The following is a 142,874-nucleotide window of genomic DNA, read 5'->3' on the forward strand; positions in this document are numbered from 1 at the left end:
GTGAACGTAAAGCACAGGACAGAAAATGAAGAAATAAGGAAAGAAACTTTATAGCCTGTCTTGTTACCGGCTCCATCATAGAACACTGAACGGCCTGGGCAGTGGGGATGTTGGGAAGATGCTTCGATTGTGAGGAGTGAATTGGACCCGAGGGCACAGGCTAAGAGTAAAGGGAAGACCCTTTCGAATGGGGATGAGGAGAAACGTCTTCTGCCAGAGAGTGGGGAATCTATGGAATTCATTGCCACAGAAGGCCATGGAGGCTGGGTCATTGAGTACATTTAAAACAGAGATTGATAAATTCTTGATTGCCGAGGGGATCAAGGGTTACGGGGAGAATGGGTTTGAAAAACCTATCAGTCGTAAACTCGATGGGCCGAATGGCCCAAATTTCTGTTCCTGTGTCTTATAGTCACGGGCCTGGTGGCCAGGCACGCGTCTCCTTCGTGCTGTCATCACTAGAACGAAAGTCCCCACGCTTCACCACAATCTTGCTACCGCCAACTTCTTGAGACTCTCCAGTCATCTTGGCGACTAGTCCTGTTTCTCAGAGACAACACTATCTGCCTCACCCATTTGTTGTTGCTGAAACTCTCCCTGTCTCCCAGTTCGTGGTGACATTCTCCTGCCTCCCTCCTCTACACCGTAAGACCCAGCTCCTGATTCCCGTCCTCTATTCATCCCACCCTATCCATCCCCTTTCTCTATTCGTTCAGACAGTGTGCCCACTCACCGCTGGGTGAGTCAGCATTTATTACCCGTTTCTAATTACTCTTCACAGGGTGGAGATTAGTTTGAAATCCATCTGTTGTAGGGACGCCCAAACAGCTCCTAAGGAGGGAATTCCGGGGTTTAGATTCCGGGGTTTAGGAACAGGCGATATATTTTCAATTTCTGGATTAGTGGTGCTGGAAGAGCACAGCAGTTCAGGCAGCATCTGAGGGAGCAGTAAAATCGATGTTTCGGGCAAAAGCCGAATAATGGTGAGTGAATTAGAGGGGGTGGTATTCCCTCATTCCAAGGTCATGTGTTTGGAAAGTGCTGTCTGAGGCGTTCCCATAAATCTGCTGCCCCTTGTCCTTCCAGATGGAAGTGGTCGTGGGTTTGGAAGGAACTGTCTCAGGATCTTTGGTGAACTTCCGCAGAGCATCTTGTAGACGTTACACACTGCTGCTACTGAGCGATAGGGATGGGGAGAGTAAATTTTGTGGGTGTGGTGCCAATCAAGTGGGGGCTGCTTTGTCCTGGATGGTGTCGAGCTTCTTGAGTGTTGTTGGAGCTGCCCCCATCCAGGGCAAGTGGGGAGTATTCCATCACACTCCTGACTTGTGCCTTGTAGATGGTGGACAGGCTTTAGGGCATTATTTGCTGAGGAATTTCAAGCCCCTGACCTGCTATTGTAGTGACTGTGCTTCACCCTGTAGCTAATCCAGTTCAGTTCCTGGTCAATGGTAAACCCAGGATGTTGACCCAGGATGTTGACGCTGGGGGGAGTTCAGTGAGAGTAGAATGCAGTGGAATGTCAAGGAGAGATGGTTAGATTCTTTCTTGTTGGAAATAACCATTCTCTGACACTCATGTGTCGTAAATATTATCAGTCAATTTTATGCCAGGTGCAATCCTCCATCCTCGTCACTCATTCTGATTGTGATTTGGAGGCGCCAGTGTTGGACTGGGGTGTACAAAGTTAAAAATCACACAACAAGAGGTTTTAATCCAACAGATTTATTTGAATGTTCTAGCTTTCGGAGCGTTGCTCCTTCATCAGGTGATTGTGGAGTATACAATTGTAAGACACAGAATTTATAGCAAAAGTTTACAGTGTAATTTAACTGAAATTATACATTGAAAAATACCTTGATTGTTTGTTAAGTCTCTCATCTGTTCGAATGACCATGCACAAAGACACGCACACAGACACTCACACACACACTTACAGACTCACACATGCACCTTCTTAAACCTCTTTACACTCACACTCACACACACATATACATTCTATCTCACAGAACTCACAAACCCCCACCCAGACACACACACACACACACACACACACAAAAAAACCCACATGCACACATACACACATATGTTTGTGGGTGAATTTGTACTTGCAGAGTTACATTGTACTTTGCTCAAAAACTGCATGAATCCATGTAAGACTCTTTTAACTCATTTTTTAGATTAGAATTAGTCTAAGCATTATAGCACAGACAGGGAACACAGGGGGCTAACACCTTCAACATCTTATCTGGCTGGCACCAATTGTTACAGTGAACCTGAGAATGTAACTTTTAAAAAAGCTTTTGTGATTTACACATGAAAGAAGTGAAACTATCATGGTCATTCCAAATAAACCTGTTGGACTATAACCTGGTGTTGTGTGATTTTTAACATTCTGATTATGGTTCTGCCCAGGGCTTTTCCCACTCCATGCCAGTGTGAGTGGAAGAGAATCCTTCCTGCTGGATGGCAGGGTTTCTGCAAGTGTTGTGCAGCAGCTGTGAGCCCATCTGTCATTTGCAGAATTGCATGGAGCGATATTTGCATTTAAATAGTGCCTTTCAAGTAGGAAAACATCTTCAACTGCTTCATAAAAGCGATTATGAAATAACATTTTACACTGAGCCATATAAGGAGATTTTGGGACCAATAACCAAAAGCCTGGTCACAGAGCCATGTTTTAAGGAGCACCTTTAAAGGAGGTAGGAGGTAGGGAGGGGTAGCGGGGTTTAGGGAGGGAATTCCACAGTTTTGAACCCTTGAGTCGGCATTTGTGGAACAATGGAACTTGGAGACAAGGGGTCAACATTAGCACACTGCAGCAATACTGCAAGGTTATAGATCTCAAGGAGTTTACGGAGATAAGTGGGGCAAACGCTTTGGGAGATTTGAACCTGAGGATGCGATATTTAAAATAAAAGGAAGTGACTGCAAGCATTGATACTTGAAAGCAGCGGATGTGACTTGGAATAGGACCCCAGAAGTTCAGAATTACAGGTACATGAAGATGTCAGATAGGCAATATCTGAAACTACAACACGTCTCACTGCCTGAGTCAGAGGTGACAGCACTGCATCCTGCACGAGAGACAGGAGTATAAATCCCATGTGACACCTGCCAGTATTGTACTGAGTGAGTGCTGCACTGTCAGAGAAGCCACTTTACAGGGAGGTGATGTTAGCCCCACATTTTGCCCTTCAGGTGGATATCGTTTGCCCTCGCTGATGTTTACTCCTTGACCAACATCTGGAAAGTGGATGAACTGGTCATTGATGGTACGTCATGTGTTTATTGGCGATAAGGCACCAACAGTCAGTTGGTGGAGCTGATCACTCAAAATATCCTCCTGGTAGAACCAGAGAAATGATACACCACACAAAAGGGCCATTTGGCCCATCTTGACCTTGCCTCAGAGTTCTCTCAGTCATTTTGTCAAAGGGTCAATAACAAGGGGGCATTGTTTTCACTTAAAAGGTAGGACGTTTAGAGGGGATTTAAGGATGTTTTGCACCCAGAGAGTAGTGGGGGTCTGGAATGCACTGTCTGGGAGGGTGCTGCTGGCTTGCTGTGTTCTTCGAGCCTCCTGCTTTGTCTAATTTGGGAAGGCATTTGAAGCGGGAATCCTCGCCCTTTTAAAAAATATTTCAATGAGCGTTCAAAGGATCATAACGTTGAAGGCAATGGGCCTAGGCAGCATGGAGTGGGATGACCAAAGTGTCTTTTTACCATGCTGCATAACTCTGGCATTGCTGTTTTTGGGAGCTTGCTGTGCCTGAATTAGCTATCACCTTTCCTACATTACAAGCAGCAATAACACTTTGGAAAATAATGTATTGCAGCTGTATGTGAATTGCTTTCAGACTGTGAGAAAGATTGACATTTGCAGTGCATCCAGGATTAGCATGGTGTGTGATAAAGGCAACATGACTGAGATCACGTGACGAGAACGACCTGGCAGTCACGTAATGAGAACAGCTGTCACACAACGTCATGGAACATAAACCACGTGTCAGTGAACGGGGCGGATTACATCACCGCGTCGAACCACGTGACGAGAATGGGAAGCCTTCCAGGGCCCGCCCCTACCTCAGCCGCGACCCTTGACCACGCCCCTCCACCCGGCACCTTCAAGCCACCGCCGGGCCACGTGACCACCCACCACCTCGCCACGCCCCTCCATCCAAGCCCGCCCACCCGCGCCCCTTGACCACGCCCCCTCTAACTTGGCTGCTTCATCCGGCTGCCGGATCACGGTGATGAGGCTGCACTTCTCCATCCGGGTCCCACCTTGGCCGCGCCCCTCCACCCAGAGCACGCCCCCACGCTTGGGCAGGCCCTTCCACGTCCCTTGGCCCCACCCCCTCCCCCGACCTGAGCCGTCAGACCACGTGACAAGATGGTCCCGCCTGGCCACGCCCCTCCATCCCTGGCCACGCCCCCCCCTCGGATCGATGAGGTAATGGGCTGGGTCGTTGGGCGAGCAGGAGCAGTTACCTAGCAACGGGGCCTTGGCGACGGAGGCGGAGCGGGTACCGGGACATCTCTCCCTTCATCCCGGGTACAACCGGTACCGGCCCCTCAGCTACTGCAGCCCGGACGCCTGACACGGCAGATACATAGAGAGAAGGCGAGGGCACGAGTGAGCGGTGAGTGCAGCTGCAGGGGAGGCCGGAGGCTCCGAACACCCTCAGGCCCCTCCCCAGGGACGGACTAGAAAATACAGGTTATCCATTAACTAGCGCCTAATACACAACCCATCACCAGTTAGACACTTAACATTTGCAATTTATTATTCATATTTACTACTTCATACTTTATCATTTCAATTTATTTAGTTATGTGCTTTTAAAATTATTGGATTGCTTTTACTTATTTGTAATATTAATTTTGCATTTCTGTCAATGTTCGTTTTCAGTTTTTAAATGTTATTTCTATTTTAAGTCTGTTTTAAAATGTTTTTCTTTTAAATCTCTTGTAATGTGAGTGTATTTTTAAAATTTTATTTTCAATGTTTTTCTCTCATGGTTTTTTGTCCTGTTAGAAGTTTTCATTTTAATATCTAATTTTTCTTTGTTATGTTTCTGTACACTATATACTTTTTTTGTTTAATATTCTTGAGATTTTGCTTTATCTTTGTCCTGTAATATTTTACCTTTTGGACACTTTATTTAATTTTATTCAGTATTTTGTTTTACATTGATTTATTTTTGTCCTATTAATTTTAGTTCATTTAATTTTTTCATGAATTTTATATTTATCATTTTTAATATTTTTATTTGCTTTATCTTAATTTATTTCTGTTTTATTTATTCTAACTTGGATTAAAATTTCTTCACAGAGTATTGTAAATCTTTAGCATTCTCTTTACTGTAATGTTGTGGATTATCAGTTCTTGAAAATATTCAAGATTAAAATTGATAGAATTTTTGATTGTGTACGAATTAGGGACTGTGGGGATTCAGTAGGTGATGTAGGTCAAAGATCTTGCTCAGTAAAATCTGCATTTTCAAGCAATTGTGCGAGTAAATTGAAATGCTGGTCAATGAAGAAAACTGTTTGGAAGGAATGACCAGCAATACCTGCTGCTTTCTGGGGCTCAATATTGACCATCCTCCTGGCTAAGAGATCAAACCATCTCCCCATGATGGCTATTGAGTACAATGGTCTAAGTCTAAACAATGCCTTAAACTGTGCCTTCATCAGGACTGTGTCTCAATGTTACTAGACAGCATTGGGTGCAGTTAGTCTCTGATCGTCTTCCAGTTAGTGATGTGAGCAGTTGTATTAGGGTGTGGGTAGGGTGTGGGGAGCATTCTGGTTTGTGAGATGTCCAATAATGAGAATTTTACTGTAAATGGTAGCACAAACTTGAGAAAGTGAATAGCAAATACTCTATTTTTGTCCTCCTTGTCTAACCTATAATTATTCTGCTAGTTAACAGATTGATTCACTGACTTAACACCCTAGGCTTATTAAACAATTAAGGAGCAAATTAGATTGTGCTAATTAATTTAATTGCACATCTATTCACTAAATTTGTAATCTCATACCAAATGCACGACACATTATCTGCCTCTGTCCAACTGCTGAATAAGTTGTGATCATTTCTTTGATTAAGTTTAACTGTTCACCCAGATAATAAACAAACATTTCATTCATCATCAGTTAATCTTTGCCAAATTCAATGTGGAAAGACAATCTCTGCTGAAAATTTGTAAAGTTATAATGCAAACAATAAATTAAGTAGATTTGTGCCTTTTGAGGATCACTGTGGTTAATGAACTGAAGTCTAATGCAAGTTTTCATCTTTCTGAAATGTACTGTATGAAAATCCAGTTAATGTTGAGTTAATCAAGAATTGCTACAGTTCACTAATGTTAGAGAAGGAAATTTGCCAACGTTACCTGGTCTGGCCTACATGTGACTCCAACCCCACAGCAATGTGGTTGACTCTCAACTGCCCTCTGCAGTGAGGCAATGAATACTGGCATGGACAGTGATGTCTACATACTGTGAATGAGTCCTTTAGCTCAAAAAAAGGAAGGCTATTCAGCTTGTTAAGTTAAAAATCACACAACGCCAGGTTATAGTTCAGCAGGTTTATTCGAAAGCACTAGCTTTCGGAGCATTGCTCCTTCATCAAGTGACAACCACCTGATGAAGGAGCAGCCCTCTGAAAGCCAGTGCTTCCAAATAAACCTGTTGGCTATAACCTGGTGTTGTGACTTTTAACTTTATCCACCCCAGTCCAACACCAGCGCCACCAGATCATTCAGTCTATTGTATTTGCACAGGATTCCGAATGAGTTTTTCACTAGCTAGACAGAGACAGGTTGGTCAAATTATTTCTGCTTGCAAAGAAGATACAGCATAGAAGCAGGCCATCCAGCCCTACTGTTCAATCCTGGTGTGACTATGAATACAATAGAAGCTACAGTGAGCCCTGTGGCCTCTGAAACCTGCCTTACCAGATAGCGTTGTAGTAGATCTACGTCCAAACTTTCCCAACCTGTTCTTTGATTTATTTGAATTCAGTAAAAGTCTTTTGCCTCCTGTCTTTATCTCAATCCATCCTCATTTCATCAGCACCTCTATATTTCTTTCTATCTCAGGGACTTGTCCAGCTTCTCTTAAATACATGAACACTGTTCAATTGAACCAGTTTCTGTGGTTGAAAGTGTGGTGCTGGAAAAGCACACCAGGTCAGGCAGCATCTGAGGAGCAGGAGAATCGACGTTTCTGCATAAGAAATCCTGATGAAGGGCTTATGCCCGAAACATCGATTCTCTTGCTCCTCGGATGCTGCCTGACCTGCTGGGCTTTTCCAGCACCACATTCTTGATTCTGATCTCCCAGCATCTGCCGTCCTCACTTTCTCCCAGTTTCTGTGGTAACAACTTCACATTTTTAACCAATGTATGTTTGTCCCAAGCTCTCTATTGTGACAGTCTTCTATTTTATTGTACAAAATCATAAATTACTGGAGAGACTCAGGTCTGGCAACACCGGTGGAGGGATGGCAGGGTCAATGTTTTGGATCTGGTGAACAGTTCTGATGAAGGTCACTTGACCTGAGCTTTGATTCAGTTTTTGTCTTTACGATTCTGCCAGCACTGCTGGGTTTTTGTAGCGATTTCAGTTTTTGTTACAGATTTCCATTCCAGCATCAGCACTTCTTTGTTTTATTCGAATTATGGTCATTAGTTTTGGTCTCCATTTCAACTGGAAACATTTCTCTGTTTATAGCCTATCAAACCTCTTCATGATTTTGAAGATTTCTGAATTTTGAATACATGACTACTCAACCTTTGCTTTTCTTGACGATCAACTAGGAGAAAGTGAGGACTGCAGATGCTGGAGATCAGAGCTGAAAATGTGTTGCTAGAAGAGTGCAGCAGGTCAGGCAGCATCCAAGGAACAGGAGAATCGACATTTCGGGCATGAGCCCTTCTTCAGGAGAAGAGCCTGAAGAAGGACTCATGCCCGAAACGTCAATTCTCCTGCTTCTTGGATACTGCCTGACCTGCTGCGCTTTTCCAGCAACACATTTTCAGCTTTTCTTGAAGTTCCCCAGGCTGCTTAAGGTGAAAAAGAAAAATTTGCATTTATTTAGCGCTTTTCGTAACCACTTGCCATTTCAAAGCACTTTGCAGCCAACATAGAACTTTTGAAGTGTAGTCACTGTTGTAATGTATAAAACGCAGCAGCTAATTTGCTGGCAGAAAGTTCCCACAAACAACAATGTCATACATAACCAGATAATCTGATTTCTAGCATTGATTGGCAAAATGTTAGAGCAGCCCCGAGCAATCTGGTTTATTAACTGTGAAACCAAAACCGGAGAAACTCAGCAAGTCCAGCAGCGTCTATGGGGAGAATACACAGTTAATGTTTCTCATCTGGTGACCCTACTTCAGAATGTAATAATCGACATTTTCCCTGTGATCCTGTTGTGGAATCTCCACATCAGGTTAACCTAAGTAGAAGTAGCATCCGAGACTGGAGTGTGAGTTCTTTTGTCCTTCTGAGCTCAGGATGGGAACTTTCTTAATGGCCAAACGTGATTGTGAATTATGAATTGTTACATGGCTGTTCGTTGCGTTAGGATTGTATTGTTGTTGCAGGAAAAACATACTAGTATGACGCACAAAGGCAATGGTCTCTGTGCAGCTGGTTACAATAGTCTAACTGAGGGGTGTAATAAACTTATTCCCTAATTTGCTGGTATGTGTTTCAGTCCCCATCAACAAAATATGCAGTATCTTCCAAATTGTGTGTACACCCCGCTGAGATTAAACTCCCACCTTGGGGAATTCCCTGTTTACTTAAGTTTACCTCAACATCTGTTGGGATGTGTGCTATCAAGTGCCTCACCCATTTTCTCTTTTTTTTTTATTTGTTTTCTTCCAATCAAAACAGAATGCTGTCTGTAAGTGAGTGTGTTGACGGTGGAAGGTGGGACATTCAGTATAGATCTCCAAATATATTTTTTTCAAGGCTTCTGCACAGTGATTATTCGGGGAAACATTAATGCCTGTAGATAGGGAAAGGTGATTTTGTTTTTTTAAAAAATCTAGTTCTGTAAGAGTAGCCTTGCAGAAAAGGTGGTGCTGTTAAAACATGCGGTAAATATCTCTTTGCATTTAATTTACATGCCTTAATTTGCCTGCATTTTGCAAGTTGATGTCTGCAAGGTTGTGCTAACTTGCTTGCTATTTAATCAGTTGTTTTGTGAAGCTGTGACTGAGCATATAATGATATGAATAATAATTACATTCCAATGTCAGCACTTCTTGTAGAGCTGAGGTGTTTTGCTCGTTGATCTGCTAAGAAAGGCTACTTTTGCAGCTTTGCTGAGGACTGAGAAACAAAGCAACTGTTGAGCTTGTGAGTAATGCTGCTGCTTTTTAATTCTGTCATCTTTGCTTCGTTGTGGTGGCACTCTCGGCAATCATTTGCCCTGTGGCTTTTATCTTCCCTGGTTTCAAATTGGTTTAACAGCAACAGAGTCGAGAGTGTGGTTCTGGGAAAGCAAGAATTCCTGATGAAGGGCTTATGCCCGAAACGTCGATTCTCCTGCTCCTCGGATGCTGCCTGACCGGCTGTGCTTTTCCAGCACCCCACACACTCGACTCTGATCTCCAGCATCTGCAGTCCTCTCTTTCTCCTTAGCAGCAACTGATCTTGACAATGACAATGAACAGCGCATGCATGCACAATGTTCAATGCAAATGTAGAGTCCAGGAAAGCCCTATCTTCTACCCCTAGTCGCTGCCAGATTAACTGCTCTCACTTGGGTGGTAATAAGGATGAAAATAAGGGGTAGAGGACAAGAGGGCAATTTTTAATTTCCAGTTGGATAGCCAAAGAATTGGGTTTGTCTGTGACATAGTGTTCAGTCAAATATTCCACTCGTTCAGTTGGTATGCAAGGAAGGCTTCTCGGGTGAAGGACATGGGTTGGCTTATGGTGCTTGTGAAACTGTACTCCAGTAATCGACAGCAGCTGGAGAGGGAGAGGGCACAAAACAGCAGGAGAAAGAAATATCAGTCTGCCGATAATCAGTTTTAAATGTGTGTGTGCGCGCGCATCTGTTCTTAACTGAGACTCCTGGCGATAAAATATTCTGGAATGGGCACACTGTCAGTGTGCATTGTAGCAACTGTTACTACCCAACCCCCCCCTCCAGAATGCCTCAGCAGAAACACAAGAACCAAGAATGGAAAACAAGTGTCCAAAGAGAGGCCTCTTAATCTGTTGATAATGAGATTCCTGTTGATTTTCTTTTCCCGCAATCCCTCTATTACTGACTAATCATGTTGCGGATGTTCATGGAATCAATAGCATAAAAATAGATTTTTAAAATTTAAAATAAGCTACTTGAATCTTTATGATACAGAACTTATCATGGGTTTACTAAGGGGAAGAAGGGCAGAAACAGTTTGCAGTTAAACCTGTTTTGCTAACCAGCCTGTTCAGAGATGTTATTACACATCTCTGGAGCAGATGGGACTTGAACCCATTCCTCCTGCTCCGGGATAGGGATACTACCACTGCAAGGGGACCCAATATGCAGTTGTATAATGTCTTTCACAACCCCAGGATGCCATTGAGCACTTCATACCTTAAGAAGCACTCTTGAAGAGTAGTCATTATCTCATGCAGGAAGCGCAGCAGCCACTTGTCACACAGCATGCTCCAACGAATCCTTATGAAAGGAGTAAGTATACATATCAGGACACCAGGGAAAACTCCACTGCTCTATTTCGAGAAAAGCCAAGGCACTTTTTGCACTTGACCTAGAGAGTAGACAGGGCGTTGGTTTAATGCTTCATTCATTGCGTGGCACAGCAAATTTGACAATGTTCACTTCCTCTATTTTGCATTGGAAATGTCAGCCTGGATTTTGTCCCCTGGTCTCCATTATGAAAGTTGAACTCGCAATCTCTGACTCAAGTTAGAACGAGACAACTGACCCAAGGAACCATAGCACAAAGCATTCTCCTTGAAGAGCATCTTTTGTCTTCAAGAATTCTTCTGTTTGGAATGTTCGTGACATCTTTTTCATAAATACAATGTGTTGAATGTAGTTTGAGTAAACCGTTTCGTAAATCATTCAGAGGATGTGAGCATTACTGGCTGGGCCAGCATTTGTTGCCCCATCCCTAATTGCTGTGGTGAAGGTAATGGTGATCCTTTTTGATCCACTACAGTCTGTATGGATTTGGGAAATGTGCAGTGATGTTAGAGGTGAGAGTTCCAGGATTTTGATCCAGTGATTGGAGAGGAATGGTGAATTTTTTTCAAGTGAGATTTGTGTCAGACTTGGACAGGAACATTCAAATGTTGCTGTTCTTGAGTGTTAGAGGTTGCGTAGGTCAGTTCTGCGTAGCCTGCTTCGTAAGTTAAATTAGTCAGTGTGCTGGATTAATTTTAACTTATTCTTTTATGGGACATGGCGGGATCATTGGCAAGACCTGCATTTGTTGTTCATCCCTAATTATCCTTGAACTGAGTAGCTTCTGTGGCCATTTTACAGGTTAGGTAGGAGTGAACGGCATTGCTGAGAGTCTGGAGTCTCATTGACCAGACCGGGTAGATTTCCTTCACTAAAGGGGATGTTAGCGAACCCCTTCAATTTTTAATGACTAGTTAGCAAATGTTATGACTTTTAGCTTGAAACCAGCGTAATGCTTCAGTAATTGTTTTTTGGAAGACTCACTTCTGTTCATTGCTTGCTACCTAAGGTTCTCCCTGTATAGGTATGTGTTAGACTTCAGAACATATTTGCAATGTAACCCATGTAGCCAGTTTCAAGCCCAGTGCCCAGTTACAAGTTGGTAAACATTTGTCAGGTGAAAGATTAAGCTTGACTACTATTGAGTGTAGCATAGTGAGCAAACAGGAGGGTCAACTTGTACGCCAAGAATGTACAAATGTTATTCTCATGGCCATAGAAATGCATACTGTTTCCTCTCCAGTCTGTGCAGATAACGCTTTGTGGGATGTGGATTAAGCCTAGTAGCTGGATGTTTAATGTGGGCACCTTGTCCATTGTGTTTGACACCTCTGATATAATCTATTCGCCATTGTAGCAGTGGGGACATACTGCATTGTTGGAGTCACCAGTCTTGGTTTGTTAACAATCTGTCTGTTCCACTGGGCATTGAAATCCTTCAGTACCAATTTATGACATTTGATATTTGTTGCTGAGAGATGTAGTATCTTTGCTTCTAAATCAAAATGTTGTGGGTTCAAACCCTGTTTGAGAGAGATGAGCATAAAAGGTCAAGGTGGAACTCCATACATTCCTGAGGGAGTATGAGCATAATTCTATTTCATTCATCAAAGAGCATTGAGCTCCACTCTCTATTCTATCCATTTCCCTCGAGGAACGTCACTGTAACGTACAGATGATCTGGTCAATTCTCATTCAGCTCTTCTGGGCTGCTGTAATTACCTAAATCATTGTAATTTCAAAGATATTGCACAGCTTGGAGACAATTTAGTTTTTTTTAAAACATATCAATTTCAGGCCTCTTTGTTATGAAATATAAATTTGTGCCAAATAGGGAAAATTATCGTTTCCTTCCCATTGACTGTTGAAACAATTCTTTTAAGAAAGTTTGTTTTAAAGTGTGGCTTGTTACAGTAGTGCTTTTTGGTAAAGGATAAACAGAGCAGCCTTTGTACAGTTGATAAAATATTGCGTTTTCAGGATAGTCTGTAATACAACCATCTGATGCACAAAGCTTGTCTTGTTTGTTTGTCTCAAGGGTTGTCATAGAGTCATAGTTATAGAGATGCCCAGCACGGAAACAGACCCTTTGGTCCAACCCGTCCATGCCGACCAGATATCCCAATCCAATCAGTACTTGGCCCATATCCCTCCAAACTCTTCCTATTCATCTCCCCATCCAAATGCCTTTTAAATGTTGCAATCATAGTAGCCTCCAACACTTCCTCTGGCAGCTCGTTCCATATATGTACCACCCTTTGTGTGAAAGTGTTGCCCCTTAGGTCTCAAAAAGATGGGGTACTGGGCTAATGGTCGGATACTTGGTAGTGTGGAAGAGCAGAGGGATCTTGGTGTCCATGTACACAGATCTCTGAAAGTTGCCACCCAGGTAAATAGTGCTGTGAAGAAGGCATATGGCGTACTGGCTTTTATTGGTAGAGGAATTGAGTTCCAGAGTCCTGAGGTCATGCTGCAGTTGTATAAGACTCTGGTGCGGCCGCATCTGGAATATTGTGTGCAGTTTTGGTCGCCATACTATAGGAAGGATGTGGAGGCACTGGAACGGGTGCAGAGGAAGTTTACCAGGATGTTGCCTGGTATGGTAGGAAGATCCTATGAGGAAAGGCTGAGGCACTTGGGGTTCTTTTCATTGGAGAAAAGAAGGTTTAGGGGTGACTTGATAGAGGTGTACAAGATGATTAGGGGTTTAGATAGGGTTGACAGTTAGAACCTTTTTCCACGTATGGAGTCAGCTATTACAAGGGGGCATAGCTTTAAATTAAGGGGGGGTAGATATAGGACTGATGTTAGGGGTAGGTTCTTCACTCAGCAAGTCGTAAGTTCATGGAATGCCCTGCCAGTAGCAGTGGTGGACTCTCTCTCTTTATGGGTATTTAAGCGGGCATTGGATAGGTATATGGAGGATAGTGGGTTAGTGTAGGTTAGGTGGGCTTTGATCGGCGCAACATCGAGGGCCGAAGGGCCTGTACTGCGCTGTATTCTTCTATGTTCTATGTTCTTTTATATCTTTCCCCTGTCACCCTAAACCTATGCCCTCTAGTTCTGGACTCCCCACCCCAGGGAAGAGACTTTATCTATTTATCCTATCCATGCTCCTCATGATTTTATCATGTCACATTGGTGAATGGGTGCAGCTCTAATCAGAGCTTTATTGGATGGAGTAGTTAAGATAAGATACCACCTGCTACCCTCCACTAGTGGCTCACAAGATGACACCACTGACCAGTAGAGCAACAGACCGCTCAGTTCTTCTGTATTCTGAAATACTTCATTTGGAAACATCACTTTCTTTTTGCTTTGTGAGACATCGGACCAGAGTCTGCAATCAGGAATTCTCTGCTGAGTTCCTAGAAATGGAATCTCCACTCTATTTGTGCTAGAACTAAACTTTGGTAGGGGAAATAGACCCTATATTGGCTGTTGCAATGGTTTTGACCTGCAGGAATTGGCATCAGGAATTGCTGGAGTAGATATTAATGTTCTTGGACATTAAGTAGGGTCTGTATATCTGTCATGTACTGAAGTTTTTTTTAAATAAAATGCCCAACCATTAGACTGTTCTACAATAGAAAAAAAGTTTTCAGCTGTTAGGGAAAGCAACCTTTTGTTGGATGGCTTTGGTTGATATAGATTGGGGGCGGGGGGAGCTTTAGTATTTGGTGTATTTTCAGTAGAGCTCTTTGACATATCCCCAAGAGCTATCATGTCAGAGCATTTCTTAGCTGAGTTTCAAAAGGTTCAGTTATCAAAGCAAAGGTTTCTGAGTTCATAATTTCATTGAAAGTTTTGAACATAATTAAAGGATTCACTGTTTTGTTTTTGATGTCAAGTCTGAATAGGAGTTTCCTTTTATAAGGAATGAACCACTTAAGACTTAAAAACGTTGAATGGATTTTATGAATGGGAGTTCTTTTTTCTTCTGTCATGTGTAGGAATGAAAATGGTATTGTTCCGTTAGAAGTTTGTTACTTTATCACTGTGTGGCTCCATAGGTCTGCCCAAGATGGACACTGGGAAAGACATTGAGGGGTAGTAGGATGGGAGGTATGCGTGTGCATTGAGTCTATGAGGAACAAAGCAGGAGGGGTGCATGGAATGCCTCAGTTGACATGGAGGATCTGGAAATGGGTCAGATCATGTGAATAGTGAGGGCTAGAGATCCTAACAATTTCCAAAGTAACTGGAATGAATTTCCAGAGAATTTAGGCTGACCTTCTAATTAGCCTGTTGTTCCATTTGCCCACCCTTGTCTGCTTTTACTCTGCTTCCAGGGTTGAAGATCTGACTTGATTCCTTACTCCCAGAGTTAAAAAAAACATGTTTCAGGTTGGATTTTACGAAGATGGTTCCAATGAGTCAGGAAATTTCCTAACTTGAGCTACCCCCTGTAGCTAAACTCCAGCCCAGAATGGTCTGCTTATAGTGTATCCTCTCCCACAATCTCTCTTGCAACGAATTACCCTGTGAAATATCTGACATCATGTTAACCATTTGTGGGCGGCACGGTGGCACAGTGGTTAACACTGCTGCCTCACAGCGCCAGAGACCCAGGTTCAATTCCCGCCTCAGGCGACTGACTGTGTGGAGTTTGCACATTCTCCCCGTGTCTGCGTGGGTTTCCTACGGGTGCTCCGGTTTCCTCCCACAGTCCAAAGATGTGCAGGTCAGGTGAATTGGACTTGCTAAATTGCCTGTAGTGTCAGGTAAGGGGTAGATGTAGGGGTATGGGTGGGTTGCGCTTCCGCGGGGTGGTGTGGACTTGTTGGGCCGAAGGGCCTGTTTCCACACTGCAAGTAATCTAATTTAATCTAATCTATGCTGCTGTGTGTCCACATACTAAGGTGTTGGCATTACCAGGATTTTTAATCAAAGCAGCACATGTATGCCTGGCATCAAAAAGAGAAAATCACCTTGACATTTTGAGTAGGGCCATTTGCGAGGATCTTGGGAAAGCTGTCATGTGGAACTCCCTCTGCTAAGAACGTCTGCCTGTGATTTTAAACTCTTTTGTCGCTTATACCCAGCTGTGCATCCCAAATTATTTCTGTTCTTAAAAATTCTGGTCTTGCACATTTGAACAGTTCATTGTTATGTAACTGCAGGGAAGTCTCCTTGCTCATTTCAAAATGTCTGTGTGTGTTGTGACAGTGGAGGGGGGGTAGGTTAAAGTGAAGGGAAAATAAGCAATGCCATTTTAACATTCAGTTAACTAAATTTGGGCTTTTTTGAATCATTCACCTTTTTCCCTTTTTTTTTATTTTAACAAGGTCACAACTCCTAAGATTACAGAAAATGCCAAAGATTGACAAACCCCTTTATATGTTTTGGATTAGTCCTGTCCAATTGCATTAGACAGTCTGCCATTTCCATTCCAGTGCTGTCCCCTGGTTGAGAGTGTTGCCTGCAGGATAGGTTTTAAGTACTCAGTGGTTCCAGTGCGCTCAAAACAATTTTCATTCCTCCAGGGACTTTTTTAGTAGGGTGGGAAGTGGGAAAGATTTTTTTGATTCAGATGGTGGAAGCTGAGACCTGGGTCTAGTGAAGAAGAATGATCATTAAACTTATCCATGTTTTTGCACAACACCCAAAAACCTACTCCTTCTGCAAGGATCACTGGATAGCCATGTGTCACCCGGGGGTTGGTGGTGCTCAGTCGTTTTGAACAGTAGTGTCTGCAATACTTGATCTACCCTGTGATTTCTCAACTCCTCAATGCTAAAACTTAATGGCAAGCAATAGGCTATTTACTCCTCCCATTTACCTTTCCACCCCTGAGGCTTCCAATCTCATTCCTGATGAAGGGCTCCGGCCCAAAATGTTGATTTTCCTGCTCCTCGGATGCTGCTTGACCTGCTGTGCTTTTCCAGCAACACACACTCTACTCTGATCTCTAGCATCTGCATACATCACTGTCTCCTATTTATCCATCATGTTTATACAAACAAAGTTCTGGAGAAATGCAGTAGGACCAGCAGAATCTGTGGAGAGAAACAAAGTTGATGTTTTGAATCCAATATGACTCTTCATTGGATCATTTCTGTTCTGTTCAAAAAAGTGCAATTAGACTCAATGTTAATTTTGCAACCGTCTTCACAGATGCTGCCAGCCCTGCTGAGTTTCTCCAACACTTTTTCGGTTTTTATTTCAGATCTCCAGCATCCACAGTATTTTGCTTTTAAGTTTGGCAAATCTCTTCGTCAGAGCAATCCAAAAACTTCACTGCCCTGCTATTTTCTCATTTCCCCAATGTTTTTCTCCACCCAGACTGTCTCTTCATCTTTTCCTTTATAGTACAATGGTCTTTGTCTCATTTCATCCCTAGTTCGAAAGCTTCAATCTTTGACAACTTTGTAAGTGAAGTGTTTTATCCTCAATCTCTCTGTCTGTCTGTCACTGGAGGGAACGCGATTACCAGTAGTAAAAGCCGCTGCCTGGCCGGAATCAACAAGTAGCACCGACTAGGAGACGGTGAGGTCTGCAGATGTTGGAGATCAGAGCTGTGTGTGTTTTTGGAAAAAACACAGCAGGTCAGGCAGCATTCAAGGAGCAGGAGAGTCGACATTTCAGGCTGCAGCCCTTCATCAGGAATGAGGCTGGGAGTCTCATGGTGAAGAGATAATTTTTGGTGGGGGGGGGGAGCTGATTGAGAAGGTGGTAGCTGAGAGTGCAATTGGTAGATGGAGGTGGGGGTAAAGGTGACAGCTCGGAGAGGAGGGTGGAACCGACTGATTGTAGCTGTAACCTTATTGATACCTCCAGCCATTTCTAATTATGAATTATCAGACAAATATATTTCAAGTGCATTGTGATTACTAAAATGCAGAGCTAGACAGCCAGCTAGGTTATTTTCTGAGCACAGCTAGTTTTTAACAAAGTTATAATTTCTGTGTTTTACTAGGTGAGGTGCTTGGGGACCTTGCTGTTTGAGACACTCAGTGTAAGCACTGAGTTCATGATAAAGTTTATTTGGCAGCACTCTCAACTTTGATCAAAAGGGTGGCATGGTGGCTTAGATGGGTAGCATGGTGGGGTGGCTTAACAGTTAGCACTGCTGCCTCAGCACCAGAGACCCAGGTTCGATTCCACCCTCGGGCAACTGTCTGTGTGGAGTTTGCACATTCTCCCCATATCTGCATGGGTTTCCTCTGGGTGCTCTGATTTCCTCGCACAGTCCAAAGATGTGCAGGTTAGTTGGATGGGCAATTTATCATGGCCAGTAGTGTCCAGGGATGTGCACTCTCTATAAACTAGTCATGGGGCATGCAGGGATAGGATAGGGTCGATGTGGACTTGTTGGGCCGAATGGCCTGTTTCCATACTGTAGTGATCCTATGATTCTATTTTATGATTCTAAGTTCACATCCCATTCCAGGGCTTGATTTCAAAAACCAAGACCAATGCTCCCTGTGCCAGTACTGATGGACTGCTACACTGTCAGAGGTGCTGTCTTTGAGACAAGTTAAACTGAGGCCTGGCTTTTTCAAGGTAAATGATCCCATTGTTCTATTATCGGGAAGGGAAGGAAAATTTTGCTTGATGTCATGTCCAATATTTATCCTTCAGTCTGGTGTAGATTATCTGGTCGTTAATCACCTTTTATAGATATTTGCTATGTGCAAACTAACCGTAACTCCTTTTCATGGGGCGTAAAGTGTAAATGATCTGCAAATGGTCATGAATAGGATAGCCAAGTTAGCAAATCATCATTGCAGCCTTGCAAATGTGGGGCAGCATCGTGTTATTTCTCACTGAAACCTGGTGATTTAAAAATACCTGATGTTAGAGGATAATGTTATATTTGAGTCAGACTCTTTATTCTTCAATGTTCACCTTTTGAGTCAGGATCTTATCTTATGGAAGAGCAGTAGGTAGAAATAAATGGTTCAGGGTTTACACAGAAACTGGGACTGGAATGGCAGAAACCACCTTAGGGTACCCTTCCATAACTCACGATGATGTAATCTATCAGGAATTACAGTAAAGTAGAAAGAGTTGCAAAATGAAAACTAACAGAGGTAGCAGGGTGGGGAACTTAAGCTATTTACTGTATATTCATTCTTTACTATTGCTTTCCAGGAAGAAATTTTCCTCAGCCACTCTCTGCAGTTAATATCATAAATAACTTTAACAATGTTACTACAGGTGATCGGGGTAACTCTGACCTGAGTACTACCTTTCGCCCTGGCTCTCTGCTTGACTTACTCAAGTGTCTACCACCTCTACTTGTGGGTTCTAGTTCCGATTTGGAGACTTGAGCACAAAAATAGAGGCTGACCCTCTATTGCTCGCACTGAGGAGGGCTACTTTGTTGAGTAGATTAGGCTTTTGCACGAGGTAGTTTTTTGACCCCTAAGGTGGGCACTTAAGATCCCACAAAAGGATTTCAAGGAAGAGCAGGGGATTTATTCCTGGCCTTTTGGGCTGGCGTTAATCCCTCAATCCACATCACTAAAATGGATTATTTGGTCATCCTTTTGCTGTTTATAGGAGCATACTGTGTGCAAGTTGGCTGCTGGATTTCCTACTTCGTAACAGCATTCACATCGCAAAGCACTTCGGAACATCTCGAGATTGTGAAAGGCAATATATAAGTGCAAGTTCTTTGTATACTGCTCCACAGTCGACAGCTCCTCTATTGTATTAAGTGTTTGCACATCTTCAGCTGTTTTACCTGGAGAAGTCTTAGGTAAATCACACTAAAAGCAGTTTATTTTTCACTTTCTGCCCCGCTGACAATTATGTCTCTCAACGTGGTAGGAGACAGAATTTTATTTTCAAAAACATGTTGTTATTGTTTGTTCAATTTTAAATTTGTTGTCATTACAGTGTTAGTAAAACCAGTTATTGGCCACCCTTTTTGTCCTAAGGCAGTGGTGTGTATGTAATTGCACTTTACGAGACCTTGCTGTAAAATGGCTGCGAGGTAAAAACAATGACTGCAGGTGCTGGAAACCAGATTCTGGATTAGTGGTGCTGGAAGAGCACAGCAGTTCAGGCAGCATCCAAATAGCTTCGAAATCGACGTTTCGGGCAAAAGCCCTTCATCAGGAATAAAGGCAGTGAGCCTGAAGCGTGGCTAGCCTAGCTTATCTCTCCACGCTTCAGGCTCACTGCCTTTATTCCTGATGAAGGGCTTTTGCCCGAAACGTCGATTTCGAAGCTATTTGGATGCTGCCTGAACTGCTGTGCTCTTCCAGCACCACTAATCCAGAATGTAAAATGGCTGCCACTAGTCCATGATTGCCCTATTGTCTTGAGTCCTTCAAGATACAATAAGATGATGTTTAAATTTAAAAGTCTTTCAAAATGTTTGGGATGAAGTTTCCGCTTGACCCTTGTTCCCAGGTCATTCACCTCCTCCTAATTTTATAGCCACCTGTTGTGAAGGAGCTGACTTCCTACACTTTTAAATTTCCTTTGCCCTTCATTGGATTTGAGTGTCACTGACCAGACTAGCATTTGTTGCTCAACCCTCACTGACATTGATTGGAATGGCTTTCTACTGTCATGTCTAAGGCTAGCCAAAAGAGACAAACAATCTGAGGATTCACATGTAGGCCAGACCACGTAAGGACAGAGATTTCCTTTGCGAAAGGGCATTAATAAGCCAGATAGGATTTTGACAACAATAAACAATAGTTTCATGCTCGCTATTGCTGAGACTAGCGTTGTATTCAGATTTTTTTTGTTTGTTGTGAATTAGGGACAGACTCTTGCGGAGAGATGTTAGGATGGGAGATGTTTGGAACACTGCTGTTTGTGGATCAGTTGTTAATTTTAAATCTGAGGTAAACTTTTGTTAAACAAAGGCCTTAAGGAGCATGGGCCAAAGACTGGTATATGGAGTTGGGCCACAGATCAGCCTTGATCTCATTGAATGATGGAACAGTCTTAAGGGGCTCATTGGCCTATTCCTGTTCCTGTGTTCCTAACTGAATTTGAGGCCTGACATAATGGAATTTTAAACCTGTGTCTCCAGAGAATTTGCCGGTAATAATAATCCAGCAATAATACCGCTATGTCACAATGTTCCCTTGACTGGATTGTTTGATCTCTAGGATCTTGTTTACATGGGCATTCCCAAGTATGGGTGAAGTGAACCATTTCAGTTGGTTTTTGGCTTACGAACAGTTTTTCTTTATTTCTCTTTTCCTACTCGAAGGTCAATTTTAGCTGTTTGTTCTCTTGCTCAACTGAGATCAGCTGACCGACTCTAAATCACAAGTACAGTGAGCACTGCATACATTGATTAAACCTTTTAGGAAATTTGAGGCATTTTCTCTTCCGTTGAGGGAAGATCACATTAATGCAGATGAATAATTAATTCCCACTAATGGACTTTGCCTCCTGTACACAGGGACCATAGCGTCATGTCCACAATGGTGCAGTTAAATGAGAAACTGAGTGCAGATGAGATCATTACCAGCACCAAGCAGGTCATCCAAGGGCTGGAGGCACTGAAGAATGAAAATAACACCATCCTACAGAACCTGCAGGAAACACTGCATGGTCTGACTGAAGATGAAGAAGCTCACTTGGTGGAAGAGAAGACCTGCCTCATCCAGAGGTCACTGGAGATGATTGAATTGGGGCTAAGTGAAGCACAGGTAAGACTAAAGATTAAATGACGGGTTGGGAATGCATAAAAGGGGTTTGTATTCCCTGGAATTTATAAAAATAGAATGGTAACATGGTAAAAGCAGGCCTTTCAGCTTGTTACCATGCTGGCTGTCTGAAAGAGCGATTTAGCTGGCCCCCCTGAACTCCCTTAGGTCTCTCTTATATTTTTCCCCTCTTATGCTAAACCTATGCCCTCTAGTTCTGGACTCCCCCACCTCAGGAAAAAGACTTTGTCTATTTATCCTATCCATACCCCTCATGATTATATAAACCTCTATAAGGTCACCCCTCAGCCTCTGACGCTCCAGGGAAAACAGCCCCAGCCTATTCAACGTCTCCCTATAGCTCCAATCCTCCAACCCTGTAAATCTTTTCTGAACCCTTTCAAGTTTCACAACATCCTTCCAATAGGAAGGAGACCAGCATTGCATGCAATATTCTAACAGTGGCCTTACCAATGTCCTGTACAGCCACAACACGATCTCCCAACTCCTGTATTCAATACTGTGACCAATAAAGGAAAGCATACCAAAAGCCGCCTTCACTATCCTATCTACTTGCAACTCTACTTGCAAGGAGCTATGAACCTGCATTCCAAGGTCTCTTTGTTCAGCAACACTCCCAGGACCTTACCATTAAGTGTATAAGTCCTGCTAAGATTTACTTTCCCAAAATGCAGCACCTCACATTTATCTAAATTAAACTCCATCTGCCACTTCTCAGCCCATTGGTCCATCTGATCAAGATCCCGCTTTACTCTGAGGTCACTATCCACTACACCTCCAATTTTGGTGTCATCTGCAAACTTACTAACGATACCTCTTTTATGCTCGCATCCAAATCATTTATTTAAATGACGAAAAGTAGTGGTCCCAGCACCGATCCTTGTGGCAGTCCACTGGTCACAGGCCTCCAGTCTGAAAAACAACCCTCCATCACCACCCTCTGTCTTCCACCTTTTGAGCCAGTTCTGTATCCAAATGGCTAGTTCTCCCTGTATTCCATGAGATCTAACCTTGCTATCCGGTCTCCCGTGGGGAACCTTGTCGAATGCCTTACTGAAGTCCGTATAAGATCACATCCACTGCTCTGCCATCATCAATCCTCTTTGTTACTTTTTCCAAAAATTCAATCATGTTTGTGAGACATGGTTCCTCACGCACAAAGCCATGTTGACTATCCCTAATCAGTCCTTGCATTTCCAAATACATGTGCATCCTATCCCTTAGGATTCCCTGCAACAATTTGCCCACCACCAACATCAGGCTCACTGGTCTACAGTTCCCTAGCTTGTCCTTAGCACCCTTCTTAAACACGTCAGCCAACCTCCAGTCTTGCAGCACCTCACCTGTGACAATTGATGATACAATTATCTCAGCAAGAGGCCCAGCAATCACTTCCCTAGTTTCGCACAGAGTTCTAGGGTACACCTAATCTGGTCCTGGGGATTTATCCACCTTTGTGTTTCAAGACATCCAGCACTTCCTCCTCTGTAATATGGACATTTTTCAAGATGTCACCATCTATTTACCTACATTCTATATCTTTTATGTCCTTTTCCACAGTAAACACTGATGCCAAATACTCATTTAGTATCTCCCCCATCTCCTGCGGCTCCACACAAAGGCCGCCTTACTGATCTTTGAGGGCCCCTATTTGCTCCCTAGTTACCTTTTGGTCCTTAATGTATTTGTAAAAACCCTTTGGATTCTCCTTTACTCTATTTGCCAAAGCTATCTCATGTCCCCTTTTTGCCCTCCTGATTTCCCACTTAAGTATACTCCTACTTCCTTTATACTCTTCTAAGGATTCTCTTGATCTATCCTGTCTATACCTTACATATGCTTCCTTCTTTTTCTTAACCAAACCCTCAATTTCTTTAGTCATCCAGCATTGCCTACGCCTACCAGCCTTTTCTTTTACCCTAACAGGAATATGCATTTGGATACAGAACTGGCTCAAAGATAGAACACGGGGGGGATAGTGGAGGGTTGTTTTTCAGACTGAAGGCTTGTGACCAGTGGGATGCCACAAGGATCGGTGCTGGGTCCACTGCTTTTCATCAGTTATATAAATGATTTGGATGTGAGTATAAGAGATATAGTTAGTAAGTTTGCAGATGACACCAAAATTGGAGGTGTAGTGGACAGCGAAGAGGGTTACCTCAGATTACAACCAGATGGGCCAATGGGCTGAGAAGTAGCAGATGGAGTTTAATTCAGATAAATGTGAGGTGCTGCATTTTTGGGAAAGCAAATCTTAGCAGGACTTATACACTTAATGGTAAGGTCCTAGGGAGTGTTGCTGAACAAAGAGACCTTGGAGTGCAGGTTCATAGCTTCTTGAAAGTGGAGTCGTAGGGAGATAGGATAGTGAAGAAGGTGTTTGGTATGCTTTCCTTTATTGGTCAGAATATTGAGTACAGGAGTTGGGAGGTCATATTGTGGCTGTACAGGACATTGGTTAGGCCACTGTTGGAATATTGCATGCAATTCTGGTCTCCTTCCTATCAGAAAGATGTTTAGATTACTAACAATCCTAAACCTGTTTGTACACCCTCGGGATTATTTAGCAAATGGCGTATGGTAATGGAACCATGTCTAATGCTGGGCACTGTTTTGCAAACGGTCTGACCGGGTGCAGGGAGTACCTTAGATTAGATTAGATTAGATTAGATTAGATTAGATTACTTAGTGTGGAAACAGGCCCTTCGGCCCAAGTCCACACCGACCCACCGAAGCGCAACCCATCCAGACCCATTCCCCTACATTTACCTCTTCACCTAACACTATGGGCAATTTAGCATGCCCAATTCACCTAACCTGCACATTTTTGGATTGTGGGAGGAAACCAGAGCACCCAGAGGAAACCCACGCAGACACGGGGAGAATGTACAAACTCCACACAGCCTGAGGTGGGAATTGAACCCGGGTCTCTGGTGCTGTGAGGCAGCAGTGCTAACCACTGTGCCACCGTGCCACCCACAGTTGTGAAACTTGAAAGAGTTCAGAAAAGATTTACAAGGATGTTGCCAGGGTTGGTGGATTTGAGCTATAGGGAGAGGTTGAATAGGCTGGGGCTGTTTTCCCTGGAGCGTCGGAGGCTGAGGGGTGACCTTATAGAGGTTTACAAAATCATGAGGGGCATGGATAGGATAAATAGCTAAGGTCTTTTCCCTGGTGTGGGGGAGTCCTGAACTAGAGGACATAGGTTTAGGGTGAGAGGAGAAAGATTTATTTTATATCTAACAGGTAACTTTTTCTTGCAGAGGGTGGTGCGTGTATGGAATGAGCTGCCAGAGGAAGTGGTGGAGGCTGGTACAATTGCAACATTTAAAAAGCATCTGGATGGGTATATGAATAGGAAGGGTTTAGAGGGATATGAGCCGGGTGCTGGCAGGTGAGACGAGATTGGGTTGGGATATCTGGTCGGCATGGACGAATTGAACTGAAGAGTCTGTTTCCGAGCTATACATCTCTATGCGTCTACGACTTGTGCTGTCTCTGGACTCTGGTTATCTCATTTCTGAAGGTTTCCCAGTTTCCAGCCGTCCCTTTACCTGTGAACATCTGCCCCCAATCAGCTTTTGAAAGTTCTTGTCTAATACCTTCAAAATTAGCCTTCCTTCAATTTAGGACTTCAACTTTTAGATCTGCTGTCTCCTTTGCCATCACTATTTTAAAACTATTTGGAGTATGGTCACTGACCCAAAAGTGCTCCCCCACTGACACCTCAGTCACCTGCCCTACCTTATTTCCCAAGAGTAGATCAAGTTTTGCACCTTCTCTGGTAGATTAGATTAGATTAGATTACTTAGTGTGGAAACAGGCCCTTCGGCCCAACAAGTCCACACCGACCCGCCAAAGCGTATACCACCCAAACCCATACTCCTACATTTATCCCTTCACCTAACACTACGGGCAATTTAGCATGGCCAATTCACCTAACCACATAAAGGAAACGACAAACTCCAAACCCGTATTGAATAAAACTTTGAATCTGAAGTATTTACCGTTTAATGTTTATTGTTTGTTCAAAGATTCAGGAAATAGAGCAGCCATTGACATACATTTCTGGAGAGGCTGGGAGCGTTTGGATTTGAATTGCCCGTCCGTTTTAACTCTTGACCTGTGTTTCAGGTGGTGACCGCTCTGTCTACCCATCTGAGTACAGTGGAGGCAGAGAAGCAGAAGCTACGAGCACAGGTGCGCCGGCTGTGCCAGGAGAACCAGTGGCTGCGGGATGAGCTGGCTGGCACCCAGCAGAAGCTGCAGAAGAGCGAGCAGATGGTGGCACAGCTGGAAGAGGAGAAGAAGCATCTTGAATTCATGAACCAAATTAAGAAGTACGATGAAGAGGAAGCAGCGGTATGTTGCTGAGCAGTGTCGCAGTTAAATACTGGAAAGAGAAGAAATTTGCATGGGATTTAGGGAGGTGGATGGAGGACTGAGATGAATTGAAGCTGTTTCAAGGAGCTGGTATGGGCATGATAGACAGAATGGCCTCCTGTGTGGAATGGATTTCTGATTTGAATGCTTCCTTTTTCTCTGGTTGGAAGGTGCTGACTACGCCAGATCTTTGATTGCACAGGGGCAGCATCCCTCTGGCCAATTCTTCATTTGTGAACTTGGCGCGAGTCTTTTCCTTCGTCATACAACATAGGTGTCGCAGGCTGGGCCAGCATTTATTGCTCATCTATTGTTGCCCTTGAAGGTGGTAGTGAGCATCAGCGCATATTCTGTACTCTTGTAATGTTCATGTTAGTATCATGTCTGTATTTTAAAGTGTACCTCTTATTGGGCTGGAGGGCTTATGGTGCAGTGAATTGGCCAAATGGTCAATGAAAAGATACTGGTCCCACCATGTGTGAATAATTCTTTTTGTCCAATGACAAGTAGCAACTTTATTTGATAAGAACGTAAAAGATTTAAAGTAGGACTAGCAATTCAGCCCCTCAAGAATGCTCTGCTATTCCATAAGATCGTGGCTGATCTGCCCTTGACCTTGAGTCCTCTTTCATGCCAGCTCCACAACTCTTCAATATTTCAAAACTCTCTATCTGCCTCCTTTTAAATATTTCCAATAATCTAGCCTCCACACCTCTGAGATAAAGAATTCCATTCATTTGCTATCCTCTGAGAAAAGGCGATTCTTCTGCAGCTCAGTTTTAAATGAGTGCCTCCTGTAACTTTGTCTCCTAGTTCAAAACTCCCCCATTTGTGGAAACATCTCAATATCAACATTGTCAAGTCACCCTCCGAATCATACATGTTTCAGTCTTCTAAACTCTGGTGAATGAAGACCAAACCTGTTTCGCCATTCTTGATAAATCAACCTCTTCATTCTTGGAGTCAGCCTTGTGGATCTCTTTTCAAATGCCTCCAATGCCAGTATATTGTGTTTTTTTAAATATGAAACTAAAACTGTCCACAGTACTCAGTTGTAGTCTTACCAACACCCTGTACAGTGGCAACAAGACTTTGTTTTTTTAAAAGCTCCAACTCCCTCAAGGCCAAATTTCCATTTGCTTCTTAATTGCTTGCTGTGCCTCTATGCAACTTTTTGTGTTTCATGCGCATTATCACTCAGGTCCCTCTGTCCCTCTGTCCCTCTGTCCCTCTGTCCCTCTGTCCCTCTGTCCCTCTGTCCCTCTGTCCCTCCCACCCCCTTGGAGTTTCTCTATTTAAAGAATAGTATTCCTTTTGATTCTTCCAACCTCCATGAAGCTCCATCTGCCAAGTTTTTGCCCACTCGCTCAACCTATTTCTAATACCGATTGTCGCCATAGTCTGTCGAGAACCATAGGTGCTGCTCTCTCACTAAAGAGAGAGATGGCTGATGGTGAGTTTAAGTTGAGGGCCTGCACACCTCAGGTGAGGGGAGAGGTTGAGAAGGCAGGACCTTCATGGTGCTCTCAGCTGTTGTGGGAATTGAGCCTGGACTATTGGCATCTCGTTGCATTGCAAGCTGTCCAGCCAACTGTCCTTGCAGATTCCTTATGTCCATTTTGTAATGGCTGTCCACATCGCTGTCAACAGTTGTACAACTAACAGCCACTAGACTCTTCCTAGTCTGTATTCAAAAATCACTTTAGCCTTCCCCATTTCATTTACAAGCTCCTCAAGATATTTAGCAAACACTTGGACGTAAGTGGATTACTGTCTTCCCTTGCTGACCCCCTTCACCTTCCTCCCTTCGCTCTGAAAATATCACCATGTTCCAGTGGCTTTGGAAGACTGACATGCCATCCAAAGATGTTATTTTCAAAGTATGCTCATATTTGTTCTTGCTGAGTTCCTTAGTTCTGAGGCACAGGATATCTGCAGTGTATTTTGAGGTATAGCCACATTGTCAAGTGTTTCTAAATTTCTCATGACTGTTCTTTCTGATTTCCTTCTCCATTTGACAGGAAGATAAAGACAGTGTATTCGCAAAGGTTCCACTGGATGATCTATTCCCAAATGAGGATGAGCAGACTCAATGTATGTATTATGTATATATTTCAGGAACTGATTTTAAAAACTTATTCTCTCTTTAGATATAAAAATTCAGCATAGAGTCAGAGATATACAGTACAGAAACAGACCATTCGGTCCAACCCATCCATGCCAACCAGATACCCTCACCCAATCTAGTCCCACCTGCCAGCTCCTGGCCCATATCCCTCCAAACGCCTCCTGTTCTTGTATACTCATCCAGATGCCTTTTAAATGCTGTAATTGTACCAGCCTCCACCATTTCCTGTGGCAGCTCATTCCATACACGTACCACCTTCTATGTGGAAAAAGTTGTCACTTATCTTTCCCCCCTCACCCTAAATCTATGCCCTCTAGTTCTGGATTCCCCCCATCTCAGAAAAGAGACTTTTGTCTATTTATCCTATCCATGCCCCTCATGATTGTATAAACCTCTATAAGGTCACCCCTCAGCCTCCGATGCTCCAGGGAAAACAGCCCCAACCTGTTCAACCTCTCCCTGTAGCTCAAATCCTCCAACTCTGATAATGTCCTTGTAAATCTTTTCTGAACCCTTTCAAGTTTCACAACATCTTTCTGATGGGAAGGAGATCAGAACTGTATACAATGATTAGGCCACTGTTGGAATAATGTCCTGTACATCTGCAACATGACCTCCCAACTCCTGTAATCAATACTCTGACCATTAAAGGAAAGCATACCAAACGCCGCCTTCACTGTCCTATCTACCTGCGACTCCACTTTCAAGGAGCTATGAACCTGCACTCCAAGGTCTATTTGTTCAGCAGCAATCTCCGGGATCTTACCATTAAGTGTATAGGTCCTGCTAAGATTTGCTTTCTCAAAATGCAGCACCTTACGTTTATCTAAATTAAACTCCATCTGCCACTTCTCAGCCCATTGGCCCATCTGATCAAGATGCAGTTGCAATCTGAGGTAACCTTCTTTGATGTCCTCTACACTTCCAATTTTGGTGTCATCTGCAAACTTACTAACAGAGCCAGTTCTGTATCCAAATGACTAGTTCTCCCTGTATTCCATGAGATCTGACCTTGCTAATCAGTCTCCCATGGGGAACCTTGTCAAACCCTTACTGAAGTCCATATAGATCACATCTACCGCTCTGCCCTCCTCAATCCTCTTTGTTGTTACTTCAAAAAACTCAATTAAGTTTGTGAGACGTGATTTCCCACGCACGAAGCCATGTTGACTAACCCTAATCAGTCCTTGCCTTTCCAAATACATGTGCATCCTGTCCCTCAGGATTCCCTCCAACAACTTGTCCACCACTGAGGTCAGGCTCACTGGTCTATAGTTCCCTGGCTTGTCCTTACCACCCTTCTTAAACAGTGGCACCACGTTTGCCAGCCTCCAGTCTTCCGGCACCTCACTTGTGACTATCAGTGATACAAATATCTCAGCAAGAGGCCCAGCAATCACTTCTCTAGCTTCCCACAGAGTTCTCTGGTACACCTGATCAGGTCTTGGATACTTATCCACTTTTGTGTTTCAAGACATCCAGCACTTTCTCATTTTTAATATGGACAGTTTTCAAGATGTCACCATCTATTTCCCTACATTCTATATCTTCCATGTCCTTTTCCACAGTCTCCGACCTCCCTAAATCATGTGCAAGTTCCTCAGTTGTTGTTCTGATTGCAGCACAACTGACGTGAACTGCCACTTCCAGTACGACTCCTTCAGGCAAAGGGTTCATGTGAAACACGCCATCAATTCCCGCAAAGTGAATGCGAAGCCTTTTTGGAAAAATGCCAAAAGCAAAGCAGATGAGTTTCTGCACCTGAAAGATGAAAGATTTTATAAATTATATCAAAGCATCTCACAGAAAAAGGGTGGAGATAGTTGCAGGAGACTGTCTGCAAAACACTGCAGTTATTTATTTCCATGTTTGATATTGGTTAGCTTTGATGAGGGCATGAGAGCAGGATGGCTGTCTCACTTAAGCTTTTTAAAAATTTATAGTTTGTGTGTTTTTCCTGTTTTTGCTGAACAGTCTCTCTTGACCTAGTGAACGTTTCTCTGCAAAGAATTGCTGTCAGGGTTTTGGGGTGATGTTGATGAAACCACCATTAATTGCAGGTAGCCTGAGAAGGTGGTCATGTTCCATTCATTATGCGGTTGACGACCTGTCTGACCACTTCATTAAGAGCCAATGATATAACGTAATACTAGAGTCAAATATAATCCAATTAAAAAGTTAAGAGTAACTACAGTGAGCTTTGGTCTTTTTGGAGACTGAGTAAAGAGCATCAATGGAAAATAAGGAAATGGTTTGAGTTGGTGAGATATCTTGCATCTGTCTTCACTCTGGGTGATACAAGTAATTTCCCACAAATAACTTTTCAAAATTCCCTTGGTTCTAGAGAAGTTTCATCAAATTCTCTATTCAAGAACAGAGGTAGACAGGAAGCAAGAAACCAACCGCAGGCCAGTTAAGCTTGACATCTGTCATATGGACAATGTTGGAATCTGTTATTCACAGGGTTTTCGCTGGCCAACTGGAAAATCTCAGCATTATCAGGCACAGTCACCATGGTTTTGTGAAAGGAAATAACGTGATTAATTTATTATTGATGAAATAATAAGCAACGTGTTTCCGGGAGAGCTTCTGGATGTGTTGTACTTAGATTACAAAAGGCCTTTGAGCTGGTGCTATATCAAAGGCACAGAGTATGAGCTCATAGAGTGCAGAGTACATATTAGTGTTGATTAGTGAAAGGAAACACTGTATGGGCATAGATGGGACATTTTCTGGTTGGTAACATGTAACAAATGTTACCACAGGCGTCTGTGCCAGGGCCTCAACTATTTATATCCTGTGCTAAAGACTTGGATGTTGAGACTGAATTATGGTTGCTAAATTTGCTGATGATGAAAAGATGGTTAGGAATATGTGAAGAAAATATAATCTGTCTGTCAAATGCTGCTTATTAAACATAGAGAGATTGCAGAACTCTGAGAGGCAGAGGGATCTGGGTGTCCTAGTACAAGAATCACAAAAGTTCATTTTTAAGTATGAATTATGAAGGCGGCATATGGAATGTTTATTGCAAGGTGAATGGAATCTGAACACTGGGACATTTTGCTGCAATTGTATAGGATATTAGAGAGATCACACCTAGAACACTTTGTGCCATTTTCGTCTCCTTGTTTAAAAAGAGACTGAATGAATTGCATCACAATCTGGATCTGTTTGTCTGAGGCAGCTCCTTACTACCTTTTCAAGGGCAATTAGGAGTGGGCAATAAATACTGGTCTAGCAAGCAATGCCTAAATTCTGAGTGAATCCAAAACAAAACTGCAGTTTGAACAAGATTGTCTCAATGCTGGGGTGAGGGGCTCACCTTATGAGGAAAGTTTGGGCAGGTTGGATGTTAATACCAATCCGGTGGAGATTTGACTTGGTGGAGGCTGAAAGGGACGCAGTTTAAAAATAAGGGATTTCCCATTTAAGACGGAGATAATCTTCCTTCAGGTGGTCATGAATGTTTGGAACTCTCATCCCCACAGAGCAGTAGAGGCAGTGACATTGAATATTATTAGGTAGAAGTGAATAGATTCTTGACCAACAAGGGAATTCAAGGTTATCGGGGGTTAGGCAGGAAAGTGGAGTTGAGGACACAGTCCAGTAAGGGGTGATGTTATTGAATGGTACAGCAGGCTTCAAGGGCAGGATAGGCTACTCTTGTTCCTAATTCATAATGGAAGGACATTGTCTCATCCAGATCCAAAATATTCTTGTTCTGAAATTCCTTGAAGCAGAAAAAGCAGATGCTCTATAATTGAACATTCAGTACAGAGTACTGACAATATCAGGGAATAGGGTGGGGCATTGGAATACATGTAGAAGTTCAGCCATGATCTGATTGAATGCAGGAGCAGGCTTACGTGGCTATATGGCGAACGTGAGGGCTGCAGATGCTGGAGACTTAGAGTTGAGAGTGCGGTGCTGGAAAAGCACAGCAGGTCAGGCAGCATCCGAGGAGCAGGAGAATTGACATTTCAGGCAAAAGCCCTTCTTCATTGATTTTCCTGCATCAAAAGCCCTGATGAAGGGCTATTGCCCGAAACTTTGATTTTCCTGCTCCTCAGATCCTGCCTGACTTGCTGTGCTTTTTCAGCACCACTCTAATTTAGACTTGCATGGCTATATGGTTACCCTATGTCTTTCAAAGGTGTGAGTGAAGTGGTTTAGATTTTGTGACAACCCATACTTAGTGTGAGGTTTCGTTTGGTGTCAACCCACAAGTTACTGGTTTGATTGCATTCAATTAGATTTAGATTTTGTTGTCATTTCCCAGATTGAGGCTTGAAATAGGACATCTGAATTATTATCCTCGCAGCATAACTACTCAACATCATGCCCGGACATTATCTGTGTCAAAAGTTGATGCTTAATTCCCCTGATGGCTCAGTTAGTAAAGGTGTGGAGTGCTATTGTGGCTTGTCCACCCTTCAAACTGAAGATGACAGCGCACATCAAATAGTTTGTTTGATTTGAGTTATGAACAAATCACGGATTTGATATTGAATATCTTTGCTTTTTATCCCTGCTTCTGATATGCACTAGCTTCCAGTGTGTAGCCTATTCTTTATTTTTCATTTCATTGCACCAGGGGAGATCCTGGGAGAGCTTCTACTTGGCTTTGAAGTCAGTATCAAAACTCCTAATAAGCAGTATTTACCAGAAAGGTTCCATATTTAACCCCTTTCTGTGCTGAATTAATGAGTGTTGGCATTGGGGCTTGCTTGTCTTTGAGAAGTTGGTGGTGAATTACCTTCTTCAACTGCTACAGTCCCTGTGATGTGGGTGTACCAACAGTACTGTCATGGAGGGGGTTCCAGCGTTTTTGACTTAGTGTCACTGAGATATATTTTAACTTGGGATGCTGTATGATTTGGGGGGTAAACTTTCAGATGGTGGTGTTTCCCTGCACCTGCTGCCTTTGTTCTCTTTAAGTAGTGGAAGTCACACTTTTGGGAGGTGCTGTTAATGGAACCTCGGCTAGCTGCTGTAGTGCTTCTTAGGAATGGTCAACACTTGCAGCCTCTGTGCACCCATAGTGATGGAAGTGTATTTTAAAGCTGGTGAATGAGGTACTAATCAAGTTTTGGATAGTATAAAACTTGGGTGTTGGGGCAATTCCATTACACTCTTCACTTGTGCCTTGTGGACTTTTAGAAGCCAGGCGATGCATTACTTTCTGCAGGATTCCCAGCCTCTGACCTGCTCCTGGATCTCCAAAATATATATGGCTGGTCAGTTAAATTCTGGTCAGTGGTCAGTTTAGACGGAGTATATTGGCTCAGCTGTCTCTGATTGAATAATCTGTCAACACTTGTTGCCTAAGCTACCAGCCATCTTGGAAGAGGGAGGAATGAGGGCAGCCAGTGAAACTTGCAGGGAAGGAAGAAAGTTTAGAGTAAGAAGGGAAGTGTTCAATGATCAGCAGAGAGGAGTTTGGGTACTGAAGTGTTCTGATTTGTGTCCTTGTATATTGCAGTGCACCAGCCGCACAGCAGTGCAGCAGCAGCAGCCCAACAGGGCGGATATGAAATCCCAGCACGACTGCGCACACTGCACAATCTGGTGATACAGTATGCTTCACAAGGCCGTTATGAAGTGGCTGTTCCTCTCTGTAAACAAGCACTGGAGGACCTGGAGAAAACGTCAGGCCACAACCACCCTGATGTGGCCACCATGTTAAACATTCTCGCCTTGGTATACAGGTATGATTAACTTGGAGCTTACTTAACATGCAAATATTAGGGGCAATAGGAACGAGAACTTTGGGCAAATCTCCTTTTAATGTATCAGTTTGCATAGTGTAGGTTATGGAGGGAGAACCTTGACCCAGCAACACTGAAGAATGGTGTTTGCATCTGCTGCCCTTGTTCTCCTGAGCAATTCTTAGTTCAAGGTTTCCAAAAGTGGTGATTGGTTCCCAACTGGAGTCCTGAGCTGAGATTTTGGGGTTATTATCCCTGAAACAACAGTAGTTGCCCTGGATCCCCCTCACTCTCGTAGGTCTGCTTTCCCCATCCCCTTATTTTCATAGTTTTCACTGAGAACCCTTGAAGTGGGATCATGGTGAAAGCAGTTTGGGAAGCTTCATCACGGTTCATCACTTTAACTTGCTTGCGTTGCTCTGATCCTGAGTAAACATTTAGTACAAATGCAGAGTGTGCAGAATGTATCAGATTTCTGCATCTCCTCTTTTTTTTTAACTGACTTATTTGCATGTTGTCTCTATTCATTGAAAAATATTTTCACAACCAATATTTCCTGTTTATTTCTTTTGATACAGCACACCTCTGCACCAATAGCAAGGGTTATGATTTTTTTTCAAGTGAAAAAATGTGACAGCCCTCAGGATCTGGTCGAGGGTTCCCAGGAATGTGTCAGTATTTGCAGGAGGACGTTGGAGCGAGTCAGTATTTCTAGACAGCAGTTTGTTCACCTGTGTGTGCACATCTGTTTGTATCTGTGTGTCCACATCCATGTGCATGTGTCTAAGTGCTTGGCCGTGTATGCTTGAACATGTGTCCACAAGAATCAGTGCTTTTCATTATTTATATAGAAAACATTGGATGTGAACATAGGAGGTATAGTTAGTAAGTTTGCAGATGACACCAAAATTGGAGGTGGAGTGGACAATGAAGAAGGTTACTTCACAATGATCTTGTACCGATGGGCTGAGAAGTGGTAGATGGAGATTAATTTAGATAAATGCAAGGTGCTGCATTTTGGAAAAGCAGGACAGGACTTATACATTTAATGGTAAGGTCCTGGGGAGTGTTACTGAGCAAAGGGACCTTGGAGTGCAGGTTCATAGTTCCTTGAAGGTGGAGTCACGGGTAGATAGGATAGTGAAGGAGGCGTTGTTATGCTTTCCGTTGTTGGTCAGAGTATTGAGTACAGGAGTTGGGAGGTCATGTTGCGGCTGGACAGGACATTGGTTAGGCCACTTTTGGAATATTGAGTGCAATTCTGGTCTCCTTCCTATCGGAAAGATGTTGTGAAACCTGAAAGGGTTCAGAAAAGACTTACAAGGATGTTGCCAGGGTTGGAGGATTTGAGCTATAGGGAGAGGCTGACCAGGCTGGGGCTGTTTTCCCTGGAGCGTTGGAGACTGAAGGATGACCTTACAGAGGTTTATAAAATCATGAGGGGCATGGATGGGATAAATAGACATGGTCTTCTCCATGAGGTGGGGGGAGTCCAGAACTAGAGGGTGAGAAGGGAAAGATATAAAAAGAAACCTAAGGGGCAACTTTTTCATGCAGAGGGTGGTGCGTGTATGGAATGAGCTGCCAGAGGAAGTGGTGGAGGCTGGTACAATTACAACATTTTAAAAGGCATCTGGATGGGTATATGAATAGGAAGGGTTTACAGGGATATGTGCCAGGTGCTGGCAAATGGGACTAGATTAGGTTAGGATATCTGGTCAGCATGGATGAGTGGGACTGAAGGGTCTGTTTCTGTGCTGTACATCTCTATGGCTGTAATTTTCATTGTATTTCTACAAAACAGTTGTGTCTCAGTGAATTTTCATAGCATACTAACTATATTTAGTTCTGTAAGAGGATCATGAATACCTGAAGGAATTAGTTATATTCAGGGGTTTGCAGAAGGTCATCAAGATTTTGAAAGGTTAGCTTGATCCACAAATTGGATTAGTGCTTTTCAATTCACTTAGAGGCACATTGCATTGTTTCTAATATATGTCAAGAAGTGAATGTTGATCTTAAAAATAATTTTTAGCATGACACTTGTTACTGAAGATGCTTTTACATCTTGTTTCTGTGATTCTTACCTGTTACATCTCAAACCTGCCAACATGGGTGGCCCACGTTCTTCATTTCAATGTAAAGTCACTGGGACTTCCTCAGGCCAGCAGCTGGGATGCAAACACCATTGTAAAGGCAGCATTAAGCCACGAGGGACAGAATGTAGCAAAGAATGAAGAACCCCCTCCACCCCACCGTGTGAGGGCTTCAGGGCAGGATGAAGGCAAGGCCAACCACCTTCTTCAAGAAGGATAAGGGGAGGGGGTGGCGAAGTAAAGTTCTCCAGCAATAAGTGAGCAGATCACGCCAAGAAGCTCTCTTCCTTATTGCAAATGTTCTATTTTCTCTGCTGTTCATATTTTGTTTCCTCTCTTTCTCTTCCCATCTCCCATCCCCCTCCTAAGATGGCTCATGTAGCATGTCTCAGTGACTACTGCCCAGTAGCCCTAACTTTAGTGGGCATGAAGTGCTTTAGAACATAGAACATAGAACATAGAACATTACAGCGCAGTACAGGCCCTTCGGCCCTCGATGTTGCGCCGATCAAAGCACCCCTAACCTACACTAAGCCACTATCCTGCATATACCTATCCAATGCCCGCTTAAATACCCATAAAGAGGGAGAGTCCACTACTGCTACTGGCAGTCCACTACTGCTACTGGCTTTGAAAGGCTGGTCATGGCATTATCTAACTCCAGCCTCCCCACTACTCTTGACCCACTCCAATTTGCCTATTGGACCAACAGATCCACGTCAGATGCCATATCACTTGCCCTTAACTCCTCCCTGGAACATCTTGACACCAAGAACAGCTACATTGTCTACAGTTCAGCCTTCATCACTATTATCCCCTCAAGACTGATTACTAAACTTAGTGATCTCAGGACTAAGCCCCACTCTCTGCAACTGGATCCTCAGTTTCCTGACCCATAGGCCACAATCAGTGAAGATTGGGGACAATATTTCATCCTCACTAATACTCAACACTGGAGCCCCCCAGGGGTGCATACTCAGCCCCCTACTGTACTCACTGGATACCCATGACTGCGTCGCCTAATACCAGACTAATGCCATTTACAAGTTCACTGGTGACGCCACCATAATCAGATAGCGATGAAACAGACAACAGATGGGAGGTGGAAGACCTGGAAAAATTGTGCACTGAGAACAACCTAGCGCTCAATACTGGCAAAACCAAGGAACTCCTTATTGACTTTCGGTGGGATGTTACTCATGACCCCCTACACATTAATAGCACAGAGGTGGAACGAGTGAGAGTGTCAAGCTCCTGGGCCAAGAGCATTCACTACCTAATATGGCAACTATACCATTCAAGATCGGAGATGGTTACAGAGAGGGGTGAACTCTGCCCGGGCAATCACAAAGGCCAACCTCCCATCTATAAAATCCATCTAACAGGCCTGCTGTCAAGGAAAGGCTGCCAGTATTCTCAAAGATCCATCCTGTTCTGGCAATGTTTTTCTGCAAGCTCTACTATCAGGGAGAAAATGCAGAAACACACACACACACCTTTTGTTTACCTTTTATTTACTGATCTATGCTACTTGATTCTGTGATCTGCCTGTATTGCTCGCAAGGCAAAGCTTTTCACTGTGCCTCGGTGCAAGTGACAATAAATTCAATTCGATTCAATTCCACATCTCCAGGATGAGACTGCATGCATGTGGGCTGCTGCCAGATTTTTGCCAAGATTAATATTTGCTTCTCATTGTGCTCCCAAAGGCTGAAATTATTAAGTTTCCCACCTCCACCCCACCCAATTCCCCCAGATTACGGCATCATTGTAAAGTGGGGAGATCAGATTGGAACTTTAATTCTTTGGTTTGCTCTGGAGTTCTATATCACCAGGTGTGATCGGTTTGCTTTAGTAGGAGTGGGCTAAGGCTTTGTTACTGGATTTCCATATCTAATGGTATCCTGGGAGTACCTTCACAGTGCAGACTGCTGCCCTTCAAGACCGCATCCCATGATCACCATTTTCATCTTAAGAGCAACAAGAGGTGGAGAGCTTTAGAGAATTAATTCCAGAGTTTGGGGATAAGGCAGCTGAAAGTGAATAATAGATCGATAGAAATCCAGGATTTGGAGAGTGTTCAAGGGCTATAGGAGATTATAGAGATGGGGAGTTTGTGGATTTGGTTCACTCACTCAGTCAGCTCTTCCCAACTGTTGCAGTAACCCTCCACGTATTAGGGAAAGTTACATTAACTGAAGTCATTGCCCAGGGTCTGTTACTGCAGTTGTAGGTGTAAGGATAGGTTAGGCTTCCACTGTCAGATCCTTCACTAATCCAGTGTCACCCTTGTATGAAAGTTTTTCTCTTTCAAGGGCACGTCTTCAGACTTTCTCGGGGGCTGCTATTATTTGGGTGGCACAGTGGCTCAGTTGTTAGCACTGCTGCCTCACAGCACCAGGGACCTGGGTTCAATTCCCGCCTCTGGTAACTGTCTGCGTGGAGTTTGCATATTCTCCCCGTGTCTGCGTGGGTTTCCTCTGGGTGCTCTGGTTTCCTCCCACAATCCAAAGATATGCAGGTCAGGTGAATTGGCCATGCTAAGTTGCCCGTAGTGTTTGGTGCATTAGTCAGGGGTAATTGTAAGGGAATCTGTCTGCTCTTCAGAGGGTCGGTGTGGACTTGTTGGGCCAAAGGGCCTGTTTCCACACTGTATGGAATCTAATCTAATCTAATTTTTGGAGGATACCTTTTGTTTTTTCTTTCTCATTAGCTCATTTATTGGGTGGTGCAGTCACGAATTAAAAATACTTCTGTTATTTGGACTCTTACAAAGCAGAATTAGAAGAATTCAGCAATTTCATCAATAATTGTTGTTGCTCAATTAAACTAAATGTCATGTTACACAAGGAAAGCAATAATTTTCTAGAAATCTCTAAGTACCAATTGTTTAAATTAGTATGAAATGGGCGTAAGTTAACAGTAAATTATTTTTAAAATAATTGAGATATGCCTATAGACCATAAATTCCCTGTCAACTGGTGAGGTTGCAACTAAATGGTTGCACTAATTCACAATATATGAGATGCTTTGAGTTGTGATAACATACAAATGTGAATTTTTATGAATTAAAACTTTTCAGTAATAAATTAGCCAATCAAATCGTAAAGTCCTGGGGAGTGTTGCTAAACAAAGAGACCTTAGAGTGCAGGTTCACAGTTCTTTGAAAATGGAGTTGCAGGTAGGTAGGATAGTGAAGAAGAAAAGAGGAGAAAGATGTAAAAGGGACCGAAGGGGCAAACTTTTCAGAGGGTGGTGCATGTATGGAATGAGCTGCCAGAGGAAGAGGTGGAGACTGGTAGAATTACAGCATTTAAAAGGCATCTGGATGGGTATATGAATAGGAAGGTTTAAGAGGGATATAGGCCAAATGTTGGCAAATGAGACTAGGTTAATTTAGGATATTTGGTCAGCATGGATGAGTTGGACTGAAGGGTCTATTTCCATGCTGTACATCCCTATGGTTCTCTGACAATATTATTCACAACAGCATCCACTACAAATGCGTTGAAGGAATTAAGACTTCTATCTCCCCTTGGCTGTTGCCTCCATCACTCTGCACAACTCCCCCTCCATTTCCCAACCCTCGCATCAATGCTACCCTGGGATGCAGAGAAATATCCTACCCAAAAGTTAGTGAAATTTTGTAATTCTGCAGCCTGAAGGGTTGTGGATGCTCCGTTATTGAATATATTTGAAGCTGTAGTGGCCTGATGTTTTGTCTCTTTGGGAATCAAGGGATATAAGGAGTGGAAAGGAAAGTGGAGTTAAAGGCTACGGTTGTGTTGATTATTGAAGCAGCCTCAATGGGTCAAATGGTTGACTCCTGCTCCTACTTCCTGTATATTTATCTGGGGATGGGGTGGTGAAGATAGCCTTGACACACTATATGCAAATGCTGCTCTCTTAAAGGATGCTTTAATTTGAGAGTTATTACAAATGTCACACTCTGTACTTGTAAAGAGGTAAAGCAGCCCTTTGTATCTCAGTGAAAGTCCAAACTCTTGGTTTTGGAAATGTAAATGTTCGGAGGCAAGAATGATCCCTCAAACCCATCAGCGCTCTTCACAGATTACAGCTCCACTTTGTTGTTTAATTAAAAACAGGATGCTTTGTTTGTTGCCTGCACTTTCTCAGCTGCTCCAAGGAAAGACAATAGCAGAGTCACTGTAACCCTAACTTCCACCATTCTCTGAAGTCCTCCTCATGATCCTTTTCCCTGTGTTTTACAGAGATCAAAACAAATACAAAGAAGCTGCAAACCTTTTAAATGATGCCCTGACAATCCGGGAGAAAACTCTGGGCCAGGATCATCCAGCGGTCAGTTTATTATTTTACTGTTATACTCTTTAACTGGGCTGCTTAGTAGAGTAAATTACTTGAGTCAGAAAGGTTGGATTGTCAGCCAATACTGCAATTGTGCTTACATAGCACATTTAATATAGCAAAACATCCCAAGACTACTTTCAGCTGCATTATCAAGCTAAATTTGACGCAACACAGTTTCTTAGTGGTTAGCACAGCTGCCTTACAGCACCGGGGATCTGGGTTTGATTCCACCCTCCGGTGACTGTCTATCTGGAGTTTGCACATTCTCCCCATGCTGCGTAGGTTTCCTCTGGGTGCTCCAGTTTCCTCCCACAGTCCAAAACTGTGCAGGTTAGGTGGATTGGCTATGGCCAATGCAGTGCTACAAGGACAGGGTAGGGGTGTGTCTGGAGAGTCGACGTCGACTCAGTGGGCCAAATGGCCCACTTCCACACTGTGGGGATTGGATGACAACACATAAGCTGTATTAAGGTCCAATGCCGAAAGCTTGGCCCAAACAGTTGATTTTCAATGAGGTGAGTGGAATTAAAGAGATTTAACTACAGAGCTTGGGCACAGACAGCTGAAGGCAATGATGAGCCAATTAAAATTGGGGTTGCATGATGACAGGTTAGGAGGAGTCCAGAGACCTTAGCAGACTGTAAGGATGGAGGAAATTAGAAAATTATAGAAGCACATCACCATGAGGGATTTAAACACCAGGATTGACAGAGTACAGACAGATGGTTGGTGCTATGCAGGGAAATGGTTAAAAGAGAAGGATGTTGCGTCCCTGAGTTTTCTTTCTTCTCTGGAATGTTGTTCATACTTATTGAAGTACACTCCATAGAGACAGCAACAAATCTTTAAAACACCGCCTCATCCCGTGCTGCCTGAGTTTGTGGCTGGTACTGTCTCATCTCCTTGGTGCAATTGCAAAAAGTCGACCATGTTTTCCAGTATGACAGTACCAGTACACTGCTGAGAGAGTGCTACAGATCCCATAGAGTCATGCATGGAAATAGGCACTTCAATCTAACTCGTCCATGCTGACCAAGTTTCCTAAACGGAGCTCATCCCATTTTCCTGCATGTAGCCCATATCCTCTAAACCTTTTTTCTATCCATGTACCTGTCCTTTAAATGTTGTGACAGTACCCTCCTCTATTACTACTTCTGCCAGCTCATTCTATATGCACACCACCCCACTTTGTGGAAAAGGTTGACTCTCAGGTGCCTTTGAGATCTGTCCCCTCACCTTAAACCTATGCCGTCTAGTTTTGGGCTACCCTACCCAGGGGAAAAGAGCTTATCTATGCCCTCGTGATTTTATATATTCATTACGTTTTTTGAGTGATATGTAAACCAAAGTTCTCTCAGATGATGCAAACAGTCCAGTGAGTATTTGAAGAAAAGCAAGGGAATGCAAGCAAATTCTTCAGCTAGGAATAAAAGCAGATTATCTGGTGTTTATTGTATGAATTTTGTGGCATCTTGCTGTGCCCACATTGGTTTCTACATTTCTGACTGTTTCAAAAGTGAATAAATAGGCACCATTGGTGTATGTCTTTTTTTTCAAGTTGTTTTAAACTGAAAAGTATGTAGGTTAACCTAATGTCTCTTGACCTGGCAAATGCTTTCAGGGTAAAGAGAGGGTTAGCAAGGTTCGATTGGAGAGTCAAACCAGAGCCAGAACCAAGATCAGATGGCGACCAATAAATCCAACTGCAAATTCAGGAGAAGTTTCTTTACCCAGAGAGTGGTGCGAATGTGGAATTTGTTGTCACAAGGAGTGAGTCATTAAGGTGAATAGCATAGATGCATTTAAGGGAAAGTTTGATAAATGCATGAAGAAGAAGGGTGTGGAGGAAAATGCTGATTGGGTGAGTTGGCGAGACATTGAAGAAGGTGCATCAGATGCCATCTTTTGAGCTGAATGGCCTCTTTCTGTGCTTTAATTACCAGAGACATTGCAGTGGTTGATGTAGTGTGGAGTTGGTTAACTTTCACCTGACCAGCAGCAGGAGCCTGCAGTTATGGTTAACACCTCTTGATTAGGGAGGGAGGTTTGGAAATGGGCTAGTGTTGTAGTTGGTGATCACCTAGCAGGTCTATGTGAGATCGCCTGTTGCAGGCTAATTCCTCTGACCGATGATCATTGAAGATCAGGCCAATGGTGACCCTTATCGAGGTTTATAAAATCATGAGGGGGCATGGATAGGGTGAATTGTCAAGGTCTTTTTCCCAGGGTAGGGGAGTTTAACACTAAAGAGCATAGATTTAAGGTGCAACAGGAGAGATTTAAAAAGGACCTAAGGGCCAACGTTTTCACACAAAGGATGGTGAGTGTATGGAAGAGGAGGACGTGTTCAAAGATGGTACAACTATAAAATTTAAACGGCATCTGGGTGGGTACACAAATAGGAAGAGCTGAGAGGGGTATGGGCCAAGTGCTGAGAAATGGGACTGGATTAATTTAGGATATCTGGTCAGTATGGATGAGTTGGATCGAAGGGTCTGTTTCTGTCTGTACATTTCTTTGACTCTGTGATGACCCCTTGCTGAACTGCATGCATGTTGGGTTCTGAAATCTGTAAAAGAGAGCCGTTTCATCTTCAGGATTGGGGAAATTCCAGAAACAAGATTAAAAAGCGTCGTGTTCTAACCTGGCTTTTTAATTCCTCCCGTGCAGGTGGCTGCCACTTTGAACAACCTTGCTGTGCTATTTGGCAAGCGGGGAAAATACAAAGAAGCTGAACCGCTGTGCAAGAGAGCTTTGGAAATCCGAGAAAAGGTTAGGGGCAGGCGGTCGGAGTAATGGTAATTCACAGCGGTAACAATCCGGCAACCCAGGCTAATACCTTGGGGACATGGGTTCAAATCGCAATTGACATCTGGTGGAATCTACTTCGATTAAAAAAAAATCTAGAAATGAAAGCTCGTCTCAATGATGGTGGCAATGAATTGAGTGTCATAAAACCTGTCTGGTTCGTTAATGTCCCTTTAGACAAAGAAAATCTACCATCTTTACTCAATCTGGCTTGCATGTGACCCACAGCAATGTACAACTGCCCTCTGAAATAGCCTATCAAGCCAATTAGTTCAAGAGGAATTAAGTTTGGCTAATAATATTGCGTGCAATTCTGGTCTCCTTCCTATTGGAAAGATGTTGTGAAACTTGAAAGAGTTCAGAAAAGATTTACAAGGATGTTGCCAGGGTTGGAGGATTTGAGGTATAGGGAGACGCTGAACAGGCTGGGTCTGTTTTCCCTGGAGTGTCAGAGGCTGAGGGGTGACTTTATAGAGGTTTACAAAATTGAGGGGCATGGATAGGGTAAATAGACAAAGTCTTTTCGCTGCAGTCGGGGAGTCCAGAACTAGAGGGCATAGGTTTAGGGTGAGAGGGGAAAGATATAAAAGGGACCTAAGGGGCAACTTTTTCATACAGAGGGTGGTACGTGTATGGAATGAGCTGCCAGAGGAAGTGGTGGAGGCTGGTACAATTGCAACATTTAAGAGGCATTTGGATTGGTATATGAATAAGAAGGGTTTGGAGGGATATGGGCCGGGTGCTTGCAGTGGGACTAGATTGGGTTGGGATATCAGATTGGTATGGACGGGTTGGAGCGAAGGGTCTGGTTCCATGCTATACATCTCTATGACTCTAAGACTTTATATGCAGATTAGGGTGGATTGGCCATGCTAAATTGTCCCATAGTGTTAGGTGCATTAGTCGGGGTTAAATCTCAGGGCTTGGGTTACTCTTCAGAGGGTTCATTGTGGACTTGTTGAGCCAAATGGCCTGTTTCCACACTGTAGGAAATTTAATCTAAAATGTCCTAAATTAATCTAGTCCCATTTACCAGCATTTGGCCCCGAAGGGTCTGTTTCCATGCTGTACATCTCTATGACTCTATGACAATGTTCCATGACAGAATTATTTAAAAGTCCAGATACCCTTAAGTATCCTAGCAGAAGCATCGGTGTACTAACATTTCCTTCTCCCCTTCCTCCCCTGACAAACACTGAGATTGAGCAATGCCACGAGAGGTCCACTAGTACACTCACTCGTCTTGTCCTGTAGAAATACTTGTTGATGTCCTCTGACATTGTTTGTGAGTATGGTGACTCCTGTTTATAAGCTGGGATGTTATAGATGAAACACAAAATATACTAATCTTTTAAATGGGACATGTCAGTTCAAATTCATAGTATAATTAGAGCGAAGTAAACACAAGGACAGGAAAGGTTCAAATGCTTGATTTTGGAAGAGGTGATGTGAATATTTGTCAAGATAATCCTAGACTTTCAAAGATTAAATTATGAGTAGGGACTTTTTTTTTACATTCACTTGTAAGAAGAGGGGGCATCGCTGGCTGACCAGCATTTGTTGCCTGTCCCTAGTTGCCCCTTGAGAAGGTGACGGTGAGTTGCTTTCTTGAACTGCTGCAGTCCACATGCCGTGGGTTGACCCACCCTGCCCTTAGGGAGGGAATTCCAACATCCTGACCCAGTGACAGTGAGGATCAGTGATCTATTTCCAAGACTGGATGGTGGGTGGCTTGGAATGGAGCTTGTATGGGGATGGTGTTCAGTGCATGAATGTGTTTTGTATTCTCAAATGTGAGGCAATTGTAAATGGATAAAAAGATTAAATGAAGTAGATATTTCTTCTGGTAGAGTCCTAAGTTTTGAGTTAGGCTATTCACGTATGAAATCAGAATGCTGTTGTACACTCGAAGAGAAGGGGAAAACTCCCAGAAAAGCTATTGACGCTAATACAATTAAAATTGTAAAATACTTGAGATAAGCTTTTGTTGAGTAGATGTGTTCAAGGGACACAGAACAAAGGCAGGTGGACAATTTGCACTTCAGTTTTGTCTATAATCTCATGGAATGGTAGAACTGAACTTCATTTGGGGGGGGTAGGAGGGGTGGAGGGGGGAGTTCAACAGTCTACTCTCCTGCCCTGTATTTCAGTTTCAGCTCTGGGTCTGAGGTAATTGGCATCAATTGACTGACTGCTCCCTTAAGGTGTGATATCTCTGGTGCTTGTTAGATGTATCATTTTTTTGTCGATGTGATTTTTAAATGAGGATTGCAAATGCTGGGAAAGCATATAATTAATCAGAGAATTTGCAACCATGTTACATTAAAAGGATAAGAGTGTCACTAATACATCCAATAAGGAATTCAGGAGATAATTCTTTAGCGAGGGAGGTTAAAAGCAGAATTTCTTTCCTTCTGGAGAGGCACTGGGGGGGGGGGGGGGGCAGTTTGTCAAGGCTGCTTTGACAGCTTCTCCCAAACCTATGATCATTTTCACCTAGACAGCTGATTTACCCCGTGTGATCCCATTTTAATACTTCCAATTTCGTGTGAGCCAAGTTTGAAAATCTGGGGGCTTTGAGTTGTGGGGGGGGGGGGCGGGTGTGCGGTCTGGGCTTCAATCATTGTGGGAGGCTCAACTTGTTAGGATGGCAGTGGGGGGGTGGTGGTAGTCGAGGGCTTCCCCCTCCGAGAATATGAACACCTACCTTATCACAGGCCTTTTTTGTGTTTGTATTATCCGGCCACATCCACCAGTGAATCAGCAGGATTTAAAGGGGCCTTGCAGAAATCAGTCCATGTTTGAAAGCAGTTGTTGTAGCCTCAGTGTAAGTTTCTTGAGAGAGGAGTCGCAGGTAGGTAGGATAGGGAAGGTGGTATTTGGTATGCTTGCCGTTATTGGTCAGTGCATTGAGTACGGTTTTGGAAGGTCATGTTGCACCTGTACAGCACATTGATTCACCCACTTTTGGAATACTGCATTCCATTCCAGTCTCCTTGCAATAGGAAGGATGTTATGAAAATTGAAGGGGTTCATAAAAGATTTACAAGGATGCTGCTCTGGGTTGGTGGGTTTGAGCCATATGGAGAGGCTGAATAGGTTAGTACTGTTTTCCCTGGAGCATCGGAGGCTGAAGGGTGACCTCATAGAGATTTATAGAATCGTGAGGAACATAGATGGGATGAATAGCCAAGGTCTTTTCCCCGGGGTAGGAGAATCCAGGACTAGAGGACATAGCTTTAAGGTGAGAGGGGAAAGATTTAGAAGGGACCTAAGGGGCAACCTTTTCACACAGGGTGGTGTGTGTATGGAATGAGCTGCCAGAGGGAGTGGTGGAGGCTGGTACAATTACAACATTTTAAAAGGCATCTGGATGGGTATATGAATAGGAAAGGTTTAGAGGGATATGGACCAAATTCTGGCAAATGGGACTAGATTAATTTAGGATGTTTGTTTGGCATGGGCAAGTTGGACCAAGGGGTCTGTTTTCATGCTGTTCAGCTCTAGGACTCTAACTCAAGACCCCAAAATCTCAGCTTGTGACACTTAGAAGCTGGTTTGGGAAGGCCTGGCCTGGGAGAGTAATGCGGCAAGCATTTTGGGAATGCACCTGCAACCCCTGTCTCCAAGACTTATTCATTCTTCATAAAGTTTATTAAAAAAGACATTGCAAAACATTTTGTCTAGAGTATTTAGAGTATTAAACAAATACATACCACGTCAGGTATACAGCCCACGGGCAAAACAATTCATATTGAAAATTACAGAAAGTGCAACAGTTTCTTCTCTTTAGTACACCTTGTCCCACTCTGAGGTACATCAATATATTTTCGATGCTCTTGATATATAATGTACGTTCTTTGTAAGCTAGGGCCAGAGGGGTCCTACAACGTCCAGCCACTTGGTGTATTATGGTTGAATGGCTTTAGGCAGAAAGTGTTCTGCACCTCTGTGATGGTTGCCTCAAACATCAGAGCATTTAGTCCTGGATCCTGAATGTGATGGTCTGCAACACTTCAAAGGCCAGTGCCACCTTGCACTGAAAGTCCAGCAATTATCAGGCAGACCTACCTTCAAGTCACACCAACCTGAGTTGAAAGCATATGGACAGTTCCTTTTATCATCTTTTGGGTGAACATTCTGCTGCTCTGTGTGGGTGGCCCGACATCACTCTGTGCTGCAGTGGTTCAAGAAGGCAGCTCACCACCACCTCCTTAATCAGGAGTGGGCAACAAAAGCTACCCGAGTCAGCAATGCCCACATCCTGTGTACAAATTTAAAAATGTGTGGATGTGTTTAAGGAGATACTAAGTAAATGAGAGTGGGAAAGGGAGCAAAGAAAATTCTGATTGGGAAAAGATAAAAGGGGTGAAAATGTGTTGCTGGAAAAGCGCAGCAGGTCAGGCAGCATCCAAGGAACAGGAGAATCGACATTTCGAGCATGAGCCCTTCTTCAGGAATCAAAGAAGCTGAACCACTGTGCAAGTTACATTAAAAGGATAAGAGTGTCACTAATAAACCCAATAAGAAATTGAGGAGATAATTCTCAAGAGATAAAAGGGGGCTAATGGAAAGGCTAAAAGATAAAAGGGGGCAAATGGAAAGTCAAGTGGCACATGAACATTGGCATAGACTCCTTTGGGTTAAATATTGAGCAAGTAGTTTTGTGTTGTAGATTCTATATGTATTGTTTGTAATCTTTACTCAGAGAGTGGTAAGGGCGTGGAATGCCTTACCTGCCAATGTAGTTAACTCAGCCACATTAGGGAGATTTACACAATCCTTGGATAAGCACGTGGATGATGATTGGATAGTGTCGGGGGATGAGCTTAGATTAGTTCACAGGTCAGCGCAACATCGAGGGCCGAAGGGACTGTTCTGCACTGCATTGTTCTATGTTCTATCTGGTTGAGATTCAGGCATAATATAACAGAATACTTTCTTCTTTTTAAACGAGTGGATCTTTGGACATATTGTGAATGGTATCAGATCTGAATTAATGTTTAAAAAAACACTTCTTCCTACCTGTCTGCATTCCTAAATTTTCGCACTTGTTAATCTGATTTGCATGTCTGTGCCCAACGTGTTTAATTCATGTCGAATTATAGAATAAAATCCCTACAGTGCGGAAGCAGGCCATTTGGCTCCTCAAGTCCACACAAATCCTCTGAAGCGCAACCCACCCCTTTAACCCTAAATTTCCCATGGCTAACCCACTTAGCCTGCGCATCCCTGGACACTATGAGCAATTTATCATAGCCAATCCACCTCACCTGCACATAGTCATAGAGATGTACAGCATGGAAACAGACCCTTCGCTCCAACCCGTCCATGCCGACCAGATATCCCAATCCAATCCCGGCCCATATCCCTCCAAACCCTTCCTATTCATATACCCATCCAAATGCCTCTTAAATGTTGCGATTGTACCAGCCTCCACCACTTCCTCTGGCAGCTCATTCCAGACATGTACCACCCTCTGCATGAAAAAGTTGCCCCTTAGGTCTCTTTTATAATTCCCCCTCACCCTAAACCTATACCCTCTAGTTCTGGACTCCCCTACCCCCAGGGAAAAGACTTTGCCTATTTATCCTATCCATGCCCCTCATAATTTAGTAAACCTCTATAAGGTCACCCCTCAGCCTCCGACGCTGCAGGGAAAACAGCCCCAGCCTATTCAGCCTCTCCCTGTAGCTCAGATCCTCCAACCCTGGCAACATCCTTGTAAATCTGTTCTGATTCCTTTCAAGTTTCACAACATCTTTCCAATAGGAAGGAGACCAGAATTGCACACAATATTCCAACAGTGGCCTGACCAATATCCTGTACAGCCGCAACATGATCTCCCAACTCCTGGACTCAATACTCTGACCAATAAAGGAAAGCATACCAAAAGCCGCCTTCACTATCCTATCTACCTGCGACTCCACTTTCAAGGAACTATGAACCTGCACTCCAAGATCTCTTTGTTCAGCAACACTCCCTAGGACCTTACCATTAAGTGTATACGTCATGCTAAGATTTGCTTTCCCAAAATGCAGCACCTCGCATTTATCTGAATTAAACTCCATCTGCCACTTCTCAGCCCATTGGCCCATCTGGTCCAGATTCTGTTGTAATCTGAGGTAACCCTCTTCGCTGTCCACTACACCTCCAATTTTGGTGTCATCTGCAAACTTACTAACTGTACCTCTTATGCTCGCATCCATCTTTGGACTATGGGAGGAAACCAGAGCACCCAAAGGAAACCCACGCAGATACTGGGAGAAGGTGCAAACTCCGCACAGACAATCGCCAGAGGGTGGAATTAAAGAGGTCCCTGGTCTTGAGAGTCAGCAGTACTAACACCAAGCCACCCATGACCCCTTAGAATTGCTTTCCTGTAGGATTTTAAAAATCCCAGGCAGCTTTCAGCCTTGCCCAATTGAGGCCTTAAATGTGCAGCCTACAAATTAGGTTTAAAAATGAATATGCTTTTTTTTCTCTTCATGCTTTGGGCATATAGTTAGTAGCAGGACTCCAAAGGTGCATTGTGTACAGCAATTGGAGCCATAACCTTGGCTGGTTATGTTATCTTGGCACTTGTCCTTATTAATTGAGGATGAGAATCCCCCCAAAATTTAAGCATATTAGTAATATTACATCCTTGATACTTTCCTCCCCTCCTCCTCTGAAGCCTTTAGAGATCAGTGTGACTTGATCATTAGTCAATGTATGTGTCAGAGTCTATGCATGTGTGTGTTGAATGTGAAGATATGAGCACGTGTGTGTGTGTGTGTGTGTGTGTGTGTGTGGTGGATGTTTATGTTAGAATGTGGAAATGTGCATGCTTATCAGCATGTCAGTTTGCATTTGTGTGTCTCAGTGTTGCGCACTTGTTGGTTGGGTGTGTCTGCGTGCACGTGTCTGTGTCTGTGTCTGTCCCCTGTGTGTGTCTCCCCGTGTGTCCGTGTGCATCTGTGCGTATTCTCATGCTTGTCGGGGAGTGTGTGTTTGCATGTGACCCGTCAGAGTGTGTTAGTTGCATTCCTGCCAGCATGTCGTATGTGTTGTCTGAAAACAAACAATGGAGTGCTGCACTGCTAGGTATTCACCTATCCCAGTGATGTTAAAGATTCAGGGAGCAGAAATAAAGAATAACTGTTTTATCTGGTGCGAGGGAGAGAGATTTAAGACCACTGGCAAATTAAGTGAGACACACCATTCTTTTATTTTACCCATCAAGTTAATTTGACTTGCCTGATAGGTAGGGAAATTAGATTTGGTTGTAACTTTCAAAAAAAACAGTTGGATATAGAATTTCAAACAGAATTTTAATGAAAGCAGGACATGGAGTGATGAAATTGGAAAAGTGTTTCAAAGAACTATAAAGGGTCAAACACTCTTATCTGTTGTGTGACTGTAAGAATCAGAATTATCGTGGTGTATGAACCAGTGTTCTTCTCTGAACCAACATCTCCAGAAGTAAAGCCATTGCATTTCAAAGCAATTCATGATAGTGAAACACTTTCCGATAGGTGTATGAAACATTGCATGTGTGCAAGTCTTTCTTTAGAGAGCTTCACTAACTTTGGTGTTCTGAATCCTCAGGTACTGGGCAAGGACCACCCCGATGTAGCAAAGCAACTGAATAATCTGGCTCTGTTGTGCCAAAACCAGGGGAAGTACGAGGAGGTGGAGTATTACTATGAGCGAGCGTTAGAGATCTACCAGACCAAGCTGGGATCAGAGGATCCTAATGTAGCCAAGACGAAGAATAACCTGGTGAGGAAATCAACTTGCTTTAGTTCTCTGGAGAAGAGAGAAATTTGCAGACAATCATTTCTGTTCTTCATGTATGAGCATATCTGACAGGGTGCTAGGGTCATCACAGCCTATCCCGATCTCTCTATCCTTGCATGATATCCATAAATATACATAGCGCACCAGGATGTCAGTCATCATGAGGGCACTTGAAGATGGGCAATACATGTTGGCCTGGATAGTATCACCCCCATCCTAGAACAAGAGAAGGAAATCAGTGGCTGAATTTAATCCCTCTTGCCCGTAGGCACTGAGAGCATTCATGGCACATTGCCAGTCAGCAAATCTGGCACAGACTAGGCAACATTCCAAAGATCTCCCTTGGTCTGTATGGCTCAGTATTACATCTGTCTGAGAGCGGTCCTGTAATTTATTTTACTGGAAACAGGCCAATCTCAAAGAGCTTGCCATGAAAGAAACAGGAGGGAAGTTGGGAGAAATTTCTATTTGGGCAAACTTTAGTGAAGTTGCTGGAGAAACGCAGCAGGTCTGGCAACCTGTGGAGAGAAAGCAGAGTGGATGAGTTAGACCGAAGGGTCTGTTTCCATGCTGTACATCTCTATGATTCAACGTTGACTGTGGAAAGCTTTTGAAGCATGCAGACTGTTGTAATCTTTTAAGAGAGAACTAGATCAACATTTCAAGGGGTCTTTGGGGAAAGTGCAACTCATTGTATTGATTCTGGTTGCTGAGGGGTGACCTTAGAGAGGTATATAAAATCATGAGGGGCATAGGTAGGATAAATGGAGAAGGTCTTTTCCCTGGGTGAGGGAGTCCAGAACTAAAGGGCATAGATGTTGGGTGAGAGGGGAAAGATATAAAAGGGATCTAAGGGGCAACCTTTTCATGCAGAGAGTGGTGAGTGTATGGAATGAGCTGCCAGTGGAAGTGGTGGAGGCTGGTACAAATACAACATTTTGAAAGGGATCTGGATGGGTATATGAAAAGGAAGAGTTTGGAGGGATATGGGCCTAATGCAGGCAACTGAGACTAGATTAATTTAGGGCATCTTGGCATGGACAGGTTGGGTCTGTTTCCATGCTGTATGACTCGATGGTCGTTCTAAAGTTGAATGGATTGCTGTAAATCCCTCCCATTTTTCAATTTTATTTAGATTAGAACTAACCTTACTGAAGTAGAGTGCTGTTAAACCACAGATTTTCCACCTCTCAAATCCAAATTTGATTCCTGCAGAGGTCGGTTGATTAAAAGGCACCTTTCTTTGTTGACCATTAAAGTTCCCATGTGGGATCTGTTTGGAATAATCTCTCTCTCTGTGCAGTTTGATGTGGGTATGATCTGGCTGCGTCAGTTGTGATCCATTTGTGAAATTGCACTTTTAAAAGTTCTTTTGTGGGATGTGTGCGTCGCTGACAAGCCCCAGCAATGGTTGCCCGTCACTAAATTCTCTGGAAATTGAGAATGAGACGCTTTCCTGAACCCACCTTATTAGTGCATTTGGGATGTTTTATGTTAGGTTTAAACACATTGACCGGGCAGAGTAAATATTATCCAGGCTTGAATGACCTGGGTGTGCAGAGCTTAATGCTGGCACAAAAAAAAAATAAGCATTGAGCTGCTACCTTCCAGAAGATATTTCATTTGGTCCTGATGTGATAGCACACTTTGAGAAACTAAGTTAGAGTTTCACAGCACCATAGTAGTTATGTTATTGGACGCGTAATCCAAAGACTTGATTTAGAGATGTTAATTTGATTCCAAACTTGGCAGCTGGGGGAATTTAAATTCAATTAACCAAACAAATTTGGTAATGAAAACCTAGTTCCCAGCATTGGTGACCATGGGTCACAGAATTGTTGAAGTTTGTAAGAAAGCCATTTGTCCCAGCTTTCTGAATGAGCACCATGCCGTATTGTGCCAACCTCCTCCACCCTTCCACTCCCTGCATATTATTTCTATTTAAATAATCATCTAATGCCCTCTTGAATGTCTCAATTGAACCTGCCTCTCTCCCACACTTCCAGGCAGTCCATTCCAGACCTGAACCACTTGCTATTCATAAAAGTTTGTTTTTGCATCACATTTTGCTGCTTTTGCAAATCACTTTAAATCTGTACCCTCTCGTTCTTGATCCCTTTATGAGCAGGAATAGTTTCTCGTTGTCTACTCCATGCGGACCTCTCGTGGTTTTGAACATGGCAGTTTAATTTCCTATTGGCCTTTCCTCTGAAAGGAAAGCAGTCCCAACTTCTCCAACCAACAGACAAGGTGGTGGGGGTGATATAATTACAACGTTTAAAAGGCATCTGGATATGGGTTTGGAGGGATTTGGGCCAAATGCTGGCAAATGGGACTACATTAATTTAGGATATCCGGTTGACATGGATGGGTTGGACCAAAGGGTCTATTTCTGTACTGAATATCTCTGACTGACTGACTCTACTGGATTCTTATAAAGGCCATCTAGTTCCCTACTGTCCTTGAGGGAAGGAAATCTGCCATCCTAATGTGGTCTGGCTTTCAAGTGACTTCCAGACTCTTCAGCAATGTGGTTGACCACTAGCTGCTCTCTGAAATGGCTTGGAAAGACTTTCACTTCGATGACAGTTAGGGTCGAGCAACAAATGCTTACCTTACCAGAAAAGATTGAAGGGAAAAAAATGAGTTTACGTGAAACTCCTGCAGCAATATCCTGGAGCTGAGATGATTGACCTCCAACAACCTCGGCCATCTTCCTTTTGTGCCAGCTATGACTCCAACTATTGGAGAGTTTTCTTCCTAAATTCCAGTGACTGTAGTTTTGCTGAGGTCCCTTGATCTCGCAATCAGTCAATTATGACCTTGCTATTGGTCACATCTCACCACCCTGACCTAGAAATATATCTCTCTCCCTTCAGTCTAGCTGTGTCAAAATCCTGGAATGTCCTCCCTAAAATAATGTGGGCGTGGCAAAGAACGGCAGCAAATGGACTAGTGATTCAAGAAGGCAACTCACTATCACCTTCTTAAGGGTAGTCAGTGATGGGCAATAAATGCTGACCCAGTTAGTGAAGCCTACTTCCTAAAGAATGAATAACCGAGAGGATTTTGTGTTCACTTCAGATGTGGACACCACACTCCAGGGTGTTTCGGGCTGGACAATATGTGCCAGCAATGCCCATGAATACAATGGCATCATGATTGACGTTGCTGGATATGGAGGGTTTCGGCTATAAAGAAAAACTGGATAAGATGGGACTTTCTTCACTGGAGTGTAGGAGGTTGAGGGCTGACCTTTATGGAGGTTTATAAAATCATGAGTATAGATAGGATTAATGGCAGGTGTCTTTTCCCTAGGATGGGGGAATTTCAAAACTAGATTTAAAAAAGACCTGAGGAGCAAATCTTTTATGTAGAGGGTATTTCGCATGTGGAATGAATTTCCTGAGCAAATGGTGAATGGAGTGAGTTACAACGTTTAAAAGGCACTTGGATAAGTACATGAATAGGAAAGGTTTGGAGAGAAATTGGCCAGGGGCAGGCAGGTGGGACTAGTTTAGCTTAGGATTATGTTCTTTGCGGACTGGTTAGACCAAAGAGTTTGTTTCTGTGTTGTATGACTGCGATTAAACAAATCCCCAATTAGAAGGCTCCTCACCAAAGTCTTAAGACCCAATTATAAATGGGGTGTGAAAGATTTTGTATATTTTTGGGAAGGTGAGAGTTGGAACTGAAGCTGCAGCAAGAAGCCCTTGGTTTCACTGTGTTGTGTGTGACAACAGGAAAGGAAGAGGCCAGGGAATTTAGTCCTTGGATGAAACCATAAAAATCAGAAGATGTTAGTGATAACAGTATTAATCGAGATTATATGGATGGATGATATTGTAATGGTAATGTCATTTGACTAGTAATCCAGTTGCCCAGACTGGTTCCAACCCTAGCACCGTGCCTGACTGAATTTGCAGTCAATTAATCAATTATTTTTTGAAATCTAAAATTGAAAGCCAACATCCGTAATGTTGACTGCAGAACTATCATTGATAGCTGTAAAACAACAACCATCTAGTTCCTTAGCTGGTCTGGTTTACATGTGAGTGCAGACGCACAGCAGTGAGGCTGATTCTGAACCACCCTCTGAAATGGCTTGTTGTGACCACTCACTTCAAGTGCAATTGAGCTGACTTTGCTAGTCACAGTCACTTCCTGTGAAGGATAAATTGCAAATGAGTCGCCTTACAGGGGACATTTGTCATGTAAATAAAAATTCAATTTGATTGTAGTTCATGTTGATAAGTTTTCGCTGAGTCTGCAGATCTCTCATTCTCACCTCCTGTGATCTAGGCTTCCTGCTACTTGAAGCAAGGAAAGTACAGACAGGCTGAGGCTCTATACAAGGAGATCCTGACACGAGCCCATGAGAGAGAGTTTGGCTCTGTTGATGGTAAGTTAAATATTACAAATGGACTATTCCTTCTGACTCCCTAGGGATAACAAGGTAGTAATTTAAACAGAAGCTAATAATAGCATTGAATCAATAGCATAAAAGTGCACACTCTTGTGAATTGGCAGATATAAATGTTTGCTGTAGGTGGGAACCATTATAATAATATGCATAAATCTTAGAAAACATGAAGCTAGATAAACATCATCTAGCTAACTCCCTCCATAACAATTGTGCAATCTACTTTGTCACTGACTCCCGTGACAGATGGGGGTGTGTGTATGTGCGTGCGCCAATCCCCAAATATAGTAAAGTTGCAGAATAGTCATCTCCTACCTAACCGCCATCAAACCCATCACTACAGGAAACTTATTCCATCTCACCTGCTCCATTGTGTATGTCGGCATCTTCCATATCCATGACCTTTACCACCAAGAGGACGTGGGAGCACCACCACCTCCAAGTCACTCTCCAACCTGACTTGGAATTATGCAGTTACTCGGTCAAATTTGTGCAACTCCCTTTTGACAGCACTGTGGGTGGACCTGCACCACGTGAACTGTAAAAGGGTAACTCACTACCACCTTCTCAAGGACAGTAAGGGATGGGGAATAAATGCTGGCCTAACCAGCATTGCCCACATCATGTGAAAAAAAATCTAACACTTTGTGTATCTCGCTGTAATATCAAACTCTAGAAGTTGTTAAAGTTTGAAGTACATTACAGTACAGTAGCGCCTCGACATACGAACGACCCCGTTCACGAACAAATCGATTTACGAACAGCATCGTACATAAAAGTTTGCTTCAACATACGTACAAAATTCAAGGTGCGAACGAAGGTACGAGCAGTTCGTCTTTGGCGCGTGCACTGTGAACATGGGCAAAATTGATTCAGTTCGCGAACCGGGTCCCAGAACTGATTAAGTTCTTCAGTCGAGGCTCTACTGTATTTTAATCGATGATGTCTTGGTGTCTGACAAGAAAATCCAAAATAATCTGACTGTAGTTAATGTTTTTTTTTCAAGAGGAAGATTTGATTTCTTTAACATTGTTTTTCTTCAAGTCACAGTTTTCAAGAATGTGACTTATTTGCTCGCCATGCACACATCTGCCCCAGGTGATCTCTGGGATTGCAGATTGGTTGTGCTAGGGAAGTCAACTAGGCCTGTATTCACTAGAGTTTAGAAAAATGAGAGGAGATCTGTTTGAAAGGTATAAAATTCTGACAGAACTGGACAGACTGGATGTGGGGGGTGATGTTCCCCTTGGGTTGGAAGGTTGTCCAGAAAAGGAGTCACGGTCTCTTTTATGACGTAAAGCATTTAGGACTGAGATAAAGACGACAATAAAGAGTGGTGAACCTATGAAATTCTCTACATTATAAAGCTATGGAGACCAAGTCACTCAACATATTTAAGAACTAAACAGATTTATATACACTGAAGCCTTAGAGCAATAGTGACTGAGTCAAAAAGTGTGGTGCTGGAAAAGCACAGCAGGTCAGGCAGCATCCGAGGAGCAGAAGAACCGACATTTTGGGCAAAAGTCCTTCATCAGGAATGAAGAAGAGATGGTGGCAGTATAGTGTTGAGTTAGAGGATCAGAGATGACCATATTGAACGACTCAATGGGCTGAATTTTCCCTATTTTCTACGTTTCTACGTATCAGTATGTGAAGATCCGCATGAATTAAGTGAACCCATAATGAGGTGCAGAAAAGTCAAAGTGAGAATAATGTTGAATCTATTATTGCATTCTGTGCAGGTGACAACAGACGGGTGTGGATAACGTCTGAAGATGGGGACGATTCAAACAAGGTAATAGCCACGCATCCATCGCAATATTCAGCCTCCGAACTGTTTCTGTTTCCCCGCTGTGGTCGCTGTAAGCAACGCCACGGGAGACCAATCAGTATCTATCAGAGAAAACAAATAGGAAATAAAGCCACAAATGCTGCAAAGTTGAAATAAAAACGTAAAATTCTGCAATTAGCAAAGATGGAGAAGTGTTTCAGATGTAGGCATTTTGTGAGTCTTCTGTTTCACATCCAAAATGTTGACCAACACTTTCTTAGATTTGTTCTGCATTTTCCAGAGTCTCTTGTTTGGTTGTCTCTCCCTGGTTGTTTTTTTTTGTGTTTTGCTTCTGATTTATTTAATTTTGGAGTGGAAGTTTTGTTTTGCTCTGATTTTTTTTTTAAACTGACGCTTCAGTGCCTGTCAGTGCCACAATTGTTTATAGTCCACCTGTTTTTCCTGCGTAGATTGACAATGGGACAATATTTTTTGCATGCAACAGAAATATTCATCAGCTTTTCAGCATATGATGAGCAAAGTGCCAGCTCCCCTCCTGCTTAAAGATCAAAACCCTTGGATTTCCTTCCATCATAGAAGGTTACTGGGATTTTTTTTCACCACAGGAAGAGTCTGGAGCACACTGCTTGGAAATGTGGTGAAGGCAGGTTCAGTTGATGGTGAAGGAGACTAAATTGAAGCATTCAAGAGGGAATTACAAAAGACAATGCAGGCTTATGGAGAAAGGACAAGAGTGACTCCAAACCAAAACGTTTAGGGAGCTGGTGTAGGCACGTTGGACCAACTGGTCTCCTCTGCACCATAACAATTTTGTGATTCAGTCTCAACACCCACTAATTAGATGGTTCTGTCAGAGGCTGGCAGAGGCAGGGTGGACTGTATGGTAGCTTCCTGCACTGCATACTTGCGAGGTGTTTAACTACCTTTCGACTTTCAAGTCACCTTGCCTGATCACTCTCCACCTTATGCTGTTGAAGGAGAGAGAGCAGAGAGTCCCACAATCCAAAGGGTGGATTGGTCATACTATATTACCCATAGTGTCTAGGGATGCGCAGGCTACATGGGTTAGTTGTGGGTAATGCAGGGTTACAGGGATAGTGTAGTGAGGGTTGGTTTGGGTGGTAGGCTCTTTGGAGGTTCAGTGTAGACTGGATGGGCCAAATGGTCTGCTTCCACACTAGTGATTCTATGAAACAGAGTCCAAACCCATTTTAACTCCTGTAAAGCTCCTGTTAACACTTGTGGAGAATTGGGAGCGGACAGAATCAAAGTTTCAATGCGTCACTGTAGAGCATGAGATCTACACCAGGTGTCCTCAGGATTAGTGGGTTTTAATCTGTATCCTTATATACTTTTGTTGAACTTCTAGTCATGGGTACAACAAATGAGATAATTTTACATTGAACATTTTTTTCAAAAAAAGAATCCTACAAAATCTTGGCAGCGGTCCTGTTTGGACAGACTATCTTCAGGTATTTTGTTTTGCATTATCGACATGAATGTTGATCCTAAATCGCCCAGGGACCGCTGGTCCCCTGCCAGCTTCAAATTGTCAATCAAGGTGAACTGCAAGGGCGGAACTTATTATCGAGCCTAATATACCTGGAACCAGGCAGTGAGTGAATAGAGAAGCAGCCTTGGCCTGCTAACGTGTGGTCTGAATGCCAAGGTCCAAAATCCCAAACTGAAATAAGTAATGAGCTGAACTCCAGCCAAAGGATCCTGGGGCAGAGCCAGAATTGACTGACATGCAAGATACAGAATCTAGTGCTGAAATGAGTAAGTGGGCCTTTAAGTTTCAAAGTCCCCAATCTTTGGGCCAACACAGCTTCAACCTTTTAATGTAATTGGAAGTGGCCATTCTGGTCACTAATGCATAGTTCATGTTTAAGCTGAGAAGATGGTAGAAGGAGGTCAATAAAGGTGGTTCTGAATCTGAGGGCTGGGCAATGAGGAAAGATCAGAAAAACTAGAACACTTCAGCCTTCGAAGGGGGATCCTTGCAAAAGCAGCTGTATTTGGGGCGGCACAGTGGCTCCGTGGTTAAGTGTTGCCTCACAGCACCAGGGACCCGGGTTTGATTCCAGCCTCAGGCGACTGCCTGTATCAAGTTCGTACATTCTCACTGTGTTTGTGTGGGTCTCCTCCAGGTGCTCCGGTTTCCTCCCACAGAGCAAAGGTGTGCAGGTTAGTGTGGATTGGCCGTGCTAAATTGCCCATTGTGTTCAGGGATGTGTAGGTTAGGGGTAAGTGTAGAGTAATAGAGTAGGGGAATGGGTCTGGGTGGGGTACTCTTCAAAGGGTGGGTGTGGATTTGTTGGGACAAAAGGCCTGTTTCCACACTGTAAGAATTCTATTCTATTAAACAGGCAAGGAAGTGCTCCTGGCTTTCACAGTCCTGTAAAGTTTGATTGTAAGGCTAGGGGCACAGATTAAAATGGTTTAGGAGAGAATTTCTGGTTGTGTTTATAGTCAGTTTTAAATTCAGACCACTCAAGTTTTTTTAACAAGCATCCCATACACTGAAGCCAAATGTTCAAAACCCAGGTGGTTGCTGTGATACATGAAACAATGCTTTTACTTCCCAGAAACAAAAGTACAATGTAGTGGTCTTGTAGATTTTCATCATTCAAGATGCAGACTAGTCAGGCAAGCTCATTTTAATGTGTAGAAAATTACTTTGTAAAAGGTCAAGGTTATTCACAGTGGCGTCTAGATGTAGGTTTGCTCACTGAGCTGGAAGGTTCGTTTTCAGATGTTTTGTCACCATACTAGGTAACATCTTCAGTGAGCCTCCGGATGAAGCACTGGTGATGTAGCCCGCTTTCTATTTGTATGTTTGGGTCGATGATGTCACGTCCTGTGGTGACATCATTTCCTATGGTGATGACATTTCCTGTTCTTTTTCTCAGGGGGTGGTAAATGGGATCCAAGTCAGTCTATTTGTTGATAGAGTTCCAGTTGGAATGTCATGCTTCTAGGAATTCCCGTGCGTGTCTCTGTTTGGCTTGTCCGAGGATGGATGTGTTGTCCCAGTCGAAGTGGTGTCCTTCCTCATCTGTATGTAAGGATACTAGTGAGAGAGGGTCATGTCTTTTTGTGGCTGGTTGATGGCACACTGAGTTGGTGGGAGTGACAGCAGCAATTTCCATCCAGTAATATGTTTGAAAGCTAGGGAGCCATTACTATAAAATGGCCACCAATAAATTCATTGGGAAATTCAGGGGAAACATAAGCCAGAGAGTGGAACTCGCTAACACACGGGATAGTTGAGGTAAAATAAAATTGATGTTTAAAGAGATGGCTAGAGGACCAATGAGGAATAGAGGTTATGTTGATAGAATGAGTTGGGGGAGGACTTTCATTGTAGTGATTGGAACCACTGGCAGGTGGATCTCATTGACTGAGAATCTTGATTGGCCCAGGTTAATAATCCCAATCAGGGAGCCCTGGCTGACACACACAAACAAGAGTGTCAGAGAGTCTCCTCGCTCCAGGGACTAGCTCTGCGATGGCTGGTCAGAGTTTGTGCACTGTGCACGTGTAAATAAAGGGTGACTTGGTGATTAGGATAACGGCCTCTCTGCAGTTATTTCATTCATGTAGAGATAAAACTGCATGAGCTGCTGATGTGCCGTAAATTGTACAAGAATACCCAATTGTAAGGACTTTAGCTCAACTCAGTCACAAATGGCAAGACTCAACAGTCAAAAGCATCCAAAACTAATCTGCTTCTGGGCAAACTGCAAAGAAGTGATTTGGTTTTAATTTCTGCTCTGCAATTTTTAGCACTTGACAAAATTTATGTCTGTTTTACTGTAGGTATTTGATGACAGTCGAGTTGTTTGTCTGATGTAGTGTTTGTGCTACTTGGACCGTGTTATTTTGTAAAGTGTTGTTCGGTCAACAGTAATGAGGTTTCCCTGTTCTTTCACAGGTTTTGTACAAAAGTGCTTCTAATACTTCAAAAAAAAAAGTAATTCTGTGTTTTTTCTTGCTACCCTCACCTCAATCTAGGTTGGGTTGTACCATACTGTGTCCATCTGCAGGCAAACCACCCGCAAGACTTGTCAAATGTCACTAACGTTTGTATCACAAAGATCCCATGATGATTGACACTTCTTTGTGTGACTGTGATTTTGTGTCCTAGTGGAGGTGAGGGCTCTTGGTACTCGGAATGGGACATTGGTGAGCCAGATGGGTTTTCATGAATCAACCCAATAGTTGTCATGATCATTCCTGAGACCAGCTTTACATTCCAATTTTATTAATTGAAATCAAATTTCATCAACTTCTATGGTGGGATTTGAACTCTGGTCCTCAGAGCATTAGTCCTGGCCTCTGAATTACTAATGCAGGAAAATTATACCTGTACCACTGCCTCCCTTCTGGTTAGATGCAAAGGGAAGCTCTCGCTGCTCTGGCTCAACTTCAGAATAGCTTCCTTTCACTGCCCTTGGCTTCATTTTGTTTTCCATTTTCCCACACAGGCAATCTGGTCCCTTTTCTGAGCGACTCTATTGAACCGTACTCACTAGGAGCTGGACTGAGACTCCATTCACTTTGGTTGTTCCCAACTAGAGGTTTTCATTCTCTGTTTGAGCTGAATCCAAATCCAGACTGGAGTGTTCATGAGCTGGTCCCCTAACTAACCGCTGCCAGCCAATTCCAGTGACTCCCCATAGCCTCCGTTTCAGATTTTCTTTGTCTCCCCATGTTAGAAGCTGATGTGGTGGCAGGCCAGGTGCAGTCTACAACAACCTGTCTGAGCAGTTGTGGTTGTGTTCCTTGTGCTTTGTCCATGCTCCTCAAGAGTGCTGCAGTCCCCACAAATGGCATTCATGAGTTACTTTCCACTCTAAATTCCCTCTCTTCCCTACAGTTTTGATTTTAGTTCCAGCCCCACCATTCACAGGTGACCTCTCTTCACCCAACTCTATGTCAAGGCCTGGCAGTTGTGCTGAGACAGTTTTTACCCCAAGAACGGCATCAAAACCATCTCTGTTTCCTCCTCGTGATCTGGTTGAATAGCAGAGCAAGCCCAAGGGGCTGAATAGCCTCCCATGCTTGTATTCCTGTTCTTTCTCAATGAAAACCAACTTAACATTTTCAGAAGGATTACTTTTTGGTGATTGGGAAATAACACTGAGTTCCCCATCCTCCTAGTCTTTGTCATTGAATATTAATGAGCCTGATAGTAGCACTCCTGTGACAGCACATTAATGCGCTTAGCGCAGACCAGGAATCTGATCAGAGAGCTGACAAGGTAACTGGATATGAGAATCATTCCATTCTGGTACAGTGCTGAACAATTATCAACCTGACTGGTGTCCCTTTAAATTACTTGGAACAGCACAGTGGTTAGCACTGCTGTCTCACAGCGCCAGGGACCAGGGTTCAATTCCCACCTTTGTGCAAATTCCATACAGACAGTTGCCTTTCTCCCCGTGTCTGCGTGGGTTTCCTCCCACAATCCAAAAATGTGCAGGTTAGGTGAATTGGCCATGCTAAATTGCCCGTAGTGTTAAGTGCTTTAGTCAGGGGTAAATGTAGGGGAATGAGTTGGGTGGGTTGCTCTTCGGAGGGTCAGTGTGGACCTGTTGAGCAGAAGGGCCTGTTTCCACACTGTAGGGAATCTCATCTAATCTAAACAGTCAGGTTGATAATTGTTCAGATTAGTGTGGTGCTGGAAAAGCACAGCAGGTCTGGCAGCATCCGAGGAGCAGGAAAATAGATGTTTCGGGCAAACGCCGAATTTTCCTACTCCTTGAATGCTGCTGTGCTTTTGTGCTTTTCCAGCCACCCACTCTAATCTAGATTCTGATCTCCAGCATCTGCAGTCCTCACTTTTGCCTGATAATTGTTCAGCACAATCCCATAATAAGGCTTCTCGTTGCAGGAAAGTTACATTACATCACCCACTCAGTGCCCCACAAGTTGCCAGAATCTGAAATCTGTAAAAGTGTACAAAAGTCCACTTTGGCATCACTGTGCTTGTCGACAAACGCTTAACTATATTTTCTCTTTTTTTTAGTGTACTTTAGGAAGGTGTTTCTTGAACTGCCTCTTTCTCTGCCTGTCAGGACTCTTCTCTCCAATCTGCTGTTTCCTTATGCTGTGTCTGCACTTTGTCATTGAACCCCCTGAGGGCTAGCTCACCTGATTTTTCAGAGCAAAAAACAGAAATCCTAAGTATTTTATGACATGCCAATATTTGGTCCCTGGCAGTGGAAATTCTAGTCCCCTGACTCTCATTTCAAAAGTCAACTATAACAGAAACAGCATTCGGCATCACTGTCAACAGCAGCTTGAGCCTCTGCTCTGATTACTGTTCGAGGTTTTGGAGGTACAGGGAGTATAGAGTACAGCTCAGAAACAGACCCTTTGGTCTAACTAGTCCGTGCTAACCAGATATCCCAACCCTACCTGCCAGCACCCAGCCCATATCTCTCCAAACCCTTCCCATTCATATACCCATCCAGATGCCTTTTTAAATGTTGTAATTGTACCAGCCTCCACCACTTCCTCTGGCAACTCATTCCATACACGTACCACCTTCTGCATGAAAAAGTTGCCCCTTAAGGTCTCTTTTATATCTTTCCCCTCTCTCACCCTCCACCTAGTTCTAAATGAGACTAGTAAGTGAAGTTTTAGCTCCACAGTGTGACTGCTAGTTATTTTGGGGAAAGAAAACCATAGGCCAACAGATGACATAAGAACAAGTAAATTTATATAGGAAGCAATTCACTCAGCTAATTCCTGAGATGTGAGGGAATTGCTTTGTAAGGAAAGATTGAATGTGTTTTGAGCCTTTACTCATTGGAGATTTGAAGAATGAGAGGTGATCTTATTGAAATGTAAAATTCTTAAGGGGAGCTTGGCAAGCTAGGTACTATCAGGGTGTTTCTCTTCATGGTGGAGATTTAGAACTACGGATACAGTTTAAAACTAAAGACATTCTCCCTATTAAGTGGCAGATGAGAAGGAATTTCTTCTGAGAGTCATTGATCTTTGGAATTCTCTACCTCCAAAAGCAATGGTGGCTGGGGCACTGAATATTTCAAGGCTGAATTAAACTGCCACCACATAGCAGACAGCATTATGAGGGCAAACAGCAAAGTTGAGTTAAGGCTTCAAATAGATCTGTCATGATTTTTTCAAATGATGGAACAGACCTGCTCGATTAAATGGTCTATCCCTGCTCCTGTTTGTCATGATCTTCAAACCAAAGAGACCTTGGCGAGCAGGTTCATAGCTCCTTGAGAGTGGAGTTGCAGGCAGATAGGACAGTGAAGAAGGCGTTTGGTATGCTTTCCTTTCTTGGTCAGAGCACTGAGTACAGGGGTTGGGAGGTCATGTTATGGCTGTACAGGACATTGGTTAGGCTACTGTTGGAATATTGTATGCAATTCTGGTCTCCTCCCTATCGGAAAGGTGGTGTGAAATTTGAAAGGGCTCAGAAAAGATTTCCAAGAATGTTGCCAGGGTTGGAGGATTTGAGCTATAGGGAGATTTTAAAAAAGCTGTTTTCCCTGGAGCGTTGGAGGCTGAGGGGTGACCTTATAGAGGTTTATAAAATCATGAAGGCGTAGATAGGATAAATAGACAAAGTCTTTTCCCTGGGGTCAGGGACTCCAGAACTAGAGGGCATAGGTTTAGGGTGAGAGGCGAAAGATACAAGGGGCAACTTTTTCGCTCAGAGGGTGGTGCGTGTATGGAATGAGCTGCCAGAGGAAATGGTGGAGGCTGGTACAATTGCAACATTTAAAAGATATTTGGATGGGTATATGAATAGGAAGGGTTTGGAGGGATATGGACGGGGTGCTGGCAAGTGGGACTAGATTGGATTGGGATATCTGGTCGGCATGGTGGGTTGGACAAAAGGGTCAGTTTCTGTATATCTCTATGACTCAGTCTATCTGCAGATCAGAAGTGGGATGGAAGAGTAAGAGAAGACCCTATTTAAGGATCCTGGAAAAGTAGGGAAAGGGGAGATAGTCTTGAATACAACAGGGAGCAAGTGGTATAAAACATTTGGATATTAAGAAATAGATGTTTGAACAGATTGTCCTTTGTGCTTGACTAAATCCACAGTGGAATATGGGCCCCCAGCTGATGTTGCTCTTGAGGTTTGGGCATACAATTATCTGCACCCAAGAGCAGCTAGAGGGAGATCTGCACACAGTACATTTCAATCTGTTTCTCTGAACTGAATTGTAAAGTTAGGATCGGTGCTGTAACGCTCACAGCTTTGCGGTCTGCAGCAAGACTCAACTCTCATTGCCATTCAACCCTTGCAAATAGCTGGAACAGCAGTGTTGTTGCTGGAAGCTCATTGTGAAAAACTGATTCCTTATATTTCAGCACTTTGTCTCTGATGTGGCAGTAATACAATTCCAACTGGCATACCTTGTGATGATTTTTAACTATTATTTTGTAAGGTTTTTTAAAATGGAATATTTTACTCTAACTTTTATTTGCCCGAAATAAAGATGAAAAAGGATTCTTGGGAACAGAAAAGGGCCCTTCAAGCACATTCACCTCTACTACCATTCAATGGGATCATGATTGATCTATAACTCAACTCAACTTACTGCTGTTGGTTTCATTTCTCCCTAAGAAAAATCTGTTTGTGTCGACATTTTCCATTGAATCCCCCCACTCTGCATCAACAACTTTTAAAGAAGAGCGTTGCCCACAAAGCTTTATGACTTTACCCTTGAGCAAGCTGGCTGGAGGTGCTTTTAAATCAACCTCTTCAGGTGTTTTGCAGCAGCTGGGAATTGAACCTGGACTTTCCGGCTCAGAGGTAGGGATACTACCACCTTCAGACTCCTTCCGAACCTGGCTGTAATTTTACGCTTACGCCCCCTTGTCCTGGACTTTGTCTGCCAGACGCATTGGTTGCTCTCTTTCCTTGTTAAATATTTTTAATAATTTTTAAACATCTCAGTTAGATCACCTTTTAATCTTTATACCTGCTGAGACAATGGGGGAGTGTTGAGTAGAAAATGATAAGGTTCCTGATAAACATGTAGTTTCCTCTCAGTTTATTAAGCATTTTATCATTTCTCTTGCATACTCCAAATTTCTTAATGGATAGTGAATTATTGTGAAGTGATTAGCTTACATAATTAGATATGATGACTGTTTTACTTGCAACCCAATGATACAAAGCAGCATCACGAGTTAAACTGTGTTGGTTGCAAGAGAAGCATTGGCCATGATGTAATCTTTCCCACTTTTGCATGTCCTCTGGGTTACTTCTGATAGTATTAGGGACTGATGAGAGTATCTTGGTCAGTTGAGGTAGCTACCTGACAGTTTACTCACAGCAAATTCTCTTCTGTTTGTGTCTCATCTCTCACTTCCTTGCTTGGTTTGGTTTCTCTCTCTCTCTCTCTCTCTCTCTCTCTCTCTTTCTCTTTTTTTCTCTTTTTTTCTCCCTTTTTTTTCTCTTTTTTTCTCTCTTTTCTCTCTCTCTCTCCTCTTTTTTCTCTCTCTCTCTCCTCTTTTTTCTCTCTCTCTCTCCTCTTTTTTCTCTCTCTCTCTCCTCTTTTTTCTCTCTCTCTCTCCTCTTTTTTCTCTCTCTCTCTCCTCTTTTTTCTCTCTCTCTCTCCTCTTTTTTCTCTCTCTCTCTCCTCTTTTCTCTCTCTCTCTCTCCTCTTCTCTCTCTCTCTCTCCTCTTCTCTCTCTCTCTCCTCTTCTCTCTCTCTCTCCTCTTCTCTCTCTCTCTCTCCTCTTCTCTCTCTCTCTCTCTCCTCTTCTCTCTTGTCTCTCTCTCTCCTCTTCTCTCTTGTCTCTCTCTCTCTCTCTTGTCTCTCTCTTGTCTCTCTCTCTCTCTCTCTCTCTCTTGTCTCTCTCTCTCTCTCTCTCTCTCTCTCTCTCTCTTGTCTCTCTGTCTGTGTCTGTGTCTGTGTCTTTCTCTCTCTGTGTCTGCTTCTCTCTGTCATAGGCACTTGGTCTCTTTTGCTCTCTTTCTTTCCTCCCACTAGCTCACCTTTCCTTTCTTGCTGCCAAGTGTAAATGAAATGGGACCCTTTGAAGAGGATTCCGCATTTTCTTATATTTAGGGCAGACTAACTCCTGTGGACAGCTACTGGGAACATCTTGAGCCTTCGGTCTACTGCACAGCCTCCAGGTACTCTTACTTCAGCTTCACTTTCAATATCAGCTCATTTTGCTATTGTGGGAACCCAAGTAAGATTTTTAACTATTGTCTGTAGTTGATGAAAAGTTCAAATGGTCAGAATTCAGTCAAAGGGGGTGGAAAGACGGTGAGAATCCACATTGGCAAGTCCTGCATATTCGATCTCTGTGGCTTTGTGCTGCTATGGTTCTCACAATTTCTGTTGGAAACCAAGCTGTTTATTCTTGGTATTGTCAACCTCCCCCCAGCAAAAAAAATCCAGCGCCTCAAATATTTTACTGTTGGTTTTTACATTATTGTGTGCAGACCTCTGGGTTCTGTTAACATCGAGCAGAGCACAGGGAGAAATGCAATGTGAAAGCTGAACAACCACCCTATGTCTGATCCAAGGCTTATGTCTTCCTCACAATGGTGGGGCGGGGGGGGGGGGGGTAGTGGGTTTATCGGAATGATGATGGGAATGGGAGCTGGGATCATTTGCATTATAATGCGAAATGTGTGCTAATAATGTTTTTGTTCTCTTAACTAGAAGCTGGATTTAAACATTGACAGAATCTACCCTTTTCAGTGACACAGCAGGACTGCCCGATGGTGACAGAACTCTGCAGTTACAAAAGGAAGGGACTGAGATTGTTCTGATCCACAACAAAAGGGGCCCAGGTTCTACGCTGAAGGTAGTTGTAACCAGCCCTAACCCAGTTCTAGTTGCCACTTTGCTTATCCTGAAACTGATGTGGTAATTCTCCTGGGAATTGGTCCCAAATTGTTGCCGTCCTTTTCCATCTCAGTGTCAGATCACACAGTAAATGACAGGACCAGTCCATTCTGCCAATTGTGACTGACAAGGTCAGCTTTTCATCAAATGTGTTGCGAACCAGACCAGACCCTCTTAAAATATATTGAGAAGGTAGCCTACACCCTAACTACTTATTTTAAAAGTAAATGTGAGCTGCTGTGTTCCAGATGCAATTCGATTAGTCAAATCCTTGACATTAGGCAAGCCACAGTTTATTCAATCACTAGTTAAAATATAACGAAAGAAAGAGGAACTTGGTATAATTTAACTCTGTTGGAAAACTTATCAGAATAATAGATTATTTTACTACTAAACAGTAACGTTTTCACTGTAGTAACATCCCATAAACGCAACTTTGGCAAAAGGCATATTCAGAAAACAGAATTGTCTCACAAGCAACTTCTGCAGCAACCCAAGATGAAAAACATCCAAAGAAAACTCAGGAAGAGAAAGAGAGATCTGGTTTCCAGCATCTGCAGTCATTGTTTTTACCTAGTTGATTTTAACCCTACTGCGAATCCTCTTGCAAGAATGCCTGCCTTGAAGAAGTTTTCCACCTCTCTCTACAAGAATACGCTATGCTACTTTCTCCCCACCCCCACCCTCCTCTAGCTTATCTCTCCACGCTTCAGGCTCACTGCCTTTATTCCTGATGAAGGGCTTTTGCCCGAAACATCGATTTTGAAGCTACCTGGATGCTGCCTGAACTGCTGTGCTCTTCCAGCACCACTAATCCAGAAAGAGAAAGAGAGAGTGTAGCAGCCAGGAGAGATTCATTGCCATTCAGCCCTGCTGAGACCCCAACAACAACAACTAGGATTAGCTAAACCTAAAATCCCTGGTTCTATGGGAGCTTGACCACACCCATTCAGGCTGCTTCTATTCTTCTGGCTCTTGGGGGGGGGAAAAAAAATCCAAAGTTTCACAATTTGTTTATCTTCTCATAGACTGTTTGTCACCTGTCCCCTAGTGTCTCTCTAAAATAAATGAAGACAAAACTCACCTCTTACAGCCCCAGTATTGCTACAAATAAATGATTAAGTTCATAACTCCGGTGTTGGCGTTTCCCCTCATGATTCAGCCCTTTGGGTTCACACAAGAAACAGACAATCGTTTGGCTCCTTGAGTCCATTGTCCCTTAGTTAACCTGCAATGTGGCTCCATTTGGCATTCAATTATCATTCCACCTGTGACTTTTCAGTTTAGGGGAAAGAGTTCCAGGTTTCCACTCTGTTCTGGGTGAAGAAGATCTTCCTGACATCACCCCTGAATAGCTGGCTCAAGTTTTAAGCTAATGCCCCCTTGTTTTCAACTTTTGTCCATCTGCTCAGCAACTAGTTTCTCTCTCCATACTGGGAAAGTTTTTAATCACCTTTAATCAATTACACCACTGCTTTAATCTTTTATACTCCAGGGAATGCTATCTTAGTCTGTGCAACCTGTGCTCATTATCTAACCCCATAATCTCCCTTTTCTTTGGTGAATGTACACTGCACCTCTTCCAAAGCCATGGTAATGGATTTGTACATCATAGAAACAGTCCCTTCAGCCCACCATGTCTATATCAATCAACAAACCCCAGACTACATTAATTCCACTTAACTGCACTTGGTCCATAGCCTGCTATGCCTTGGCTTTTAAGTGCTCATCCAGATGCTGCTTAAATGTTGCGAGAGTACCTGCCCACACCACCACCTCAGACAGCACACTCCATATTTCTGCCACCATCTGGGTAAAAAAGATTTCCTCGGGTCCCCTCCAAGCCACCTCCTCCTCCCCTTAAACCTATGCCATCTAGTGAGTTCGCCCTTCCTGCAGAGAAACCATGCAGAGCTATCAAGTGTCGAACTGAACAGTGGACACCAGAAGGAAATATTGAGCCCGAGTAATCCAGCTTGGGCAACCATGTTTGTTTTAGCCTTCCTGTACCAGGATTGTGAAAAAAAGTCACGATACCTGTTCCTAAACCATGTCCAGTGACAATTCCTCCTCCCTAGATGCAAGATGGACAGGTAGACTTTGGGCTAAGCAGTGAAGCCCTTCTTTGTTGAATAGCCAACTTACTATTGAGACTTGAATTTGAGGGAGGTAGAAGAGTATTGTCTCGTTGTACTCCAGTACCAGATGACACCTGCATTTAAGAGAAAACTGTAGAGTTGGTGCAATTATCTTCTGTAGTCCATGTTGGGTAAATGTATCGAATCTAGATACTAAAGAGACACACTTATTAATTACCCAAGTATGTGTGACTGGATGACACTTAAATGTACCGCAGAAATTAATTATGTTAAGACAACAGACTAATCAGACACTGAGAAGGAATTATTTACCTTGAATTAAATGGAGACTGAACAAGCCTTGCATACCGCTACAAATAGTGCTGTAACTGTGTCAAGAGCTGCACAGCACAAGGGTCACAAACACAGGATGTCGTCCTCTCCTACTGAATATAGTTGCTCAGTTACTGGTCAGCCTGTATCTCGGCCCACTAATCACAATAGTGGCATATCATCACCAGCCTTCACTGTGCCTGTACTTCGTTGCCTTTGGGCCATGCCAAGTCTGTGAAAGGCACGAACGAAATGCAGGTTCATTCTTTCACTGCTTGCTGTCACATACTTCCTTTTTGCTTCCTTATTGGATTTTATTTGTTTACTCCTTCCCTAACTGTGGGCATAGAGGGCAAACTGTGGCATTGTAATTTCCACCCTGACTATTAATCCAAAGGCCAAGGCTACTGTTCCAAGGAAATAGGTTCAAATCCTGGTGGATTTTAAGTTCAATTAAGAGCAAATCTGAAATTGGAAGTTACTCTGAACAATAATGACTGTTGATTGTCATTAAAAACCCATCTTTAAGGAAGAAAATCTGCCTTGCTGTCTGAGACTCCAAGCCACAGCGATGTAATTGATGCTTAACTGCCCTTTGAAATAGCCAAGGAAGCCACTCAGTTCAAGGGCAGTTAGGGATGGGCAGCAAATGCTGGCCTTGTCGTCATTGCCCACGTGCTAGAAATACAGATATACACCCCCCAGGTATATCTATCAAAGGGCCACGTGAATACAAATGTGTCCAGTTATTTGAAGTGACATGGAAGCATGGCACCTGTCCCTGGTGTCAGCAATGCCCACTTACCAATCTGTGTTCCTGTATAGGTACCAGACAACACACCTAACACTGGTCCCTGGAGGCAGCCCTTCCCCTGTGACTACCTGGATGCCACCACTGTGATGTTTGCAAATGGGCCAGATGGCTGCGAGGAAGTGAGTATGGGGCTGGAATGGAATGGGGTAAGTATGATTTAAAACTTCAACATAAAGCACCCTTCTAGTACTGGAATAATCAAAGACTTAAGACCTGACTTTTACCATGTTGGCACAAGGGTTTATGGGGTGCACCCAGGTTGGGGATGGGGTGGTGTTGTCACAGAAATAAATTATCTCCTGTGTTGATGTGATACCTGGTCAGTGTCAGGCTTGTTCCAGTTGAGTGTATCCTTCAAGATACAGTGCAGAGTACAGGGAGTCACAACTTGTAAACATTTGTACTTAAGAACACTATCTCACACAGGGGTGTAATTTTAAAGATCCAACAAGTGAAAGTTTCCTGGTAGTTACGAATGGCTATTTTATATCGCCTTGCATTGTGTTTTGACTTGTATGCAAATTGACTTGCAAATGGACTCAAAAGATAGAACTCATTCACCATCTGGGGACTACCTACAATGTGCTAAGTTTGGGATGTAAAGTGGAGAAGTTAACTTGACTCTTGTTATCATTATCATTCATCTCCCACTGCCATAGCCTTAATCACAAAATCCCAAGGGAGGGACTTGAGGCCCAGTATACAGGAAACCACCAAGTTTGAGAAGTATGGAAGGGAATGCAGGATAAATGTGAGGATTAGTAAGTAAAAAGCCAGAAGTGAAAGCCACTGGAAGAAAGGAAAAAGAGAGAACCTGGGATCGGAGCATAAAAAATTAAAGATGGTGGAAGTTTGAAATCAAAACAAACATTGCTAGAAGATGCGAGGTGCTGCATTTTGGGAAAGCAAATCTTAGCAGGGCTTGTACACTTAATGGTAAGGTCCTAGGGAGTGTTGCTGAACAAAGAGACCTTGGAGTGCAGGTTCATAGCTCCTTGAAAGTGGAGTCGCAGGTAGATAGGATAGTGAAGGTGGTGTTTGGTCTGCTTTCCTTTATTGGTCAGATTATTGGGTACAGGAGTTGGGAGGTCATGTTGCTACTGTACAGGACGTTGGTTAGGCCACGTTTGGAATATTGAGTGCAATTCTGGTCTCCTGCCTATCGGAAAGATGTTGTGAAACTTGGAAGGGTTCAGAAAAGATTTACAAGGATGTTGCCAGGGTTGGAGGATTTGAGCTACAGGGAGAGGCTGAACAGGCTGGGGCTGTTTTCCCTGGAGCATGAGAGGTTAAGGGGTGACCTTATAGAGGTTTATAAAATCATGAGGGGCATGGATAGGAGAGATAGATAAAGTCTCTCCCCTGGAATGTGAGTCCAGAACTAGGGGGCATAGGTTTAAGATGAGAGGGGAAAGATATAAACGAGACCTAAGGGGCAACTTTTTCACACAGAGGGTGGTATGTGTATGGAATGAGCTGCCAGAGGAAGTGGTGGAGGCTGGTACAATTGCAATAATTAATAGGCATTTGGATGTGTATATGAATAGGAAGGGTTTGGAGGGATATGGGCCGGGCGCTGGCAGGTAGGACGAGATTGGGTTGGGATATCTGGTTGGTATGGGCGAGTTGGACCGAAGGGTCTGTTTCCGTGCTGTACATCTCTATGACTCTGTGACTATTCAGCAGGTCAGGCAGCATCGATGGAGAGAGAAACAAAGTTTGTACTTTAGGATGATAACTTTTCATCAGAATGAAAGGAAGATAGTAATTTGGTAGTATAGAACTAGAGTATTGCTGATAAGTCATGTTTTATCAATAAATTTTGGCTTCCACTCAGGGCAATTCACAAGAAATTTCAGAGTAAAAGGGAAAAAAACAGTATGGAAGTAAAGTGCTGATTGGTTGGCAAGTGGATTCTGATTGAGGCATTGCCATGGCGAATGCACCCGCCAATGATAGATGACAGTTAACCACCAGAGTTTTATTTGCATCCTAAAACAAGGCAGGTCGACGTTGATTGATCAAGGTGTACCCTGACGAATCAACCAGAGCTGTCACCAAATTTTAAGTTGAAATTGATGCAATGTATGTAAATATTCTTTCAGTCTGCAAATAACAGAGCCCTGTGTGTTAAAAATGTTGCAAGTCCACCACACTGCAAACCCAACTAACAATCCTAAACCTATTTGTACACCCTCGGGATTATTTAGCAAATGGCGTTTGGTAATGGAACCATGTCTAATGCTGGGCACTGTTTTGCAAACGGTCTGACCGGGTGCAGGGAGTACCTTGCTTGTTGCAAACAGCCGAAGATAGAAGACAGGTAGATGGAACTGTCCCAGCACTCTGGGTGTGCTTATACCAGACAGACTACAGCTCACCCACCACCTTCTCCAGCATGATTAGGAACAGATATCAGTACTGACCTAGCCAGCAAAGCCCACATTCCTTGAATACACGTAAAAAGTAGTTTTTTGGCCAGGAGGAGTGGGGGGGAGGTGGGTCTGTCCGTTTCACTCATCTGCTCTTACCCTGTAGCCCTGCAAGCGTATTTCCCTTAACTTTCCATCCAGTCTCCTTTTGAAATCGTTCTTCATCACCATTTCCACCTTCCTCATAGGCAGACATTCCAGTCATTACCACTCGCTGCATAAATATCTCTCACCTTCAATCTGTGTCCTCTCTTTCTTCCACCAGCAGGGAATAGCAACCGTTTTGCTTTCAAGAGTATAGTGCTGGAAAAGTACAGCAGGTCAGGCAGTATCCAAGGAGCACGAAAATTGACGTCTTGGGCAAAAACCCTACATCAGGAATGAGCCCTTCCTGTTGAAGGGCTTTTGCCCAAAACATCTATTTTCGTGCTCCTCGGATGCTGCCTGACCTGCTGTGCTTTTCCAGCATCACACTCTCGACTCTAATCTCCAGCATCTGCAGTCCTCACTTTTGCCTTACAGTTTTGCTTTGTCAACCTTATCTAGATATTTCATAATTGTATACACCCTTTGTCAAATCCCTCCTCATACTCCTTTTCTCCAATTTCTCACCGCTGGTGTGCTCGGCATCCTGGAAGAGTTTGTGCAGGTATAGGCGTAGGAATTAATTCCTATGTCGGCTTAGCCTTTAAACAGGATTTAAGAGTTGTTGAGGGGAAAAGCACTGAGCACATTTGAGGGAACCAAACTCATTTTGTTCAGAGTGTCAGCCATGGAGGGGTTGGGGGTTCAGTGGGGTGGTGGGTGGGGAAACTGGAGTCTTAATTTTCACTAGAAGTATATGGGAATAGATAAAGAAGCTCTAAACTTAGGCCAACGACAGTGAGAGTGTGGGGAAGACAGAGTTTTAACACTTTGTTAAAGTGCAGGAAGGAGACTCAATCATTGTGCCCCAATAACTGGGGGTGTAATCTGAGGAACCCATAATAAAAGCGTAGATTGGCGTTGGATGGTACTGGAGATTGTTGATTTTAATACCAGCTGTGGCTCAGGTGTCAGCACTCTTGCCTCTGAGTCAGATGTTTGCGAGTTCAAGTCCCACTTTAGAAACTTAAGCACAAAGCCTGACACTCTTAGCACTGTAGTGAGGGAGTGATGCCCTGTCAGAGGTGTTGTTTTTAGATAAGATGTTAAATCGAGGGCTTGCCTGTTCCCAAACAGGTAGAAAGTTGATGTGACTCAGTTTTGAAGGAAAGTTTTCCCTGGAGACTTAGAGCCATAGAGATGTACAGCACAGAAACAGATCCTTCAGTCCAACTTGTCCATGTCCCAACCTAATCTAGACCCATTTGCTAGGACTTGGCCCATATCCCTCCAAACCCTTCCTTATTCATATACCCATCCAGATGCCTTTTAAATGTTATAAATGTATCAGCCTCCACCACTTCCTCTGGCAGCTCATTCCATACACGCACCACCCTCTGCGTGAAAAAGATTTGGGCTAATGTTAATCCCTTCGTCAATAAATGTTTTGGTCTTTATCTCAGGTGGTTGTGGGAGCTTTCTGTGTGTAAACTGACTGCCACATTTCCCACAACACAATAATGGCTACAGTTTTTAAAAAAAACTCCATTGGCTGCAAAGTGCTTTGGGATGTCTGTTTTGGATAGGAAGAAAGGAAAGACTGAATTTAGAAAATTAGAAAGTCAACCCTTGAAGATGGCATTGAGAAATAGCCAGATAGCCACAGACAATGCTTTTGTATTCAGAAGGATGGGGCGCTATCAAAAAAATGACAACTTTAAGTTTTCTTCATTCACAGAATATGGGTGTTAATGACCAGGCTATTATTTATTTCCCATCCCTAATTGCCCTTGAAGATGGTGGCTGTGATCTGGTGATGATAAAGGAGTGGCAATGTAGTGACAAGGGGAGCTTCCTGGTAGCAGTGTCATGGGTTTGGAAGGTAGTGTCAATGGAATCATCGTGAGTTGTTGCAAGGTATCTAGTAGATGATACACACTGCTCACATTGTGTATCCAATTGGAGGAAAGACTTAATAAAAAATATTACTACTACACATTGTGTAAAATAATTTATTGTAAATAGCTGCAGTGCGTTAAGCATCTCCTTCTAGATTCTAGGACATTTGGTATAATTTTTGCATTAATGATAAAAAATTGCTTCTGCATTCTTGCTGTGTAAAGATCCCAGAGGAAGCTTGCTTCCAGCACCTGGAAAATGGTCAGGTGTTGATGAGCAGCCCAGGCAGCAGATCGAAAACTTGCCTGGGATTGTAAACTGGCAGCTGATCCACAACCAGTTACTGCCCTCACCAAAACACAAGATTTATCAATTCCCCCATTTAGATGTGTTTAGGCAGTTCTGGGTGGGCATTGGTCATAAATACAAAAGCACTCCTATCTCAGCCCCAAACTGTCAATCTAACAGTGCAGAAAATAGAGTCAAAAATGCCACACTGAGGTACATGATTTGGACAAAAAGGACCTTTACTCCATATCTAACCCTGCGCTGTACATGCCCCAGGATGTATGACGGGTACAGTGCAGGGGGAGCTTTACTCCGTATCTAACCCTGCGCTGTCCATGCCCCGGGATGTATGACAGGTACAGTGCAGGGGGAGCTTTACTCTGTATTGATTACTTGCTGAATCTGCCCTGGGAGTTGTTGGAAACCGTGTGGGTGAAGGTTTACTCTGATCCCAGTACTGGTCTTGAGGTGAACAGGGCAGCTGAAACCCTAATGAGGCTGCAGGTATAGTCATCTTTGTTTTGGGATCCAGCCTTCTGGAGTTCTTTGAGGAAGTAACACATACTGTGGATGAAAGGACAACCAGTGGGCATACTGAGCTTGGATCCCCAGAAGGCATTTGATAGAAAGCCGAGGCAAAACTTAATGACAAAAATAAAAGCTCATGGTACTGGAATAATATTTGTCATAGATTGAAGATTGGCTGGCTAACAGGACATTGAGAGAAGGCATAAATGGATCTTTTCTCAGGTTGGCAAGATGTAACGAGTGGGATTGGTGCTAGGATTGAACTATTTATTATTCATGTAAATGATTTTGGATGAAGAGATGATTGGTGTGGTTGCTAAATCTGCTGATTGATACAAGGATAGTTAGGAAAGTAAGTTGTGAAAAGGACATAGGGTACAGCAGAGGCTCATAGGTAACTGTTTGAGTGGACAAAGATCCATCTTATGTAGTATAATGTGGGAAATTGTGAAATTATCCATTTTTGACAATAAAGCATACTATGCAAATTGTAAGAGATTTCAGAGCTCTGATACAGAGGGATCTGGGTATAGTAGTGCATGAATTACAGAAGGTTAGTGCAGAAGCTTAGTATACACGTACAGCAAGTAATTAGAAAGGCTAATAATTAACTTATTGTGAGAGGTATTGAACACAAAAGTAGGGAGGTTATGCTTCACTTATGCAAAGGCACTGATAAGGCCACATTGAGAGGACTGCACTCAGATCTTCGGCCACCACAGTTTTAAAGAAGGATGCAAACGCAGTTCAGCTAAGTTTTTCCAGCCTAAAAGCCAGAATGAGGAAAGGTTAGACATTGTAGGCCTGTATCCACTAGAGTGTAGAAGATGAAGAGGAGGCTTGATTGAAACAGAAGATCCTGAGAGGGCTTGACAGGATTGATGCGGGGAGCATGTTTCCTCTTGTTGGTTAATCTGGACTAGATTCTATACTGTATCTGTCAGACATCCCAAGACAGCTATAGCACAGGGTTAGATACAGAGTAAAGCTCTCTCTACACTTGCACCTGTCAAACATCCCAGGACAGGTACAGTGTACAGTATACAGTTTAACAATTAAGAGTTACTCACATTAAGAGATGAGATGAATTTGTTTCTCACAGAAGGTTGAGTACATGGAACACTCTTCCTTTAAAAGGTGGTGGAAGCGGAGTCCTTGACTATCTTTTTAAGGCAGCAGTAGCTAGGTTCTTGTTAAACAAGGGATTGAAAGGTTAATAGTGCTAGGCAGAAATGTGTTCTGCGATTAAAGTCACATTGGCCAAGTTATTGTGTGACCAAGCACACTCAAGAGGCTGAATGGCCGACTGCTTCTTGAATGTTCAAACATCGTATCTGATCGAATTTACAAGCTTGTTGGCTGCTGGGCAGGAAAACTAGCAGTGGGATCTCCTCTTGCCCGTCAGTTGGTGAAGCTGGTGTGTGATGGGGAGAGGGTGTGGTGTGGAGTCAATATTCATAAAATTGTGTCAGTCGGTATATCCGTTTGTAACGCCTACTGCACCAGACTCAGTTGTGTTTGTTGAGCACAAGAAATGACTGAACAAACATTATTTTTAAAAACTCTGTTACGATCCACTCTTTCTCCAGCCACATTAACTCCCTTTCTTTTCTCTTTTTCAGTCTCTTCGATGCAGAGACCTTCCTGATACTAACACTAACCACCATATGAAGACTGTATAACATCTACCTCTGTTCCTTCCCTCCCACTTCTGTGACTGATGGCCTTTGTTGTGTTAAGATTAAAGGGGTGGGCGGGAGAGGGTGTGTTATATACTGTACATATATTGCTTGTTTTTACTGCCTGTAATGTATTGAGTGTCTGCCAAGTGACTGAGTAGGGATAAAGCTGAATTAACCTGGGCGTGTGCACTCTGAGAACATGCCTCAGTTGAAGGTGACTGTAAATAGACCTGTTAATGAAAGGTGTTTTTTCTTAAGGGTGTAATGAGCAACAGCTAATTAACCCCGTATAAACTGTTCTCCTGGGAAGTTAACAAGAAAGTCTCCTAAGATTTAGTGGTCTTAACTATTTGCTGATTAATTGCATAACGCAGCTAAGTCTGTACCATCTTCTCTGAAGTGAAAACTGATTTTACAAACATACTTATGCCAAAATTATTGTTCTTGAGGGGATGTTTGTGAATTTATTTTCTTCCAAATGTTTTGTTTTAATGTTTGACCTGTTAATGCTGAAGGTTGGCGTGATGTAATGAAGTGATGCAGCTTTCTTTTCCCCTTGGAAAATATTCTGCTGCAGGACACGCTCGGGAATCTGAAGCGCAGCGGATCTTTCACCAAACTCCGTGAATCTATTCGAAGAAGCAGCGAGAAGCTTGTCCAAAAACTGAAAGGGGTCACGGCACAGGACACCAGGTTGAGAAACCCAGGGTACGCTCAGTCATCCCCCTGATTTACAGGTTGGAAACCCCCATTCCGCTTCCTCTAGGTCTCTGTAAACTCCACCACTCCCACAAGTCTCATGTTAGGCTGTCCTGGGAGTGTTTGATAAGAACAGTACAGAGGGAACTATTTTCTGTATCTAATCCTGTGCTGTTGCAGTCCTGGGAGTGTTTGATGGGGGACAGTGTAGAAGGAGTTGTACTCTGCATCTAACCCTGTGCTGTTGCACTCATAGAGTCATAGTCATAAAGATATACAGCATGGAAACAGACCCTTCGGTCCAACCTGTCCGTGCCTACCAGATATCCCAGCCCATATCCCTCCAAACCCTTCCTATTCATATACCCATCCAAGTGCCTCCTAAATGTTGTAATTGTACCAGCCTCTACCACTTCCTCTGGCAGCTCATTCCATACCCATACCACCCTCTTTGTGAAAAGGTTGCCCCTTAGGTCTCTTTTATATCTTTCCCCTCTCACCTTAAACCTATGCTCTCTAGTTCTGGACACTCCGACCCCAGGGAAAAGACTTGGTCAATTTACCCTATCCATGTCCCTCATGATTTTGTAAAACTCAATAAGGTCACCCCTCAGCCTCCAATGCTCCAGGGAAAACAGTCCCAGCCTGTTCAGCCTCTCCCTGTAGCTCAGATCCTCCAACCCTGGCAACATCCTTGTAAATCCTTTGAAGTTTCACAACATCTTTTGCAAGCAATATTCCAACAGTGACCTAACCAATGTCCTGTACAGTTGCAACATGACCTCCCAAATCCTGTACTCAATACTCTGACCATTGAAGGAAAGCATACGACGCTGCCTTCACTACCCTATCTACCTGCGACTCCACTTTCAAAGAGCTATGAACCTGCACTCCAAGGTCTCTGTTCAGCAATACTCCCTAGGACCTTATCATTAAGTGTAGAAGTCCTGTTAAGATTTGCTTTCCCAAAATGCAGCACCTCTCATTTATCTGAATTAAACTCCATTTGCCACTCCTCTGCCCATTGGCCCATCTGGTCCTGGGAGTGTTTGATGAGGGACAGTGTGGAGGAACCTTTCGTCTGTAACTGACCCCATATCCTGGAGTGTTTGGTGGGGTCAGTGTCAAGGGATTTTATTTTCAGATTAAGAGTAGATGGAGCTCTACTCTGTATCTGACCCCATACTGTCCCTGTTTTGGGGCTATTTGTTGGGGATAGTATAGAGGGAGTTTTATTCTTAATCTCACGCCACGCTGACCCTGTCGTGGGAGTCTTTGATGGTGACTGTGTCAAGGAGCTTTTACTTTCAGTTTAAAAGCATAGAGGCAGCTTTACTCCGTATCTAACCCTGTGCTGTCCCTGTTCTTATTCTTCCCGGGGAGTGTTTGCCGGCACCTTCCAAGTGTGCGTGTTCAGTACAACCTCAGTTCCTACTTTTACTCCGTATCCTATTTAGAGTTATCCATCACTTGGCATTTTGATGTAGGTGGGTTGCAGGTGCTGGAGGCTGTCAGTGAGTTAATAGCCTGGGAGCTTGTCAGGGACTGGCTGGTGAGGCTGGGAACAGGACAGCAAGATTAATATTAAAGTCCTGTTTGTTTCCCTTGCAGAATGAAACGAGCAAATTCGCTGAATGTTCTGAACGTGAGCAGCAGAATGGCTGGAGACACATACCAGGTAGACTTTTTCACGACAAGACCATGTCTTTGTACCGGCAATTGATATTCCTGTTGATGGTCATCCAACTCTTAAAGTTATTGATAATAAGGTCTGTCAGCCCTCGCAGCCCTCTACCCAGGCTGAGAAGATAGCTGCTGCTTCTATGTCTGAAAGCACCGGTCCTGAGAGCGGCTGCTCACTGTTCACACAGCAATACAGTACTGAGTGAGTGTTGTGAGGGGCTGGGTCCACAGTGCAGTACTGAGTGAGTGTTGTGAGGGTCTGGGTCTGGGTCCACAGTGCAGTACTGAGTGAGTGCTGTGTGGGTCTGGGTCTGGGTCCACAGTGCAGTACTGAGTGAGTGTTGTCAGTCTGGGTCCACAGTGCAGTACTGAGTGAGTGTTGTGTGGGTCTGGGTCTGGGTCCACAGTGCAGTACTGAGTGTGTGCTGTCGGTCTGGGTCCACAGTGCAGTACTGAGTGTGTGCTGAGAGGGGCTGGGTCCACAGTGCAGTACTGAGTGTGTGTTGTCGGTGTGGGTCCACAGTGCAGTACTGAGTGAGTGCTGTCGGTCTGGGTCCATAGTGCAGTACTGAGTGTGTGCTGAGAGGGGCTGGGTCCACAGTGCAGTACTGAGTGAGTGCTGAGAGGGGCTGGGTCCACAGTGCAGTACTGAGTGAGTGTTGTGAGGGGCTGGGTCCACAGTGCAGTACTGAGTGAGTGCTGTCAGTCTGGGTCCACAGTGCAGTACTGAGTGAGTGCTGTCGGTCTGGGTCCACAGTGCAGTACTGAGTGTGTGCTTTCGGTCTGGGTCCACAGTGCAGTACTGAGTGTGTGCTGTCGGTCTGGGTCCACAGTGCAGTACTGAGTGAGTGTTGTGAGGGTCTGGGTCCACAGTGCAGTACTGAGTGAGTGCTGTCGGTCTGGGTCCACAGTGCAGTACTGAGTGTGTGCTGAGAGGGGCTGGGTCCACAGTGCAGTACTGAGTGTGTGCTGTGTGGGTCTGGGTCCACAGTGTAGTACTGAGTGTGTGTTGTGAGGGTCTGGGTCCACAGTGCAGTACTGAGTGAGTGTTGTGAGGGTCTGGGTCCACAGTGCAGTACTGAGTGAGTGCTGTCGGTCTGGATACACAGTGCAGTACTGAGTGAGTGCTGAGAGGGGCTGGGTCCACAGTGCAGTACTGAGTGTGTGCTGTAAGGGGCTGGGTCCACAGTGCAGTACTGAGTGTGTGTTGTGAGGGTCTGGGTCCACAGTGCAGTACTGAGTGAGTGTTGTGAGGGTCTGGGTCCACAGTGCAGTACTGAGTGAGTGCTGTCGGTCTGGATACACAGTGCAGTACTGAGTGAGTGCTGAGAGGGGCTGGGTCCACAGTGCAGTACTGAGTGTGTGCTGTGTGGGTCTGGGTCCACAGTGCAGTACTGAGTGAGTGCTGTCGGTCTGGGTCCACAGTGCAGGACTGAGTGAGTGTTGTCAGTCTGGGTCCACAGTGCAGTACTGAGTGTGTGCTGTAAGGGGCTGGGTCCACAGTGCAGTACTGAGTGTGTGCTGTCGGTCTGGGTCCACAGTGCAGTACTGAGTGTGTGTTGTGAGCGTCTGGGTCCACAGTGCAGGTCTGAGTGAGTGTTGTGAGGGTCTGGGTCCACAGTGCAGTACTGAGTGTGTGCTGTCGGTCTGGGTCCACAGTGCAGTACTGAGTGTGTGCTGTCGGTCTGGGTCCACAGTGCAGTACTGAGTGTGTGCTGAGAGGGGCTGGGTCCACAGTGCATTACTGAGTGTGTGCTGAGAGGGGCTGGGTCCACAGTGCAGGACTGAGTGTGTGCTGTCGGTCTGGGTCCACAGTGCAGTACTAAGTGTGTGCTGTAAGGGGCTGGGTCCACAGTGCAGTACTGAGTGAGTGCTGAGAGGGGCTGGGTCCACAGTGCAGTACTGAGTGTGTGCTGTCGGTCTGGGTCCACAGTGCAGTACTGAGTGTGTGCTGTAAGGGGCTGGGTCCACAGTGCAGTACTGAGTGTGTGCTGTCGGTCTGGGTCCACAGTGCAGTACTGAGTGTGTGTTGTGAGCGTCTGGGTCCACAGTGCAGGTCTGAGTGAGTGTTGTGAGGGTCTGGGTCCACAGTGCAGTACTGAGTGTGTGCTGTCGGTCTGGGTCCACAGTGCAGTACTGAGTGTGTGCTGTCGGTCTGGGTCCACAGTGCAGTACTGAGTGTGTGCTGAGAGGGGCTGGGTCCACAGTGCATTACTGAGTGTGTGCTGAGAGGGGCTGGGTCCACAGTGCAGTACTGAGTGTGTGCTGTCGGTCTCGGTCCACAGTGCAGTACTGAGTGTGTGCTGTCGGTCTGGGTCCACAGTGCAGTACTGAGTGTGTGTTGTGAGGGTCTGGGTCCACAGTGCAGTACTGAGTGAGTGTTGTGAGGGTCTGGGTCCACAGTGCAGTACTGAGTGAGTGTTGTGAGGGGCTGTGTCCACAGTGCAGTACTGAGTGAGTGCTGTAAGGGGCTGGGTCCACAGTGCAGTACTGAGTGTGTGCTGTCGGTCTGGGTCCACAGTGCAGTACTGAGTGTGTGCTGTAAGGGGCTGGGTCCACAGTGCAGTACTGAGTGAGTGCTGTAAGGGGCTGGGTCCACAGTGCAGTACTGAGTGAGTGTTGTAAGGTGCTGGGTCCACAGTGCAGTACTGAGTGTGTGCTGTCGGTCTGGGTCCACAGTGCAGTACTGAGTGTGTGCTGTGAGGGTCTGGGTCCACAGTGCAGTACTGAGTGTGTGCTGTCGGTCTGGGTCCACAGTGCAGTACTGAGTGTGTGCTGTCGGTCTGGGTCCACAGTGCAGTATTGAGCGTTTTCTGTCGGTCTGGGTCCACAGTGCAGTACTGAGTGTGTGCTGTAAGGGGCTGGGTCCACAGTGAAGTACTGAGTGTGTGTTGTCGGTCTGGGTCCACAGTGCAGTACTGAGTGTGATCTGTCGGTCTGGGTCCACAGTGCAGTACTGAGTGTGTGCTGTCGGTCTGGGTCCACAGTGCAGTACTGAGTGAGTGCTGAGAGGGGCTGGGTCCACAGTGCAGTACTGAGCGTGTTCTGTCGGTCTGGGTCCACAGTGCAGTACTGAGTGTGTGCTGTAAGGGGCTGGGTCCACAGTGAAGTACTGAGTGTGTGCTGTCGGTCTGGGTCCACAGTGCAGTACTGAGTGTGTGCTGTCGGTCTGGGTCCACAGTGCAGTACTGAGTGTGTGCTGTCGGTCTGGGTCCACAGTGCAGTACTGAGTGAGTGCTGAGAGGGGCTGGGTCCACAGTGCAGTACTGAGTGTGTGCTGTCGGTCTGGGTCCACAGTGCAGTACTGAGTGTGTGCTGTCGGTCTGGGTCCACAGTGCAGTACTGAGTGTGTGCTGAGAGGGTCTGGGTCCACAGTGCAGTACTGAGTGAGTGTTGTGAGGGTCTGGGTCCACAGTGCAGTACTGAGTGAGTGCTGTAAGGGGCTGGGTCCACAGTGCATTACTGAGTGTGTGCTGTCGGTCTGGGTCCACAGTGCAGTACTGAGTGTGTGCTGTAAGGGGCTGGGTCCATAGTGCAGTACTGAGTGAGTGTTGTAAGGGGCTGGGTCCACAGTGCAGTACTGAGTGTGTGCTGTCGGTCTGGGTCCACAGTGCAGTACGGAGTGTGTGCTGTAAGGGGCTGGGCCCACAGTGCAGTACTGAGTGCGTGCTGTCGGTCTGGGTCCACAGTGCAGTACTGAGTGTGTGCTGTCGGTCTGGGTCCACAGTGCAGTACTGAGTGAGTGCTGAGAGGGGCTGGGTCCACAGTGCAGTACTGAGTGTGTGCTGTCGGTCTGGGTCCACAGTGCAGTACTGAGTGTGTGCTGTCGGTCTGGGTCCACAGTGCAGTACTGAGTGTGTGCTGGAAGGGGCTGGGTCCACAGTGCAGTACTGAGTGTGTGCTGTCGGTCTGGGTCCACAGTGCAGTACTGACTGTGTGCTGTAAGGGGCTGGGTCCACAGTGCAGTACTGAGTGTGTGCTGTCGGTCTGGGTCCACAGTGCAGTACTGAGTGAGTGCTGAGAGGGGCTGGGTCCACAGTGCATTACTGAGTGTGTGCTGTCGGTCTGGGTCCACAGTGCAGTACTGAGTGAGTGCTGAGAGGGGCTGGGTCCACAGTGCAGTACTGAGTGTGTGCTGTGTGGGTCTGGGTCCACAGTGTAGTACTGAGTGAGTGCTGAGAGGGGCTGGGTCCACAGTGCAGTCCTGAGTGTGTGCTGTATGGGTCTGGGTCCACAGTGCAGTACTGAGTGAGTGCTGTCGGTCTGGGTCCACAGTGCAGTACTGAGTGTGTGCTGAGAGGGGCTGGGTCCACAGTGCAGTACTGAGTGTGTGCTGTCGGTCTGGGTCCACAGTGCAGTACTGAGTGAGTGTTGTCAGTCTGGGTCCACAGTGCAGTACTGAGTGTGTGCTGTAAGGGGCTGGGTCCACAGTGCAGTACTGAGTGAGTGTTGTCAGTCTGGGTCCACAGTGCAGTACTGAGTGTGTGCTGTAAGGGGCTGGGTCCACAGTGCAGTACTGAGTGAGTGCTGAGAGGGGCTGGGTCCACAGTGCAGTACTGAGTGTGTGCTGTCGGTCTGGGTCCACAGTGCAGTACTGAGTGTGTGTTGTGAGCGTCTGGGTCCACAGTGCAGTACTGAGTGAGTGTTGTGAGGGTCTGGGTCCACAGTGCAGTACTGAGTGTGTGCTGTCGGTCTGGGTCCACAGTGCAGTACTGAGTGTGTGCTGTCGGTCTGGGTCCACAGTGCAGTACTGAGTGTGTGCTGAGAGGGGCTGGGTCCACAGTGCAGTACTTAGTGAGTGTTGTAAGGGGCTGGGTCCATAGTGCAGTACTGAGTGTGTGCTGTAAGGGGCTGGGTCCATAGTGCAGTACTGAGTGAGTGTTGTGAGGGTCTGGGTCCACAGTGCAGTACTGAGTGAGTGTTGTGAGGGTCTGGGTCCACAGTGCAGTACTGAGTGAGTGTTGTGAGGGGCTGTGTCCACAGTGCAGTACTGAGTGAGTGCTGTAAGGGGCTGGGTCCACAGTGCAGTACTGAGTGTGTGCTGTCGGTCTGGGTCCACAGTGCAGTACTGAGTGTGTGCTGTAAGGGGCTGGGTCCACAGTGCAGTACTGAGTGAGTGCTGTAAGGGGCTGGGTCCACAGTGCAGTACTGAGTGAGTGTTGTAAGGTGCTGGGTCCACAGTGCAGTACTGAGTGTGTGCTGTCGGTCTGGGTCCACAGTGCAGTACTGAGTGTTTGCTGTGAGGGTCTGGGTCCACAGTGCAGTACTGAGTGTGTGCTGTAAGGGGCTGGGTCCACAGTGCAGTACTGAGTGTGTGCTGTCGGTCTGGGTCCACAGTGCAGTACTGAGTGAGTGTTGTCAGTCTGGGTCCACAGTGCAGTACTGAGTGTGTGCTGTCAGGGGCTGGGTCCACAGTGCAGTACTGAGTGTGTGCTGTCGGTCTGGGTCCACAGTGCAGTACTGAATGAGTGTTGTGAGGGTCTGGGTCCACAGTGCAGTACTTAGTGAGTGTTGTAAGGGGCTGGGTCCATAGTGCAGTACTGAGTGTGTGCTGTAAGGGGCTGGGTCCATAGTGCAGTACTGAGTGAGTGTTGTGAGGGTCTGGGTCCACAGTGCAGTACTGAGTGAGTGTTGTGAGGGTCTAGGTCCACAGTGCAGTACTGAGTGAGTGTTGTGAGGGGCTGTGTCCACAGTGCAGTACTGAGTGAGTGCTGTAAGGGGCTGGGTCCACAGTGCAGTACTGAGTGTGTGCTGTCGGTCTGGGTCCACAGTGCAGTACTGAGTGTGTGCTGTAAGGGGCTGGGTCCACAGTGCAGTACTGAGTGAGTGCTGTAAGGGGCTGGGTCCACAGTGCAGTACTGAGTGAGTGTTGTAAGGTGCTGGGTCCACAGTGCAGTACTGAGTGTGTGCTGTCGGTCTGGGTCCACAGTGCAGTACTGAGTGAGTGTTGTGAGGGTCTGGGTCCACAGTGCTGTACTGAGTGTGTGCTGTCGGTCTGGGTCCACAGTGCAGTACTGAGTGAGTGTTGTCAGTCTGGGTCCACAGTGCAGTACTGAGTGTGTGCTGTCGGTCTGGGTCCACAGTGCAGTACTGAGTGTGTGTTGTGAGGGTCTGGGTCCACAGTGCAGTACTGAATGAGTGTTGTGAGGGTCTGGGTCCACAGTGCAGTACTTAGTGAGTGTTGTAAGGGGCTGGGTCCATAGTGCAGTACTGAGTGTGTGCTGTAAGGGGCTGGGTCCATAGTGCAGTACTGAGTGAGTGTTGTCGGTCTGGGTCCACAGTGCAGTACTGAGTGTGTGCTGTAAGGGGCTGGGTCCACAGTGCAGTACTGAGTGAGTGCTGTAAGGGGCTGGGTCCACAGTGCAGTACTGAGTGTGTGCTGTCAGGGGCTGGGTCCACAGTGCAGTACTGAGTGTGTGCTGTCGGTCTGGGTCCACAGTGCAGTACTGAGTGTGTGCTGTAAGGGTCTGGGTCCACAGTGCTGTACTGAGTGTGTGCTGTCGGTCTGGGTCCACAGTGCAGTACTGAGTGAGTGTTGTCAGTCTGGGTCCACAGTGCAGTACTGAGTGTGTGCTGTCGGTCTGGGTCCACAGTGCAGTACTGAGTGTGTGTTGTGAGGGTCTGGGTCCACAGTGCAGTACTGAATGAGTGTTGTGAGGGTCTGGGTCCACAGTGCAGTACTTAGTGAGTGTTGTAAGGGGCTGGGTCCACAGTGCAGTACTGAGTGAGTGCTGTAAGGGGCTGGGTCCACAGTGCAGTACTGAGTGTGTGCTGTCGGTCTGGGTCCACAGTGCAGTACTGAGTGTGTGCTGTAAGGGGCTGGGTCCACAGTGCAGTACTGAGTGAGTGCTGTAAGGGGCTGGGTCCACAGTGCAGTACTGAGTGTGTGCTGTCAGGGGCTGGGTCCACAGTGCAGTACTGAGTGTGTGCTGTCGGTCTGGGTCCACAGTGCAGTACTGAGTGTGTGCTGTAAGGGTCTGGGTCCACAGTGCAGTACTGAGTGTGTGCTGTCGGTCTGGGTCCACAGTGCAGTACTGAGTGTGTGCTGTCGGTCTGGGTCCACAGTGCAGTACTGAGTGTGTGCTGTCGGTCTGGGTCCACAGTGCAGTACTGAGTGTGTGTTGTGAGGGTCTGGGTCCACAGTGCAGTACTGAATGAGTGTTGTGAGGGTCTGGGTCCACAGTGCAGTACTTAGTGAGTGTTGTAAGGGGCTGGGTCCATAGTGCAGTACTGAGTGTGTGCTGTAAGGGGCTGGGTCCATAGTGCAGTACTGAGTGAGTGTTGTGAGGGTCTGGGTCCACAGTGCAGTACTGAGTGAGTGTTGTGAGGGTCTGGGTCCACAGTGCAGTACTGAGTGAGTGTTGTGAGGGGCTGTGTCCACAGTGCAGTACTGAGTGAGTGCTGTAAGGGGCTGGGTCCACAGTGCAGTACTGAGTGTGTGCTGTCGGTCTGGGTCCACAGTGCAGTACTGAGTGTGTGCTGTAAGGGGCTGGGTCCACAGTGCAGTACTGAGTGAGTGCTGTAAGGGGCTGGGTCCACAGTGCAGTACTGAGTGAGTGTTGTAAGGTGCTGGGTCCACAGTGCAGTACTGAGTGTGTGCTGTCGGTCTGGGTCCACAGTGCAGTACTGAGTGTGTGCTGTGAGGGTCTGGGTCCACAGTGCAGTACTGAGTGTGTGCTGTCGGTCTGGGTCCACAGTGCCGTACTGAGTGTGTGTTGTGAGGGTCTGGGTCCACACTGCAGTACTGAGTGTGTGCTGTCGGTCTGGGTCCACAGTGCAGTACTGAGTGTGTTCTGTCGGTCTAGGTCCACAGTGCAGTACTGAGTGTGTGCTGTAAGGGGCTGGGTCCACAGTGCAGTACTGAGTGTGTGTTGTGAGGGGCTGGGTCCACAGTGAAGTACTGAGTGTGTGCTGTCGGTCTGGGTCCACAGTGCAGTACTGAGTGTGATCTGTCGGTCTGGGTCCACAGTGCAGTCCTGAGTGTGTGCTGTCGGTCTGGGTCCACAGTGCAGTACTGAGTGTGTGCTGTCGGTCTGGGTCCACAGTGCAGTACTGAGTGTGTGCTGTCGGTCTGGGTCCACAGTGCAGTACTGAGTGTGTGCTGTAAGGGGCTGGGTCCACAGTGCAGTACTGAGTGAGTGCTGAGAGGGGCTGGGTCCACAGTGCAGTACTGAGTGTGTGCTGTCGGTCTGGGTCCACAGTGCAGTACTGAGTGTGTGTTGTGAGCGTCTGGGTCCACAGTGCAGTACTGAGTGAGTGTTGTGAGGGTCTGGGTCCACAGTGCAGTACTGAGTGTGTGCTGAGAGGGTCTGGGTCCACAGTGCAGTACTGAGTGAGTGTTGTGAGGGTCTGGGTCCACAGTGCAGTACTGAGTGAGTGCTGTAAGGGGCTGGGTCCACAGTGCAGTACTGAGTGTGTGCTGTCGGTCTGGGTCCACAGTGCAGTACTGAGTGTGTGCTGTTAGGGGCTGGGTCCATAGTGCAGTACTGAGTGAGTGTTGTAAGGGGCTGGGTCCACAGTGCAGTACTGAGTGTGTGTTGTGAGGGTCTGGGTCCACAGTGCAGTACTGAGTGTGTGCTGTCGGTCTGGGTCCACAGTGCAGTACTGAGTGTGTGCTGTAAGGGGCTGGGTCCACAGTGCAGTACTGAGTGTGTGTTGTGAGGGGCTGGGTCCACAGTGCAGTACTGAGTGTGTGCTGTCGGTCTGGGTCCACTGTGCAGTACGGAGTGTGTGCTGTAAGGGGCTGGGTCCACAGTGCAGTACTGAGTGCGTGCTGTCGGTCTGGGTCCACAGTGCAGTACTGAGTGTGTGCTGTCGGTCGGGGTCCACAGTGCAGTACTGAGTGTGTGCTGGAAGGGGCTGGGTCCACAGTGCAGTACTGAGTGTGTGCTGTCGGTCTGGGTCCACAGTGCAGTACTGAGTGTGTGCTGTCGGTCTGGGTCCACAGTGCAGTACTGAGTGTGTGCTGTCGGTCTGGGTCCACAGTGCAGTACTGAGTGAGTGTTGTCAGTCTGGGTCCACAGTGCTGTACTGAGTGTGTGCTGTAAGGGTCTGGGTCCACAGTGCAGTACTGAGTGTGTGCTGTCGGTCTGGGTCCACAGTGCAGTACTGAGTGAGTGTTGTCAGTCTGGGTCCACAGTGCAGTACTGAGTGTGTGCTGAGAGGGGCTGGGTCCACAGTGCAGTACTGAGTGAGTGTTGTCAGTCTGGGTCCACAGTGCAGTACTGAGTGTGTGTTGTGAGGGTCTGGGTCCACAGTGCAGTACTGAGTGAGTGTTGTGAGGGTCTGGGTCCACAGTGCAGGACTGAGTGAGTGCTGTCGGTCTGGGTCCACAGTGCAGGACTGAGTGAGTGCTGTCGGTCTGGGTCCACAGTGCAGTACTGAGTGAGTGTTGTCAGTCTGGGTCCACAGTGCTGTACTGAGTGTGTGCTGTAAGGGGCTGGGTCCACAGTGCAGTACTGAGTGTGTGCTGAGAGGGGCTGGGTCCACAGTGCAGTACTGAGTGTGTGCTGTCGGTCTGGGTCCACAGTGCAGTACTGAGTGAGTGTTGTCAGTCTGGGTCCACAGTGCAGTACTGAGTGTGTGCTGTCAGGGGCTGGGTCCACAGTGCAGTACTGAGTGTGTGCTGTCGGTCTGGGTCCACAGTGCAGTACTGAGTGTGTGCTGTAAGGGTCTGGGTCCACAGTGCAGTACTGCGTGTGTGCTGTCGGTCTGGGTCCACAGTGCAGTACTGAGTGAGTGTTGTCAGTCTGGGTCCACAGTGCAGTACTGAGTGTGTGCTGAGAGGGGCTGGGTCCACAGTGCAGTACTGAGTGAGTGTTGTCGGTCTGGGTCCACAGTGCAGTACTGAGTGAGTGTTGTCAGTCTGGGTCCACAGTGCAGTACTGAGTGAGTGCTGTCGGTCTGGGTCCACAGTGCAGTACTGAGTGTGTGCTGTCGGTCTGGGTCCACAGTGCAGTTCTGAGTGAGTGTTGTGAGGGTCTGGGTCCACAGTGCAGTACTGAGTGAGTGCTGTCGGTCTGGGTCCACAGTGCAGTACTGAGTGTGTGCTGAGAGGGGCTGGGTCCACAGTGCAGTACTGAGTGTGTGCTGTCGGTCTGGGTCCACAGTGCAGTACTGAGTGTGTGCTGTCGGTCTGGGTCCACAGTGCAGTACTGAGTGTGTGCTGTCGGTCTGGGTCCACAGTGCAGTACTGAGTGTGTGCTGTCGGTCTGGGTCCACAGTGCAGTACTGAGTGTGTGCTGTAAGGGGCTGGGTCCACAGTGCAGTACTGACTGTGTGCTGTAAGGGGCTGGGTCCACAGTGCATTACTGAGTGTGTGCTGAGAGGGGCTGGGTCCACAGTGCAGTACTGAGTGTGTGCTGTCGGTCTGGGTCCACAGTGCAGTACTGAGTGAGTGTTGTAAGGGGCTGGGTCCACAGTGCAGTACTGAGTGAGTGCTGTCGGTCTGGGTCCACAGTGCAGTACTGAGTGAGTGCTGAGAGGGGCTGGGTCCACAGTGCAGTACTGAGTGTGTGCTGTGTGGGTCTGGGTCCACAGTGTAGTACTGAGTGAGTGTTGTGAGGGTCTGGGTCCACAGTGCAGTACTGAGTGAGTGTTGTGAGGGTCTGGGTCCACAGTGCAGTACTGAGTGAGTGCTGTCGGTCTGGATACACAGTGCAGTACTGAGTGAGTGCTGAGAGGGGCTGGGTCCACAGTGCAGTACTGAGTGTGTGCTGTAAGGGGCTGGGTCCACAGTGCAGTACTGAGTGTGTGTTGTGAGGGTCTGGGTCCACAGTGCAGTACTGAGTGAGTGTTGTGAGGGTCTGGGTCCACAGTGCAGTACTGAGTGAGTGCTGTCGGTCTGGATACACAGTGCAGTACTGAGTGAGTGCTGAGAGGGGCTGGGTCCACAGTGCAGTACTGAGTGTGTGCTGTGTGGGTCTGGGTCCACAGTGCAGTACTGAGTGAGTGCTGTCGGTCTGGGTCCACAGTGCAGGACTGAGTGAGTGTTGTCAGTCTGGGTCCACAGTGCAGTACTGAGTGTGTGCTGTAAGGGGCTGGGTCCACAGTGCACTACTGAGTGTGTGCTGTAAGGGGCTGGGTCCACAGTGCAGGACTGAGTGTGTGCTGTCGGTCTGGGTCCACAGTGCAGTACTAAGTGTGTGCTGTAAGGGGCTGGGTCCACAGTGCAGTACTGAGTGAGTGCTGAGAGGGGCTGGGTCCACAGTGCAGTACTGAGTGTGTGCTGTCGGTCTGGGTCCACAGTGCAGTACTGAGTGTGTGCTGTAAGGGGCTGGGTCCACAGTGCAGTACTGAGTGTGTGCTGTCGGTCTGGGTCCACAGTGCAGTACTGAGTGTGTGTTGTGAGCGTCTGGGTCCACAGTGCAGGTCTGAGTGAGTGTTGTGAGGGTTTGGGTCCACAGTGCAGTACTGAGTGTGTGCTGTCGGTCTGGGTCCACAGTGCAGTACTGAGTGTGTGCTGTCGGTCTGGGTCCACAGTGCAGTACTGAGTGTGTGCTGAGAGGGCTGGGTCCACAGTGCATTACTGAGTGTGTGCTGAGAGGGGCTGGGTCCACAGTGCAGTACTGAGTGTGTGCTGTCGGTCTCGGTCCACAGTGCAGTACTGAGTGTGTGCTGTCGGTCTGGGTCCACAGTGCAGTACTGAGTGTGTGTTGTGAGGGTCTGGGTCCACAGTGCAGTACTGAGTGAGTGTTGTGAGGGTCTGGGTCCACAGTGCAGTACTGAGTGAGTGTTGTGAGGGGCTGTGTCCACAGTGCAGTACTGAGTGAGTGCTGTAAGGGGCTGGGTCCACAGTGCAGTACTGAGTGTGTGCTGTCGGTCTGGGTCCACAGTGCAGTACTGAGTGTGTGCTGTGAGGGTCTGGGTCCACAGTGCAGTACTGAGTGTGTGCTGTCGGTCTGGGTCCACAGTGCAGTACTGAGTGTGTGTTGTGAGGGTCTGGGTCCACAGTGCAGTACTGAGTGTGTGCTGTCGGTCTGGGTCCACAGTGCAGTACTGAGCGTGTTCTGTCGGTCTGGGTCCACAGTGCAGTACTGAGTGTGTGCTGTAAGGGGCTGGGTCCACAGTGAAGTACTGAGTGTGTGTTGTCGGTCTGGGTCCACAGTGCAGTACTGAGTGTGATCTGTCGGTCTGGGTCCACAGTGCAGTACTGAGTGTGTGCTGTCGGTCTGGGTCCACAGTGCAGTACTGAGTGTGTGCTGTCGGTCTGGGTCCACAGTGCAGTACTGAGTGTGTGCTGTCGGTCTGGGTCCACAGTGCAGTACTGAGTGTGTGCTGAGAGGGGCTGGGTCCACAGTGCAGTACTGAGTGAGTGTTGTGAGGGTCTGGGTCCACAGTGCAGTACTGAGTGAGTGTTGTAAGGGGCTGGGTCCACAGTGCAGTACTGAGTGTGTGCTGTCGGTCTGGGTCCACAGTGCAGTACGGAGTGTGTGCTGTAAGGGGCTGGGTCCACAGTGCAGTACTGAGTGCGTGCTGTCGGTCTGGGTCCACAGTGCAGTACTGAGTGTGTGCTGTCGGTCTGGGTCCACAGTGCAGTACTGAGTGAGTGCTGAGAGGGGCTGGGTCCACAGTGCAGTACTGAGTGTGTGCTGTCGGTCTGGGTCCACAGTGCAGTACTGAGTGTGTGCTGTCGGTCTGGGTCCACAGTGCAGTACTGAGTGTGTGCTGGAAGGGGCTGGGTCCACAGTGCAGTACTGACTGTGTGCTGTAAGGGGCTGGGTCCACAGTGCAGTACTGAGTGTGTGCTGTCGGTCTGGGTCCACAGTGCAGTACTGAGTGAGTGCTGAGAGGGGCTGGGTCCACAGTGCAGTACTGAGTGTGTGCTGTCGGTCTGGGTCCACAGTGCAGTACTGAGTGAGTGCTGAGAGGGGCTGGGTCCACAGTGCAGTACTGAGTGTGTGCTGTGTGGGTCTGGGTCCACAGTGTAGTACTGAGTGAGTGTTGTGAGGGTCTGGGTCCACAGTGCAGTACTGAGTGAGTGTTGTGAGGGTCTGGGTCCACAGTGCAGTACTGAGTGTGTGCTGTCGGTCTGGGTCCACAGTGCAGTACTGAGTGTGTGTTGTGAGGGTCTGGGTCCACAGTGCAGTACTGAGTGAGTGCTGTGTGGGTCTGGGTCCACAGTGCAGTACTGAGTGTGTGCTGTCGGTCTGGGTCCACAGTGCAGTACTGAGTGAGTGCTGAGAGGGGCTGGGTCCACAGTGCAGTCCTGAGTGTGTGCTGTGTGGGTCTGGGTCCACAGTGCAGTACTGAGTGAGTGCTGTCGGTCTGGGTCCACAGTGCAGTACTGAGTGTGTGCTGAGAGGGGCTGGGTCCACAGTGCAGTACTGAGTGTGTGCTGTCGGTCTGGGTCCACAGTGCAGTACTGAGTGAGTGTTGTCAGTCTGGGTCCACAGTGCAGTGCTGAGTGTGTGCTGTAAGGGGCTGGGTCCACAGTGCAGTACTGAGTGTGTGCTGTCGGTCTGGGTCCACAGTGCAGTACTGAGTGTGTGCTGTAAGGGGCTGGGTCCACAGTGCAGTACTGAGTGAGTGCTGAGAGGGGCTGGGTCCACAGTGCAGTACTGAGTGTGTGCTGTCGGTCTGGGTCCACAGTGCAGTACTGAGTGTGTGTTGTGAGCGTCTGGGTCCACAGTGCAGTACTGAGTGAGTGTTGTGAGGGTCTGGGTCCACAGTGCAGTACTGAGTGTGTGCTGTCGGTCTGGGTCCACAGTGCAGTACTGAGTGTGTGCTGTCGGTCTGGGTCCACAGTGCAGTACTGAGTGTGTGCTGAGAGGGGCTGGGTCCACAGTGCAGTACTGAGTGAGTGTTGTCGGTCTGGGTCCACAGTGCAGTACTGAGTGAGTGTTGTCAGTCTGGGTCCACAGTGCAGTACTGAGTGTGTGTTGTGAGGGTCTGGGTCCACAGTGCTGTACTGAGTGTGTGCTGTAAGGGGCTGGGTCCACAGTGCAGTACTGAGTGTGTGCTGTCGGTCTGGGTCCACAGTGCAGTACTGAGTGAGTGTTGTCAGTCTGGGTCCACAGTGCAGTACTGAGTGTGTGCTGTCAGGGGCTGGGTCCACAGTGCAGTACTGAGTGTGTGCTGTCGGTCTGGGTCCACAGTGCAGTACTGAGTGTGTGCTGTAAGGGTCTGGGTCCACAGTGCAGTACTGAGTGTGTGCTGAGAGGGGCTGGGTCCACAGTGCAGTACTGAGTGTGTGCTGTCGGTCTGGGTCCACAGTGCAGTACTGAGTGTGTGCTGTCGGTCTGGGTCCACAGTGCAGTACTGAGTGTGTGCTGTCGGTCTGGGTCCACAGTGCAGTACTGAGTGTGTGCTGTCGGTCTGGGTCCACAGTGCAGTACTGAGTGTGTGTTGTGAGGGTCTGGGTCCACAGTGCAGTACTGAATGAGTGTTGTGAGGGTCTGGGTCCACAGTGCAGTACTTAGTGAGTGTTGTAAGGGGCTGGGTCCATAGTGCAGTACTGAGTGTGTGCTGTAAGGGGCTGGGTCCATAGTGCAGTACTGAGTGAGTGTTGTGAGGGTCTGGGTCCACAGTGCAGTACTGAGTGAGTGTTGTGAGGGTCTGGGTCCACAGTGCAGTACTGAGTGAGTGTTGTGAGGGGCTGTGTCCACAGTGCAGTACTGAGTGAGTGCTGTAAGGGGCTGGGTCCACAGTGCAGTACTGAGTGTGTGCTGTAAGGGGCTGGGTCCACAGTGCAGTACTGAGTGAGTGTTGTAAGGTGCTGGGTCCACAGTGCAGTACTGAGTGTGTGCTGTCGGTCTGGGTCCACAGTGCAGTACTGAGTGTGTGCTGTGAGGGTCTGGGTCCACAGTGCAGTACTGAGTGTGTGCTGTCGGTCTGGGTCCACAGTGCAGTACTGAGTGTGTGTTGTGAGGGTCTGGGTCCACACTGCAGTACTGAGTGTGTGCTGTCGGTCTGGGTCCACAGTGCAGTACTGAGTGTGTTCTGTCGGTCTGGGTCCACAGTGCAGTACTGAGTGTGTGCTGTAAGGGGCTGGGTCCACAGTGCAGTACTGAGTGTGTGTTGTGAGGGGCTGGGTCCACAGTGAAGTACTGAGTGTGTGCTGTCGGTCTGGGTCCACAGTGCAGTACTGAGTGTGATCTGTCGGTCTGGGTCCACAGTGCAGTCCTGAGTGTGTGCTGTCGGTCTGGGTCCACAGTGCAGTACTGAGTGTGTGCTGTCGGTCTGGGTCCACAGTGCAGTACTGAGTGTGTGCTGTCGGTCTGGGTCCACAGTGCAGTACTGAGTGAGTGCTGAGAGGGGCTGGGTCCACAGTGCAGTACTGAGTGTGTGCTGTCGGTCTGGGTCCACAGTGCAGTACTGAGTGTGTGCTGTAAGGGGCTGGGTCCACAGTGCAGTACTGAGTGAGTGCTGAGAGGGGCTGGGTCCACAGTGCAGTACTGAGTGTGTGCTGTCGGTCTGGGTCCACAGTCCAGTACTGAGTGTGTGTTGTGAGCGTCTGGGTCCACAGTGCAGTACTGAGTGAGTGTTGTGAGGGTCTGGGTCCACAGTGCAGTACTGAGTGTGTGCTGAGAGGGTCTGGGTCCACAGTGCAGTACTGAGTGAGTGTTGTGAGGGTCTGGGTCCACAGTGCAGTACTGAGTGAGTGCTGTAAGGGGCTGGGTCCACAGTGCAGTACTGAGTGTGTGCTGTCGGTCTGGGTCCACAGTGCAGTACTGAGTGTGTGCTGTTAGGGGCTGGGTCCATAGTGCAGTACTGAGTGAGTGTTGTAAGGGGCTGGGTCCACAGTGCAGTACTGAGTGTGTGTTGTGAGGGTCTGGGTCCACAGTGCAGTACTGAGTGTGTGCTGTCGGTCTGGGTCCACAGTGCAGTACTGAGTGTGTGCTGTAAGGGGCTGGGTCCACAGTGCAGTACTGAGTGTGTGTTGTGAGGGGCTGGGTCCACAGTGCAGTACTGAGTGTGTGCTGTCGGTCTGGGTCCACTGTGCAGTACGGAGTGTGTGCTGTAAGGGGCTGGGTCCACAGTGCAGTACTGAGTGCGTGCTGTCGGTCTGGGTCCACAGTGCAGTACTGAGTGTGTGCTGTCGGTCTGGGTCCACAGTGCAGTACTGAGTGAGTGCTGAGAGGGGCTGGGTCCACAGTGCAGTACTGAGTGTGTGCTGTCGGTCTGGGTCCACAGTGCAGTACTGAGTGTGTGCTGTCGGTCTGGGTCCACAGTGCAGTACTGAGTGTGTGCTGGAAGGGGCTGGGTCCACAGTGCAGTACTGAGTGTGTGCTGTCGGTCTGGGTCCACAGTGCAGTACTGAGTGTGTGCTGTCGGTCTGGGTCCACAGTGCAGTACTGAGTGTGTGCTGAGAGGGGCTGGGTCCACAGTGCAGTACTGAGTGAGTGTTGTCAGTCTGGGTCCACAGTGCAGTACTGAGTGTGTGTTGTGAGGGTCTGGGTCCACAGTGCAGTACTGAGTGAGTGTTGTGAGGGTCTGGGTCCACAGTGCAGGACTGAGTGAGTGCTGTCGGTCTGGGTCCACAGTGCAGGACTGAGTGAGTGCTGTCGGTCTGGGTCCACAGTGCAGTACTGAGTGAGTGTTGTCAGTCTGGGTCCACAGTGCTGTACTGAGTGTGTGCTGTAAGGGGCTGGGTCCACAGTGCAGTACTGAGTGTGTGCTGAGAGGGGCTGGGTCCACAGTGCAGTACTGAGTGTGTGCTGTCGGTCTGGGTCCACAGTGCAGTACTGAGTGAGTGTTGTCAGTCTGGGTCCACAGTGCAGTACTGAGTGTGTGCTGTCAGGGGCTGGGTCCACAGTGCAGTACTGAGTGTGTGCTGTCGGTCTGGGTCCACAGTGCAGTATTGAGTGTGTGCTGAGAGGGGCTGGGTCCACAGTGCAGTACTGAGTGAGTGTTGTCGGTCTGGGTCCACAGTGCAGTATTGAGTGTGTGCTGAGAGGGGCTGGGTCCACAGTGCAGTACTGAGTGTGTGCTGTCGGTCTGGGTCCACAGTGCAGTACTGAGTGTGTGCTGTCGGTCTGGGTCCACAGTGCAGTACTGAGTGAGTGTTGTCAGTCTGGGTCCACAGTGCAGTACTGAGTGTGTGCTGAGAGGGGCTGGGTCCACAGTGCAGTACTGAGTGAGTGTTGTCGGTCTGGGTCCACAGTGCAGTACTGAGTGAGTGTTGTCAGTCTGGGTCCACAGTGCAGTACTGAGTGAGTGCTGTCGGTCTGGGTCCACAGTGCAGTACTGAGTGTGTGCTGTCGGTCTGGGTCCACAGTGCAGTTCTGAGTGAGTGTTGTGAGGGTCTGGGTCCACAGTGCAGTACTGAGTGAGTGCTGTCGGTCTGGGTCCACAGTGCAGTACTGAGTGTGTGCTGAGAGGGGCTGGGTCCACAGTGCAGTACTGAGTGTGTGCTGTCGGTCTGGGTCCACAGTGCAGTACTGAGTGTGTGCTGAGAGGGGCTGGGTCCACAGTGCAGTACTGAGTGTGTGTTGTGAGGGTCTGGGTCCACAGTGCAGTACTGAGTGAGTGCTGTCGGTCTGGGTCCACAGTGCAGTACTGAGTGTGTGCTGAGAGGGGCTGGGTCCACAGTGCAGTACTGAGTGTGTGCTGTCGGTCTGGGTCCACAGTGCAGTACTGAGTGTGTGCTGGAAGGGGCTGGGTCCACAGTGCAGTACTGAGTGTGTGCTGTCGGTCTGGGTCCACAGTGCAGTACTGAGTGTGTGCTGTCGGTCTGGGTCCACAGTGCAGTACTGAGTGTGTGCTGTCGGTCTGGGTCCACAGTGCAGTACTGAGTGTGTGCTGTAAGGGGCTGGGTCCACAGTGCAGTACTGACTGTGTGCTGTAAGGGGCTGGGTCCACAGTGCATTACTGAGTGTGTGCTGAGAGGGGCTGGGTCCACAGTGCAGTACTGAGTGTGTGCTGTCGGTCTGGGTCCACAGTGCAGTACTGAGTGAGTGCTGAGAGGGGCTGGGTCCACAGTGCAGTACTGAGTGTGTGCTGTGTGGGTCTGGGTCCACAGTGCAGTACTGAGTGAGTGTTGTGAGGGTCTGGGTCCACAGTGCAGTACTGAGTGAGTGTTGTGAGGGTCTGGGTCCACAGTGCAGTACTGAGTGAGTGCTGTCGGTCTGGATACACAGTGCAGTACTGAGTGAGTGCTGAGAGGGGCTGGGTCCACAGTGCAGTACTGAGTGTGTGCTGTAAGGGGCTGGGCCAACAGTGCAGTACTGAGTGTGTGTTGTGAGGGTCTGGGTCCACAGTGCAGTACTGAGTGAGTGTTGTGAGGGTCTGGGTCCACAGTGCAGTACTGAGTGAGTGCTGTCGGTCTGGATACACAGTGCAGTACTGAGTGAGTGCTGAGAGGGGCTGGGTCCACAGTGCAGTACTGAGTGTGTGCTGTGTGGGTCTGGGTCCACAGTGCAGTACTGAGTGAGTGCTGTCGGTCTGGGTCCACAGTGCAGGACTGAGTGAGTGTTGTCAGTCTGGGTCCACAGTGCAGTACTGAGTGTGTGCTGTAAGGGGCTGGGTCCACAGTGCAGTACTGAGTGTGTGCTGTAAGGGGCTGGGTCCACAGTGCAGGACTGAGTGTGTGCTGTCGGTCTGGGTCCACAGTGCAGTACTAAGTGTGTGCTGTAAGGGGCTGGGTCCACAGTGCAGTACTGAGTGAGTGCTGAGAGGGGCTGGGTCCACAGTGCAGTACTGAGTGTGTGCTGTCGGTCTGGGTCCACAGTGCAGTACTGAGTGTGTGCTGTAAGGGGCTGGGTCCACAGTGCAGTACTGAGTGTGTGCTGTCGGTCTGGGTCCACAGTGCAGTACTGAGTGTGTGTTGTGAGCGTCTGGGTCCACAGTGCAGGTCTGAGTGAGTGTTGTGAGGGTCTGGGTCCACAGTGCAGTACTGAGTGTGTGCTGTCGGTCTGGGTCCACAGTGCAGTACTGAGTGTGTGCTGTCGGTCTGGGTCCACAGTGCAGTCCTGAGTGTGTGCTGAGAGGGGCTGGGTCCACAGTGCATTACTGAGTGTGTGCTGAGAGGGGCTGGGTCCACAGTGCAGTACTGAGTGTGTGCTGTCGGTCTCGGTCCACAGTGCAGTACTGAGTGTGTGCTGTCGGTCTGGGTCCACAGTGCAGTACTGAGTGTGTGTTGTGAGGGTCTGGGTCCACAGTGCAGTACTGAGTGAGTGTTGTGAGGGTCTGGGTCCACAGTGCAGTACTGAGTGAGTGTTGTGAGGGGCTGTGTCCACAGTGCAGTACTGAGTGAGTGCTGTAAGGGGCTGGGTCCACAGTGCAGTACTGAGTGTGTGCTGTCGGTCTGGGTCCACAGTGCAGTACTGAGTGTGTGCTGTAAGGGGCTGGGTCCACAGTGCAGTACTGAGTGAGTGCTGTAAGGGGCTGGGTCCACAGTGCAGTACTGAGTGAGTGTTGTAAGGTGCTGGGTCCACAGTGCAGTACTGAGTGTGTGCTGTCGGTCTGGGTCCACAGTGCAGTACTGAGTGTGTGCTGTGAGGGTCTGGGTCCACAGTGCAGTACTGAGTGTGTGCTGTCGGTCTGGGTCCACAGTGCAGTACTGAGTGTGTGTTGTGAGGGTCTGGGTCCACAGTGCAGTACTGAGTGTGTGCTGTCGGTCTGGGTCCACAGTGCAGTACTGAGCGTGTTCTGTCGGTCTGGGTCCACAGTGCAGTACTGAGTGTGTGCTGTAAGGGGCTGGGTCCACAGTGAAGTACTGAGTGTGTGTTGTCGGTCTGGGTCCACAGTGCAGTACTGAGTGTGATCTGTCGGTCTGGGTCCACAGTGCAGTACTGAGTGTGTGCTGTCGGTCTGGGTCCACAGTGCAGTACTGAGTGTGTGCTGTCGGTCTGGGTCCACAGTGCAGTACTGAGTGTGTGCTGTCGGTCTGGGTCCACAGTGCAGTACTGAGTGTGTGCTGAGAGGGGCTGGGTCCACAGTGCAGTACTGAGTGAGTGTTGTGAGGGTCTGGGTCCACAGTGCAGTACTGAGTGAGTGTTGTAAGGGGCTGGGTCCACAGTGCAGTACTGAGTGTGTGCTGTCGGTCTGGGTCCACAGTGCAGTACGGAGTGTGTGCTGTAAGGGGCTGGGTCCACAGTGCAGTACTGAGTGCGTGCTGTCGGTCTGGGTCCACAGTGCAGTACTGAGTGTGTGCTGTCGGTCTGGGTCCACAGTGCAGTACTGAGTGAGTGCTGAGAGGGGCTGGGTCCACAGTGCAGTACTGAGTGTGTGCTGTCGGTCTGGGTCCACAGTGCAGTACTGAGTGTGTGCTGTCGGTCTGGGTCCACAGTGCAGTACTGAGTGTGTGCTGGAAGGGGCTGGGTCCACAGTGCAGTACTGACTGTGTGCTGTAAGGGGCTGGGTCCACAGTGCAGTACTGAGTGTGTGCTGTCGGTCTGGGTCCACAGTGCAGTACTGAGTGAGTGCTGAGAGGGGCTGGGTCCACAGTGCAGTACTGAGTGTGTGCTGTCGGTCTGGGTCCACAGTGCAGTACTGAGTGAGTGCTGAGAGGGGCTGGGTCCACAGTGCAGTACTGAGTGTGTGCTGTGTGGGTCTGGGTCCACAGTGTAGTACTGAGTGAGTGTTGTGAGGGTCTGGGTCCACAGTGCAGTACTGAGTGAGTGTTGTGAGGGTCTGGGTCCACAGTGCAGTACTGAGTGTGTGCTGTCGGTCTGGGTCCACAGTGCAGTACTGAGTGTGTGTTGTGAGGGTCTGGGTCCACAGTGCAGTACTGAGTGAGTGCTGTGTGGGTCTGGGTCCACAGTGCAGTACTGAGTGTGTGCTGTCGGTCTGGGTCCACAGTGCAGTACTGAGTGAGTGCTGAGAGGGGCTGGGTCCACAGTGCAGTCCTGAGTGTGTGCTGTGTGGGTCTGGGTCCACAGTGCAGTACTGAGTGAGTGCTGTCGGTCTGGGTCCACAGTGCAGTACTGAGTGAGTGTTGTCAGTCTGGGTCCACAGTGCAGTACTGAGTGTGTGCTGTAAGGGGCTGGGTCCACAGTGCAGTACTGAGTGTGTGCTGTCGGTCTGGGTCCACAGTGCAGTACTGAGTGTGTGCTGTAAGGGGCTGGGTCCACAGTGCAGTACTGAGTGAGTGCTGAGAGGGGCTGGGTCCACAGTGCAGTACTGAGTGTGTGCTGTCGGTCTGGGTCCACAGTGCAGTACTGAGTGTGTGTTGTGAGCGTCTGGGTCCACAGTGCAGTACTGAGTGAGTGTTGTGAGGGTCTGGGTCCACAGTGCAGTACTGAGTGTGTGCTGTCGGTCTGGGTCCACAGTGCAGTACTGAGTGTGTGCTGTCGGTCTGGGTCCACAGTGCAGTACTGAGTGTGTGCTGAGAGGGGCTGGGTCCACAGTGCAGTACTGAGTGAGTGTTGTCGGTCTGGGTCCACAGTGCAGTACTGAGTGAGTGTTGTCAGTCTGGGTCCACAGTGCAGTACTGAGTGTGTGTTGTGAGGGTCTGGGTCCACAGTGCTGTACTGAGTGTGTGCTGTAAGGGGCTGGGTCCACAGTGCAGTACTGAGTGTGTGCTGTCGGTCTGGGTCCACAGTGCAGTACTGAGTGAGTGTTGTCAGTCTGGGTCCACAGTGCAGTACTGAGTGTGTGCTGTCAGGGGCTGGGTCCACAGTGCAGTACTGAGTGTGTGCTGTCGGTCTGGGTCCACAGTGCAGTACTGAGTGTGTGCTGTAAGGGTCTGGGTCCACAGTGCAGTACTGAGTGTGTGCTGAGAGGGGCTGGGTCCACAGTGCAGTACTGAGTGTGTGCTGTCGGTCTGGGTCCACAGTGCAGTACTGAGTGTGTGCTGTCGGTCTGGGTCCACAGTGCAGTACTGAGTGTGTGCTGTCGGTCTGGGTCCACAGTGCAGTACTGAGTGTGTGCTGTCGGTCTGGGTCCACAGTGCAGTACTGAGTGTGTGTTGTGAGGGTCTGGGTCCACAGTGCAGTACTGAGTGTGTGCTGTCGGTCTGGGTCCACAGTGCAGTATTGAGCGTTTTCTGTCGGTCTGGGTCCACAGTGCAGTACTGAGTGTGTGCTGTCGGTCTGGGTCCACAGTGCAGTACTGAGTGTGTGTTGTGAGGGTCTGGGTCCACAGTGCAGTACTGAATGAGTGTTGTGAGGGTCTGGGTCCACAGTGCAGTACTTAGTGAGTGTTGTAAGGGGCTGGGTCCATAGTGCAGTACTGAGTGTGTGCTGTAAGGGGCTGGGTCCATAGTGCAGTACTGAGTGAGTGTTGTGAGGGTCTGGGTCCACAGTGCAGTACTGAGTGAGTGTTGTGAGGGTCTGGGTCCACAGTGCAGTACTGAGTGAGTGTTGTGAGGGGCTGTGTCCACAGTGCAGTACTGAGTGAGTGCTGTAAGGGGCTGGGTCCACAGTGCAGTACTGAGTGTGTGCTGTAAGGGGCTGGGTCCACAGTGCAGTACTGAGTGAGTGTTGTAAGGTGCTGGGTCCACAGTGCAGTACTGAGTGTGTGCTGTCGGTCTGGGTCCACAGTGCAGTACTGAGTGTGTGCTGTGAGGGTCTGGGTCCACAGTGCAGTACTGAGTGTGTGCTGTCGGTCTGGGTCCACAGTGCAGTACTGAGTGTGTGTTGTGAGGGTCTGGGTCCACACTGCAGTACTGAGTGTGTGCTGTCGGTCTGGGTCCACAGTGCAGTACTGAGTGTGTTCTGTCGGTCTGGGTCCACAGTGCAGTACTGAGTGTGTGCTGTAAGGGGCTGGGTCCACAGTGCAGTACTGAGTGTGTGTTGTGAGGGGCTGGGTCCACAGTGAAGTACTGAGTGTGTGCTGTCGGTCTGGGTCCACAGTGCAGTACTGAGTGTGATCTGTCGGTCTGGGTCCACAGTGCAGTCCTGAGTGTGTGCTGTCGGTCTGGGTCCACAGTGCAGTACTGAGTGTGTGCTGTCGGTCTGGGTCCACAGTGCAGTACTGAGTGTGTGCTGTCGGTCTGGGTCCACAGTGCAGTACTGAGTGAGTGCTGAGAGGGGCTGGGTCCACAGTGCAGTACTGAGTGTGTGCTGTCGGTCTGGGTCCACAGTGCAGTACTGAGTGTGTGCTGTCGGTCTGGGTCCACAGTGCAGTACTGAGTGAGTGTTGTGAGGGTCTGGGTCCACAGTGCAGTACTGAGTGTGTGCTGAGAAGGTCTGGGTCCACAGTGCAGTACTGAGTGAGTGTTGTGAGGGTCTGGGTCCACAGTGCAGTACTGAGTGAGTGCTGTAAGGGGCTGGGTCCACAGTGCAGTACTGAGTGTGTGCTGTCGGTCTGGGTCCACAGTGCAGTACTGAGTGTGTGCTGTTAGGGGCTGGGTCCATAGTGCAGTACTGAGTGAGTGTTGTAAGGGGCTGGGTCCACAGTGCAGTACTGAGTGTGTGTTGTGAGGGTCTGGGTCCACAGTGCAGTACTGAGTGTGTGCTGTCGGTCTGGGTCCACAGTGCAGTACTGAGTGTGTGCTGTAAGGGGCTGGGTCCACAGTGCAGTACTGAGTGTGTGTTGTGAGGGGCTGGGTCCACAGTGCAGTACTGAGTGTGTGCTGTCGGTCTGGGTCCACTGTGCAGTACGGAGTGTGTGCTGTAAGGGGCTGGGTCCACAGTGCAGTACTGAGTGCGTGCTGTCGGTCTGGGTCCACAGTGCAGTACTGAGTGTGTGCTGTCGGTCTGGGTCCACAGTGCAGTACTGAGTGAGTGCTGAGAGGGGCTGGGTCCACAGTGCAGTACTGAGTGTGTGCTGTCGGTCTGGGTCCACAGTGCAGTACTGAGTGTGTGCTGTCGGTCTGGGTCCACAGTGCAGTACTGAGTGTGTGCTGGAAGGGGCTGGGTCCACAGTGCAGTACTGAGTGTGTGCTGTCGGTCTGGGTCCACAGTGCAGTACTGAGTGTGTGCTGTCGGTCTGGGTCCACAGTGCAGTACTGAGTGTGTGCTGTCGGTCTGGGTCCACAGTGCAGTACTGAGTGTGTGCTGAGAGGGGCTGGGTCCACAGTGCAGTACTGAGTGAGTGTTGTCAGTCTGGGTCCACAGTGCAGTACTGAGTGTGTGTTGTGAGGGTCTGGGTCCACAGTGCAGTACTGAGTGAGTGTTGTGAGGGTCTGGGTCCACAGTGCAGGACTGAGTGAGTGCTGTCGGTCTGGGTCCACAGTGCAGGACTGAGTGAGTGCTGTCGGTCTGGGTCCACAGTGCAGTACTGAGTGAGTGTTGTCAGTCTGGGTCCACAGTGCTGTACTGAGTGTGTGCTGTAAGGGGCTGGGTCCACAGTGCAGTACTGAGTGTGTGCTGAGAGGGGCTGGGTCCACAGTGCAGTACTGAGTGTGTGCTGTCGGTCTGGGTCCACAGTGCAGTACTGAGTGAGTGTTGTCAGTCTGGGTCCACAGTGCAGTACTGAGTGTGTGCTGTCAGGGGCTGGGTCCACAGTGCAGTACTGAGTGTGTGCTGTCGGTCTGGGTCCACAGTGCAGTACTGAGTGTGTGCTGTAAGGGTCTGGGTCCACAGTGCAGTACTGAGTGTGTGCTGAGAGGGGCTGGGTCCACAGTGCAGTACTGAGTGTGTGCTGTCGGTCTGGGTCCACAGTGCAGTATTGAGTGTGTGCTGAGAGGGGCTGGGTCCACAGTGCAGTACTGAGTGAGTGTTGTCGGTCTGGGTCCACAGTGCAGTATTGAGTGTGTGCTGAGAGGGGCTGGGTCCACAGTGCAGTACTGAGTGTGTGCTGTCGGTCTGGGTCCACAGTGCAGTACTGAGTGTGTGCTGTCGGTCTGGGTCCACAGTGCAGTACTGGGTGAGTGTTGTCAGTCTGGGTCCACAGTGCAGTACTGAGTGTGTGCTGAGAGGGGCTGGGTCCACAGTGCAGTACTGAGTGAGTGTTGTCGGTCTGGGTCCACAGTGCAGTACTGAGTGAGTGTTGTCAGTCTGGGTCCACAGTGCAGTACTGAGTGAGTGCTGTCGGTCTGGGTCCACAGTGCAGTACTGAGTGTGTGCTGTCGGTCTGGGTCCACAGTGCAGTTCTGAGTGAGTGTTGTGAGGGTCTGGGTCCACAGTGCAGTACTGAGTGAGTGCTGTCGGTCTGGGTCCACAGTGCAGTACTGAGTGTGTGCTGAGAGGGGCTGGGTCCACAGTGCAGTACTGAGTGTGTGCTGTCGGTCTGGGTCCACAGTGCAGTACTGAGTGTGTGCTGAGAGGGGCTGGGTCCACAGTGCAGTACTGAGTGTGTGTTGTGAGGGTCTGGGTCCACAGTGCAGTACTGAGTGAGTGTTGTGAGGGTCTGGGTCCACAGTGCAGTACTGAGTGTGTGCTGTCGGTCTGGGTCCACAGTGCAGTACTGAGTGAGTGTTGTCAGTCTGGGTCCACAGTGCAGTACTGAGTGAGTGTTGTCAGTCTGGGTCCACAGTGCAGTACTGAGTGTGTGCTGTCGGTCTGGGTCCACAGTGCAGTACTGAGTGAGTGTTGTCAGTCTGCGTCCACAGTGCAGTTCTGAGTGCGTGCTGAGAGGGTCTGGGTCCACAGTGCAGTACTGAGTGTGTGCTGTAAGGGGCTGGGTCCACAGTGCAGTACTGAGTGTGTGCTGTCGGTCTGGGTCCACAGTGCAGTACTGAGCGAGTGTTGTGAGGGTCTGGGTCCACAGTGCAGTACTGAGTGTGTGCTGTGTGGGTCTGGGTCCACAGTGTAGTACTGAGTGAGTGTTGTGAGGGTCTGGGTCCACAGTGCAGTACTGAGTGAGTGTTGTGAGGGTCTGGGTCCACAGTGCAGTACTGAGTGTGTGCTGTCGGTCTGGGTCCACAGTGCAGTACTGAGTGAGTGCTGTCGGTCTGGATACACAGTGCAGTACTGAGTGAGTGCTGAGAGGGGCTGGGTCCACAGTGCAGTACTGAGTGTGTGCTGTCGGTCTGGGTCCACAGTGCAGTACTGAGTGAGTGTTGTGAGGGTCTGGGTCCACAGTGCAGTACTGAGTGTGTGCTGTCGGTCTGGGTCCACAGTGCAGTACTGAGTGAGTGTTGTCAGGCTGGGTCCACAGTGCAGTACTGAGTGTGTGCTGTAAGGGGCTGGGTCCACAGTGCAGTACTGAGTGTGTGCTGTCGGTCTGGGTCCACAGTGCAGTACTGAGTGTGTGCTGTAAGGGGCTGGGTCCACAGTGCAGTACTGAGTGTGTGCTGTCGGTCTGGGTCCACAGTGCAGTACTGAGTGTGTGTTGTGAGCGTCTGGGTCCACAGTGCAGTACTGAGTGAGTGTTGTGAGGGTCTGGGTCCACAGTGCAGTACTGAGTGTGTGCTGTCGGTCTGGGTCCACAGTGCAGTACTGAGTGTGTGCTGTGAGGGTCTGGGAGCACAGTGCAGTACTGAGTGTGTGCTGTAAGGGGCTGGGTCCACAGTGCAGTACTGAGTGAGTGCTGTCGGTCTGGGAGCACAGTGCAGTACTGAGTAAGTGCTGTCGGTCTGGGAGCACAGTGCAGTACTGAGTGAGTGCTGTCGGTCTGGGTCCACAGTGCAGTGCTGAGTGTGTGCTGTCGGTCTGGGTCCACAGTGCAGTACTGAGTGTGTGTTGTGAGGGTCTGGGTCCACAGTGCAGTACTGAGTGTGTGTTGTGAGGGTCTAGGTCCACAGTGCAGTACTGAGTGTGTGTCGTGAGGGTCTGGGTCCACAGTGCAGTACTGAGTGAGTGTTGTGAGGGTCTGGGTCCACAGTGCAGTACTGAGTGTGTGCTGTCGGTCTGGGTCCACAGTGCAGTACTGAGTGAGTGTTGTGAGGGTCTGGGTCCACAGTGCAGTACTGAGTGTGTGCTGTAAGGGGCTGGGTCCACAGTGCAGTACTGAGTGTGTGCTGTCGGTCTGGGTCCACAGTGCATTACGGAGTGAGTGCTGTGTGGGTCTGGGTCCACAGTGCAGTACTGAGTGTGTGCTGTCGGTCTGGGTCCACAGTGCAGTACTGAGTGTGTGTTGTGAGCGGCTGGGTCCACAGTGCAGTACTGAGTGTGTGCTGTCGGTCTGGGTCCACAGTGCAGTACTGAGTGTGTGCTGTCGGTCTGGGTCCACAGTGCAGTACTGAGTGTGTGTTGTGAGGGTCTGGGTCCACAGTGCTGTACTGAGTGTGTGCTGTAAGGGGCTGGGTCCACAGTGCAGTATTGAGTGTGTGCTGTCGGTCTGGGTCCACAGTGCAGGACTGAGTGAGTGCTGTCGGTCTGGGTCCACAGTGCAGTACTGAGTGAGTGTTGTCAGTCTGGGTCCACAGTGCTGTACTGAGTGTGTGCTGTAAGGGGCTGGGTCCACAGTGCAGTACTGAGTGTGTGCTGAGAGGGGCTGGGTCCACAGTGCAGTACTGAGTGTGTGCTGTCGGTCTGGGTCCACAGTGCAGTACTGAGTGAGTGTTGTCAGTCTGGGTCCACAGTGCAGTACTGAGTGTGTGCTGTCAGGGGCTGGGTCCACAGTGCAGTACTGAGTGTGTGCTGTCGGTCTGGGTCCACAGTGCAGTACTGAGTGTGTGCTGTAAGGGTCTGGGTCCACAGTGCAGTACTGAGTGTGTGCTGAGAGGGGCTGGGTCCACAGTGCAGTACTGAGTGTGTGCTGTCGGTCTGGGTCCACAGTGCAGTATTGAGTGTGTGCTGAGAGGGGCTGGGTCCACAGTGCAGTACTGAGTGTGTGCTGTCGGTCTGGGTCCACAGTGCAGTACTGAGTGAGTGTTGTCAGTCTGGGTCCACAGTGCAGTACTGAGTGAGTGCTCTCGGTCTGGGTCCACAGTGCAGTACTGAGTGTGTGCTGTCGGTCTGGGTCCACAGTGCAGTACTGAGTGTGTGCTGAGAGGGGCTGGGTCCACAGTGCAGTACTGAGTGTGTGCTGTCGGTCTGGGTCCACAGTGCAGTACTGAGTGAGTGTTGTCAGTCTGGGTCCACAGTGCAGTACTGAGTGAGTGTTGTCAGTCTGGGTCCACAGTGCAGTACTGAGTGTGTGCTGTCGGTCTGGGTCCACAGTGCAGTACTGAGTGTGTGCTGTCGGTCTGGGTCCACAGTGCAGTACTGAGTGAGTGTTGTCAGTCTGGGTCCACAGTGCAGTACTGAGTGTGTGTTGTGAGGGTCTGGGTCCACAGTGCAGTACTGAGTGTGTGCTGTCAGTCTGCGTCCACAGTGCAGTTCTGAGTGCGTGCTGAGAGGGTCTGGGTCCACAGTGCAGTACTGAGTGTGTGCTGTAAGGGGCTGGGTCCACAGTGCAGTACTGAGTGTGTGCTGTCGGTCTGGGTCCACAGTGCAGTACTGAGTGAGTGCTGTGTGGGTCTGGGTCTGGGTCCACACTGCATTACGGAGTGAGTGCTGTGTGGGTCTGGGTCCACAGTGCAGTACTGAGTGTGTGCTGTGTGGGTCTGGGTCCACAGTGCAGTACTGAGTATGTGCTGTCGGTCTGGGTCCACAGTGCAGTACTGAGTGAGTGCTGTGTGGGTCTGGGTCTGGGTCCACACTGCATTACGGAGTGAGTGCTGTGTGGGTCTGGGTCCACAGTGCAGTACTGAGTGTGTGCTGTGTGGGTCTGGGTCCACAGTGCAGTACTGAGTGAGTGCTGTCGGTCTGGGTCCACAGTGCAGTACTGAGTGTGTGCTGTCGGTCTGGGTCCACAGTGCAGTACTGAGTGAGTGTTGTGAGGGTCTGGGTCCACAGTGCAGTACTGAGTGAGTGCTGTCGGTCTGGGAGCACAGTGCAGTACTGAGTAAGTGCTGTCGGTCTGGGAGCACAGTGCAGTACTGAGTGAGTGCTGTCGGTCTGGGAGCACAGTGCAGTACTGAGTAAGTGCTGTCGGTGTGGGTCCACAGTGCAGTACTGAGTGAGTGCTGTCGGTCTGGGTCCACAGTGCAGTGCTGAGTGTGTGCTGTCGGTCTGGGTCCACAGTGCAGTACTGAGTGTGTGTTGTGAGGGTCTGGGTCCACAGTGCAGTACTGAGTGTGTGTTGTGAGGGTCTAGGTCCACAGTGCAGTACTGAGTGTGTGTCGTGAGGGTCTGGGTCCACAGTGCAGTACTGAGTGAGTGTTGTGAGGGTCTGGGTCCACAGTGCAGTACTGAGTGTGTGCTGTCGGTCTGGGTCCACAGTGCAGTACTGAGTGAGTGCTGTCGGTCTGGGAGCACAGTGCAGTAGACAATAGACAATAGACAATAGACAATAGATGCAGGAGTAGGCCATTCTGCCCTTCGAGCCTGCACCGCCATACAATATGATCATGGCTGATCATTCCTAATTAGTATCCTGTTCCAGCCTTATCTCCATACCCCTTGACTCCACTATCTTTAAGAGCTCTATCCAATTCTTTCTTAAAAGAATCCAGAGACTGGGCCTCCACTGCCCTCTGGGGCAGAGCATTCCACACAGCCACCACTCTCTGTGTGAAGTAGTTTCTCCTCATCTCTGTCCTAAATGGTCTACCCAGTATTTTTAAGTTGTGTCCTCTGGTTCGGCACTCCCCCATCAACGGAAATATGTTCCCTCCTGCCAGAGTGTCCAGTCCTTTCATAAGCCTATACGTTTCAATCAGATCCCCTCTCAGTCTTCTAAACTCAAGGGTATACAAGCCCAGTCGCTTCAGTCTTTCCGTGTAAGGCAATCCTGCCATTCCAGGAATTGACCTCGTGAACCTACGCTGCACTCCCTCAATAGCCAGAATGTCTTTCCTCATATTTGGAGACCAGAACTGTACACAGTACTCCAGGTGTGGTCTCACCAGGGCCCTGTACAGCTGCAGAAGCACCTCTTTGCTTCTATACTCAATCCCTCTTGTTATGAAGGCCAGCATGCTATTAGCCTTCTTCACGACCTGCTGTACCTGCATGCTTGCCTTCATTGACTGGTGGACAAGAACACCCAGATCTCTCTGAACAGCCCCTTTACCTAATTTGATACCATTGAGGTAGTAATCTGCCTTCCTGTTCTTGCCACCAAAGTGGATAACCAGACATTTATCCACATTAAACTGCATCTGCCATGCATCTGCCCACTCACCTAACTTGTCCAGGTCACCCTGTAATCCCCTAACATCCTCATCACATTTCACCCTACCACCTAGCTTTGTGTCATCAGCAAATTTGCTAATGTTATTGCTGATACCATCTTCTATATCATTTACATATATTGTAAAAAGCTGCGGTCCCAGCACGGATCCCTGCGGTACCCCACTGGTCACTGCCTGCCATTTCGAAATGGAGCCGTTAATCACTACCCTTTGTTTCCTGTTAGCCAACCAATTCTCTATCCAATCTAGTACTTTGCCCCCAATCCCGTGCGCCCTAATTTTACTCACTAACCTCTTGTGTGGGACTTTATCAAAAGCTTTCTGAAAGTCCAGGTACACTACATCCACTGGATCTCCCTCGTCCATCTTCCGAGTTACATCCTCAAAAAATTCAAGAAGATTAGTCAAGCATGATTTCCCCTTCATAAATCCATGCTGACTCTGTCCTATCCTGTTACTATTATCCAGATGTGCCGTAATTTCATCCTTTATAATAGACTCCAGCATCTTTCCCACCACTGAGGTCAGACTAACTGGTCTATAATTTCCTGCTTTCTCCCGCCCACCCTTCTTAAAAAGTGGCACAACATTAGCCGCCCTCCAATCCTCAGGAACCAACCCCGATTCTATTGAACTCTGGAAAATAATCACCAGCGCATCCACGATTTCCCGAGCCACCTCCTTCAGTACCCTGGGATGCAGGCCATCAGGTCCCGGAGACTTATCAACCTTCAGACCTAACAGTCTCTCCAACACCAAATCCTGGCAAATAGAAATTCCCTTAAGTTCAGGTCCTTCAGCCACTGTTACCTCAGGGAGATTGCTTGTGTCTTCCCCAGTGAACACAGATCTGAAGTACCCATTTAATTCCTCTGCCATTTCTTCGTTCCCAGTAATATATTCCCCTGCTTCTGTCTTCAAGGGCCCAATTTTTGTTCTAACCATTTTTTTGCCTTGGACATACCTAAAAAAGCTTTTACTATCCTCCTTTATATTCTTGGCCAGTTTACCTTCGTACCTCATTTTTTCTCTGCGTATTTCCTTCTTACTAATCCTCTGTTGTTCTTTAAAAGCTTCCCAGTCCTCCGTTTTCCCGCTTATCTTCGCTAAGTTATACTTTTTCTCTTTTAACCTTATATGTTTCTTTACTTCCCTTGTCAGCCACGGCCGCCCATGTCTCCTCCTGGGATCTTTCTTCCTTTTAGGAATGAACTGATCCTGCATCTTCTGCATTATACACAGAAATATCTGCCATTGTTCCTCCACGGTCTTCCCTGTTAAGGTATTAAACCATTGAACTTTGGCCAGTTGCTCCCTCATAGCTCCATATTTCCCTTTATTCAACTGAAATATTGTCACTTCAGATTGTACCCACTCCCTCTCAAATTGCAGATTGAAGCTTATTGTATTATGGTCACTACTTCCCAATGGCTCCTTCACTTCGAGGTCACTGACCAATTCTGGTTCGTTACACAATACCAGATCCAGAATCGCCTTATCCCTGGTCGGCTCCAGCACCAGCTGCACTAAAAATCCATCTCTGAGGCACTCCACAAAGTCTCTTTCTTGAGGCCCGATACCATCCTGATTCTCCCAGTCTACCTGCATGTTAAAATCCCCCATAACAACTGTAGTAACATCTTTGCGACAAGCCAATTTCAGCTCCTGATTCAACTTACCTCCAACATCCAGACTACTGTTTGGGGGCCTGTAGATGACTCCCATGAGGGTCTTTTTACCCTTAGTGTTTCGAAGCTCTATCCACACTGACTCTACATCCCCTGACTCTAGGTCCGCCCGCGCAAGGGACTGAATATCCTCCCTTACCAACAAGGCCACCCCACCCCCTCTGCCCGTCAGTCTATCCTTACGATAACACATGTAGCCTTGAATATTCATTTCCCAGGCCCTGTCCCCAGTACTGAGTGTGTGCTGTCAGTCTGGGTCCACAGTGCAGTACTGAGTGCGTGCTGAGAGGGTCTGGGTCCACAGTGCAGTACTGAGTGAGTGTTGTCAGTCTGGGTCCACAGTGCAGTACTGAGTGAGTGTTGTCGGTCTGGGTCCACAGTGCAGTACTGAGTGAGTGCTGTAAGGGGCTGGGTCCACCGTGCAGTACTGAGTGAGTGTTGTCAGTCTGGGTCCACAGTGCAGTACTGAGTGAGTGTTGTCGGTCTGGGTCCACAGTGCAGTACTGAGTGAGTGCTGTAAGGGGCTGGGTCCACAGTGCAGTACTGAGTGTGTGCTGTCGGTCTGGGTCCACAGTGCATTACGGAGTGAGTGCTGTGTGGGTCTGGGTCCACAGTGCAGTACTGAGTGTGTGCTGTCGGTCTGGGTCCACAGTGCAGTACTGAGTGTGTGTTGTGAGCGGCTGGGTCCACAGTGCAGTACTGAGTGTGTGCTGTCGGTCTGGGTCCACAGTGCAGTACTGAGTGTGTGCTGTCGGTCTGGGTCCACAGTGCAGTACTGAGTGTGTGTTGTGAGGGTCTGGGTCCACAGTGCAGTACTGAGTGTGTGTTGTAAGGGGCTGGGTCCACAGTGCAGTACTGAGTGTGTGTTGTGAGGGTCTGGGTCCACAGTGCAGTACTGAGTGTGTGCTGTCGGTCTGGGTCCACAGTGCAGTACTGAGTGAGTGTTGTCAGTCTGGGTCCACAGTGCAGTACTGAGTGTGTGCTGTAAGGGGCTGGGTCCACAGTGCAGTACTGAGTGAGTGCTGTAAGGGGCTGGGTCCACAGTGCAGTACTGAGTGTGTGCTGTGAGGGTCTGGGAGCACAGTGCAGTACTGAGTGTGTGCTGTAAGGGGCTGGCTCCACAGTGCAGTACTGAGTGTGTGTTGTCGGTGTGGGTCCACAGTGCAGTACTGAGTGTGTGTTGTGAGGGTCTGGGTCCACAGTGCAGTACTGAGTGTGTGTTGTGAGGGTCTGGGTCCACAGTGCAGTACTGAGTGTGTGCTGTCGGTCTGGGTCCACAGTGCAGTACTGAGTGTGTGTTGTGAGGGTCTAGGTCCACAGTGCAGTACTGAGTGAGTGCTGTCGGTCTGGGTCCACAGTGCAGTACTGAGTGTGTGTTGTGAGGGTCTGGGTCCACAGTGCAGTACTGAGTGTGTGCTGTCGGTCTGGGTCCACAGTGCAGTACTGAGTGAGTGTTGTCAGTCTGGGTCCACAGTGCAATACTGAGTGTGTGCTGTAAGGGGCTGGGTCCACAGTGCAGTACTGAGTGAGTGTTGTCGGTCTGGGTCCACAGTGCAGTACTGAGTGAGTGTTGTCGGTCTGGGTCCACAGTGCAGTACTGAGTGTGTGTTGTGAGGGTCTGGGTCCACAGTGCAGTACTGAGTGTGTGCTGTCGGTCTGGGTCCACAGTGCAGTACTGAGTGTGTGCTGTCGGTCTGGGTCCACAGTGCAGTCCTGAGTGTGTGTTGTGAGGGTCTGGGTCTACAGTGCAGTACTGAGTGGGTGCTGTCGGTCTGGGTCCGCAGTGCAGTACTGAGTGAGTGTTGTGAGGGTCTGGGTCCACAGTGCAGTACTGAGTGTGTGCTGTAAGGGGCTGGGTCCACAGTGCAGTACTGAGTGAGTGCTGTCGGTCTGGGTCCACAGTGCAGTACTGAGTGTGTGCTGAGAGGGGCTGGGTCCACAGTGCAGTACTGAGTGTGTGCTGTAAGGGGCTGGGTCCACAGTGCAGTACTGAGTGAGTGTTGTGAGGGTCTGGGTCCACAGTGCAGTACTGAGTGTGTGTCGTGAGGGTCTGGGTCCACAGTGCAGTACTGAGTGAGTGTTGTGAGGGTCTTGGTCCACAGTGCAGTACTGAGTGTGTGCTGTCGGTCTGGGTCCACAGTGCGGTACTGAGTGAGTGCTGTCGGTCTGGGTCCACAGTGCAGTACTGAGTGTGTGCTGAGAGGGGCTGGGTCCACAGTGCAGTACTGAGTGTGTGCTGTCGGTCTGGGTCCACAGTGCAGTACTGAGTGAGTGTTGTGAGGGTCTGGGTCCACAGTGCAGTACTGAGTGTGTGCTGTAAGGGGCTGGGTCCACAGTGCTGTACTGAGTGAGTGCTGTCGGTCTGGGTCCACAGTGCAGTACTGAGTGTGTGCTGAGAGGGGCTGGGTCCACAGTGCAGTACTGAGTGTGTGCTGTAAGGGGCTGGGTCCACAGTGCAGTACTGAGTGAGTGTTGTGAGGGTCTGGGTCCACAGTGCAGTACTGAGTGTGTGCTGTCGGTCTGGGTCCACAGTGCAGTACTGAGTGTGTTCTGTCGGTCTGGGTCCACAGTGCAGTACTGAGTGTGTGCTGTAAGGGGCTGGGTCCACAGTGCAGTACTGAGTGTGTGCTGTCGGTCTGGGTCCACAGTGCAGTACTGAGTGAGTGTTGTCTGTCTGGGTCCACAGTGCAGTACTGAGTGTGTGCTGTAAGGGGCTGGGTCCACACTGCATTACGGAGTGAGTGCTGTGTGGGTCTGGGTCCACAGTGCAGTACTGAGTGTGTGCTGTCGGTCTGGGTCCACAGTGCAGTACTGAGTGTGTGTTGTGAGGGTCTGGGTCCACAGTGCAGTACTGAGTGAGTGCTGTCGGTCTGGGTCCACAGTGCAGTACTGAGTGTGTGTTGTGAGGGTCTGGGTCCACAGTGCAGTACTGAGTGAGTGCTGTCAGTCTGGGTCCACAGTGCAGTACTGAGTGAGTGTTGTGAGGGTCTGGGTCCACAGTGCAGTACTGAGTGAGTGTTGTGAGGGTCTGGGTCCACAGTGCAGTACTGAGTGTGTGTTGTAAGGGGCTGGGTCCGCAGTGCAGTACTGAGTGTGTGCTGTGAGGGTCTGGGAGCACAGTGCAGTACTGAGTGTGTGCTGTAAGGGGCTGGGTCCACAGTGCAGTACTGAGTGAGTGCTGTAAGGGGCTGGGTCCACAGTGCAGTACTGAGTGTGTGTTGTCGGTGTGGGTCCACAGTGCAGTACTGAGTGTGTGTTGTGAGGGTCTGGGTCCACAGTGCAGTACTGAGTGTGTGTTGTGAGGGTCTGGGTCCACAGTGCAGTACTGAGTGTGTGTTGTGAGGGTCTGGGTCCACAGTGCAGTACTGAGTGTGTGCTGTCGGTCTGGGTCCACAGTGCAGTACTGAGTGTTGTCAGTCTGGGTCCACAGTGCAGTACTGAGTGTTGTGAGGGTCTGGGTCCACAGTGCAGTACTGAGTGTGTGCTGTAAGGGGCTGGGTCCACAGTGCAGTCCTGAGTGTGTGCTGTAAGGGGCTGGGTCCACAGTGCAGTACTGAGTGAGTGTTGTGAGGGTCTGGGTCCACAGTGCATTACTGAGTGTGTGTTGTGAGGGTCTGGGTCCACAGTGCAGTACTGAGTGAGTGCTGTCGGTCTGGGAGCACAGTGCAGTACTGAGTGTGTGCTGTCAGTCTGGGTCCACAGTGCAGTACTGAGTGAGTGTTGTGAGGGTCTGGGTCCACAGTGCAGTACTGAGTGAGTGTTGTCGGTGTGGGTCCACAGTGCAGTACTGAGTGTGTGTTGTGAGGGTCTGGGTCCACAGTGCAGTACTGAGTGTGTGTTGTGAGGGTCTGGGTCCACAGTGCAGTACTGAGTGTGTGTTGTGAGGGTCTGGGTCCACAGTGCAGTACTGAGTGTGTGCTGTCGGTCTGGGTCCACAGTGCAGTACTGAGTGTTGTCAGTCTGGGTCCACAGTGCAGTACTGAGTGTTGTGAGGGGCTGGGTCCACAGTGCAGTACTGAGTGAGTGCTGTAAGGGTCTGGGTCCACAGTGCAGTCCTGAGTGTGTGCTGAGAGGGGCTGGGTCCACAGTGCAGTACTGTGTGTGTGTTGTGAGGGTCTGGGTCCACAGTGCATTACTGAGTGTGTGTTGTGAGGGTCTGGGTCCACAGTGCAGTACTGAGTGAGTGCTGTCGGTCTGGGAGCACAGTGCAGTACTGAGTGTGTGCTGTCAGTCTGGGTCCACAGTGCAGTACTGAGTGAGTGTTGTGAGGGTCTGGGTCCACAGTGCAGTACTGAGTGAGTGTTGTGAGGGTCTGGGTCCACAGTGCAGTACTGAGTGTGTGCTGTGAGGGTCTGGGAGCACAGTGCAGTACTGAGTGTGTGCTGTAAGGGTCTGGGTCCACAGTGCAGTACTGAGTGAGTGCTGTAAGGGGCTGGGTCCACAGTGCAGTACTGAGTGTGTGTTGTCGGTCTGGGTCCACAGTGCAGTACTGAGTGTGTGTTGTGAGGGTCTGGGTCCACAGTGCCGTACTGAGTGAGTGCTGTCGGTCTGGGTCCACAGTGCAGTACTGAGTGAGTGCTGTCGGTCTGGGTCCACAGTGCAGTACTGAGTGAGTGCTGTCGGTCTGGGTCCACAGTGCAGTACTGAGTGTGTGCTGTCGGTCTGGGAGCACAGTGCAGTACTGAGTGTGTGCTGTCAGTCTGGGTCCACAGTGCAGTACTGAGTGAGTGTTGTGAGGGTCTGCGTCCACAGTGCAGTACTGAGTGCTGTAAGGGGCTGGGTCCACAGTGCAGTACTGAGTGTGTGCTGTCGGTCTGCGTCCACAGTGCAGTACTGAGTGCTGTAAGGGGCTGGGTCCACAGTGCAGTACTGAGTGTGTGCTGTCGGTCTGGGTCCACAGTGCAGTACTGAGTGAGTGTTGTGAGGGTCTGCGTCCACAGTGCAGTACTGAGTGAGTGTTGTGAGGGTCTGGGTCCACAGTGCAGTACTGAGTGAGTGTTGTGAGGGGCTGGGTCCACAGTGCAGTACTGAATGTGTGCTGAGAGGGGCTGGGTCCACAGTGCAGTACTGAGTGTTGTGAGGGTCTGGGTCCACAGTGCAGTACTGAGTGAGTGTTGTGAGGGTCTGGGTCCACAGTGCAGTACTGAGTGAGTGCTGAGAGGGGCTGGGTCCCATGGCCAGAGCTGCGCTTGGAGTCCCTGAGGGCCCTTAAATTGTGGGTTTAGGCTGCACCCCAGCCCTTAAGCAGGAATATCTGGACCAATGTTCCCAGTTTTCTTGTTTGTTCACAGAATATGGATAATACTGAGCAGGCTGTGATTTGCTTCCTTTCCTTAACTGGCCTTGTCAAGGTGGTGATGATCTGGCTGTATCTTGGTTTTATTCACTGCCCTCTGTTTTCTCTGTCTCTCTCTCTCTCTCTCCGCTGCAGCAACCTCCCAGCAGTCTGACGGATTCCCGCATTCTGAGCACCAGCCACACTCATTTGGCACGTCGCAGCTCTCTGACCGACTCGGGCTAGGACACATCAGGAGCATCTGAACTGACTCAGGACTCTGCCGTGTATTCTCCATCTGCCCCTCCCAGCTCCCCATCCCACAGTGCATGTGCTCTCTAACCCCCTCCTGGAACTGCACTCACAGACCCTGGTGTCCGGTGCAGCCAAACTCCTTCCTTCAGCTCTGCGGGGTTTGTCTGCATCGTGTAGCTCCTTAAAGTCAATGGCACAAAGACCATTCAGCCCCTCCAATCCTTGCTGTCGTTTACACTCCACATCAATCTCCTCCCTGCTTTCTTCACACCATACTATCCCATCAACCGATTCCCTTCAATTCCTTTCCCTTGTGTTTTCATCCAACTTCCCTGGATCTATACTTGAAGATTGAAAAGAAGTAGGACCGCACAACCTTGTACCTTTTTTGGGTAATATCCTGTATTTGGAACCTCCCTTGGGTACCTCTGCTTTCCCCTCTGTGTCACTGTTGCAATTTGCCCCTCTCTCTCTCCAGGAGAAAGTGAGGACTGCAGATGCTGGAGATCAGAGCTGAAAATGTGTTGCTGGAAAAGCGCAGCAGGTCAGGCAGCATCCAAGGAACAGGAGAATCAACGTTTCGGGCATAAGCCCTGATTCCTGAAGAAGGGCTGATGCCCGAAACGTTGATTCTCCTGTTCCTTGGATGCTGCCTGACCTGCTGTGCTTTTCCAGCAACACACTTTCAGCTCCTCTCTCTCTCCACTTCATTTGAGTCAAATTCACAACCAGTTATTTTTTGTGATTTTTTTTTTAAGAGTGGAAACAGGCCATTCAGCCCTGCAGATCCATACTGGTATTTTTGCCATGCCCAAGCCTCCTTCCACCCCATCTCCCCTCATCCTATTCACCTTACCCTATTCCTTACCTCCTCGTACTGATGTACCCCGCCCAAACGTCCCTGGGATGCCCCAAGATAGCGAGTTCCACAGTCTATCAGCCAGGTAAATATTGTGCTGAGCTATCAAGGGACATCCATCCCACTCCCGATCACTGCTGCTGACAGGACAATCAGGGCCATCGCTTGGATCTCTTTCCAGCCCTTTGAGATTTTTGTCATGACGAGCGTTTATGGGCACTTGTTCCTGGCTCCCAGTTTGCTCCTCCCCAGGGCTTCTCATCCTGCTGGAATTCCACAATTCCAAGCCAAGAGGCAAGTGCTTCTCCAAGTCGATCAGCGAGGAGTCCCGGACTGTGAGCCAGTTTCACTGTGATACCTGCGACTTGCTGCAGCAAAGGGTCCCATCTATCCCCACCCTTGAAGGGGGGGGTATGTGGACGGGGTGGGGGGGTGGGAAAGAAACAAAACAGTCACGTTCTGATGAAATTGAGCTCCATTGTGAAGTTTGCAAAGCGGGTTGGACCATCTCAGTCCCCACTTTAAGCTTTACTGGATTTACCTTCTGATCTGCTGGAGTGGCAAACCCCAGACAGGAAACCACCTGGCAATCTGAAATCGAAACAGAAGGACACTCAGTCACCCCCAGCTGGTCAAGCAACATCTGAGTGCGGGGTGGTGGGAACGAGAGGTGGGAGTTGTGGTGGGGGCGGGGCGGGTAGGGGGATGTGGATGCAAAGGAAAATTCAAGTTGTCAGCAGAATGAGCTTTCTCACCTCTTGTCTGTCAGCCCTAGGGGTAAAAATGGCACTGATCTGAGACATCAACACTGATGCACTGTCTCCCCCTTGTTTTCCAACTGTTTCAGTGTTGGTTGGGGAAGCACCGGGCAGCTCCTGTTCTGTTTCCCCTCGCCCCGTCGAAATCTCGAGGCAGCCTCTCTGCTGCCATCCTGGCACGTTCGTGCTGAGATTGTCACCAGCCGACGTCGCTTCACTCCCTTTCCCCGAATGTCGAGCACTGTAAGGTGTGCCGCAGTCACCGAGCAAGCTCCTGCAGGTGAGCTGCCGAGCGCTCGGAACGCCGGCGCATGTTCAAACTCTGCCCCAGGCCGCTCCAACTCCTTTTCTCACTTAGAGCGCAACGTCTGATATTAAAATAGGAAACAGTGACCCCGTCAGTTCTGAAGGAGTACCTCTCCTCATTTCCACCCGAATAGTTAACCTGCCCCTTTTTTTGTTGTTTTGAGATAATGAGCTGAAAGTAAAACAACGGGACTGGCAGCATCCACCTCTGCATCTCATTCAGGGAAGCCCTGTCGAATCAGGCCTCATCCTCCAATGGAGGCCATCAGGCTATTTAACTGCCTCCTGTGACCTAACCCAATCAACCCACCATTCCTGGGATACCCTTTTAAATACTGCCTCAGTACCCAGGGACACCCATTAAATACAGTGTCTCTCCCCTGGAAATTACAGCATACTCCCCAGAGGGGACTCCGTAATTGAATATTCCCCCTAGGAGCTCAGTAACTGCTGAGACACTCAGGACAGCCCTTAACCCATTGGGGAAGATTCAAGTATCTGGAAGGGAAGGTAGACCTGCCCCTCAGTCTGGGGGCATTCCCACATTATCTGACTCCATTGATGTATTTGGGAGGGGCCATAACAGTGTGCCCAGGTAGCTCTTAGCCTGTCAGCTGTATAAAGGTTAAGCCATGAGCAGTTTTGATGTTAGAGAGATCTCTCGCAGAGCGTTGGGTCTTCACAAAATGTCTTGGAGGCTTTGCCTGGACGACACTATGCATTTCAAGGTGGGAGGGCGTTAAATGCAAGTGCCTCTGCGTGAGAGGCAGTATGAGCACACAAGTCACCTGGGCCATGATGGGGATGGCAGCGTTCAGGGGTGGCTCTCCCATTGAAGGGTGCCAGAGTCTTTGAGTCAGGAGAGCCTTTAAGCTGCGGTGAATCAGTGCAGAGGTGTGAGTGCAGCCCACAACGTGTTGGAAGGGAGCCTCCTGACATAAGGAGAACTTGGGATACATCAAAGGATGTGTATATGTGGGGTAGCAGGGAGGAGGGGGATGATGCAGAATGGAGTTACTAGCAAAATGGAACTGCAAGTCATTTAATGGTAGTGAAACAGAAGGGGACCCAACTTCCACAAAGCAACTTTTTGTGCAAGTGTTTGATTGGGTTGAGAGAGACTGGAATGCCTCAATAAGCACTGTTTCTCCGTTTTACCAAATACCTATAGATTCTCTGTCTGTAGCCACATCAAGGCCATTCGGAAAATATTTTATCACTTCCTCTGGCCCCTCTGGGCCTGAGCTTTTAGTACATCTCTGGTTAATTGTTGTGAGGTGTTTAGTCATGTTCTGCATACTGTACCAAACTCCTGAAAATTGTGACATTTTTTCAATGTTATTTATGTTTTGAGGAACAAGAAATAGTACAATAAAAATTTACTTAGGATTTATTTTAAATAAAAGTGGAACGTGGTTTTGCTGCTGTGTCCAATCCATGCCTAGTGTAGGAATGTTTTCAGTGAGCTCGCAAGAATGATTAACGGAAGTTGGAACACTCTAGCTGGCCCTATTCTGCAACTGGAGACTGGAATCAATTGCTGCTACTTGTCGTCTTCACCATCCCTGGGAGTTGGGGGATCTCGTCAACAGAGGGGGGCAGATGCTGAACACTTGACACCATCTGAAGTCCTCCTCATTTTCAACTCCCAATAGAAGCAAGATACTGCAGATGCCGGAAAGCTGAAATAAAAACAGACAGGGCTGGAGAAACTCAGCAAGCCTGGCAGCATGTGTGGAGAGAGGAAAAACAGGAGTTAACGTCTCCAGGCCAGTTGTCTTCAATAACCTGGGTGTTCTGGGCTGGGCTTCCAACATGAGGAGACTCTGAAGGGAGTCTGTCAATTTTAATTTAAATGGGCAGCTCCTGTCATGCAGTGTGCACATTAACATGTCTGTGCCACGTATTTCTCTTAAAGAAAAGCCATAAGCAAAAGCCTGGAAGATAAATTATACTGAATTTTATCTTTGTTGAGCACTTCTCTGTTGGTTATAAACATAATGCCCCTTTAGGTTTGGACAGTGAAGCTGTTTAAGTGGGAGGTGTAGTTGGAGGCAAAATGTTGTGTGACAAAATCTCAAGGAATTCACCTAGTCTGAAGTCAACAAGAAACCTGGATTGTAGCTGTTCATTGTTAAAGTGCCAGTGGGGTGTCAATTAAATCATCAAATGTCAAAATCTGCTGCTCAAATCTAGCCTGTTAAACCACAAAGGTAACTCACTTTTTAAAATTTGCTCATGGGATGTGTGCATCACTGGCTGGGCCAGCGTTTATTACCTGTCACTAACTTCCCCTGGAGCCAGTGGTGAGCTGCCCTGTGAACTGCTCCAGTCCATGTGCTGTGGGTTGACCCACCATGCTCTTAGGGAGGCAATTCCAGGATTTTGACCCAGCGACACTGAAGGAGAGGTGATATATTTCCGAGTCAGGATATTGAGTGGCTCATAGACGAATCTGCAGGGGGTGGTATTCCCATGTATCTGATGGACCTTGCCCTTCTAGGGATTAAAGATCATAAGTTTGATGATGAGCCTTGTGTATTGTGCACTATATCTTGGCGATGGTACACACTGCTGCAACTGAGTGTCAGAGTGGATGTGGTGCCAGTCAATGGGTTGGTGTGTCCTGGATGGTGTCGAGCTGCTTGTGTTGTTGGGGTTTGCATGGCTGCAGACCACGTGCTGTAGGGAGACACAAGGCCCTTAAGAGGGAATTCCTGGGTTTTCACCCAGTGACACTGAAGGAATGACCATATATTTCCAAGTCAGGATGGTGACTGGCTTGTGGGGGGGTCGGGGGGGGGGGTGGAATTACTGGGTTGGATGGTATCTGTTGAGGGTCGAGACTGCCATTATTGTGGATTGCAAGTTCTGAGGTAGAAATGGCCAACTCCACCCCGCACTAGTAGCCTCTCTCCATCAGTCACCAAAGGGTTATGGTACTTTTCAAATCTCAAAATGGAGTCACACCAGGGAAAGGTTTGGGAAACACTGTTCCAGGGGCTTGAGACTGCAGGTTTGGGCGATGCTCTTAGTGGAATTATTGGGCAAAAAAGTTTCAGCAATGAGAATGGGGTTAAGGTCAGAGTTGGGGCTTATAGGCTCAGGTTCCTCCACACCTGCACAACCTCATTAATGTGAATATGATAGACAAGAACATTATCCCTTTAAATGTGAATACTCTCTCTAGGTCAACATTATTCATCATTGCCCTAGGCTTGAATACATTGAAAGGAAGCAAGTTGTGCTTAACCTTTTTAAATCACTGGTCAGTCCTTAGCTGTAGTGTGGTTCTCATTAGGAGAGATGTTGGGGTCTTGGAGGAGGACCAAGTGAAGTTGGAGTTTAGAGGAATGAGGGGGTCATCCTACTGAGGTACAGGATGCTGTGGGAACTTGACAGGGTGGATGCTGGCAGGATGTTCTTACTCTTGGTGAGAGCCTAGAATTTGTGAACCCGATTTAAAAATATCTCTATCTAATTTCAGACGAAGGCAAAATATTTTATTTTGGTCTTTACAACTCTTCCCAGGGAGCTGGGGGTCATTAAGGTAGAAAGCAGGAGATTGTTGACCAACGTGAATGTGAAAGATTATCAGGGAGAGGTGAGAATGTGGAATTGAAGTCACAATTAGACCAGCCATGCTCTCGTTGAATTATGGAGCAAGCTTGAGGGGCTGAATGACCTACATCTGTTCTGTGTTTTCATACTAGGCTGTTACCAGGGTTAAACACATGCAGGTACTTCCCTCCCTCTCTCCCTAACCTTTTGTGCTCTGTGATGCCCTGAATGGGATTTGTGTGTAAATTAATCGTTTGGAAAACACAGATGATTTACTGACTGATTAATAGATTTACAACAAAAAAACCCACAAGTGATTTGGTGATGGGGGAATAAAATGTTCAATTGTGTGCAAGCGCCCTTCTGCATTTAAAAAAAATGAATTAAGAGCAGAGGAGATTGAAGCAAAATTAGGTAGAGATATTCAAAATCATCAGTTTTGAATGAAGAAACTTTTCAACTCAAACTTTGATGGTTGGTAGTTAGAGGATAGATTTTAAGAAACTTGGCATAAAATCAAAGTTGACAGGTTTATTTTTAATGCAGTGTGGCCATTACCTGCCACATAAAAGGGGTGTAGTTTTGAAGTTCCAGCACATCTCTGCAACAGTTCCTCAGCCGAGAGTCCTCAGCTGCTACATCAATGACCTTCTGTCCATCATAAGGTCAGCAGTGGGAGTGTTTGCCAATGATTGTGTAATGTTCACCAGTTGTGGTTCCTCAGACCCAGAAGTAGTCCATGTTTAAATTCCACAAGGTCTGCATAATATCCAGGCTTAGGCTGACAAGTGGCAAGTAACATTCACACTGCACATATGCCAGGCAATGACCATCACCAATAAGTGACAATAGATCACCACCCCTAGAATTCAAGGGGTTTGTCATCATTAAATTCCCCCACTACCCACATCCTGGGAATACCATCAGCCAGAAACCCAACTGGACAAGACTACGTCAGAGGTTAGGACCGCTACAGCAACCATCATCTACAAGGCATAAGTCAGGACTGTAATGGAATACTCCCCATTTGGCCTGGATGGGTGCAGCTCCATGAACCTTGACACCATCTAGGACAAAGCAGCTACCACTTAATTGGTACCACATCCACAAGTATCCACTCCCTCCACCACCGACACTCAGTAGCAGCAGTGTGTACCATCTACAAGACGCACTGCAGACATTCACCAAAGATCCTCAGGCAGCACCTTCCAAACCCGTGGCCACTTCCGTCTAGAAGGACAAGGCAGCAGATACATGGGAACCCCACCCCCTGCAAGTTCCCCTCCACTCACCATCCTGATTTGGAAATATATCACCATTCCTTCAGTTTCACTGGGTCAAACTCCTGGTATTCCCTCCCTAAGGCCACTATTGGTCCACCTACAGCATGTGGACTGCAGCAGTTCAAGAAGGCAGCTCTTCACCACCACCTCAAGGGCAACTAGGGGATGGGTAATAAATGCTGGCCCAGCAGTGATGCCCACGTTCCCATGAGTGAATGTTTGAAAGGTTATGATGTAGAATGCACCATATGAAAGGGTGTTGGAAGCAGATAACTTTCAAAAGGGAATTGATAAATCCATAGAAAGTAAACATTTGTAGGGCTGTGAATGGGACTAATTGACCGGCTTAATTACCTATCTCCTTAATTCAGACCAAGTCCCATTTACGCAGCACCTCTGTGCTACTGCAGTAAGTAATTCACCACCTGACACCCAAAACCTGTCCATCTATCGGGCACATGTCATGTGAGTGATGGAATACTCCCCACTTGCCCTGGATGGGGGGAGCTCCAACAACACTCAAGAAGCTCAACACTATCCAGGACAAAGCAGCCCCCACTTGATTGGCACCACATCCACAAACATCCCCTCCCTCTGCCACACCATCTCATGGTTACAGCCACTCTCAATATTTCTTCACAAACCCCTCTATGATCTCACCCAACTTTGCAACCCTCTGCAGTCTCTGCATTAATCTAGCTTCTTGAGCATCCCTGGGTTTACTCGCATTGCTTCCAGTGCCTTCAGCTGCCAAGACTTCAAGATCTGGAATTCCCTCCCTAAAACCTCTCAATCCATCCTCTCTCCCAGACCCCTGTTGTGCATCAGCTTTGTTTTGTTGAGCTTCTGAAGATCACTGTGGGATGCTTTATCGCCTCAAAGGCACTGTGTAAATGCACATCATTCCAAGCTGATGCCGACTGATTGGTTGGTGCGATCGGAGACAGCACAGATAATTATTTCCTGAGGCTTCCTATCCGAAGGGAGCACAGATGCGGATTTAACCATGTCTCTGTTAGAGCAGTTCAGACATTCCTTGACACAGAGAGGAGATAAATGTTCAGGTGGGAAAAGAGAGTCAAGGAATTAGTCAGCAGGCAAACTGAACAGAATCTGCTCTGATCGGATGACTCACTGGCAGCTGCAAGCTTAATTTGATTCTCACTGCCAGTTTGACGTCAAAACCTCTGAGTTTCTTTGCAATACATTCTTTCATCCATTACTTTGTCAGAGGTATCAACCCAATCTAAATTCCAGTGAAATTTGATAGGGCACCAATATCATTGAGAGTAATTTTGAATTTTCTAACACTATCTAGCTATTTGGTATTCTCAGTCTGCCTCACAATTTTTTTCTTGCTCTCCCACTCTGTACTTGAGGCATTTTATTTGTCTAATTGACTGGTTGTCTCTCTCAGACTCTTGTATCTCTCTGTTTCTTCCCCGCCTCCCTCCTTCAGCCCTCGCTTTCTCCATCTCTATTAGCTGTGGTTCGGTGATTTTTCTCTCAGAGTCTTAGAGATGTGCAGCACAGAATCAGACCCTTTGGTCCAACTCATCCATGCCGACCAGATATCCTAAATAAATCTAGTCCCATATGCCAGCATTTGGCCCATATCCCTCCAAACCCTTCCTGTTCATATACCCATCCAGATGCCTTTTAAACGTTGTAATTGTACCAGCCTCCACCACTTCCTCTGGCAGCTCATTCCATACACACACCACCCTCTGTGAAAAAGTTGTCCCTTAGGTCCCTTTTATATCTTTCCCCTCTCACCCTAAACCTATGCCCTCTAGTTTTGAACTCCCCCCTCCCCCCCCCCCACCCCACAACCCTGGGGAACAGACCTTGATTATTCAGCCTATCCATGACCCTCATAAAGTCACCCCTCAGTCGCCGAAGCTCCAGGGAAAACAGCCCAGCATATTCAGCCTCTCCCTATAGCTCAAACCCTCCAACCCTGGCAACATCCTCGTAAGTCTTTTCTGAACCCTTTCAAGTTTCACAATATCCTTCCAATAGCAGGGAGACCAGGACTGCTTGCAGTATTCCAATAGTTGGAGATTTTGGAAAAGGTTTGTAGCTGAGGTTGTAGGTTTGCTCACTGAGCTGGGTGGGTTAGTTCTCAGACGTTTCGTCACCATGCTAGCTAACATCATCAGTGAGTCTCCAGTGAAGCGCTGGTATTCTGTCCCACTTGGTCTTTACGTGTCTTGGTCAGCTTAAATGATGAAGTCATTTAGGTGATATCATTTCCCATTCTATTTCTGAGAGATGGAGTCCAAATCAATATGTTTGTCAATGGCGTTCCAGTTTAAATGCCAGGCTTCAAGGAATTCTAGCTACCCTACTGTACATCAAAGACATCTCAGAGATAGCAACCAGACTATTCTGGCCCCTAGGCAACATAGTATCCCACAAACAAGATATCCCACAAACATGGTATCCCACAAACCTACCACCACACTGAAGTGGCTCCTGATGAATCTCAAGGACTGCTAGCAGAACAAACGTCATATACAAAATACCCTGCAAGGACTGCAACAAACATTACATTGGACAGGCAGACAAGAAACTAGCCACCAGGATAGATGAGCACCAACTAACCACCAAAAGACATGACCAACTATCACTAGTATCCTTACACACACAGACGAAGAGGGACACCAGTCTGACTGGGACAATACACCCATCCTGGGACAGGCTAAACAGAGACACACGCGGGAATTTCTAGAGGCTTGGCATTCAAACCGGAACTCCATCAACAAACACATCAATTTGGACCCCATTTACCAACCTCTCAGAAACAGAACCGGAAATGATATCACCCACCATAACAGACCGAGACACACAAACAGCAAGTGGGACAGAACACCAGCACTTCACCGTAGGCTCACTGATGATGTTACCGAGCATGGTGACGAAACGTCTGAGAATAAACCAAGCGGCTCAGCGAGCAAGCTTGCAATCTATTGCAATAGTAGCCTAACCAATGTCCTGTACAGCCGCAATATAACATCCCAACTCCTGGTACTCAATGCACTCCTAAGACTTGGGGGCTCAGTCCCACTCCAGAGACTGGAGCACCTCATCATTTAGATGCGCCACACTGTCAGAGATTTCGTCTTTCAGATCATGCGTTCAACTCTGCGTTCTCCAACGAATGTAAACTAACCCTTCACACAAGTCAGAGAGGAGCTAAAGGATTCCACTCAGTATCCTGGTCAACCAACATCAGCAAAATTGGCCATTATCACCTTACTGTTCGTGGGATACTGTAAGATTTGAAGCCAGAAGTAGGACATTCAGCCCATCAAGTCTGCCGTACCATTCATTGAGATTGCAGCTCATCCCCTTATCCTCAACTCCACTTTTCCCCATAACCCTCTATTCTCTTTCTGATTACAAATCTATCTCAGCCTCGAATAAACTTAATGACTCCGCGTCTACAGCCCCTTCTGGGGTGGCATGGTGGCTCAGTGGTTAGCATTGCTGCCGTGCTGCACCAGGGACCTGGGTTCGATTCCACCCTCAGGCGACAGTCTGTGTGGAGTTTGCATGTTCTCCCTGTGTCTGCGTGGGTTTCCTCCGGGTGCTCCGGTTTCCTTCCACAGTCCAAAGATGGTGCAGGTCAGGCTGGATTGGCCATGCTAAATTACTCCGTGGTGTTGGGGGATGTGCAGGCTAGGTGGATTGGCCATTGGAAATGTGGGGTTACAGGGATAAGGTTGGGGGTGGGAGGGTTGGTGTGAATTCAGGCTGTATTATCTGCTTCCACACTGTACGGTCTCTGTAAATAAAAAGTTCTACAGCTTTACTTCCCTCTTTTATTTTTAAGAATTTGATTCCCTACAGTTTGGAAAAAGGCCCTTCAACCCAACAAGTCCACATTGACCCTCCGAAGAGCAACCCACCCAGACCCATTCCCCTACCCTATCTTTACCCCGACTAATGCACCGACCACGATGGGCAATTTAGCACGCCCAATCCACCCTAACCTGCACATTTTTGGACTGTGGGATGAAACCGGAGCACCCGGAGGAAACCCACGCAGACACGGGGAGAATGTGCAAACTCCACACAGACAGTCACCCGAGGTGGGAATTGAACCTGGGACCCTGGCGCTGTGAGGCAGCAGTGCCAACCACTGAGCCACCGTGCCACCCTTGACAGAAGAAATTCCTCCTTATCTCTGTCTTAAATGTGCAACCCCTTATTCTGAGACTATGCCCTCTGATCCTAGACCAGAACGTGCTGCGCGTACATTCGCTGTCCCATCTTCTGTTAAAAAAGAAGTTGATTGCAGTAAAGAGCTTTGGGACACCCTGTAGCTTTGAAAGGGGCTAAATCAATGCAATGTTTTATACAATCGGTCTCCGTGTCTTTTCACTCTCAGTCTCTGGCTCTCCTGCTCCCCCACCTTCTCTGCCTCCCTCTCCTTTTAATGTTCTTTTAGTGAACAAACCAAAGTCAGATCAAACATTGGGATCCAGAGGAACTTGTGTTTTATTAATGGCTATTATTGGCTTGGCTGGCAACATCCCTCTGAGTAGTAAAGAGTCAACCCCATCACTGTGGGTCAGGAGTCACGTGTAGGCCAGACCAGGTAGGGATGGCAGATTTCCCTCCCTGGAGTGAGCCAGATGGGGATTTGTCCCTAAGAATCATTTCGTGGTCATCATGTGTCATCATTGATTTCAAATTCTGCCATCGCCATGGCAAAATGTGAAGCCGGGTCCCCAGAATATTAGCTTGAGTTTCTGGATTAATAGTTTAGCGATAATACCACTTGGCCATCACCTCCCTGTTGAATCTCAGCACAGAGGATTCACGTTGTAAAATTCTGAGAAAAATTCACTGCCCCCCCCCCAACTGAACATCAGTCCTTAAGCCGGTGTTAAGTTTGGGGGAGGGATTTCCAGCAGCTGCCCTGCTTGGGAAGAAGCTTGGGAACCAGTCTTTAAAGCTTCAACATTTGAGAATGTTCTGGAAGGACCGAACCATTTGAAAGTAAGACGATTGCAACATTTAAAAGGCATTTGGATGGGTATATGAATAGGAAGGGTTTGGAGGGATATGGGCCGGGTGCTGGCAGGTGGGACTAGATTGGGTTGGGATATCAGGTCGGCATGGACGGGTTGGACCGAAGGGTCTGTTTCCGTGCTGTACATCTCTATGACACTAAGTCAGAAATCCTAGCACTCGGGGACCTGAAGATCTTGCTCTTTGTGTGAATCATCACTGTCTGATTCAATCATGTATTTTGTTGAAACATAGAAAATTGATTGAACCAACGAAACATGGACTACCCCCTGAACCCACTGTCCAGCTCTGTCTCCGTCGGCCTGTGAATGAAGATCATTCAAGTGCATCTCCAAATGTAGTTTCAATGCAATGAATGTTTCTACTGTTTTAGCTCAGGTTGTGATGGCAGGGGTTCGATTCCCACACCAACTGAGGTCATCGTGATGGCTCCTCGACCTCTTCCCCCTCACCTGAGGCACGGTGACCCTCAGGTTTAACCACCACCAGCTTTTTTCTCTGTAACGCTGAGAGAGTGGGACTGTCACGACTTTAACTGTTACCCTTTCAGACAGTGATTTTGGTAGATCCTCTGGATGGTGATGGGCCCAGCCTGCTCTGATGTAGATTCATACAGCACGGAAACAGACCCTTCGATCCAACCAGTCCATGCTGACCAGAATCCCAACTAGTCCCACCAGCCTGCATTTGGCCTGTTTCCCTCCAAACATTTCTTATTCGTGTATTTATCTAACTGTCATTTAAACGTAACTGTATCCACATCCACCACTTCATCTGGATATTCATTTGTGTGTAAAAACGTTGCCCCCCAAATCCTTTTTAAACTTTCTCCTTTCATCTTGAAAATGTGTCCACACGTCTTGAAATCTCCCACTCTAGGGAAAAGATACCTGCCATTCCCCTTATCTACCCCTCGTGATTTTATAATGCATATCCACTCCTGAAAGGAACCCTCCTAACTTTTCCATACGATCCCAACAGTGTAGGAGCAGGCCATTCAGTCCACATCGAACCTCCAAAGAGCATCCCACCCAGACCTACTCCCATATCCTATCCCTGTAACCCCATACTTCCCACAGCTAACCCACCCAGCCTGCACACTGCAGCACGGCCAATCCACTCTGACCTGCACATCTTTGGACTGTGGGAGGAAACCGGAGCACCCGGAGGGAACCCAAGCAGGAGAACGTGCAAACTCCACACAGACAGTCGCCTGAGAGTGGAATCAAATCCAGGTCCCTGGCGCTGTGAGGCAGCAGTGCTAACTGCTGAGCCACCAGGTTGTGGAGGACAAAATTTAGCATCACATTTGGAGATTCACTGATGTCCGCCCCGTGTGTGGATGTTTGGAGGGGGGAGGAGTTGCCTGTTGTTGTTGTTATGTGGATAATGACTGGCATGCAGAGATAAATGCCCGGGGTTTGCCCTCACCGATATCCTGGAGGGAGACATGTATTCCATCCCAGAGACGGAAACATCAAACACAGCAAGCTGACAGTGCCAGTGAAGGACATCTCTTTGAGTACAAAAGTGTAATATTGATTTTATTTGGAAAAAAAAGAGAATAATTTATACACTTAAAGTCACCTTCAGTGGAAATGGCACAGCGATTGTGCCTTGAACAAACACTGCAACATCTCACTGTCCCAAACACCCACACACCACAGCAACAGCCAAACTTTGATAACCCCCTCCATCCCAAGGCATCTCGAGGGGGGTCACAGTTGAAGACTTCAACCCATTCGCATGAACATCCAGTTGCGAATATCAAATAGATCTCTGTAAGGATCTAACATGGGGAAGAGGGGGTGGGGGGTGGGCAGAGAAAAGGGGAGGGGGTAGAGGCAGTATTGACCAAGACGCAAGTTTCATCGCCTGGGGGTTGGGGGGGTGGGATTGGAGTTACCACCAAGCCCCAGATGACTGCAATTTGGACTCTGTTACAGAGTGGGGTGCCCAGCGAACATCAGACCACAATGTGTACCAAAGGACACTGACTTGGCAGAAAAAAACAGGTCAATTAAAATAAAGGCTTACACTGCCATTGGCTCCAAAAGAGACAGAACTTCTTCTGGCAGATGGATATGAGATCAGTCCCATCCCTTGGTGCATGCTGTGTCAGACCAGGAGTTATCCTACTCACTGTATGTCAGACCAACACACGCACCTCCCACCCACCACCACCGCCCCCCCCCCCCCCCACCCCCAACCCCGGACTTTGAGAGATGCCAAACACCCCAACACTGATCTGTTCCGTTCCTCGGCATCTGGTGTACATGCGGCAGGTTCTCCATCCTCAGGAGGTTTTGTGCGAGAGCTGGAAGACCGGGTGTCGAATGATGGCCAGTACAATGGATGGGGAAAGGGGAAGGTTTGTTTGACATTGTCCAGCAGGTCATCAACTGGGAATGGGAGGCTGCTGGAAAATTGCTTCTATCGTTTCTTGATAACTTCTGTTAGTTCAAGGGATGTGGGCATCATTGGCAAGGCCAGAGTTTGGCACTCATCCCTGATTGACCCTTGAACCGTGTCTTGCTCAACTAATTGGGCAGGTAAGAGTCAACCCCATCACCGTGGGTCTGGAGTCACATGTAGGCCAGACCAGGTAAGGACAGCAAACTCTTCCCCCCCACTGCAAAAGGCATTAGTGAACAAGATGGGTTTTGAACAGTTTGGTGGTCACTATCATTGAATGTGCCTTTCAGTTCCAAATTTTGTTCACTGAATTCAAACATCATCCAAAGCCCTGGTCTGGGCCCAGGGGTTACATATCCAGTTACATCATCACCCCCCACCCACCCCTCCACACCCACACTCACACTCACACACACTCCCTCCTGTACCCAACCCCACCCTCACACCTCCAACCCATAACCAAATCTACAGCCAACCCCATACTTATCCCACACCTAAACCCCACACCCAAACCCGTACTCACACCCCATATCCACATTCACACTCCACACCTCATGCTCACAATCCACATCTCACACTCACGCTCACACTCACACTCCCACACTCATATTCCCACACTTACACTCCCACACTCATATTCCCACACTTACACTCCCACACACATACACCCCCACACTCCCACCCCACACTCCCCACTCACACTCCCACTCCCACCCCACACACACACTCCCACCCCTCCCTCATACTCACACTCCTACCCCACACTCACTCCCACACACACACTTCCCCACACTCCCCACTCACACTCCCCACCTCACACACACACTCTCACCTCACATTCCCATACACACACACTCCCACACACCCTCCCACCTTATACACACACTCCCACCCCTCCCTCACACACTCCCACCTCACACACACTTCCACCTCACACACACACTCACACCCCTCACTCACACACACTCCCACCCATCCCTCACACACTCACACACACATACACACTCACACCCCCACACACACATCACACCTCACACACACTCCCACACACACACTCTCACCTCACACACACACTCCCACCCCTCCCTCACACACTCACACACACACACACACTCCCACACACACACTCCCACCCACCCCTCCTCCACACACACACTCCCACACACACACTCTCACCTCACACACACACTCCCATCCCTCCCTAACACACTCACATACACACACTCACACCCCCACACATACACTCACACCCCCCACACACTCCCACCCCTCCCTCACACACTCACACTCCCACACACACACTCACACCCCCCCACACACTCGCACCTCCACACACACACTCACACCCCTCCCACTTCCACACACACACACACACCCCCACACACACTCACACCCCCACACACACTCACACCTCCACACAGACTCACACTCTCACACACACACTCCCACCTCTCACACACTCCCCACATTCACACCCCACACCGAACACAGACCCCAGAATGGGTGGTCTCCCTGTGACTCCTGGTCTGGACAGTGTGTACAATGGACCAAGTTTGCCGCAAGGTTCAAGGAGGTTCTTTGAGATCTCCTCTTCCACACGCACATCCACTGGGAATGGGGCACTTGGGAGCAGGAAGGTAAACGCCGCTGTTCCCTTTGTCTCAGGGATTGGAAGAAAAGACAACAGTGTGTCCTGCACGGAGGAAGCTCTCCTTTCTCCCAGCTCCTTGTATTAACCTCCCCTTCCCTCTCCAAGTATCACAGCCTCCCTAACACCCACCCACTCCGGGAATGGGGAGGTAGGATAGAGGCGTCTGCTCCCCCAGGCAAGACATGAGCTGACAAGCAGACGCTGGGGTGCATGACAGTAACAGTCATTGTCCATCAACAACCACATGTGCATTTTCCACTAAGAATCCTGTCGACCCTATCTCTCCCCCCTTCCAGCCACAGTTTGGGGCAAACGACTCCCTCTGCTGCAAACCGGACAGGGGTAACTTTACAAATCTTAGCTGGATCAGCTCAGTATCTGAAGGATAAACCACAGAGTTTACAGATCCTACGATAGACTACATATTAGACATGCTTTGAGGTCTAGTATGATAGAATCTGAGACTTAGACATAGGATACAGTTTTAAAAATAAAAAAATAATGTCCATTGTTTGCCATGGTCTTGAATAAAATGCTTGTTTTTTTAAAAAAATCCTGCCATTTTTCACAGAGGTGACAAGACCAGCTATCTCAAGTTCCATATATTCCTTCTGAGAAGGTCTCCTTTCCACTCGTAGTTTTTTTTTTGCAGATTTGGCCACACCGAACGATCTGGTTTTAGGATATCTGAGGGTAATCGTCAGAACGGTAGGTGAAGAGTTGGATTTGTAGTGGCAGAAGTGGTGTCAGGAACTATAGAGGCCACAGACTGTGAGAGAGAGAGAGAGAGAGAGAGACGGCGAAAGTTGGGGAGGTCCCAGGGAGAAGATGAGATTTTAGTTTGAAAGGTGGCGAGTTGTTTGATCAGGAACACCTTGCCTGAAAGGGCAGTGAAAGCAGAAGCTTTCTCACAGAGAATCTGTTCAGCCATTTGCACAGGAATGGGCAAAGATTCATTACCGTCTGAGCGATGAGATTCCTCCTTGTTTTCGTCTTAAATGGGTGACTCTTTATTCCGAGGTGATGCCCTCTGGTCCTAGACTTTCCCACAAGGAGAAACAATCTCTCCGCATCGAGCTCGTCAAGTCCTCTAAGAATCTTGTATGTTTCAATAAGATGGTCTCTCCCAATTCCAGTGAGTACAAGCCCAGTCTAATTAACCTCTCTTGAAGACAGTAGCCCAAGTGAGTCTAGAGTTTGGTGCTGGAAAAGCACAGCCGCTCAGGCTGATGAAAGCAGAATTCCTGATGAAGGGCTTATGCCCGAAACGTCGACTCTCCTGCACCTCGATGCTGCCTGACCTGCTGTGCTTTTCCAGCACCACATTCTTGACTCTGATCATCTGCAGTCCTCACTTTCTCCTATTAGTCCTAGTGAACCTTCTCTGGGTCACAGTAAGGACTGCAGGTGCTGGGAACCAGAGTCGACAGATGTGAGGCTGGAAAAACACAGCAGCTCAGACAGCATCCCGAAACATCGACTCTCCCACTCCTTGGATTCTGTCTGACCCGCTGTGTTTTTCCAGCCTCACGTCTATTGACTGAACCTCCTCTGGACTGCCTTCAAGTATGTCTTTCCTTAGTTACAAATCCAAAACTGATCATAGCATTCCAGCCATGACCCAGCTAGTGCCCTGCATAGTTTTATACTGTGTGGGACTAAGTGCTCTTCTAAAGGGATAGCATGGCTAAGAGGTGCCAAATGGCCTTGCCTTCTTCGGAGGGGTGGGGAGTTTCTGATAAACACAGACCAATTTTTTGAGGAAAAACAGTCTTTTCCACTCTCGGCCAGAGCTGAACCCCGCAGTCGGAGTTGCCTCTATCAGTGTTTAGGTCCACCAGACTGATTCTTGGGATAGCAAGACTGAAGAGGGAAGAGAGACTTGGGTGGGTTAGGATTATATTCACTCGTGTTTGGGAGAATGAGGGTGACATCTCATAGAAACCTGTAAAATTTGTACAGGATTAGACAGGATAAACGCAGGATGGATATTCATGACAACCCGGGAAGTCACAGTCTAAGGATAATGGGGAAGGACTGAGATGGGGAGAAATCTCTTCACCCAGAGAGTGGGGAGCCTGGGGAATCCTCTGCCCAGAGGTTGAGGGCAAAACATTGAACGCTTTCAAGAAGGAGTCAGATACAGTTCTCAGAGCAGAAGGACCAGGGTGAGGAGGAGAAAGCAGGAACTGAGTTGGATGAAAGGCCACGAATGGGGGAGCAGGCTCAAAAGGCCGAATGGCCTACCCCTGCTGCTATTTTCTACGTTTCTAACCCTTCCACTGCAGAAATTGAGAAGGGTCGCTTTTCAAGAACAGGACAAAGACGCGAGGCAAGTTTGTGAAGGCATCCCCCTGGCATTGCTATGCTGCAGGAGAACCTATTCACCACCGGAGGGCCTAAGTGAGCCATGGCAGCCCTTAAAGCAAATGTTGCATCGTCTGAAGAGAAGTCTGCCTTGTCTTGGGGGGAGTTTGGGCTTCACTGGGAAGACCAGGGTTTATTGTCAGACCCTCTGAGATGGGGAGAGTGGGCATCCTCAGGGACTTTAACTTCGATACCACTGCCTGGGTCTCACTCGGGCAAGTTCTTCAGAGTCACCCAGGCTGGTCTGGGACTGGAGTCACTTACAAACCCACACTGGGTTCCAGAGACTAAGGCATTTCTTTCCCACAGATCGTCACTTGGCGATCATTAGTTAGTAAACCCCCAGCTATTGAGGGAGGCCCGTGCTCTGAAAGGGCCAATTTTCACAAAAGGACACATGTCTCAACGTGAATAATTCCACATGTTATGGCCACCATCAGCTGAGAACCTCAAAGATTCGAGCCGTTAAGAGCCAATGGGAGGCTCAGTGAGCTTGTGTTGCGAAGGTCAGAGGTCACGGCTGTGGGCGTAAGAATTCAAGATGGTGCCCATTGCCATTTTCAGAGGAAATCCACAGTCCACAGGAGGAGGGTTAGCGTGGAGAGATAGTTGTTCTTTCAGAAGATGTGCCCATCTCTTATTGCCCTTTTGGAGGGCAGTTGAGTTACCCCATCGCTGTGGGCCTGGAGTCACGTGTAGGCTAGACCTGGTAAGGGTGGCAGATTTCCTTCCCAAAAGGGACGCTGGTGAAGGCTTTTGATGACAATTGACGATGGTAGTCATGGTGACCGTGACTAGCTTTCAACTCCCCCTATATATTAATTCGATTTGGATTCCACCATACGTCCCTCAGAACATTAGCCTGTACCTATGGATTCCTGTGACAACACCACGGCGCCGCCATCTCCTCATAATGTAGTGAATCCGCAGCGCAGAAACAGGTCGTTCAGCCCATCTGGACTGGGCGCTAAATCCGTGCTCCCCACCAGCTTCCTCCCTTGGACTTCCTCAGTCTCTATAATGGCGTGACAATCGTCTGAGAGGTGAAGCAGAGGTCTGTCGCAGACTTCAGTCGATAATCCTGACGCTAGAATCACAGCCTGTGACTAAAAATCATGATAAAATAAATGGACAGTGCGGGAACTGAACTCAGAATCCTCACCAAAACACTTGAACCAGAGTAGCAGACTGGCCTGTCAGCGAGGGAGTCACAGCATGAGATGAAGGAATGCTACCATCCAAGTGGCACTGTGATGGCTGCCATGTTTAACCTTTTCTTTCTTATTGACGCCCATAGTTCAGTTTGATTTCAGACATGGAGTGGACCAAGGATTGGAACAACTGTCCAATTATTGTAGTCCTGTTTTCGGTTGCACAGCTCAGTGAGTCAGTCTTGGCAACTTTTTACCACTTCAGAGACAGGAGGCCCTTTTTAAAAAATTAATTCCGGGGCAATTTGGCATCGCTGGCAACACCAGGCTAGTTGCCCCCTTGAGAAGGTGGGGGTGAGCTGCCTTCTTGAACCGCTGCAGTCCGTGTGCTGTGGGTAGACCCACAATGCCCTGAGGGAGGGAATTCCCAGATTCTGACCCAGTGACACTAAGGAACGGCGATGTATTTCCAAATCAGGGTCAGGAGTGGTTGGGAGAGGACCTTGCAGGGGGTGGTGTTCCCATGGATCTGCTGCCCTTGTCTTTCTAGGGATTAAAATTCACAAATTTGGAAGGTATTGCCTAAGGAGCCTGGGTGAGTTGTTGCAGTGCGCCTTGTAGATGGTACACACTGCTGTTACTAAGCGGCTGTGGGGGAGGGAGGGGATGTTTGTGGATGTGGTGCCAATCAAGCAGGGGCTGCTTTATCCCTGGATGGTGTCGAGCTTCTTGAGTGTTGTTGGAGCTGCCCCCATCCAGGGTAAGTGGGGAGTATTCCATCACACTCCTGACTTGTGCCTTGTAGATGGTGGACAGGCTTTGGGGAGTCAGGAGGGGAGTTACTCACCCCAGTATTCCGAGCCTCTGGCCTGCTCTTGCAGCCACTGTGTTGATATGGCTTATCCAGTTCAGTCTCTGCTCAATAGCAACCCCAGAATATTGATAGTGGGGGATTCAGTGATGGTAACATCACTGGGGGATTCAGTGATGGTAACACCACTGGGGCATTCAGTGATGGTAACACCACTGGGGGATTCAGTGACGGTAACACCACTGGGGGATTCAGTGATGGTAACACCACTGGGGGATTCAGTGATGGTAACACCACTGGGGGATTCAGTGATGGTAACACCACTGAGGGATTCAGTGATGGTAACACCACTGGGGGATTCAGTGATGGTAACACCACTGAGGGATTCAGTGATGGTAACACCACTGGGGGATTCAGTGATGGTAACACCACTGGGGGATTTAGTGATGGTAACACCACTGGGGCATTCAGTGATGGTAACACCACTGAGGGATTTAGTAATGGTAACACCACTGGGGGATTTAGTGATGGTAACACCACTGAGGGATTCAGTGATGGTAACACCACTGGGGGATTCAGTGATGGTAACACCACTGGGGGATTCAGTGATGGTAACACCACTGAGGGATTTAGTGATGGTAATATTAATGGGGCATTCAGTGATGGTAACACCACTGGGGGATTTAGTGATGGTAACACCACTGAGGGATTTAGTGATGGTAACACCACTGGGGGATTTAGTGATGGTAACACCACTGAGGGATTTAGTGATGGTAACACCACTGGGGGATTTAGTGATGGTAACACCACTGGGGGATTCAGTGATGGTAACACCATTGGGGCATTCAGCAATGGTAATGCCATTGGGGCATTCAGTGATGGTAACACCATAGAAGAATTCAGTGATGGTAATGCCATTGAATGTCACAGGGAGGTGGTTGGTTTCTCTTTTGTAGGAGATGGGCATTGCCTGGCACTTGTGTGGCACAGATACTAGTCACCACTGATCAGCCCAAGCCTGGATGTTGTCCAGATCCCGATGCACATGGACATGGACATTGAACAGTAATTAGCAGCAAGAAGCCTGGCTGGAATGACTCGAGTTCTTAGGCACTTACAGGGAGTATTGTCACCTGTACTGGGAACAACGGCTGCTAATAGGGTTCACTTGAGGTTATCAGGTGCAAAGCGAGTCCAGAGGTTGGCCCATCAAGGGTCGATTGCTGGGTTGATGTTAGCCGTCTAACAGATGACAAGGAGACGGGGTCAGGACTGAGTCTGTGGGAGTTATCCTGGGAGTGAGCAGGTGAGCCATGAATGACTTGGAGGGTATGGGCAGGATGGGGAAGGGTGGGTTTGCAGTGTGGGGATTGGGGTGTGGGGGGGGGGCGTAATCTCTCACTTCAGACTCAGGGAGAGGGGTCTCCAGTCAAGCCCTACTCCCGAGGGTCAGCCTAGCGTCAAGGATATCTCAATGAAGGCCAAAGCCTAATCTTCATCAACCAACCACCGCTGGAGCCCAGGAGACATTCCCTGTTCCCCATGAGCCATAGCTGATCCCCTCTCCCTTGTTCAGCGCCCCTTACCCTCCCCCACCCTGGTGAAGCACCCCTCACTGGTTGTGTCCATTCTTCCCCTCCCTCACAGAGTGGATAGGTACAGATAGGTGGTGGGGGTGGGGGGGGGGGGGGGTAGGGATTGAGTAAATTGATACATCTCTAGGGGGAGAGTGGCACTGCATTCTCGCTCCCTCGGCAACTCTGCACCACCCGGGAGAATCGACGAGAAACGGAAATTATCTGTCTCCCCGTGTGAAAAAGGTTTGGTCCACCCCCTCACCGCCTGCCCCCACCCAACCCCCTTACCCAGCCTGTTGGGATCTAGCGACACCCTCCCTTCCCCCACCACCCAATCCCAAACCTGAGACCCCTCTTAGTGACTCCCTGAGATCCCAGCAACCTCCCCCACCCACCACTCTCCCTACACCCCCACTCGTCTCAGGAAGCCAATCCTCCTGGGTGATTGACCGGATCTCCACCTCCGCACTCCGGAAGAGCCAGATCTCCCCGTAAAGGGAAGGGGGTTGGGGGAGGGGGGGGGGTTGCGCCCCGCTTCCCCTACCCCCTCCCCCACCCCACTTTGTGCTTTCCCAACACTCGTCCCTCGCATGGGGCACAAGGGAGCTTGGGGAGGGGTGGGGGTGAGGGGTTGGTGTGAGGGGTGAGGGATGGGTGTGAGGGGGAGGGGAGGGGTGAGGGGGAGGGGTTGAGGAGTGGGTGTGAGGGGGAGGGGGAGAGGTGAGGAGTGGGTGTGAGGGGGAGGGGGAGAGGTGAGGAGTGGGTGTGAGGGGGAGGGGGAGAGGTGGGTGTGAGGGGAGAGGGAGGGGTTGAGGGGTGGGTGTGAGGGGGTCGGGTGGAGTTGGAGGGGGGAGGTGGGGGGTTAATGGCGGAGGCAAAGATTGGTGACAGGCCAACTCAACCGCAGTCAGGAATCTGGAGGGAACGGGGCCCAGTCGGATCCCCCTTTCCAACGCGACCTCTGGAATTCCGAACTTCGGCCTCTGTGATCTCGGAACACCCGGATAAACCGTGGGCCCATTTCGGCGGCAGGAATGATCTCAACGTCGCTCGACCTCAGCGGAGTCTCCAGTTCGCGCGCCGCCATTTCCAGAAGCTAAAGCCTGGGGCCTGGTCGCCGGTTTCCACGGAGACCAGGAGGAAGGCCCAGGCTCCTGGGAGTTTCCAGTTCCATTCGTTTCCTGACCCCCACAGCCATCTTGCCATGACCCCCCTTCCCCGACCACTGCCTCTCTGTCTCTGTTTGCCCCTCCACACCTCCTAGTCTCAGGCCGTTACAAGGTTGTGTAAATGTAGACAAATATAATAACCAGGAGATTGAGGATTGTTCCACTGATCCCGAGCATGGCCAGAATCCTCTCCTCCTTGTCTTCATCCTCAGGCTCTGGAAGGCAAACAATCCTCGTCTCCTCGATGTGTTCGACGATCACCATCTTTACGAGATTCTTAAAATCCAGGCCTTCCCGATCTAGAAGGGGGGAGCAACACGGTAAGAAGCTCAGCAAATCAGATCCGGGCCCCATCGTCCAATGGAGAACGGGGTTGAGAAACACGTCAACCATGACCAAACAGCGGAGCAGACTCAATGGGCCAAGCGGCCTGATTCTGCTCCGAGATCCTACAACCCTTGTTCTCTCGTCTCCCCGTGCCCCTACAAGGTCGGAGGGGAAGGGGTGGTGCAGCTCATCCTGAGAACCAGCCAAATCAAAACATGTGTAGGTTGGGTGAATGGGCCGTGCTAGATTGCCCATAGTCAGGGGTAAATGTAGGGTAAGGGGAATGGGTTAGGGTGGGTTACTCTTCGGAGGGTCGGTGTGCATTTGTTGGGCTGAAGGGCCTGTTTCCACACTGTAGGGAATCTAATTGAATCTACTAGCAAGGATCTCTGGCCACCCACCTAATTGGCTGGCAGCAGGCTATGCAACATTGAGAGGCATCACCCAACTTTCTCCCTCATGTGAAATGTCCACCGATAGAGGAAGGTAGTTGGTGGGGGGGGGGGGGGGGCATGTTGTGGGGGGGATGGTCATGGGGGTGTCTGATTGTCTTTAACCTTCACTTCCTCAAGACCGCCCCTTCCCTTCCAAAATATTGACCAACCCGGGGGCCTTGCTAGGCTGACCCCTCACCCCTGTGAACTAAGAGGGGGTGTGGGAGGTAAACCCCAAAACCAGCGTTTCCATTAACTCAAAATGCGTGTGGGTGGGGGTGGGGAGGGGATTGGGGGTAGGATTGGGGGTGGGGGGGTACTGTATGGACATGGTAGGGGAGGGAAAGGAGATGATGGAGGGAGTCTGGAGAGAGGGAGCAAGAGGGAAAAATCACGGGCAAGTGAGGGAGGGGAGAGGGAAGGGTAGGGTCGAGAGTGGGAGGAGGCAGCAGCTGAGAAGGGGCAAAGGTGAAGGGTCAAGGGGTTTTGGAGAGGGTGATGGAGAGGGAGGACAGGGGAGGGAGGGGATGGGAAGGGGATGAGGATGATGGGGACACAGAGGGGAGGGAGAGGGTGAAGGGATGGGGAGCGGGATGAAATGGAGGGAGGGGAGGATGAGAGAAGGGGGACACAGAGGGGAAAGAGGGGGGGAAGGGATGAGGAAGGAGGGGATGGGGAGGGGGATGAGGTGGAGGGATGAGGGGAGGGAGGGGGTAAAGGGAAGAGGAGGGAGGGGATGGGGGACAAAGAGGAGGGGAACACAGAGGAGGGAGGGGCTGAATGAAAGAGGTGGAGGGAAGGGGGATGAGGATGAAGGGGACATAGAGGGGAGGGAGTGGGAGAAGGGAAGAGGAGTGGGAGGGAGGGGGGCTATAGGTGGAGACAAATGGGGGGAGGGGGCGGGGGTCAAAGTGGAGGGAGTGGGGTGAGGGTGAGAGAGATGCAGGGGAGGGGATGGAGAAAGGCTTACAGGGGAAGGGGAGGAAGAGAATGGAGGGAAGAGGAAGGATAGGGTGGGAGGTGGAGATGGAGAGGGAGCAGGTGGGAGAGGGAAGAGAGGAGGGTGAGGTAGGTAAAGGGGTAGAGGGTGCAGTGAAGAGGCTAGGGGGGGAGGGACAGAGCTGAGGGAGGAGGTGGAGGGAGATGTGTAGTGGGGTGGGGGGAGGAATGGGGGTGGTGTCTGGTGGAGGCTGGGCCGAAGAGGAGGGGGCAGTGGACTCAGTAATCCGGGATTCTCACTCGCATTGCAGCCCAACCCCCCCTCCCCCCCCCCCCCCCCCCCACCCGGTGCTGAAGTGAGTGAGACTGTGATGCCCCTGCAGTGGATCAGCCCAGAGTGAACGGACACTGGGGCCAGGGAGGAGATGGAGGTGCATTCCTGAGCACCCCGCCCCCCACCCTCGGCTACCTCCCCAACCTGGAAAAGTTGGGTAACAGGAACTGTCTAAATCTGGAGCTGCATTTGACTGGCACCCTGTTTAATTAGAGACCACTCCCCCCCCCCCCCCCCACCCCCAAGTCTCCCCCGCATCAACAGGAAACACAGATACAACCTGGGGTGGTCACATATGGAAATCCCTTCAGCACAGACCTAGAACAGGTTTCGAGCCTCCCCCCTCCCTCAGACCATGTTTAATTCAACTTGTTAATTCCACCCACACACACACACACCGGGGAGAGGGAGAGCAAGATCCCAGCAAATCAAAGGGGGTAAACTGACAGCAACGTGCTTATATTTTCCCCTCAAAGAAAGTGCCAGTGCAGCACAGAGACGGGGAGATGCAGAGGCGAGGGAATTACTTGCATCAGGACAACAACTTTCGCATTCTC

At 47.8% G+C, this 142,874-nt stretch overlaps 2 protein-coding genes across 9 annotated transcripts in view; one reads left to right on the forward strand and one right to left on the reverse strand.

The window, feature by feature from the left end:
• The first annotated feature begins 4,490 nt into the window (after positions 1-4,490).
• Positions 4,491-117,858, forward strand: klc3 (kinesin light chain 3). Of its 6 annotated transcripts, none has more exons than XM_072549414.1 (17): positions 4,491-4,646; positions 21,117-21,366; positions 25,519-25,746; positions 27,789-27,861; positions 33,381-33,606; positions 39,935-40,022; positions 42,702-42,803; positions 50,430-50,603; positions 54,924-55,023; positions 56,790-56,842; positions 65,460-65,648; positions 66,913-66,980; positions 67,558-67,666; positions 70,941-71,075; positions 78,420-78,550; positions 80,153-80,219; positions 117,234-117,858. In XM_072549414.1, exons 2-17 carry the CDS (start codon positions 21,130-21,132, stop codon positions 117,321-117,323), a joined length of 2,070 nt encoding a protein of 689 aa, XP_072405515.1. In that variant the 5' UTR covers positions 4,491-4,646; positions 21,117-21,129; the 3' UTR covers positions 117,324-117,858. The 6 variants fall into 6 exon arrangements, with proteins under 6 accessions (XP_072405515.1, XP_072405517.1, XP_072405518.1 ...); XM_072549416.1 differs by having other exon boundaries at positions 67,558-67,663; XM_072549415.1 differs by lacking the exon at positions 4,491-4,646 and adding an exon at positions 4,688-4,723.
• Positions 117,859-139,529: 21,671 nt separating this feature from the next.
• Positions 139,530-142,874, reverse strand: part of tunar (TCL1 upstream neural differentiation-associated RNA) — a 4,029-nt gene continuing 684 nt past the window's right edge. For all 3 annotated transcript variants that reach the window (XM_072549081.1, XM_072549083.1, XM_072549082.1), the window contains exon 2: positions 139,530-140,582. In XM_072549081.1, coding sequence (XP_072405182.1) covers positions 140,389-140,547 — 159 coding nt within the window. In that variant the 5' untranslated portion in view covers positions 140,548-140,582 and the 3' untranslated portion in view covers positions 139,530-140,388. The remainder of the gene's footprint in view (positions 140,583-142,874) is intronic.

Source organism: Chiloscyllium punctatum, chromosome 29 (assembly GCF_047496795.1).
Source record: "Chiloscyllium punctatum isolate Juve2018m chromosome 29, sChiPun1.3, whole genome shotgun sequence".
NCBI classification, from domain to species: Eukaryota; Metazoa; Chordata; class Chondrichthyes; order Orectolobiformes; family Hemiscylliidae; genus Chiloscyllium; species Chiloscyllium punctatum.

Coding starts and splice junctions, on each gene's coding strand:
- klc3 (XM_072549414.1), top strand. CDS start 21,130: ATGTCCACAATGGTGCAGTTAAATGAGAAACTGAGTGCAGATGAGATC. Junction 21,367..25,518: donor TGGGGCTAAGTGAAGCACAG/GTAAGACTAAAG, acceptor CCTGTGTTTCAG/GTGGTGACCGCTCTGTCTAC. Junction 25,747..27,788: donor ACGATGAAGAGGAAGCAGCG/GTATGTTGCTGA, acceptor TCCATTTGACAG/GAAGATAAAGACAGTGTATT.